At 38.4% G+C, this 144179-nt stretch overlaps 2 protein-coding genes and 4 long non-coding RNA genes across 7 annotated transcripts; 1 reads left to right on the top strand and 5 right to left on the bottom strand.

Annotated features, from left to right (window-relative positions):
• Positions 1 to 12995: 12995 nt before the first annotated feature.
• LOC121399806 lies at positions 12996 to 31736 on the bottom strand. 2 transcript variants are annotated; one of them, XR_005965277.1, is made up of 6 exons: positions 31707 to 31736; positions 24187 to 24201; positions 22523 to 22657; positions 18180 to 18326; positions 14446 to 14478; positions 12996 to 13119 (listed from the first exon to the last, which is right to left on the bottom strand). It is a non-coding gene; the product is annotated as an uncharacterized LOC121399806 (long non-coding RNA). The 2 variants fall into 2 exon arrangements; XR_005965276.1 differs by lacking the exons at positions 24187 to 24201; positions 31707 to 31736 and having other exon boundaries at positions 22523 to 22810.
• On the bottom strand, positions 31733 to 34377 carry LOC121399807. Its single transcript, XR_005965278.1, has 3 exons — positions 34284 to 34377; positions 32397 to 32414; positions 31733 to 31754 (listed from the first exon to the last, which is right to left on the bottom strand). It is a non-coding gene; the product is annotated as an uncharacterized LOC121399807 (long non-coding RNA).
• A 19556-nt stretch (positions 34378 to 53933) lies between these two features.
• Positions 53934 to 57966, top strand: LOC121399618 (myb-related transcription factor, partner of profilin-like). The gene is made up of 4 exons (XM_041581159.1): positions 53934 to 54411; positions 55234 to 55350; positions 55436 to 55495; positions 57361 to 57966. The coding sequence occupies exons 1-4, from the start codon at positions 53934 to 53936 to the stop codon at positions 57795 to 57797; spliced, it is 1092 nt and encodes a 363-aa protein (XP_041437093.1). The 3' UTR covers positions 57798 to 57966.
• Positions 57967 to 59532: 1566 nt separating this feature from the next.
• On the bottom strand, positions 59533 to 61634 carry LOC108705893. Its single transcript, XR_005965275.1, has 5 exons — positions 60807 to 61634; positions 60119 to 60182; positions 59897 to 60030; positions 59699 to 59822; positions 59533 to 59601 (listed from the first exon to the last, which is right to left on the bottom strand). It is a non-coding gene; the product is annotated as an uncharacterized LOC108705893 (long non-coding RNA).
• An 11281-nt stretch (positions 61635 to 72915) lies between these two features.
• On the bottom strand, positions 72916 to 141127 carry tff3.5.L (trefoil factor 3, gene 5 L homeolog). Its single transcript, XM_041581158.1, has 20 exons — positions 141022 to 141127; positions 139235 to 139369; positions 138574 to 138720; positions 136553 to 136567; positions 133676 to 133693; positions 131930 to 131944; positions 129629 to 129640; positions 129214 to 129228; positions 126790 to 126801; positions 124335 to 124349; positions 122155 to 122166; positions 120458 to 120507; positions 98448 to 98523; positions 96472 to 96489; positions 95219 to 95230; positions 85979 to 85993; positions 84734 to 84859; positions 78388 to 78534; positions 74180 to 74218; positions 72916 to 73039 (listed from the first exon to the last, which is right to left on the bottom strand). Exons 1-19 carry the CDS (start codon positions 141083 to 141085, stop codon positions 74202 to 74204), a joined length of 921 nt encoding a protein of 306 aa, XP_041437092.1. The 5' UTR covers positions 141086 to 141127; the 3' UTR covers positions 72916 to 73039; positions 74180 to 74201.
• On the bottom strand, positions 101221 to 110708 carry LOC121399805. Its single transcript, XR_005965274.1, has 6 exons — positions 110620 to 110708; positions 108161 to 108175; positions 105766 to 105777; positions 105373 to 105387; positions 102963 to 102974; positions 101221 to 101243 (listed from the first exon to the last, which is right to left on the bottom strand). It is a non-coding gene; the product is annotated as an uncharacterized LOC121399805 (long non-coding RNA).
• Positions 141128 to 144179: the final 3052 nt, after the last annotated feature.

The raw sequence follows: 144179 nt of genomic DNA, 5'->3' as shown, positions 1-144179 counted from the left end.
TCTATCAATCACTAGCAACAAATCAGCATGTAGGATTTTCTAGTCACCTGTTTAAAAGCAAAGATGCTATTGGTCACTATGGGTTACTGTGCCTGGGCAAACATAGTACCTTCTATTACATACTTGGGTCAGATTTTTTTCAGAAAAGGTTAACTCTGTAATATACTGCAAATTTCAATACCTAGAAGCTTCCATAGGTATCCATCAATTTAAAAGAATGTATAAATGTAGGGGGTCAGACAGCCCTTCCCCCTGTTCTGCCTTTGACAACACTGAGCCCAGTTACAGACAGGGAATTTACAGATTGGCTGAAAAATCCAGAAGATGTATGGGAAAAAGAGGAGGATCCAGGAAGATACTGGGTTTGGAGCCAAATCTAAGGGGCTGGTAGGGTGAGATTATAAAAGAGCCCCTGCTGTAGCATCCTGTCAAAAGCAATGTGCATGAGACTGTTCAAGAGTGCAGACAGGCTATTGTTTTGTGTTGTGTTTCACTTGATCTCGAGGAGAAAGGTCTACACCCTTAGAAGTACAGAGAGAGCAAACCCTGTTCCTTGCCAAGCTGCTAGAGACTCAGGAAGTGAAAGTTGCCACTGTTGAAATTGACCCTGCTTCCTGTAATCTCCTGTGTGATATCCTGTGAGTGAGCCACCCAAGGGAAGATATTGGCAAGGCTACAAGTGTGGGGCACCTGTGTGAGAATAGGTCTTGTCTTGTTAGGACAGTTCTTTCATTTGATGTTAATCTATAGGACAAAATGTTAATAACAAAGTCATTATCATCTTGTCCATACTTTGAAATATTCACTTCATTTTTGGTTGCCATCTTAGATTTTTCTTCTCCCACCATACTTTCAATTCTTTCAATGACATTTCTGGAGTTTTTAAACAGATTTAGCATTTCACCCCCAGCAGTTTCAGGATCAACATTCACTTTATGTGTAGTGTATACTTTTTGTTATCAGTTTTGAACAAAAGCTTAGCCTTCTCATTCTGTTTCTGATAGATTGGTGAGACATCACACATTTCATCATTACTAATGCTCTGCCCTGTAGCCATCTTTAACCTCTGTTATAGGATGTAAAAATCTTCTTAGATATTGTTATATTGAGATCCAAGCACTTTCTCTCTTTGATAAATCCTTCATAGATCTTTCAAACACACGTCAAAATTTCCATCTTGAATATCTCAAAGTCACAAAATTCAAGTAGCTAAATGCACAATATTTTCGACATCCATTCCATCACATCTACATCTCTTGATGGCATATATTGCTACTTCTATTTCAAATATAGTTCATGTACACGATAAATGCGGATTAATCACCACATTTTAAATACAGTCCCATATCACATTGCACTTGCATTGCACTGGCTGTTCTAATCATATATAGTCCGCCATTGTGGTCTTTTTAGAGATACTCCATTTTAAAAGCGATCTACATATAGACACTATCATTCACATCTAATGGCATGCAGCAAGTTCTAAATGCTTTAGTCAGTTTCTTTACCAAGCTGTAGCAATATGCTTCATATACACCCACTCGATGTTTTACTCACATGGCTGTATATGTTAGCCATATATGTAATGGTCTTAAAACAGATGAAAATAAAGATGGAATGCTTTTAATCACCATCGTGGTTGATCTATGGCTACAAATATTATGTATGTACATAAAAAGTTGCCTATAGCCTACGTTGAACATTTTTTGCTGATTAGTTTGCTTTTGTAAATAATTGTTAATTAAAGTTCCCAAAACCTGACTGATTTGCTAACCTGACTGTTCCTTTTCAACCTGTCAGTAAGAGTTTTTAATGATAATGGACTACTGCAGACTCCTCACAGAAACTTCTGGGAATCTCAAAGATAATGTTTAAGCATCAGTATGTACTTTCATGGCAAAATTATAATGCTTATGCAAAGACAATGCTATGATATATTTAAACACAGTTTAATTTTAGGTGTCCGTATCTCTTTAAGAGGTAGGAGCCAGCTAACCTAACACTAAAACAGGAACCTTAGAAAACATACAGTATGATTAACAAACATTTTCTTAAAACAAAATTCTATCATGATTTGTATGGTGTACTTTTTATTTTGTTAACACTGCAAACAATTCACTCTACCATATAAAATGTCATTCCAGAACAAACAAGTATATATTTTTAGTTGTAATATTGGTGTGTAGGTGCATCTCAGGTCATTTTGTCTTGTCATGTGATTTCAGAAAGAGTCAGTGCTGCACTACATAACTGCTTTCTGACAGGCTTTTTATCACCGTCGTGGTTGATCTATGGCTACAATTATTATGCATGTACATAAAAAGTTGCCTATAGCCCACGTTGAACATTTTTTGCTCATTAGTTTGCTTTTGTAAATAATTGTTAATTAAAGTTCCCAAAACCTGGCTGATTTGCTAACCTAACTGTCCCTTTCCAACCTGTCAGTAAGAGTTTTTAATGATAATGGACTACTGCAGACTCCTCACAGAAACTTCTGGGAATCTCAAAGACAATGTTTAAGCATCAGTATATACATTCATGGCAAAATTATAATGCTTATGCAAAGAAAATGCTAATATATATTTAAAAACAGTTTAATTTCAGGTGTCTGTATCTCTTTAAGGGGTAGTAGCCAGCTAACCTAACACTAAAACAGGAACCTTAGAAAACATACAGTATGATTAACAAACATTTTCTTAAAACAAAATTCTATCATGATTTGTATGGTGTACTTTTTATTTTGTTTACACTGCAAACAATTCGGGGGAGAGAGTTGGGTTGATATCACTCCAGCTTGCAGTGTACTCCAACTGACGTTTACGAGAGCACAAGTCACAGCTGAGAAACTGACAATATGTCTAGCATATCAGATTTCAAAATTAAATATAAAAAAATCAGTTTTCACAGATTTCCCTTTTAACAAGGGGGAATTGGAGGTCTGCTTATTTATAGCCTAAATCAGCCCCAAATTGTTGAAATTTAAGGTAATTTTATTTGTTCATCTGTAACTTTTACAGCTAGAGAACATTAGAAAAATCTCTTTTGTAAAAACCTTCTAGCCAACTATGTACTGGTCAAGGTTTCACACCAACAGCTTTTGATAAACACATATAAATTCTATCTGCCTGCAGGGGCAACAGCCTTTGTAAGTAAAGAATTCACTTAGCGATTGTTGCTTGGTTATCCTAGCTTTCACTCTGTTTGAATTGCTGCAGGTTTCGGCACTCTGTTTTGGAGTGCAAAGACCTCTAGCTGCCCCTGTGGATACAGCTCCTAATGTATTATATAGGTGTCATGAGATGCAGAGTGCAGTCAAACCATGGACAATGTGTTCTCTGCATGATCCTTTACCCTTGCACTTTTTCCATGGCTTATGACTGCTGTTAAAATAAAAGTGGATTGCCTAATAGAAGTTACAAAGTTTCTATCAATCACTAGCAACAAATCAGCATGTAGGGTTTTTCAGTCACCTGTTTAAAAGCAAAAGATGCTATTGGGAAAAAAAAGATGCTATTGGTTACTATGGGTTACTGTGCCTGGGAAAACATAGTGCCTTCTATTACATACTAGGGTCAGATTTTTTTCAGAAAAGGTGAACTCTGTAGCTATACTGCAAATTTCAATACCTAGGAGCTTTCATAGGTATCCATCAAATTAAAATCAGATCAGAGAGCCCTTCCCACTGTTCAGCCTTTGACAACACTGAGTCCGGTTACAGACAGGGAAGTTACAGATTGGCTGAAAAATCCAGAGGATGTTTGGGAAAAAGAGGAGGATCCAGGAAGATTCTGGGTTTGGAGCCAAATCTATGGGGCTGGTAGGGTGAGATTATAAAAGAGCCCCTGCTATAGCATCCAGTCAAAAACAATGTGCATGAGACTGTTCAAGAGTGTAGACAGGCTACTGTTTCATGCTATGTTTCACTTGATCTCAAGGAGAAAGGTCTACACCCTTAGAAGTACAGAGAGAGCCCACCCTGTTCCTCGCCAAGCTGCTAGAGACTCAGGAAGGGAAAGGTGCCACTGTTGAGATTGACCCTGCTTCCTGTAATCTCCTGTGTGATATCCTGTGAGTGAGCCACCCAAGGGAAGATATTGGCAAGTGTGGGGCCCCTGTGTGAGAACAGGTCTTGTCTGTGCACCTGCCACATGGAAGCAACTGCTAAGTATCAAAAGGGAAATGTACTTTCATGAAAAGTTAGTGCTACCTGGAAAATAAGAGTTCTTTAGGACGGGACAACTCAACTGCGTCATGTTTAATTCCTTCCAGCGTTGATGTGGACTGTGTTATAAATAGACTGTGTTAGTTAGACAGTCAGTGTGATATCTACTAGTCAGTTAAAAATGTCTCCATGTGTTCTTGTTGCAGGAGTGTGCTATGTATTATTCTTTTATTTACCATCTTCTATATAAAGTTATATTGTTACTGCAAACTGTGATTTATTTTTTCTAGTGAAATCCTATTGAGGAGTGCTCCTTAGTGCCCACTAGGTGGAGGAGCTGCTCTTTAAATCCCAGTTCTCCCATTATCTTTCATATGTAAAGAGAATTCAGGGCCCTGGATAGCAAAGGATTAATCGCTATTTATATAACTGTTTTAGTGTAACTGGTTATAAATGTTTGTGGTTTTTATGTGTGTAGTAATGAATGTAGTAACTGTAAATATAAATCACACAATTAATTGCCCTGGGGATCTTGCATAGACAGTACAACCCCTGGCACAGCCCTTCAATGCCCCAATCACATTCTCCAATCCATGTGGATGAATGCAGACTAGCAAAGTTCAGTTAAATGTTCCTTCCCCAGGAGCTCTTATGTCCACAGGTACCTGCCTCCAGGCACTTTTCCTTTTGTATTTGATAGCTGCTCCCACCTGGAAGGTACACAACCAAAACCTTTCCTCACAGTGGAGACACACTATGGTTTCAACAGGCATCCAAGAGCTGAACTGGATGCAGGGTAATTTCTACATCTAGACTGGAAACTCAAACCTGTTAGTCTGAGTACCACACACGGTCACTCTCTATTACTGCAGCTCTTTTACTCACAAGCTGCACTGTCACATTCCACAGATCTGGCTCTGGCTGGCTGTTGTAGCAGGGACTCCTTTATCAGCAATCTCTCTAATCCTGTGCATTTGGCTCCAAACTAAGGCATTCCGCTGGGTCCTCCTTCTCTCCCAATGATACACTAGGGCACCCAGCCCATCAGATGGCTCTCCAGCTTGTAACCAGGCTGAATGATGTCACAGACAGAAAAACAGGGGGAAAGACTTGTCTTATCCACTACATATCATCTTATGATTAACTATTATACTGCAGAGGGTGTGGCTTGCGCGTGCATGTAGCTGCACGCATTTCCCTGTGGCTCCGGTCCGGTTTGGCACAAAGCGGTTCAATACAGCAGTCCCAGGGGGGGGTAACCGGCAGCAAACACTCAGGAACACCAGCAGACATGACCAGGAGAAGACCTAAGCAGCAGCCGCTGCAACTCACTGATTTCTACGGGTCCCAGCCGAAAATCTCTCTGCGCAGTAAGGCCCAAGATGGCGCTTCATCCTCGCCAGCGCAAAATGAAGCTGTTACAGAGCAACAGACAGATAAGTATGATGATGACCCGCAATGCTTGACGCTGGCAAACTTAAAAGTTATGCTCATACAGCTCAGGGAAGACATTCGCTCAGATACTAGACGTGCTGTGCAGGATTTGAAAGCAGAAATGCAAGCTATTGGTGAACGCACTGACCACCTTGAAAACAAGATGGCTGAATTGGTACAAGTGCATAACACCATGGCTGACACAGGATACAAAGATAGAGAGGCTGCAAAACAAGATTGCTGACTTAGAGGACAGGTCTAGAAGGAATAATGTGCGGTTAAGGGGGATTCCAGAGGACGTCCCACAACCTCAGCTTTGTCAGTATGCCCAAGATCTCATACTGGCTGTGCTCCCAGAAACCCCCACAGACCACCTCACAATAGATAGGATCCATAGGATCCCCAAACCCAAGACCGCACCGAGTAGTGCGCCAAGGGACACAATCCTCAGGATCCATTTCTTTCAAGTTAAAGAGAACCTGATGCGGTTTACCAGACAGCACAAAACTATACCATCACCATATGATAAAATACAGATTTTTGCGGATTTGTCAGCAGCTACCATGGCAAAGAGGCGCAAGTTAGCAGGAGTGACCCAGACCCTGCGCCAGAATGACATACCATATAAGTGGGGGTACCCAATCAAATTGATTGTTCACTGGCAAAATACAACCAAAATCATTGCTAATGTGGCCGAGGGTAAAGCTGCCCTCAAACACTGGTATCTCCAAAACGATGTGCAACAGCCGCCACAAGCTTCGCTGGGGCATATGCATATCGACCAGGAATGGAGTAAAGTTAATACTTAACTAGTTAATTGATTGATTAATTAACTACTGCATCATCTTCCCCACCCTGGGTCACCTGCCCAGATTACAGTTCCACTCACCGGAATGTGCCACTTAAGATCGTAACATCTGATCTATCTACCCCTTGTCTACTCTTTTATTGCTGAACTTTCTGCCCACATAGGGCATGCAGGCAACAAGAGCACAGCCAATTAGATTGGCACCACTGTACATACGTTATTATTGATCTGTTTCTTTCATGCTTTCCTTTTCTTCACCCTCCTATCCTACTCTGGAGACTGGCAAAAATTATTTCTATGATGCATGTGTTATTAGCACCATGGTTTCAGCCAAATGCGCTCACTTTAGCAATTCTACGATGTATCAATGGTCCTAAAATGTGTTAGTGTTAATGCAAGGGGGTTGAATACCCCCCGAAAGAGATTGCTAGCACTTGCTGAATGTAGACGGCAGAACGCAAGTCCAGAATGTCAAACAAGGCATAGTCATAATCGGAGGGGATTTCAATAATATATTGGATCCAGCGATGGATAGGACCCCCCCCAGCCTCAGCCCTGCCCAAACAATATAGCAAAACAGTAACCAAAGAATCCCTTAGGTTTACAAAATTGCTGGAGCAGCATAACTTATATGACATGTGGAGAGTACATAGCCCCACTCTAAAGGATTTCACTTACTATTCAGTCTATCACAAGTCACACACTAGAATAGACCTTTTCCTAATCTTCCCGCATACAATTCACCTAACATCTCACTGTACAATACAAAGCACAACTTGGACGGACCATTCCCTTGTAGCATTTACACTTCAAGAGGAGCAATTTTCTACTAGACCCCCATGGAGACTCAATAATGCACTTGTATTGGATAAGGGAATTCAGAATCAGCTGACAACTAGTATATCTGATTTCTTTTCCCTGAATGATAGCCCTGACATAGCTGATCTTAACCTTTGGTGCGCTCATAAGGCGGTGATTAGAGGGCAACTGATCAGTATAGCCTGACATAGAGTAAAAATAGCAAGGGCAAAACAAGAACAGTTACTACTTAAAATTAGCCAGTTAGAACGACTAAAATGCACGGCTCCCTCACCCACTGTATTGGAAGAATTAAATAGGCTCAGGGAGGAGGTCAACCTGCTGATTTTAGGTACATGCCAAGTTCAGCTTACAAAACTTAAATGTACATCATACGCTATGGGAAACAGAGCAACAGCCACTCTTAAGAAACAATTACAGTATAGGATTGGGAAAATACAAACTGCATCTCAACAAACTAAGGTCAATCCTAAAGATATAGCAGATACGTTTGCAAATTTTTACAGTGGCCTCTATAATCTTAAGGACGACCCGTCCACGACCATACCCTCAGAGGAAAATATCCATACATTCCTTGGCCAGCTAAACCTTCCTGCTCTACCTAACTCTACCTTCACTACCTTAGCTAGCCCAATCGAGAATGCAGAGGTCCTTCACGCAATAAGCACTATGCCGAAACATAAAGCCCCAGGCCCTGATGGGTATACGAATATGTACTACAAAACCTTCGGCAACTTACTCTCTCCCTACCTTACTAGAGCCTTAAATGCAGCAGCCATACAAGGGAAGTTCCCAAAGGAAATGCTGAAATCATATATTTCAACCATTCCCAAACCAGGCAAAGACGACACCCAATGCCCAAACTATCGCCCCATCTCTCTCCTCAATGGCGACTTAAAAATTTACGCCTCCATACTAGCAAAAAGGTTGCAATCTGTACTAGCCCACCTAATCAACAATGATCAAACAGGCTTTGTACAAGGTCGTCAACTCCATGATAACACGAGACGACTGATCACCTTAATGCAACAATTGCACAAAAGTAACACATCATCCTTAGTATTAGCACTAGATGCCGAGAAGGCATTCGATCGTGTGAACTGGACTTATCTTACACTGGTCCTCGAGGCATTCCAAATTCCTAGCCCATTTATCAAAGCCATTATGGCTTTATATTCAGATCCGACTGCTCAAGTAAACATTAATGGCTTTTTATCAGATCCATTTTCGCTAACGAATGGGACCCGGCAGGGATGCCCCCTCTCGCCTATAATTTATATTCTAAGCCACTAGCGCAGGCCATAAGGCAGGGACAGGGAATCCGTGGTATTACGATAGGCCCCCAAGAACATAAGATATTACTGTTCACAGATGATATTGCATTAACAATAACTAACCCTGCAATTGCTTTACAGGAACTGTTTGATTTAATTGGGCAATTTGGTCAACTCTCGCATTATAAATTGAACATCACTAAGACACAAGCGCTACCAATACATATGCCAGATACGGACATTCTCAGGCTAAAGCGGGACTATGACCTAGACTGGCAAGTGAATGCGATTGGCTACTTGGGCACCAAAATGACAGCGAACCCAACATACCTTTACCAATACAACTATGGTCAAATTCTGAAGGATACTAATACCACCCTACAGAAGTGGAACACCTTATATGTATCCTGGCTAGGACGAATCAACGCCGTGAAAATGCTTATTGTACCAAAAATTTTGTACAAATTTCGGGCTCTACCCATTCCGTTACACAACTCCTTTTTTCAACAGCTCCAGAGACTCTTATCAACCTTCATTTGGAACAAAAAGAAACCAAGAATATCGCAGGACATTATGTACGCAACTAAACAAAACGCAGGGCTTGCATGCCCTAACTTACAACGTTATTACAAAGCCACCATCCTAGACCAATTATCTGATTGGCATCTACCCTTAGGTTCCAAGAAATGGGTAGACATGGAAAATTGGATTTACAAACCGTAGCACATATATGGTCTATGGACAAACATCACCGCACCATTGTGGACAGTTTGCCTCTACCCATACAAGCAACTTTATGGTCATGGTACACTACGAAACATAACCACAATCTCACCAATCCCCCGACCCCGCTCCTGCCACTTGACATCTTGGAAGAGATTATTCCAGACTTGTGTCTGAACCAATGGCAGACACGGGACATAACTAAGATAAGTGAATTCTATGATCAAGATGGACTGAAGACCTTCTCCAACCTAGGACTTGAATACAGTCTCCCGAGTGGACAGCTATATACATATATAAGGATAAGACATTTCCTACTCCAAAGCATTGGAATGGACTACACCAACCAACTCGATTTGAAGTTAAAATGCTGGACCCCTATAGGGAAAAAGAAAGGAACCAAAACTATCTACAACCAACTACTACAGCATGGTGTGGTGAAAACTCCACCGGCATTAGTGCACTGGGAAAAAGACTTGCAATTACCTCTACCGGCAGATCTATGGAACCGGTTGTTTCAAAACACGGCCAAATACTCACGAGCACTAAACCATCATGAGCTGACCGTAAAAATAATGTACAGGTGGTACATGACCCCAGATAAAATTAATAAAGCTTTTCCAAGCACACCCGATCTTTGCTGGCGGTGCCTGGAAGAGTCGGGCTCTATGTTACATATATGGTGGTCCTGCTCAATTGCGACACAGTACTGGGAAGCAGTGACACTACTAATAAATGACTTTGCTGACCCTCACATTAAACTTAACCCAGCACTAGCACTGTTAGGATATGATCCTGAACAAAGAGATAAACAAACCAGGAGAACTCTTACTCGGCTGTTACTAGCCAGCAGAACCTTAATAGCAAGGAACTGGAAACAGCCCTCTTACCCACATATGCGGAGATAAAAGCTGAATTTGAGCGGATTCAACTATATGAACGTACATATTTCTACCTCTCTCTTGGGCAATGACAGTCATAGAGCTTGGTTTGGGTTACGGATATCCTAATACGTATTCTATTGGCAAATCTTTTATATCTTTTGATTCCTTCTACAAATCACTGTATGTGCACATGAGTGTAAATCTATACATATGTGTAATTGCATATGACCACGTGCTTGCTCATGCATACACTTACACGTTTCCTGTTGGTATTATGGGTTATCAAAATGCTTATTGTGTATTGCTACTACAGCGGAACATGCCAGTTCTCCACATTCTCATTTCCCCTCCCTTTTCCTTCCTTCCTTTCCTTTCCTCTCCTCTTTCTTACTTAATAATCTGATGGGAGTTGTTGCAAAAATCTTAAAAATTGTTAATAATAAAAAAAAAATATTATACTGCAGCACATGTAAGTTACTTCAGGGAAATATGTTGTGCAATAAGCTAGCAATTAAAATCAAAGAAAACTGAAGAGCCTTCCAAAGTAAATAAATGTTGTCTTTTTATTGAAGCACTACATGTTTTTGATCTCAAGGATCCTTCCTCTGGTGCAAGTTTACAAACAATTAACACAGTGACCTTTTAAACCATTCTCTTACCCATAAGACCCAAATGTATGTCCTTAGCTCCATCTTGTGGCCAAAGAACAATATACATCAACAAATAAGGCTATTATCTTTAAAGCACTTTTTTGTAGTAGTAGTGTTACAATTCAGTATTATATAGAATAGTCAGGTATCTCACCAAATCAAGTTTGAAACAGTATCCAAATGTTTCATAGTGTTCACAGTTATTTTCAACTATAAAGAGATATAACAGGTTAGTAACTCATGTTTATTACACCCTTATTTTTCATAGAAAACATTTCAAACTCCATGCTTCATTTATCCCCATTCGTTCAATACAGTTCAGTGCTTCGCACTGTAATAGATATTTCTTCCTATCACCCGCCCGGTGGGGTCTTTCAATGTGTTTCAAAACCATCCAGTCTTCCCACTGGAGTGTGTGTCTTCTTTTCCACCTGGTTGTAGGAGCCTATGGAACACTTATGTTCACCTATCTGCGTTTTAACATTGCAAGATGTTTGGCCTACGTAGACCATGCCACAAGGGCATTTCAGGGCGTAGACGACCCAGTCAGTATTACATGTGAAGTATTGTTTTACTGGGATCTTGTTACCACTATGTGGGTATGTAAAAATAATATGCAGAGACACTCGTGAAACAGGCTTAAGGCTGCTGAGAGTTCAAATCCGGCTGTGCCCTTAAGAAAGTCCGGAACTGTGTATCTTGTGAGATTATTACAACTTCCTTTTGGGGGGCCTGGGAAGCTGGCAATTTTTTTAGCTTTAACTTCTGGGAAATAACTTTTCTGTCTTGTTGAACTACAACTCACAACCATCTTCTTTTTTAAATTATAAGCATATACCAACACCAAGGAACAATCATTTGAATTTTCTCCACAGGAAAGTGATTGCTCACCTGCATTGTATTTATTACTGATTTTAGCATTATTTATTCATAATTTATTCACTGTGTTTTCTGGCCGGCCAGTGTTTTTGTGATTATATAATAAATTGTACTTTTAATATATTGGTTTTGCAGTCCACCTTCTACTTATTTTCCGTAATATGTATAACAAGGTTTGCAAAAGGTTGATCCAATGACGGAGGGTGGTATATCAGTAATAAAAAGTAGCAATAACAATATATTTGTAAGAGATACCATGTAATAATAAAAATCACGTTTCTTTACTAAAGGGAGTGCTGGTTTGGAAACTATTGGTGTATGCAAGAATTACCGTGCACCCCTCCCTATCTGATATTGCCTTGGAGTGCGGATACTCATTGGAGAATTCTATATATATACATATATATACCACTTCACGACGCACTGCACACATCAAAACTCCAACATGCTTTGAGCCCTATTTGTTGGGTCCAAAAAGGTGCAAACTTTGGAGCAACATGGTGATTGGCTGGGAGCAAGTTGTACCATTCCATAAATTGGTGTTAATTGTGTGTTTCTTATACGTTACACCTTCCCCAACAATAAGAATTCAGTCCTATGAACTAAAGAAGACACAAAAACAGATTTCTGTTTATAAGGTCACTGGACACGTCTATGCAGTTGGTCTTGACATATATATGATATAAAATAAAAATAGCAAAGGAAAATTTGGAAGCACCTATAAAAAAGGGGAACAGACTAAAGTAAATTCAATAAAGTTTGCCTTCAGTGCCTTCAACTATTGTAGCACCAAGCAGCAGTGCTGGCTTTGTCTAATTCTTAGCAGCTTCATATTCCCTAAGCTCCTCTCTAGCCTTTAAACATACGAGAGAACAGATACAAAAACTACAAAAACTAATAGTAGACTATGAAGATTTTCATTCATTCAGGTCATGGTAATTATTGAAGACATTTTATTACTCATCCGAGCAGCTTCTTCAGATGTCACCTCACCTCTCTGAAAAGTTACAATGTGCCATCTTGATTGGATTAGTGGAAGAGTCTAAATGCTGAGAACTTCCCCCACCAGTCAGTTGAACTGAAGAAGCTGCTGGGATGAGTAGTGAAATGTCTTCAATAATTACTTAGCTGGTCCAGTTGTTTTTTGAATTACTTATATTAGATAACTAATAGTAGAGGTAAAAATGGCTCTGCCCAAAAGAGCTTGCAATCTGAAAGTCAGCAAGGTGACAGATGTATATATTATATACAGTAAATTTAACTCATTAATGGCAGGTACACTTTAAGCCTTAAAGAGGAATTCATCGCTTACAACAACATTGTCCTTATAAGTTTGCGCATATAAAAGACAAAAAAAACAAATATGCAGAACTATTTTATTGGGAGTTAATCAACACACATCCTTGATTACATATTCCATTTGAAATCAAAACTTGTAAATTTCTGTGATCTGATGATATCTCTGTGTATTCCATCAATTAAGGTGCTGCAGGGACACAGAAATGTAAATATTAGAAATAATTACATTTTATAGAAATTACATTACTTTAACAGACACTAAACTCAACAATAAAGCTGCATCACTACAACCCTAGGTCTCTATAGAAGTTGAGAAAAACATAGTTACACAAGGAAACCAATTCACCTATGAGAATACTACTGACCAAAAACGTAATTACAATTCAAAGAGAATCGACCAATGAGAATGCTGATTCCCAGCACTGTCAGCCATCTTGTTCTTATCTTACATACAGAGATTATTGTGTCATTTTAGGGTGATTATATGACACTGAATCAAACATGAGGATAAAGGACAGACTTGTTCAGTGCTGGGAAACTGCAAATCCAGTTGCAGGAACAAATAGCACACAGCCAGATTTACAGAGATCAGCTTCTCATTAGAGGATTATTTTAATGCTGCTGTGGGCCCTGGAGAGCTGGGAGAAAGTTTTATTGTGCAATATTGCTTTAAAAATACAACCCTGATTTTGCTGGAATACAGCTCCCAGAATTTTCGAACCTTGATAATTAGTATGCTGAGATTTGTAGTCCAGCAACAACAGAGTAAAGTGTGGTTGAGCAGTGCAGTTCAGCAGGGTTTAGTGTCCCTTTAATTTAGAACTGGGCAATCTAATTTCAAATATCTAAGACTAAGAGCATGAACATAGGGCAGTTTTAGTCTGCGTTTATTTTACAGAACATTTCAGTGAGCTTAAATGTACAAATACAAATTTAGAGGTGAACTGAATCCACTATTTTAGGATTTGGCCAAATCCAAGTGAAAGATTCAGACAAATAAAAAACCGTATTCAAACCCTAGTTTGTAGATGAAATTTATGTAAATGATGGGGATAGAACCGCACAGAGTTCGGTTGAACTGAATCCTGGATTTGGTGAATCCCTACAAATTAGTGAATTTGAAGAAATGGAGGAAGCAGAGGGGGAGAACTATGCTGCAATCTTCATTTATTTGAAGTATATCAAACTACATGTTTCAGGCACACATTCTCTTTGCAAAGTGTACAAAAACACCACACAAACCATGTTAAATCACATTAGTAATTAACAGATGCCCCACCTCTCAAGTGTCCATTGGTTCATTCAAAATAACTCCAATTAATTCAAAATTCCAAGGGATATTCAAAGCTCAATGTTTATTCCTGGGTAATTGCTCATTGGCCACATAAAAAATAAGAGCCTGACCCAAAAAGATTTTATGGCCACCTAAGGGAACTACCTCATAAACCACTCAACATAAGGGTAAAAGGTTTACATTCTGCCTTATTTATGATAGAAAAAGGATTGGTCTTACCCTGTGTTGCTTTCATATTTAACTAACTCGGAACTGTGGATAGAGAAAGACAAATTAAATGCAAATTGAACCATATTTGTGACCCCCACCCTCTTGTTTTGTTCTGCAGGTCGTAACTCATCTCTTAGGGCCATATTTATCAAGGGTCAAATTTCCCATAACTTTGAAATTCGAATAAAAAAAGACCAACCAAAATTCATTTTTTTTTAGGTTTGAATTTGAATCATACGAATCAAAGTAACATCGATTAGAAGTTTTTTTTAAAAAAGTTTTTTTAAAAAAAACCTTACATTTTTCAAAGTCCACCAAGTCACTCTAAATAGGTTCTAGGAGGTCCCCATTAGGCTGAAACAGCAATTCGGCATGTTTTAGATGGCGAATGGTTGAAGTTGAAAAAAGACTTTTTTTCAAATTCAAATTGAATTTGGACTATTGTCTAGTTGAGGTACGCAAAAAAAGCTTGAAATTAGAAGTTTTTTAATTAGAATTTTCACTTCGACCCTTGATAAATCTGCCCCTTAGTGTTCTCCCTGTTTTGTAACTAAGCATCGGGGGGACTGAGAAGCATTTACTGTGATATTTGTCGCTTTGTATAATCGGCCAATACTGTTTAACCACATTTTCCACTTTCTTACTCAAATTCCCATACTGGCTCTCAAATACTGGATGCCTAATTTGATTTTTGTTTTTTTCCAGTGTTTTGATCAACCAACAACTGTTCTCTGGGGATTTTTGACGCTTCCTCATTTACCTTAGTAAGATAGTGTCCATTGTATCCTTTTTCTAGAAATCTTTTTTCCAGTGAGTGACTTTGCTGTTGTATGTTTCTTTACTAGAGACAATCCTACGAGCCCATAGGAATTGCCCTTTAGGGATAACTTTAACTACACCAGGGTTATGAAAGCTTTGTACATCCAAAATATTGTTTCTATCAGTGGGTTTTCTGTATAGTCCAATGGCTATTTTATCCCCAATAATATCTAGTTTTATGTCTAGAAAGTTTATGCTTTTACCTCCAATTTCATGTATAAATGTAACTATGGGATGCTGTTTATTGGCATCATTAACCATTTCTATAAATTCGACCATATGATTAATATATCACCACATATTGCATATATATGATGATATGCCTCTTATGTTTATGAATCCCTACACATTATACAGATTATATTGGGCTAATATATCCCTATTGTAATTAATAGCGCCATAGGAAGCCGAGAAAGTCCCTTGACCATATACATACAAGACTGCATTTGGCTAAAAGGTTTATTATTAGGGTTGCCACCTTTTCTGCCATTGGAGGCGAGGGCAGGGCACACGGCCATGATGCAGCGTGGGGTGGGCTGTGACATCAGGGCATGTGGCTATGACACAAGATCAGCAATTGCCTGATAGACGTGCCGATCATGGGAAATCCTGCCCGGTCTTCGTAATTTGGAAAACCGGGCAGGAAGTTTTGACCCAGGCAGCCCTTCAAATTACCGGGCTGTGCGGGTCAAAACCGGCAGGTGGCAATCCTATTTATTATCCTTATTATGTTAGAGGTGCTAAGTGATAAATAAAATCTACTTATAAAATTGATGTCCAGCAGTACCACTATATAAATATTTATTATCAACAGATTACTTCAGAAGGAAAACCATCAATGGCATTTAACCACTGGTTACATTTCTGCATTAAAAGAGAACTATAGTGCACTGGCACTTGCCCCCTATAACAACAATGGCACTTGCCCCTTATAAAAACACTGCCGCTTGCCCCCGTATAATAATATAGGCACGTGTCCCATACAATAACACTGGGAAATATTGCCTATAATAACACTGGCACCTGCCCCCTTATTTTATTACAGGCACTTCTCAAATACAATAACACTGGCACCTGTTCCCCATAATAACACTGGCACTTGTCCCTTATAAGAACACTGGCACCTATCCCCTATAATAACACTGCTACCTGCCCCTTATATTAACACTGACACTTGCCCCCTATAAAAAACACGGGCACCTGCCCCTTATAATAACAAGAGCACTTGACCCCTATAATATCACTGGCACCTGCTCCTTATAATATTATTGGCACCTGCCCCCTATAAAAACATAGGCACTTGTCTCTTTTAACTACACTACAATAGGAAAATAAGAACTTTTATAGCTAATTGACTCCAACATTATATTTTGAAATATCAAATAGCCAAGACCAAAATATCTTCCATCAAAATTCAAACTCTCCAGCAATTGGGGAAGGAATGGAACACTTGGGGGCTGATTCACTAAGCTCGAGTGAAGGATTCGAAGTAAAAATACTTCGAATTTCGAAGTATTTTTTGGGTACTTCGACCATCGAATTGGTTAAATTCGTTCGAAGTCGAACGAAATCGAACGAATCGAACGAAAAATCGTTCGACTATTCGACCATTCGATAGTCGAAGTACTTCCCCTTTAAAAAAAACTTCGACCCCCTACTTCGGCAGCTAAAAGCTACCGAAGTCAATGTTAGCCTATGGGGAAGGTCCCCATAGGCTTGCCTGTGATTTTTTGATCGAAGGATTTTCCTTCGATCGTTGGATTAAAATCCTTCGAATCGTTCGATTCGAAGGATTTAATCGTTCGATCGAACGAAAAATCATTCGATCGATTGATCGCAGGATCAGCGCTAAATCCTTCGACTTCGATATTCGAAGTCGAAGGATTTCAATCCGAGGGTCGAATTTCGAAGTATTTTTAACTTCGAAATTCGACCCTTAGTGAATCGGCCCCTTGGACTAGTAGCAAGAGAAGGTAATATAAATAAAGACAAAAACAAAAGCAGCCAGAAGAATCAACAAACCTACTGTCTGGACAGATCCTCCTCCTCTTATTTCCCTTTATCCCTTCTATATAATTCCCCCCCCTATGAACTTAGTTTTTTTTGCCCCCCCCCTATTTTCTTTTAATCATTGTGTATAGTGATCTTTGTTCTTTTCTATTTGTTAAAAATACCATATTTTATATAGTGAACTTATTGCACAAGGCTAAAGTTTCAGCTTGTCAATAGCAGCAATGATCCAGGACTTCAAACTTGTCACAGGGGGTCACCATCTTGGAAAGTGTCTGTGACACTCACATGCTCAGTGGGCTCTGATTGGCTGTTGAGAAGCTGTTGACAGTGTAGGTCAATTGTCTTCCTTGTAGTCAGCAGCGGTTTCCATCACTCATGTACTGATTGTTTGCTACATAACTGTGCATTCTACCAGGTACCATTGAACAATTCTAACAGTTTTACTTTGAGCCCTTAGGGTTAGAAATCTAGTCACTGGTACTGAGCAACAAACCAGTTCTCCCTCTGCATTTATAATAATCTTAGGATCAGTTTACTGTGGGTTATTAGACTGGAAGCAACTGTTTCTTTTCATTCTTTATAAATACCCACTTTACACCAGGTTCTAAAGGGTGGAGCTTTAAAAGTGGGTGTGGTATGAGGATAGTAGATGTGGCTTAATGTTTTCACACATCCCTTTCCTCTGCTGCCTATGCAGCCATTTATTGTACAGTGCTGTAAAATGTGTCTGCACTTTATAAATGTGTGTTAATAATAAAACAGCGTTGGTCACATTGTATCACTGGCTTTCTGCAATTCTGAAATATATATATTTTATATTCTAAACCCATAACTGATCAGTATACTGTCACTTTAAGAAAACAGCCCACTACTTTCTTCTTTACAGCAGTCGATTCAAGAATGGAAAGTACCTGCTTTTTGGAAGCACCATATAACTTCAGGAATACTTTCATCATAACAGCAACCCTTCACCCTGCAGTCTTTGTCTGTAATCCCTGGGTTTCCACAGTCAATTCTCAAGCTGGGGTCCACTGTACATTCTGCTTTCCTAGCTGGAGCTGTAATAAATAAGCAAAAAAAGCAGAGAAAAATCAGAGATGGACACACATACATATATATTCTCTCTCTCTCTCTCTCTCTCTCTCTCTCTCTCTCTCTCTCTCTCTCTCTCTCTCTCTCTCTCTCTCTCTCTCTCTCTCTTTATATACAATCAAATTAGTATGAACAGCAAAAGCAAAACTACTATCAGATTAAATGTAATATAACAATAGACTTCACATGAAGTAATTTTCAATAAAAAATTAAAACAACATTGTTCATTTAGACATCTAGGAGACCCAATTGGCTTTAAATATAAAAAGTTTGTCACTGTAATAGCAAACAAGATCTATCACGTCCCCTCCTGGATGTTGGAATGTGATCTTGTATTGGTTCAGTGGTTGGGTTTGTCAGAGCTGTTATTGCAAATGTACCAGTTCTTGCCACCTGCCCACCCATTACCCACCCCCATTGCATCATTGTCCCACCCCCAATTGACATCACCACCAAGGCCATTATTATGCAGCAAAAAATGTGACAACCCTGTCAGTCAGTGGTCCTGGATGTTGGGATATAACATCATTTTGGGGTGATGGCGGATTGGTGATGGGGAGAAAACACACACACACACACATATATATACTGTATGTCTGTTGTTTTAAAAGGAAAATATAAAGGGAACAAACATTTTGTGATATCATCTGTGGGCCGGTGCAGGCCTATTAATAAAGAGTAGGCGGATGCAAGCTGGGTCAAGTACCCGACCCCACATCATTAATATCAAAAATAAAATGTAATATCAGCTGTATCGCAAGTAAACAAAGAATGTTTTATATATATATATATATATATATATATATATATATATATATATATATATATATATATATATATATATATATTTATTAATATTCAAGAAACCGACACTCCCATGTAAAAACTTCAATTATTATTTATGTTGTACCAATATCCACCATTTCGGTTGCTTGTTAGGACCTTTGTCATGGTTCCTAACAAGGACCGAAACATTGGACATTGGGACAACATAATAAGTAGGGATGTAGCGAACTGTTGGCCCGCGAACTTCGACCGTTCGCGTCCGCCGAATGTTCGCGAACGTTTGGGAACGTTCACATTTTGAGTTTGCGTTCGATTCGAATACAAGTCGTTCGACCATTCGACCATTCGAATTCCTTCGACCGTTAAAAATCGAACGATTTCCATTCGTTCGAACGATTGTAAGCATTCGATCGAATGAAAATCCTTCGATCGAATGGCTTTGATCGTTCGATTCGAATGAAAATCCTTCGATCGAACGATTAAAATCCTTCGATCGTTCGATTCGAACGATTTTAGCGGGTGTTCGAAGTTCGCGAACTGTCCGCGAACGTTCACATTTTTTGCCGGCGTTCGCGAACACCAAATCGGCAGTTCGCTACATCCCTAATAATAAGTAATTGAAGTTTTTACATGGGAGTGCCCCTTTCTAGAATACAAGGTTATATAAATACTTTAACCGTGCACCCCGGCTATATATGCCGAGACAGTGTTTGGAGTGTGCATACTCACTGTACTGTGATATATATATATATATATATATATAGACAAATACAAGATTCCTCTGCACTCAACCCATTATCAATATATTTAAGACAGTGGTGAGCACAACTTTCCCCTGTTTGTTATATATATATATATATATATATATATATATATATATATATATATAAATATATATATAGTGATGGGCGAATTTATTCAGCAGGCGCAAATTTGCGGCAAATTCCTGTAATTCTCCGCCAGCGAATAAATTAGAAAATTCGTCGACGTCAAAAAAAACATGGACACCGGCTTCCGTTTTTCTGGATGTCGCTGCATTTTTGCCAGCAAAAAACTCAAAAACTGACGCCAGCACCGATTCGTGAATTTTTCGCCGTTTTGCGAATTTCACTGGAAATTCGCAAATTTTTCGGTAAAACTCCCTAAATTCACCCATATATATATATAATCAAAAAAGAAACCGCACTCTTACGTAAAAAAGTTCTTTTATTTATTGCAACATTTTGGCTCCTAAACTTGAGCCGTCATCAGGAAGCCTTTTCACGAAAGTCCTAAGAGTGCGGTTTCTTTTTTGATTATTATATATTTTAATATAAACAGCACCTATCCATGTTTTGGAATTGATGATGCACTGGCTTTGGATAATATATATATATATATATATATATATATATATATATATATATATATATATATTAAAAAAAAAGCCGAACGCACAGGTCTTGCGAAGTGAAAAAACAAAAATAATGTATTTACTCAAAGTTTCTGCCCCTCACTCGGGCCATCTTCAGTAGACAGCCCGAGTGAGGGGCAGTATCGTTAAGTAAATAAATTAATTTTGTTTTTTCACTTCGTAAGACCTGTGCGTGTGGCTCTTTTTTGAATCCTTATCCAGATTTTTTTCTGCCAGCACCCAGGCAGTTGCATCTTTATTGTGTGTGCACCAAACAGCAGGCCTTATATATATATATATATATATATATATATATATATATATATATATATATATATATATCATTTTAAAAAAGATGTACTGTTTCTCAAATATTTAACTTACTCTTTAGCATCCCATCAGCGTTTACTGGAATGGAAGAAGCCCTTATAATGAAGCCAATGGCATAGTCCATAGGCAAACTTTCAGCAGTTACTTTGTGGCATTCTATATCTCCTTCAGAGATTATTACCTCTCACTACCAATTACAGGTATGAGACCTGTTATCCAGAATACTTGGACCTGGGGGTTTCCGGATAATGGATCTTTATGTAATTTGGATCATCTTCAGTCTTCTTAAGTCTACTAGAAAATCATGTAACTATTAAATAAACCCAATAGGCTGGTTTTGCTTCCAATAAGGATTAATTATATATTACTTTAGATCAAGTATAAGGTTCTGTATTATTACATGGAAAAATTAAATTATTTTTAAAAAGTTGAACTATTTTGATAGAATGGCGTATATAACAGATGGCCCTTCCATAATTCGGAGCTTTCTGGATAATGGGTTTCCAGATAATGGATCCCATATCTGTATATTATTTTGATTGTTAAATATATTTATTTTAGTGTAAAAGTAAAAGTGGCTTAATAGGCTGTGAAAAAAAAATTAAATGAATCAGCCAAAAAATTCTATAAACAACGTCAGCTTGGAGTGTCTGGGCCCACTGGGCTGCCTAATTAGGCCCCCCCAGCTCCCAAAACTCTTCCCCAGCCCCCACTGCCACCCTCCCCAGCTCTGACCCCCTTGTCCCCACAGCACATACCTTCTCTTTTCTGTTATTAAACAGGAGGAAGGTTCAGGAGCGCAGCAGCTGTGAGGATTAGGTCTGGACCAATGGAGCCCATAATGGCCAACCCTGTCTATAAAGGCTAAAGTGTCTAATATAATAGACAAAAAACAACTTCGTCATTTACCACTTTCTAACCTGTTAGTCACTCAGTGACTTGAATGGGGGGTCATATGGGACATAATAACTGACCTGTGTACTCAGGATCAAAAGCAAACTAACTGAACAGTTTTGTCCCATGTGCTCCCCCTTCTAGAATGTGAAGTGTTTAGTAATGGTTAATATATAATTAGTTTAACCACTAGGTGGCAGTAATTCCTAAGTAAACTGTGAAGTATGAAATGGATGGTAGTGAACAGTGATTAAAAAAAAACAGGAACAGGAAAGGTGGTGGCCATTTTGGCAGTGATGGAGCAAGGGACAGCAGTCTGTGTCAGGGAAAGGTGAGGAGCAATGATTGGGCTGCAATTTACCTGTAAGAAGAAGTCACCCCAATAAAGTTGAACTGTTTAAGAGAAAGTCTTCCATACTTCGTGTTCCAATGTTACATGTTGACTGGTTGGTTACTTAGAAGGAGGTTTTATTGTATTCTGGCAATTACGTAAGACAACTTGTAACTCCAGCCTTTATTATTTTTTATTTTGCACCCATTTTAGCCTATTTGTTATTTTTATTTATTTACACTGAACTGTTCATTTAAAATAGACTCTTTAAGAAGGACCCCACCTCCTGTTTGGAACATTATGTTTGCTAAATGCTCTCATGGTCTGGGGTCTGTATCGATCTTTAATCAGTTTCCTAAACAAAATATCCTGCTGCCTCTTGTGCTCAGTGGAACATTAGTTGAAACATATATAGTCTGTTGAAATACCTTCTGCCGGTTTATAGAAGCACCATTTAGTTTGAGGGATAGTAGAATCGAAGCAGCAGTATTTTCCTTCACAATCTGCCTGGGTAATCCCTCTGTATCCACAGTCCACTCTGTCAGCTGGATTTACTGCACATTCTGTTAACCATAAAATGTATAAAGTGAGTCTTTAATAAATGGCACATCTTGCAAATGTATATGTTCTGCAGAGATTCACTAACACATATTATACCATAATTTATAGTGGATGTTATCCAAACAATTAATTGATGTAAATGTAGAGAGTACTCTTTTGCAGTTTATATTAATTCTATTTTATAGAGGTTTCTAATACATAATATTAGCAGCTTTAGACTGCTGATACTAGGGGCTCAAGAGAGCATATTGCACAATAGTCAAAGTTGCGGTCTGTATCTCACACTGGATTCAAAATGTAGTGTGAGGAGCAGAGCGCAGTTTCAGGAATTGAGTATATTTCAGAAAATAATTAGAGGTGCAATGAGGTGAAGCTATTCTGATTCATTAAAAAAATCCTAGCACTTGAAAAAAAGCAATTACATGAATGCTATCTGTTATCCAGAATGCTCAGGACCGGGTGTTTTCTGGATAAAGGATCTTTTCATAACCTTGATCTACATACCTAAAGTCTGATAAATAATCATTAACATAATAAATAAACTCAAAAGGTTTGTTTTGCTTCTGATAAGTATTATTTATATCTTAGTTTGGATCAGGTAAAAATTACTGTTTTATTAATACAGCGAAAAAGGAAATTTGTTTAAAAAATCTGAATTATTGAACTAAAATGGAGTCTATGGGAGATGGCCATCTCATGATTCAGAGCTTCTGGATAATGAGTTTCCAGATAATGGATCCCATGCCTGTACATAGTTATATAGTTAAATCGGGTTGAAAATACACCAATTCCATAAAGTTCAACCCCACCACCATAAATTTACTGACCCCTCCATACACTCACATAAACTATATATACTCATACACTAACTATAGAGCTTAGTATCACAATAGCCTTTGTATTATGTCTGTCCAAGAAATCATCCAAGTCCCTCTTATAGTCATTAACTGAATCAGCATCACAACATCACCCGGCAGTGCATTCCCCAACCTCACTGTCCTGACTGTGAAGAACCCCCTACTTTGAAATACTTTGACTTTTCGATATAAGGATTTTTCACCAAATTTGGCCATCGAACGATCAAAGTAAAATCGTTGGAGCATTCGATGAAATCGTTCGAATCAAATGAAGTTTTACTTCGATGTGTAAAGACTTCAAAAAATGGTCTAGACGGTCTCCATAGGCTTACATAGCACTTCGGCAGGTTTAATTTGGCGAACTATTGAAGTCGAGGTTTTTTTAAAGAGACAGTACTTCGATTATTGAATATTCGAATATTCAAACTATTTTACTTCAAATCGAATTCGAAGTAAATTTGAAGTCGTAGTATCCTATTTGATGGTCGAAGTATCCAAAATATTACTTCGAATTTCGAATTTTTTTACTTCAAAAATCCCCTCTAATTCACTTCGACCCTTGATAAATCTGCCCCTAAGTCTCTGTTCTCCAGCTCTCCAGCTCATTTATCATCATGTAGTAATAGAAAAACATCACACAGGGAATATAGAAAAGAATAATGTATATAACCTACCTGTTGTTGGTGGAACTAAAATTGAGTTAAATGAGAAATATTCAAATAAATTATTGCAACATTTAAAAGATTTCTTGAAAATACTAACCATAAACAATTCCATTAAAAGACAATGCTAACATTCAAAATCCGCATATATTTACTTTTAAATATTCATCTCAATGAGCTTTACTTTGCTTTATTTACCACCTAGGAAAGATTATTCTTTCTACTTTACAGCTGATGCTCACAAAAAGTAAAGAAAATTGCACAATGAAAGAAAATGTGATTATAAACAACAATGCAATATATAGTGATTACATATTTTCAATGATTTTAGTTATTTGTACATTGAATTTAGTTATTTGTACATTGAATTTTAGTTATTTGTACAATGACTTGCAGACTTCTTAGGTCTATTAATCACAGAAAATCTTGTGGTTGTATGGGAAGTGATGTTTTGTCTGGAGTTAAGCTGACTCCAATATCATTTTTTAGTAGTATGAGTAGTTGAAAGAGAGAGACAGAATCAAGGGCAAATACATTTTCAAATAACTTTCAGGTATTTAAAAATTGTTAATGTTTATTGGAAAGTTACTTAGAATAATGACTTCTCTGACTCTTTGTGTGGACATTTCCCTGAAATATAAGGATATCTGATGGCACCTTTGACTTTTTTGAACAAAATGAAATCACTGAACTTTGGGCCCCGTGCCTTCATGTGGTCATTGTACTTCTTAGCAGTTTATAATATTCTTATAAGATGCTTATAATTCACAGAAGGACTTCATTATAAGGAATCATTGTTGATCTATAGTAAAATTGTACTACACTGTGCTGTGGAACAACAGTTTTATTTTGCACTTAAGCAGGTAATTCACCTTTAAATTATCTTATAGAATCATAGAAATTATAGAATGGCTAATTCTCAGATTCAGATTCAAATATTATAAGTTTTATTGTCTTATATACAGAGTACAGTGTTCACAGTACAATGAAATTCTCACTAGAATGCCTGTTATTGCGAAAACGCTTGTCTGCAAAAGTTCTTCCTTCCTTTTTAATTACTTCGATTTTAACCAAGTAACGAGGAAAAATATTGATTTGTTTTTACCTACAGTTTTAAACATATAAGTGGGAATGTGGGGTGGTATCTAAGTGGTCACTTGCTCAATTCATACTAATCTCCTCTCTTTCTGCTGTTACTCCAAGGGGCCGAGCATTTGTGGTTTTTGAGGCTTAGCTAGTTTTCTCCATAAGTTTAGGGCAGGTAAAATTTGAGACCACAGTCCTGGTTACCATGTCTTCTCCAGTTTTGTGATGTCCCATGGATAGAAACTATTTAGGCAGTAGATGTCGGGACAATGCCATCTCATCATATTTTATTTTTATTTTTGTTATATCATGAATTATGAGCAGATTGTTAAATTAAATGGTCCTATTTTTTTGCTGGTCAAAAATTATGTTTTCTATTTATGAATTCATTGGTAACAAAATTGATTTACTATTTATTGGACTACACTTTAGATTAATTAAAGTTAATTAATTCATCAGATTAATTTACAAGTAACTCTTGGCTGCACTTTATCTAGATATTAACTAATTGTTTTTTAATAATCACTGGGAACATTTTTTTTAACTAAAATCTTAATTGATTTGAATTCATAAAATTTATAGAATTCTAATAATTGCACTGCACTTTAGTAACATATTCTAAGTTATAAGTCTAATTGACTCAAAAAATGTGGTGTCTTGTTGTATTGTTATATAACCTATTTTGAAACTGCACAGTTAAAATAATCAAATAGAAACACAATAGCTTAAAAGTGACCAGTTTGAAGCTAAAACTAGATATATGTGGGGTACTTTTTCTTTAAATTCTTAAAATACTTGAATGCCTTCTTAACAGACTAGACAATTAACACTCAGTGCAACATTACAATATAAAATAACCTACAAAAAAAGTTCTGTCACTTTAGATATAAACAGTACAGTAACAAAAAAAGTCTTTCTTCTTCTAAATACTGTTAACATGTAGGGGCAGATTTATTAAGGTTCAAATGGTAAATTCGAATTTTCTAGTTGGGTTTTTAGTCAAAACTCACAAATTCGAGTTGGGAAACTCCTAACTCAAATTTGACTTCTCATACCTCGACCCTGGAAGTAATTAGAATTCAATAACTCGCCACCTAAAACCTGCCAAGTTCATGTAGAAGTCAATGGCAGAGGTCAGTTGACACATTTAAAGATGTTAATAGCCTTCCTGACATTCAGAGTAAAAACTCAAATCAAGTTCTGTTCAAAAGTGATTCGTATTTGATTCGGGTTTTCGGGTCAGTTACATTTTTTTGAGTTTTTTATTAAATAAGATACCAATCGAGTTTTGAGGTCATTTGAGGTATATATATATATATACATATATATATATATATATATATATATATATATATATATATATATATATATATATAATTAGACTTTTGATAAATAACCTCCGTAAAATTATCAAAATATCCATAACCATAAAGTACAGTACAAGTGTAAGATGTGTTATTTAACAGTATTTAGCATTTGTATTGTATATTACAATATTGCAAATAAGTTTGTTAAAACCACTGCTAAGCATATGTTGCACATTATTTTGCATTGTATGAACATTTATTAATGCACATTGTACAGTCTCTACATATCATTTGTTACATTGGGGTGTGTTATAAAGTCTGACAGCACTGGGGTAAAAACTGTGACTGGATCAGTGTGTGGATTGACAGGCTCGGGCCTAGGGTGGCAGATTATTAGGGGTGGCATGCCACCAAGCTGCTCTATGGGAAGGACTGGTGACGTGCAGCACTCCAGTGCGCCGGCACTTTTGTGCGCCCATTTTTCATTAAATCCATGACCAGTTCTTTAGTTTTGCTGACATTAAGAGAGATGTCAAGTTAGCTGGGACAGCTAAATCATTTATAAGGTACAAGGAGGCCAATAAATAATGCAAAAAAGCTATCAGGCAAGCTAAAATCGATATGGAAAAGAATATTTCAGCAAGCAGTAAAAAGAATCCAAAATTATTTTTTCTACACAAATGAGGAACCAGTTGATGAAGGTTTCCTTATTAATAGTCCTAATACTAGTAATACAACTAATGATGCATGGATCACAGATAAGGAAATTTGAAAGAGACTAGAATATGTTAAGATAAACAAAGGTCCAGGGTCAGATGGTATTCATCCTAGGGTACTTAGTGAGCTTAGCTCTGTGATTGGCAAACCTTTTTACTTATTTTTTAAGGATTCATTGAGGTCTGGCATGGTGCCGAAAGACTGGCGAATTGCTAATTTGGTGCCACTATTTAAAAAGGGATCCCGTTCTTAGCCTCAAAACTATAGGCCAGTTAGTCTGACATCAGTGGTAGGAAAGCTTTTCCAATGGTTAATAAAGGATAAGATACTCAGCAAATCATAATACTATGAGTTTGTGCCAGCATGGTTTTATGCATAAAAGATCTTGCCAGACTAACTTAATTTATTTTTATGATTCTGGGATGGCAGTGGACATAGACTTTGCTAAAGCATTTGATACAGTGCCACAAAGAAGGTTACTAGTTAAATTAAGGAATGTTGGCCTGGAACATAGTATTTGTACCTGGATAGAGAACTGGCTAAAATATAGACTACAAAGAGTGGTGGTAAATGGAACATTGTCTAATTGGACCAGTGTTGTTAGTGGAGTACTGCAGGGCTCTGTACTAGGTCCCTTGCTTTTCAACTTGTTTATTAATGACCTGGAGGTGGGCATTGAAAGAACTGTTTCTATTTTTGCTGATGATACTAAATTGAGCAGAACTATAGGTTTCATGCAGGATGCTGCCACTTTGCAGTATGATTTGTCTAAGTTTGGAAATTGGGCAGCAAACTGGAAAATGAGGTTCAATGTTGATAAATGCAGGTTATGCAAATTGGCAAAAATAATGTAAATGCAAGTTATACACGAAATGGCAGTTGGTTGGGAGTTTCCTTAAATGAGAAGGATCTAGGGGTCTTTGTAGATAACAAGTTGTCTAATTCTGGGCAGTGTCATTCTGTGGCTACTAAAGCAAATAAAGTTCTGTCTTGCATAAAAAGGACATTAACTCAAGGGATGAAAATAAAATTATGTCTCTTTATAGGTCCCTGGTGAGGCCTCACCTGGAGTAAGGAGGCAGTTTTGGAATCCAGTCCTTAAGAGGGATATAAATGAGCTGGGGAGAGATGTGCAGAGATGTACAACTAAACTGGTTAGAGGGACGGAAGACTTAAAATATGAAGGTAAACTGTCAAGGTTGGGGTTGTTTTCTCTGGAAAAAGGCTATGCGAGGGGACATGATTACACTTTACAAGTACATTAGAGGACATTATAGACAAATATCAGGGGACCTTTTTACCCATAATTTGAAGCAACATAGGGGGTTCTTCACAGTCAGGACAGTGAGGTTGGGGAATGCACTGCCGGCTGATGTTGTGATGCTGATTTTGTCAAAGACTATAAGAGGGACTTGGATTATTTATTGGACAGACATAATACCAAAGGCTATTGTGATACTAAACTCTATAGTTAGTATAGATATCGGTATATATATAATTTATGTGAAGGTATAAAGGGGTGTGTGTGTGGATGCAGGGTTTTCATTTGGAGGGGTTGAACTTGAGGGACTTTGTCTTTTTTCAACCCGATTTAATTATGTAACTATGTAACCTCCTCCCTGTAGGAAGTCTAATCATTGTTGGTGACTCACAATTGTGGTGTCCTCAGCAAATGTAATGATGGCATTAGAGCTGTATGTGGACATAATCATGTATTAACAAGGAGTACAGCAGCGGGCTCAGGACACTTTCCTGCATGCCGGTGTGCAGGGTTTTCAGGGATCCAGTTGCAAAGATTAACACTGAATCCCAGTCCTAAAAGATTCTGGATCAGCTTTGTGGGAATGACTGTGTTAAATATAGAGCAGTAATCAACAAATAACAGTCTGGTATATCAGTCTATATTGTCTAGGTGAGCCAGGGTGGTGTGAATTGTGTGTAAAATAGCAACCTCTGTGGATCTATTTTGGCTATATGCAAACTGCAGGAGGTCCAAACTTTCTAGAATAGAGTTCTTAATGTGTCTTAGTACCAACCTCTCAAAGCATTTTTATTGCGATAGGGGTTAGTGCTACAGGACAACAGTCAGTTAGGCACTTCACTGTTTTTCATGGGGACAGAAACAATGGTGGTATTTTTGAAGCAGACGGGAACAGTTGAGCTCTTCAAAGAGGTGTTTAAAATGTCAGTGAAGACAGCAGACAATTGTTCACTGCATGTTTTTAAAAAACAACATGAGATTCTGTCTGGATAAGCAGCTTTGCGGGGGTTAAAGTCCTTTTCACATTTCCACCACATACGACAAGCACCACACATGCAGTTGATATGGGACTCAATGGTACTGCTGTACTCACATTTCACTTTTCTGATGGTTTTCTGGAGACTGTACCGGCACTGGGGCACATCTCTGGACTGAGACACGTGCGAGTGTGGAAATGAATGCAATGTTTTTGTTGGAATACATTACTCGTGGACATTTTGATGAAGTCTGTAACCACTGGGGCATACTCGTCCAAATTAGAGGATGAATCTCTGAACATGTCCCAGTCCATAATCAAAACAGTCTGTTTGTGAAGATTCTCATGGTTTGTAGAAATAAGTCAAATCAACTGGACTTGCTTTGTTTTTCTTGAAGACGTTTCACCAGTTATCACTTCGATGACTGGTGAAACATCTTCAAGAAAAACACAGCAAGTCTAGTTGATTTGACTTATAAATATAAGTCAAAACAGTCCTGCAGTTTGTCCTCTGCCTCTCGCATCCAACACTGCACTGAGAACATCACTTGCTCCTCGCACTTCAGTTTCTATTTATACATTGGGAGCAGCAGCATGGGGACGTGTTCTGACAGACAGAGGTGCACGTGGGAATGAGTGGTACATACCTTTGTGTTCGATTTAAACAGTGGTCAAGAGTGTTAGAGCTGCAAGTTGGGCAGGAGACGTTTTGGTGATATTTAGGTAAACCGTCCTCAAATTTGCTTTATTAAAATCCCCATTAACAATAAACTGTCTGGTGGGATGTGCTTTCTCACAGCTTGTGATGACCTGGTAGAGTTTGCTCAGAGCGCTCTGTATGTTGCCTTGTGGTGGAATATAAACCACCATCATAAACACAGCGCTGAACTCTCTTGACAGGCAGAATAGCCGTCAATGGATAAGTAAATACTCGAGATTCAGAGTGCTGTTGTGTAAAATGACTTCCACATCATTGCACCATGAGTTATTAATAAGAAAGCAGAACCTAAATGCTGCACCTTTTCAAACTGTTTCACCAATTTTTAGAAGTGTTTGTCTATCATAAGTAATTAAACTTTAAACTGGCTGTAAAATTGGTGACAAAAACAAGACAAACTACGCATAAATAATACGTCTGTGAGGAGCTACCTTCAACTTTTCAATGGGTCTTCATTATTTATTTTTTATATTTTCTTAAATATTTGCCTTCTTCCTCTGACTGTTTCCAGCTTTTAAATGGGGGTTATTAACTAGAGCTTCTTCTATATACATTCCAATCTCTTATTTAAATCAACACATAGTTGCTAGGGTAATTTGGACCCTAGCAAACAGATGCAAACTGTTTTTTTTTTTTTTTTAAATACCAAGCATAAACCATTCCATTGAAAGAAAATGATAACATTGCAAAATCTGCATACATTTACTTTGAAACATTCACCTGAATGAGCTTTACTTTGCTTTACTAACCACCTAGGAAAGATTATTCTTTCTACTTTAAAGCTGATGCTCACCCAAATAAAATAAAATTGCATAATGGAAGATAAGGTTTTGATTTTATTTTTATTGTTTGTATAAACATAAGGGTTTTGCCCACTGTAACATTTAGCAGTCCCCTTATGAGGGAGTTAGAAGAGGCACATGTCTTAGGTACAATGGTGCGAGGTACTAAGCACACACCTCTTCTATCTGTCTAGCCCTATTTTTGTCCCTGGGTGAGGGAAATCTGAAGCTGACTGGGAGGATGCTGAGTGATGAGGGATGATGGAAGCAGTCCACTGTTGATGGATTTTTGTCTGTACTAAGGTACATATAATATAGTATAAAATGTTAACTGATCCCCCAATCCAAATAAAGTCAGTCTCCTTATAAGGGAGATTGAATAGACACGTGTCTTAGTTACAATGGTGGGAGGCACTAGATACATAGCTCTTCTATCTGCCTAGCCCTATTTTTGTCCTTGGGTGAGGGAAATCTGAAGCTGACTGGAAGGATCTTCAGATGCTGAGTGAGAACTGGAATTTTTCATGCAAAAGTTAATGGTAAGTTTTACTAGTCGCTCCCTATACCCCTTGGTCAACAAAGAGGGGTAATCATCAAATTTTAATTCCATCTGTCTAAAAGCAATTAGTGATAGAAAAATGTCACACATCACTCAATATAGAATGGAATAATGCACATAACCTACCTGTAGTTGTTGTTGTTGTTGTTGTTGTTGTTGTTGTTGTTGTTGGAGCTAAAATGTAATTAAGTATTCATCCAAAAAAATTATTGCTAAATTAAACAGATCTCATAAAAATACCAAGCATAAACCCTTCCATTCAAAGACAATGATACCATTGCAAAATCTGCATACATTTACTATATACTATTTACTATATACATTTACCCTAAGAACTTTATCTTGCTTTACTAACCACCTATTAAAGATTTTTCTTTCTATTTTAAAGGTGATGCACATCCAAATAAAATAAATTGCATAATGGAAGATGAGGCTTCAATTTTATTGTTATTGTTTGTATGAGCACAAAGGTTTTGCCCACTGTTACATTTAGCAGTCCCGTTATGAAGGAGGTAGAAGAGACACGTGCATTGGCCAAAATGCTAGGAGGTTCTAAGCACATATCTCTATCTGCCTACCCCTAGTTTGGTCCCTTGTGAGGGAAATCTGAAGCTGACTGGGAGGATCTTTGGAAAATGATTGAGCACCGGCATTTTTTATACAAAAGTTGATGGTGGGTTTTTCTAGTTACTCCATTTACCCCTTGGTCAACAAAGAAGGGCATTCATCAAATTTTAATTCCATTTGACTAAAAGCAATTAGTGATAGAAAAATATCGCACAGAGAATATTGAATGGAATAGTGAACATAACCTACCTGCTGTTGTTGTTGGATCTAAAATGTAATTAAAGAAATAAATTATTGCTAAATTACACATTCCTCTTAAATGGCCATGTGGAGGAGAGAAACGCTATCATTTGAGTGCATTCAATAATCTGGAAATCAGATACGTGGAACGAGGAGTGACTGGGATCTTTGGCTCTTCAGATCAGCTCTGGAAGTTCTGGAAGTGCAAGCCAGGATAGCTCTGCGAGCAACGTAACCGCCACAGAGACTACACCAATAAGTTGGTAATGTATGATTGGCGTGTAGCCGACTGACAGTCAACCCTATACTGCCTGAAATTTAAGTGAGCCGGTCATACTACTTATCGGTCCGGTTTTTAAGCGCAGTATATCAAAAGGCACAGCTCCTCGTATCTACGGCTGCAAGTGTCTTGAATACATTTCCACACTCTTCTACATTGTTTCTTATTATCAGCAACAAAGTGAATATGTCCTGCATACAATGTTTAAAACCACTAACAAGCCCTTCATTGTGACTTTAACTTAAGCAGGTTAATAACATGGACATAATTCAATTTGGCAAACAAGGAATGCCGAGCCAGATGATGCGTTTTTAATTGTCTCCTCAAAGCCTTATTATCAGGGGCGGAACTACCGGGGGAGCAGGGGGTGCACCCCCTCAGGGCCCCCCGGCAGTCCGCGCGCCGCGCATATCCCGGCCAGTTCCGGGTTTGCAGAGGTGGTGGGGGGCCTGGCTGCGCGTCCTGCGCCAGGGCACGCCCCCTCTAGTTCCATTTCTGCTCATTATCTGCATAATCAATGATTAGCAGCTAAATTAATTCTTTTAAAAATATGGTGCAAACAATATATGGTGTTATATATACATGACTTGTGGTATAATTAATTGTATTTATTAAATTGATATTTGTATAGCATTTTTCACTGTTTTTGTATTTGGAATTAAAAAACCTCAAAAAATAAATCATTCATTTTTGGGCTCTCTGAGGATTTATTAATTTTGATTAATATATTACATGAAGTAATCTACAGTGTGCGGAAAATAAGATCTTTAAAAACTTTTTATTGTTGCAACTTATTTATATCTATCTCACGCACCGCCGTAAATGGCTTTGTAAGCTTCTATAATTTTAAAAGCGTTTTGAGAAAAAAAAAAATACTAACAGGCTGATATACTAAAATTCGAGGTGGAGTAGAAAAAATGCACATGCATTTTTTTTTTTTATCTTCAGCACTATCCTATTTAGGAAAAAACACGGCATAATATTCAATATCACATTTTTTCGCAGAAAAACTCCCACACAAGCAAGTCTGTTAATTTTCAACGAGGCTGAACATCTCGAATGCTTGGAAAATAAATAAAGCTGCTTGAGTTTTCATTGACTTCCATTGACTTCTATAGAAACTTTTTTTCTAGTGACTTTTCCCATGCATAATCACACTAAACTAGAAAATACGCTAACTTGATTTTTTTTTCATAAATAGGCCCTTTAATATAAAAATTCATGTTTATACAGAATTGAAAATTGATTCAAATTTACTAATCACGAACACCTATGTTTATACTTTTTATTTTTTATTTTCTTTCATCGTATTACTTGTTTTTCATGTAATTCATTCGGGGTAAAGTTTGTGAGATATATATGTTCTCTAATGTTCCTCACAATACATGGGGGCATATTTACTTAGACACATAGTTGCACTAAAGGAATAGGGCTGACAATACTCTCACTCCCATGCTAAACACCGGACTTTGTGCTCTATTTGCAACAAAGTGCACGCCAAATTGCATTAATTTTTGAAAATCGGCTCACTTACACCGGCTGCAGCACAATTAAACCAGGTTAAACTATTTTGAAATTTTGCACAATGGCAGAAGAATCCATAGCCATTTTCTTACCTTGGGCTTGGACCAAGCCTACGAATACCAGGAGGACAGGAACATAGAACATTGTGTGCTTCATTGTAGCTATATTAGCAAAATGATCACTGAAAACATTAGTATCACATTCCCACTATACAGTTTATATATATTATTGGTATGTGTACCTAGGGATAAGGTAAACATTGCCCTAAAGATATTTACAATGATTTATGCACCAAGAAATGAAAATCAAACAAGTAATGATTATTTTGGAAAGGAACAGAATTCCAACGTCAATCCCAAATGTTAATTTTGATTTTTTATTAGCAAAGAGAATGTTCGCCAAACTGAAATGAATATTGTTGCCTTGGAGCACTGGGGTTCTTGATCCAATTTTAGGTAAGGCATTGTCTGCAAGGAGTTTTCATGTTCATCCCCATGTCTTCATGATTTTCATCTCACACGCTACACTCCAGGTTAACTGGCTTCTGATAAATCAAATATATCAGTTAGGATTAAGCTTGGGTGAATTTGACCCTTTTCTTTTTTCCAAAAATTTGCCATTGGCGAAATGTCACCGACGCCCATTAAAGTCTATGTGGATTTTTTTTTACGCAGAAAGCCATACAAGTCTATGGGCATCATTTCTGCGGCAAAACATTGCGAAAAAAAACGCCCATGTATGAAGAACATGTATGGTGGTGTGTAACTACAACAATAAGAAACATACTACACTATATTGTTTTTATTTTTTTCTCTTTCTTTTTCCATATCTCTCTTCCTCTACACATTGCTGGAATTACTGCATGCTTGTTCTCCTGAGACTTTTTTTGTGCAGACTTGCTTAATTATTTGGAGGATTTAAATGAAATACTCAAGGGGAAACAGGTCGGATCAAGAGAGATTTGCAAGGACTTTGGAGACTCTATTTTTAAACAATTACATTACAGATGCAAGAGAATCAGCCAGTGAGAATACTGATTCACAACACTAGTCCAGCAACAACTGAGAAAAGTGTGGTTGAGCAGTGCAGTGCAGCAGGCTTTAGTGAATATAGTGAATATATTATGTGACAGAATTGTTCTAGACCTAGAGTAAGGGTAAGTGATGTAGATCATTCACATATGATCACGTTTTGGTGCCTGTACAATTAAGTTTTGATTTATTGCCTAAAAAAGAGTTTATGGATGAGTTAAGTGATTTTGTCTGAACTGGTCCAATTATATCTGGCTTAAAAGGCAATAGATATGTTTTATGTAGGTTCTCTGGTCTGAACATAAATGGCAAGTCTGGCAAAGCTATTGGGGATTATGATGTCTCCTCCATTAGGCAAATTGTATTTTAACCTAATTGGATGACTATTAGTTTAGGTGGTGGCCGTAAGATTCGAATAAACTGTCTAAATCAGTGGTCTGAAGTTTGTGACTGTAGAGTACAGAAAGGTGATTACTCAGAAAGAATATACCACACATGTAGGAGGTCATCAGTCAGCTGTAAATGACAGTGGTTGAACTTCCCATAGTTATAAAAAAAATGTCCATCTACTGGGGAACAGCAGTCTGCTCTTTTTAAATTTATATACTTTTCAAAAAAATCCCATGCCTCATCTGGTATGTCAGATCTGCAAAAAAGGGTAAGTATTTTTACAATCGGAGACACCATGGGGCAAATTCACTAACATTCGTAGTTTCGACAGGCGCAACTTCGCCGCACTTCGCCAGGCGCAGTTTCGCCAGCACTCCGCAAATTCACTAAGATCCGAAGTTGCGCTCAGGGGTAGCGTAAGGTTGTGAAGTTGCGCTAGCGTTGATTTGCTATGTAAAGCGAAGTTACGGTAGCGAAGGCTAATTTGCATACGGCGCCAAATTCAAATTTCAATGGAGGAATACGTATCAGCACTACAAATGCCAAGAAAACCTTCAAATCATTAAATAAAAATTTTATTTTGCCCTACACATGTGCCCACTGTCTAGGTAAGTTGCCATGAGTCAGGAAATGTAGGGGGGAAGGAGGGGAGCCCCAAAAAAATTTTCGATCTTTTTCAGCCTATCACCCATCATGTAGAAAACACGCCAGCGTTTTTTGGGACTTAGAAAAAATTTTGCCTTTTCTTGAAACAATCCCTATCTACTCTATTGCGCTTCACCAGGTCTGAGGTGGCGAAGGAAGTCTAGCGTAAAATGTAGCGTTCAGTACACTGCGAAAGTTAGTGAATTTGCGTAGTTACATCGCTAGCGAAAATTCGCCTGGCGTAAGGGTGCGAAGTAACACTAGCGAAACTACGCCAGCATTCGTTAGTGAATTTGCGCAGTAACGAAAATGCCAAATGCTAGCGAATTAACGCTAGCGTTTGGCGCTTCGGCGCTTAGTGAATTTGCCCCCATAGCTCTGGGAATTTTTGGAAATGTGTGCAAAGACAGATTTATTAGTATTAAGATCATATAATGCTGTCTCCCAACAACATTAAAAATTGAGTGGACAGCCTACCTTCATTAATATTAGGGATGTAGCGAACTGCCGTTTATGTGTTCGCGAACGCCGTTCGCGAACACCGGCAAAAAATGCGAACAGTTCGCGAACTGTTCGCGAACTTCGAAACATCCGAAAATCGTTCGATTCGAACGATCGAAGGATTTTAATCGTTCGATCGAAGGATTTTCGTTCGAATCGAACGATCGAAACCATTCCATCGAATGATTTCATTCAATCCAATGGCTTCGATCGTTCGATTCGAACGAAAATCGTTCGATTTTAGCGATCGAAGGAATCGAATGGTCGAATGGTCGAACGATTTTTGACGCGAACGCCTATTGGCGAACGTCGCGCGACGTTCGCGAACATTCGGCGGACGCGAACAGTCGAAGTTCGCGCGAACTAGTTCGCCGGCGAACAGTTCGCTACATCCCTAATTAATATAACCTATACCATAATTCATAAAATTATATAACTGCAATTAATATAATAAAACCACAAATATAATAAAAGGAGAAGAAATGAATATGCTTAAATAATTAATTGTCACATCAAGTTTCGGCACTCACCAAATCTCCCACCAAGTCCTGGATGAATCTCCCTGATATTTTCAAATAATTGTATATACTGGAGGCACTCACGGACATAATCACTGGTGTATTTATTTCAATTTTTACATGTTCCCCCACATCATAATTAATTGGATATAAAAGGTCTTCTAAAGTGCCTTAAAAAAATCTCTCTTGCTTATGTTTACAGTTCACGGAAGGAGGCTAATTTTCCTAGTGAACATGTGCAGATTTCAGATGTGTCTAATTTTCGGTGGAGAGCAAGATATTGTTCAAACTACTTGTTTGGATGAATCCAAAATACTGTAACGCCATTTATTAAAAAGTAATCATGTGAGTGCAAACTTGTTTTTATGATTATTTTTTACTAAATGGTGTTACACTATTTTGAATTTATATCTCTCTATGGGGACATGAGAAGCTGACTAGTGATGGGTGAATTTCTCCCATTTCACCGAAAAATTTATGAATTTCCAGCAAAATTTGCGAAATGCCGAAAAATTAGCAAAAAGACTATTCTGACACTGGCGACAATTCCGAAGCCCCCATTAAAGTCAATCAGCGCCTAGAATTGTCGCAGGCATCGGAATTGTCGCCTGTGTCATATTTGTCCCAAGCTGGAAATATATTTGAATTTTGTGAATTCATTTGCAGACGGCGGAAATTCGCCGCGAATTTGCGCCTGGTGAATAAATTCACCCATCACTAAAGCTGACCTAAAGAGGAGGGAGAGAATTGCTAGACACTATGGGCAATATACCGTACCTCCAGTTTGTAAGTACGCAATTTGGCCAAACAGTGGTGGTAACGGAGTGGAAAAATCATGCATGTCACCAATAGAAGTATAAAGATTAAAGGGGAAATACACCTCAAGAAAATAATTTTGACACTGAGTGTATGGTGTAATATTGAAACATATTGCACTATATTTTTGTTTTTGTTTCTTTCTCTGTTGCCTTAGGCATATTGAGTGTGAGCAAATGCAAGTATTAGATAAGCATTTTATATAATTTTAATATAGTTTTTTATCATGTGGTACAAGATTACTACTGCCTCTTTATTTAAGGTTTCCTATTACATGATAAAGCACTGCCTTTGGCAATTGTAATAAACCCTCCCTTCCCTTGCCAACCGACTCTCACCCAGCTTCCACAGCTATTCCTTACTCTCTCCTAATGCAACAGGGTAAGTCCATCCACCTACTACCACTAAAATGCAAAGTTTTGTCATGGGCGCTGAACACTGGTGACTTTTCACTAGCGTTACTTCGGCAATGTGAACATTTGATAGTGAAGACGCACTAACGTTCATTTCTGCCAAGAAAAACTTTGCTTCGCTCAGGTCAATTTGCATAGGGCGGGAAATTTAAAGTTGTATGGGTGTCTTTATGTTAAATGACACTTTTTAAAAGACATGTCCAGGGACAGAAACCAGTTCAACTAGAATCAGAATTTAATAATCAGCCCTGTAGCATCAGCTTATATTACAGGCAACCTCATTTCCTGCTTGATAATTAGTGACGAGCCCTAAGCTTAGCTTCTCAACAGCCAATCAGAGCCCACTGAGCATGTGAGTGTCACAGACACTTTCCAAGATGGTGACCCCCTGTGACAAGTTTGAAGTCCTGGATCATTGCTGCTATTGACAAGCTGAAACTTTTGGCTGGTGCAATACGTTCAGTATTAGCCATATTCATTTTTAGGGTTTAGTTCTCCTTTAAAATTAAACCTTCATTAGCTGATTCCTCAGTTATGTAGAAAGGCAAAAAATTAACAATTTAGAATCTCTGCTTTTCCCCTGCTCTCATCCACCAACTGTCCTCCTCCTGATAATAAGGACCCACCCCTACTTGCTTCATTCTTTTAGTATTTACATACAACTTTATATATATTTGTATTTTTTCAATCAAAATTAACTATGTCACTATCAATATCAGACTCACCTCTATTACATCCCCAGCATCCATCTTATTTTCCAGCATTTGTCTATGCCAGGCCATGACTTTTCAAGTGTCCTGCTAAACCATGACCTTTAAGGTCTAAATCTTTCCCCAAATAGCAATGATGCCTTTAACTGATTTTGCAGACCTAAACTAATAAGGTCACAGTCCATTAATTGAACTCTCATTATGGAAATTTTTGAAATTCTTCATCTTGAAATGTCGGTAGGTTGTTACATTGAAAGCCATAGCAAACTTGGAGATTAAGAAGCTGACCTTTATCCTTGTCTTTTCCAGATGTTTAAAACCTGGGGTTTGCAGTGAATAATATTTGTATGATCTTAGTTCAAAATAGCACTATTATATAAATACAGTTGTGTGAATAGTGATCCTGGGATTAGCAGGCGTTTTCAAGTAACTCTAACAATCTAACATCTGTAGGTTGATAACCTTACCTAGTCATTTTGTTGCACCTCTGCCAGCAGTATCTGTTTTGTATTTCTGATTTAATAATGTTAATTTGCTTTTAATTATGGCATCTGCCTTTCAGTACCAGCCACCTGCGTGATAGTTAAGCATTTAATTATCAGTCATAGACCTACTTCCTTTGTTATGTCCTTGTCAGGAAGCCAATGTGAATGAGTTTACTGACAGTTTCATTTTAATCCAGGCCAAGATTTGTTATGAAGATTTCCCACAAACAATTAACACCACAAATGTCACCTAGCTCAGGATGGAAGGCAGTAAAATTAAAGCACATAACAGTTCCAAGTTCTGACTTAAATTAAGTTTTTAATCAAATTCTCTAGAAACGCCAAACTAGATTCAAAACATAGTTTGGGCACCGTTTTCTTTTGTATTCCACTTCTCCTGCCAGCTCCAGGAATGCATTTAAAGTGATACTGACACAAAAAAAACGTATTAAAATATGAATGTACATAAAAAGTTTCTCCTTTTTGCGACAGTGGAGTCAAAGCTCACCAAAATCCCATTCTGCTCGCGGGTTCCTGGCCACTCCCACTCAGCAACAGCTTCTCAGTACATACATAATACTTGTAGCCAAAGATAAACCATGATGGTGATTAAAAGCATTCCATCTTTATTTTCATCTGTTTTAAAACCATTACATATATGGCTAAAGTGCAGAGCTTCAGATTGGCACACTGCTGCTGACGTGTTTTATGACCTCAAAGGGTCACTTCCTTAGAGCACAGTTTCATGTTACAACAAGGATCAACTTTATAGACAGCAATGCAAACCATCTCATGTGCACTTAAAGCTATACACACACTTTTTCATTGTTGCACACACTTTTCCTTTAAAAACATCAATACTCTTTTTTCCCTTATTTCTTGTTTCAGACAGCATTTTTTATTTTATTTTATTTCTTTATTGTTGTTGTTTGTTTGCTATTATGTAATATGTATCACAATTTTCACTTCTCTCATAGCACTTCACATTGCTTGTCAATGTGTTTTGCTACAAAGGAAAGAATTTTTTTCCGGATTTCATGTTATACTCAGGAATACTTGTTTATTTATCAACACTTTTATTTAAAACATTCTGAAATATAGAATAGTGAAATGTGTTCCCTTTTCTCTTATTTCTCTATTTCTCTAATTTGTCTATATCCTCTATATAAGCCCTCTATATGGGGGGCGGAGCTAACTGCCGAGCGAGATGGAAGCAATGTGAAGGAGCTCCCGTGTCGCAGACTCCTTCGAAGCATCCAGTCTAGTCGTCTATCATGGGGAAACACGGTAAACCGAAAGACCAAAGTGGGGAGACACAGAAAACGCAGAAACATACCGAAACTCAACGGCTTCTGAAGCAATTCTTTACGCCATCGGATTGTGAGAAAGCTGCGGGTGTTTCCAAGATGGCGTCTCATCCCGCCAGAGGCTCTGCAACTGATTCCGATAGTGAGTCGGTGAGTTCTGATATAACTACTCTGACTTATTTGAAATCACTGCCGACAAAAGCAGACTTGCAAGATATGATGACGCAGATAAAGCGTACTGTTAAGGAGGAGGTTGCGGGTATTAAAACTGAGATGACTGCGCTTAACTCTAGGGTCGCAGAAATAGAAGATAGGAGTGATTCTGCAGACACTGTTATTGAAGCGCTTGCTATGGCGAATACTCATTATGCCAAAAAGATTTATTCTCTACAACGCAGATTAGAGGATATTGACAATAGAGGGAGACGGAATAACCTCCATATCAGGGGCCTTCCAGAATTGCCTGATGGGAGTAACCTGCATGCAACGGTTGTGACCCTCTTTCAACAAATACTGAATGTTTCTGATACCCATGTTATTGACATGGAAAGAGCACATAGAGCCCTGCGACCAAAAGGCCTCCCCACTGACAAACCCAGGGACATTATTTGTTGCCTGACGCGGTTTCAAGTTAAAGAGGAGATCTTGACAAAGGCCAGGAAACAACAGCCTGTTAAGTTTTTAGGATCGGAGATTATTATTCTACAGGATCTTTCTTGGCACACCCTTCAACAACGGCGTATGGTTCGGCCAGTGCTGCAACAGTTGAAGGAACACAACCTCATGTTTCGCTGGATGTATCCGTTTGGATTACAAGTTACAAAAGAGGGTAAGACGAATACGCTGACAGGCCCGGAAGATCTGCACACCTTTTGCCAAGCGTGTGGTATTGATGAACCTGATGTTGAAGAATGGAAGCAGTTCTGCCACTCTCCTTCAGTTCCAGAGCTCGTGAGGAAGGATTCCTGGTCCTTGGTCTCCTCGCCTAAAAATAAGAAGAAGAAAGTTAAACAAACACCGGAAAAGAAGAAAGTTACAACGGACACTGGACTCTTTCTTTGGAATTTCCCCGTGAATTGTTCAATGGTTAAAGTTCTCAACTTCGGGACTGGTATATTTTCTATCTTTACATTTCTCTTGTTATATGCTTCGAAGGTCTGAGTTGCGGGACTTCACTTGTCTGTCAGACAGCCGGTACTTTTTCCCCCCCCAGGGGTACCGACAGGGCGTACCTGCCGATTTTTGACCCTATTTAGGGAGTCAAGTAGTTTGCCCCATACGTTTTACCACTGTTTTTTCCTTTTATAATTTTCCCTTTCACTGCTTATTTTTTTGTTGATGTTATTAGTGATGTGTTTTTATGTTGCTTTTATTCCTGGAACACCTGTTGTTCGGCTTGTGTGGGCTGGATGTCGATTCTATATACAGCATAATGGTCATGACTGGTTCCCCCATTTGGTCACTTCTGTATCTATGCGATGGCGAAGGTGATAAATGTATGCTCCCTTAATGTTAATGGGTTGAATTGCCCTGGGAAACGAAGTAAAATCATGAGGGAAATGGTGCATAAAAAAGCTAATGTTGTTATGTTGCAAGAAACCCATTTTGCAGGCACTGATTTTTTCTTAAAGAAGTATAGTGAATTTCCCAATTGGTTTTATAGAAATGACCCGCAGGGTAAGGTTAAGGGAGTAGCTCTAGGCTTACATAAATCATTGGCTTTTCAATTGCAGGATGAACTGAAAGACGTCGAGGGGAGATATGTTCTTGTTAAAGGGACAATACACCAACAGAAATGTACTTTGGGCTGTCTTTATCTGCCAAACACCAACCAAGTTAATTACCTAATCAAACTCCTAAATAAAATTGAAGCCTTTGCGGAGGGATTGCTTATCTTGGGTGGGGATTTAAATCTTACTTTAAATCCGACTATCGATAACTCCAGGGGTGCCTCATATTTACCTTACTCGGCCCTAAATAAGGCTAAAAAGAAATTGCATCAATGCCATCTAATAGATACCTGGAGATATACCCATAACTCTGATAAAGATTACACTTTTTACTCTGCAGCTAGAAATGTTTATTCAAGGATAGATTATCTTTTTATTTCCCAGTTCCACTTAGCTATGGTGAAAATGGCTAAGATCCACGATATCATTTGGTCGGATCATGCGATGACGCAACTGCAGATTTTACTTCCTACCCAACCATCTGGTACATGGAAATGGCGGCTAAATGATACTTTATTAGACGACCCACAATGTATTTCTGACTTAAAACAAGCCATACAAGAATACAATGCAAATGTTACACTAGGTGGGACCTCTTCCTTATCTAATTGGTTGGCACTGAAATGTCTTGTGCGGGGACTATTGATTAAACATGGGGCAAGGTTGAAAAGGGAGCGATATGCACGTACGGCAGCTTTGATAGACCGTATACATGTCCTTGAATTGGAACATAAACGCCATCAGACAGAACATCTCCTAACCCAACTTACCAAAGCTCGGTTGGAGCTGCATACTTATTCGAACAATCAAACCAAGTTCTTCCTCTCTAGGATTCGGCAACAGTATTTTGAATTTGGTAATAAACCGGGGAAATTTTTAGCTAAAGCTTTGAAAAGGAAACAAGCCAATGCCTTTGTTTGCCAAATTAGGGACTCCCGCGGTAAAACTCAGATGACCCCTCAAAATATAGCTGACACATTTAAATGCTACTACGAAAAACTCTATAACTTGCAGGATTCTGAGAATTTATGTATGCGAACGAAATCCAGAACAACTCAAGATTATCTGTCACGGAATAGCCCTCCGGTCATTTCCGCTGCTAGCTTTCACACGCTCACTAGACCGATTGATGTTGACGAGATTGGGGAAGCCATTAAATCTCTCAAATTAGGTAAAGCCCCGGGCCCTGACAGGTATACTCCCAAACTTTATAAACTTACTAAGGCGGACCTACTCCCCCTACTTCATTCATTGTTTAACGATCTTTTACTTTCCCACCCTCCCAATAGAGAATTTTTATTGGCCCATGTATCAGTCATTCCTAAGGCTGGGAAGGACCTATCGCTTTGTAGTAGTTACAGACCCATCTCCCTACTTAATGTGGATCTTAAGCTTTACGCTAAAATTCTGGCCCAACGCTTGAAACCATTATTGCCCCAAATTGTTCATAGAGACCAAGTTGGTTTCGTTCAGGGTAGGGAAGCTAAGGAAAATATTAATAAGGTGATTAATTGGTTATTGTGGGGCAAGAGGTTGAAGATACCCTCCATACTGTTATCGACTGATGCAGAAAAGGCTTTCGATCGTATTGATTGGGCCTTTTTAGCTAAAGCACTGAAGGCTATAAATTTACCTGAAGAGTTCATATCTAAAATTATGGCACTGTATACGGTCCCGACGGCACAAGTCAGGGTGAATGGTTTAACTTCTGAGCCGTGGGATATTAGAAATGGTACTAGACAAGGTTGTCCCCTATCGCCACTTTTGTATGTCATTTGCATGGAATTCCTTCTTGTAGGTATTAGGAATAACCCCAAAATTGAAGGCTTGAAGGTTGATGGTAGGTAATTTAAGGCGGCAGCCTTCGCAGATGACCTACTGTTGATGGTTACTAATCCACTTAAGTCCTTCCCCTCTATTTTAACAGAACTAGAGACATATGGTGTCTGTTCGAATTATAAAATTAATATGGAAAAGTCGGAGGCTTTACCTATCTTACTTTCACGCAAGCTATTCACATCTTTGAGGTCTAGATATAAATTTAAATGGCAGGAAGACTTTATTACATATTTAGGTATTAAAATTACACCAGACCCACTCCAGCTATTTGAGAGGAACTATCCACCCTTACTGACTGAGGTTTCTGGCATGTTGAAATCATGGGAGATGAAACGTATAACTTGGAATGGAAGAATTAATACGGTTAAAATGTCGATCCTACCCAAGTTTGTATATTTATTTAATGCGCTTTCTATACCTATCCCCCGGTCTTACTTTAAAGCAGTTAACGCTGCGATTTCGCTGTATGTGTGGAATGGAGGGAGAAGTAGGATTAGATGCTCTACTCTTTATAGGCCGAAACTGCAGGGGGGTCTGAATGTCCCTGACTTTGAAACTTACTATCAAGCCGGTGTTTTAGCTAAAGTCTTAGAATACACTAGGACTAACTCTATGGTTCAATGGAGATACCTGGAGGATAGATGGATAGGCGGCTTATTGAGAGGTGTTGTCTGGAATAAGGGCACCGACTTTCCTAAAGAGGCTAAATCTCACTTATTAATTCGCAATTGTTTGGATATCTGGCAACATCTTAATGAGCGATACACCTTTGCTCCCTATCCATCACCGATGCTATGAGAAATAATGTTGAATTCTTGCCTGGAACGCTTGATGCTGGTTACAGGACGGCGTTTGGCTGTTCGAATCTAACTGTCCGGAGCTTCCTTCCTTCTGCTCGAGATCTTATCCCGGTAGTAAGAAGTAATCGGGCCTTGTGGCAACAGGGGGATGTTTGGAGGTTGCAACAGGTGGAACACTTTCTGAAATCCTTGAAGATTGATGTTTCCGCTGTTTGTCGAAAGCTAACTGCTTTTGAGATGTTGTGTAATTTGGATGTGGATCTTAGACATTCTCTATCACTGTTATATAGGATGATTCGAGATAGTAAATATGCTCAATTACCAACATACACATCGTCATGGGAAAAGGACTTGGGCATACAGTTTACTCCTGCGGAGTGGGGCAAAATCTTTACTATCGTCTCTAAATGCTCGATCAGCAATAGATTCCAGGAATATTCATTTAAGCTATTGGCGAGATGGTATAGGACACCAGTAGTGCTGTATAAAGCTAACCTGATACCGTCTGCTGAATGTTGGAGATGTAGTGCAGGTACCGGTACTCTGGAGCATTTGTGGTATTCCTGTCCAAAACTTGGGAACTTTTGGGCACAAATAGCAGATACATGTTCATTGATTATTAAATGTCCAGTAGTTTTAGATGCCTCTTCTGTACTCCTTTATTATAGATATGAACCCCAAGATACGACAAAAAAAATCCTCCTTCTCCAGCTCTTGATGGCAGCCAAAGCCCTTATTCCAATGCATTGGAGAAAGGAAGCTCCGCCGACGCTTGCTAACTGGTACACGCTTGTTAATGAAATATGCTTAATGGAGGAGATAACTGCCTTTTCGCATAATAGTTATCTTAAATATGCCTCAATTTGGTTGCCGTGGAAACAATTTCTTGCTGCCTCAGACGACACCTCTTAATAGTGCCTATTGGGGATATGATATGATAAGACTTGACCATATTTCCCCTATGTGGGATGTTAGTTAATGGGAGACCTAGTCACACGCACAGACCGACATGGAATAGGATTGGAGTACTAATTCATGCCAGGATTGCACTGTTGTTATAATTTTTTTTTTTATATGTTATTATTTGCAGTAGTTTTGCTTTCTATACCTTGTATACACCCTCCTTTGACTATATGCTTGAATATATCCCTACCTATTTGGAGGATTGTAATTTTTGCGATGATATGTATAATGTGAATGTTCACAGCTTTATTGTTTTCGTGTATTATCTACATGTCAAATAAACGTTTGATAAATAAAAAAAAATAAGCCCTCTATATATTTGTAATATCTTTAAGAGGGTAATAATATATAACAAATACATTTTTAAATACATTTCTCATTCCCATTATGTACGCTCAAAACATGGTCGGCTATTGATGAGGACACATCTTTTCTCCCAATACATGCCATATGTTCTAGAACTCTATCCTTCATTCTCCCTGATGTTATTCCATACATATTGGCAACCACATTTACATGAAGCCAAATATATAACATTAACTGTTTTACAATTCACATATGTTTTGCATACATATTCTTTCTCTGTGGTCATACTCCTAAAGGTCTTAGACACATGCATAAAGTTACAGGCTTTACAGATTTTAGCTCCACACATATATGTTCCATAATATCTAAGACACTGGGATGATATTCCTTTATCTGGAAGCATACTTGGGGATATATTGTTAGCTATGGTTCTACTGCACCTGCAGGAGAACCACCATTTCCCCATATTTAAAAGAGGATCCAAATCTATTAGCTTCCAATGTTTGAGTATAATCTTTCTAATCTCATTATCTTCCCTACTGTAGTCAGTCGCAAAGTATATATCCGATTTTTGTCTTTCTTTCCGACTATCCTCACTCTCTCCATCCTTTTTATCTCTATATTTTTGATACCTCTTTTTCCTCTTTGCATCCTGTCTAAGAAAATCTTTACGTTCACTACTAACTGCTCGTTCATATACTTTCTTGATACAGTTTGTATTATACCCTCTAGCAGCTAGTCCACAGATCCATCGCCGCTCTCTGGAAGGCATCCCAAGAGGAACAAATCCTCCTCAATCTGAGGAATTGGTCTATCGGGATACCCTCTAGAAGTGGTTCAAGATGACAACTATCTCTCTTTAAGTGAATTCCTACTAATCGGGTTTCTATACACATCGGTTTCAACCTTGCCTTTATCATGGGAACATTTTATATCTAAGAATTCTACACTTAAATTTCCAAAGTTATGTTTGAACTTTATGCCAAAAGGATTCTCATTACAGTATTTCACAAATTCTCCTATCTATTCCTCATCACACCTCCAAACCAAAATTAAATCATCGATAAATCGATGATATCTCACTAAATTCACTTTCCAAGGTGATCCATCTCCAAAGATGTGGGACATCTCTACCCACCCCATGAAGAGGTTGGCATATGAGGGCACAAATCATGCCCCCATAGCTGTGCAACACCTCTGGAGATAGAACTGACATCACATATAAAATAATTGTGGTTCAATATATATTCCACTGATTCTAGAATAAATACATTTTGCTCATCATATAAAAATACAACCAAACTTTCAATGCCCTCAATCCTAAATGATGTTCAATCGACGAATATAGAGCTGTGACATCCAAAGTGACCCATAAACAGTCTTTCTCCAAAATCACATCTTGAAGCTTATTAATGGCATCACCACTATCTTTAGTGTAAGAAGTAAGCTTCTGTACACATGGTTGTAAAAATTTGTCTACATATTCTCCCAATTTCTCATTTACAGATCCATTACCCGCTATTATTGGTCACCCTTTAGGGTTTATTATGCTCTTATGCACCTTCTGTAATGTATGGAAAATTGGGATTCTCGGTTTCTCACACGAAATATAATCTAATTCCTTCACATCTAGAACTATTAATTGACCATATTCCAAAAATTTTTGCAATTTGTTTTAAAACACTCTTGTTGGATCACATGTCAACACTCTATATTGTTTTTCATCATTCAGTTGACTCATAATGTCATTTTCATAGCATTCCTCTAGGACCACTATTGATCCACCCTTATCTGATTTACGTATCACTATGTTACTATCTTTAAGTGATTGTAGGGCCTGATATTCTGTTTGAGTTAGATTTTTTCTCCCCTTTCCTTTATTTTCAGTTAAAATCTTCAAATCCTCACACACTAGTGTGTAGAATCTATCCAGAAAAGGACCACCGTGGCCTATATCACTATGATGTTATTACCTTTAAGTGATTGTAGGGCCTGATATTCTGTTTTAGTTAGATTTTTTCTCCCCTTTCCTTTATTTTCAGTTAAAATCGTCAAATCCTCACATACTAGTGTGTAGAATCTATCCAGAAAAGTACCACCTTGGCCTATTGGGTAGAATGTTGATTTCTGTTCTAAGTTTGTATGTACCATCTCTCTTTCACATGATGTTAATTCTATGACATCATCATTATTCTCAATTGTTCAATAGCTTGTACCACATCTTGTGTGCCATAGTTCTCATTCATTTCACTGCCATCTTTATCTATTACACTTACACTAATTACATCTTCTCCATTACTTTCCTTTATTCTTTTGCTATTGAAAAAACAATTAAGGGTTAACGAGCGCATAAATCTATTCACATCTACAATCATATTAAATAATGAGATGTGATTCAGGACAGTTCTTTCATCTGATGTTAATCTATAGGATGAAATGTTAATAACCAAGTCATTATCATCTTGTCCATACTCTGAAATATTCACTTCATTTTTGGTTGCCCTCTCAGATTTTTCTTCTCCCACAATACTTTCAATTCTTTCAATGACTGTTTTTGGAGTTTTTTAAACAGATTTAGCATTTCACCCCCTGCAGTTTCAGGATCAACATTCACTTTATGTGTAGTGGTACTTTTTTTATCAGTTTGGAACAAAAGCTTAACCTTCTCATTCTGTTTCTGATTCTGTTCTGATAGATTGGTGAGACATCACACATTTCACACATTTCATCATTACTAATGCACTGCCCTGTAGCCATCTTTAACCTCTGTTATAGGATGTAAAAATCTTCTTAGAAATTGTTATATTGAGATTCAAGCGCTTTCTATCTTTAATAAATCCTTCATAGATCTTTCAAATGAACGTAGAAATTTCCATCTTGAATATCTCAAAGTCACTAAATTCAAATAGCTAAATGCACAATATATTCCGCATCCATTCTATAACACCTACATCTCTTGGTGGCATATATTGCTACTTCTATTTCAAATATAGTTCATGTACACGATAAATGCGGATTAATCACCACATTTTAAATACAGTCCCATATCAGATTGCACTTTGGCTCTTCTAATCATATATAGTACACCATTGTGGTCTTTTTAGAGATACACCATTTTAAAAGCGATCTACATATAGACACTATCATTCACATCTAATGGCACGCAGCGAGTTCTAAATGTTTTATTCAGTTTTACTCACATGGCTGTATATGTTAGCCATATATGTAATGGTCTTAAAACAGATGAAAATAAAGATGGAATGCTTTTAATCACCGTCGTGGTTGATCTATAGCTACAAGTATTATGTATGTACATAAAAAAATGCCTATAGCCCACATTAAAAATATTTTCGTTGGGGTACAACCTATACGGTCGTGATGGTTTGCACCTCAATGGAAGGGGGTCTCCGGTGCTAGGGGAAAGAATGGCTAAGAGGTTGGAGGAGTGTTTAAACTAGGTAAGGGGGGGGTGAGATAAAGAATTATGGGGAAGCTAGTGTAGACGGGGCAATGGGGGAGGAGTGAGGGGGGCATACAGTTTACCAGCTAAGGAGGTCCCTCTGTTGCAAGGAAAACAGAATAATACTAACTTAACGTATAATTCTTCACTAAGTAATGCAAATTTCAAAAGTAAAAGTAGTAACCTCCGCTGTATGCTGGCAAATGCACGGAGTTTGTCAGGTAAAATGGGAGACCTAGAATTCATTGCATGCTCTAAAAATGATGATATAATTGGTATCACTGAGACTTGGTGGGATGATGCATGTGACTGGATTGTGAATTTAAATGGTTACACCCTTTTTAGGAGGGACAGAGGGATTAAAAAGGGTGGAGGAGTGTGTTGTATGTAAAGCCTGAATTAAAGCCATGCGCTAAAGAAATAACAATAGCTGTCACTGGTGAGAGTGTAGAATCACTCTGGGTAGAGATTTTGACCGGGCAAAAGGTAACAAAAAGAATTATCATTGGTGTTTGCTATAAACCACCTCGTATAAGTGTCGAGTATGAAGCCCAGCTACTCTTGCAGATACAAGCGGCTTCACAGCTGGGTCAAGTTGTTGCTATGGGTGACTTCAATTATCCAGACATTGACTGGGGTAATGGGATTGCTAAAACAGAAAAAGCTAGTAGGTTTGTAAATATGCTGAATGACAACTTTTTATTCCAGCTCGTTCAAGAACCTACTAGGAATAACTCTCTTTTGGACCTTGTAATAACTAACAATACTGAACTCATCTCTAACATTTGTGTGGGTGAGCATTTAGGGAATAGTGATCATAACATGGTCTCCTTTAAGATTCTGTTGCAGAAGCAATTCTATAAGGGAGTAACTAAAACACTAAATTTCAGACGTGCAAACTTTGACAGTATAAGGGCATCTCTGCAACATATTAAGTGGGAAATGCTTTTCACAGGGTTAAACACAGAACAAAAATGGGAAGTCTTTAAAATGCTGCTTAATAAATATACTTGTCAGTATATTCCACTTGTAAGCGAGGAACGTCGTTGCAAAGCAAAACCTTTTTGGTTCAATAGAAGCGTTGGTGTTGAGGTGGGTATGAAAAGACGTGCTTTTAAGGCTTTCAAGTTAGCTGGTACAGCCGAAACATTTATAAGGTACAAGGAGGCCAATAAATCATGCAAAGAAGCTACAAGGCAAGCTAAAATTGCTATAGAAAAGGATATTGCAGCAAGCAGTAAAAAAAATCCAAAATTATTTTTTAAATATGTTAATAGTAAAAAAATGAAGCAGGAAGGGGTGGGACCCTTACTATCAGAGGGGGGTCAGCTGGTTGATGAAAACAAAATAGCGCAGATTCTGAACTCATATTTTTCATCTGTCTACACAAATGAGGAACCAGTAAGTGAAGGTTTCCTTCTTAACAGTCCTAATTCTAGTAATACAAATAATGATGCATGGTTCACACATGAAGAAATTCAAAAGAGACTAGAACATGTTAAGATTAACAAAGGTCCAGGGCCAGATGGTATTCATCCCAGGGTAATTAGCGAGCTTAGCTCTGTTATTGCCGAACCTCTTTACTTAATTTTTCAGGATTCATTGAGATCTGGCATAGTGCCGAGAGACTGGCGAATTGCTAATGTGGTGCCTCTATTCAAAAAAGGATCCCGTTCTCAGCCTCAAAACTATAGGCCAGTTAGTCTGACGTCAGTGGTAGGAAAGCTTTTCGAAGGGTTAATAAAGGATAAGATACTGGACTTCATAGCAAATCATAATACTATGAGTGTGTACCAGCATGGTTTTATGCGTAATAGATCTTGCCAGACTAACTTAATTTCTTTTTATGAGTATGTAAGTAGAGACCTCGATTCTGGGATGGCAGTGTATGTGATTTACTTAGACTTTGCTAAAGCATTTGATACAGTGCCACACACAAGGTTACTGGTTAAATTAAGGAATGTTGGCCTGGAACATAGTATTTGTACCTGGATAGAGAACTGGCTAAAAGATAGACTACAAAGAGTGGTGGTAAATGGAACATTTTCTAATTGGACCAGTGTTGTTAGTGGAGTACCGCAGGGCTGTGTACTAGGTCCCTTGCTTTTCAACTTGTTTATTAATGACCTGGAGGTGGGCATTGAAAGTACTGTTTCTATTTTTGCAGCTGATACTAAATTGTACAGAACTATAGGTTCCATGCAGGATGCTGCCACTTTGCAGAGTGATTTGTCTAAACTGGAAAACTGGGCAGCAAACTGGAAAATGAGGTTCAATGTTGATAAATGCAAGGTTATGCACTTTGGCAAAAATAATATAAATGCAAGTTATACACTAAGGGGCTGATTCATCAAGGGTCGAATATCGAATAGTAAAAACTTCGATATTCGACCATCGAATTAGCATGCTACGATAATCGAAGGCTGTCTTCGATCGAAGGAAACCATCGTTCGATCGATCGATTCCATGCTACGATGTGAAGGTTTGTGCGTATCGAATAGTCGAAGCTGATCGAAGGTAACCTTTGCCACACTTCTATTCTAATCGATCGATTCGAAGTTTTTATGCCCCACTTCCTTTTTGCCATTTTTTTCAAACAGGAAGTCCTCTGGAGGCCATTTTAGGTGCATTGGCGCCCTTAATGCGCACTTGCTATTTGGATGAGCTAGGTGGAGGAGGTTGCCAAACAGCTGCTTGAAAAATGAGAAGAAGGAGTGAGGAGGAGGAAGGCGAATGTGGTTCCAGCCCTGAAGAGGTGCCCAGGGTGGCTGCATCCCACACTACGTGGGATGTAAGTCACCAGAGGAGGGGGAGAGAGGGGACAGGGGCTGGAGTGTTAGAGGGAGGGGTTCCTGGGCTGAGGTGGAGGAGGAGAGCCTGTCAGGGTCCCATAGAGGGGGAGGGGAGAGGTCTGGGAGTGCCAGGACAATGAGCTCCCCCAGCTCACGCCACGTGTCTCCCCCAACATCGGAGACACGTGGTCGGTCCCGCACCCCAGCCAGGGGAAGTAGGGCTTCCCCCAGGGCACGCTACGTGTCCCCCCCAACATCGGGGACACGTGGTCGGTCCCGCACCCCAGCCAGGGGAAGTAGGGCTTCCCCCAGGGCACGCCACGTGTCTCCCCCAACATCGGGGACACGTGGTCGGTCCCGCACCCCAGCCAGGGGAAGTAGGGCTTCCCCCAGGGCACGCCACGTGTCTCCCCCAACATCTGGGACACGTGGTCGGTCCCGCACCCCAGCCAGGGGAAGTAGGGCTTCCCCCAGGGCATGCCACGTGTCTCCCCCAACATCGGGGACACGTGGTCGGTCCCGCACCCCAGCCAGGGGAAGTAGGGCTTCCCCCAGGGCACGCCACGTGTCTCCCCCAACATCGGGGACACGTGGTCGGTCCCGCACCCCAGCCAGGGGAAGTAGGGCCTCCCCCAGGGCACGCCACGTGTCTCCCCCAACATCGGAGACACGTGGTCGGTCCCGCACCCCAGCCAGGGGAAGTAGGGCCTCCCCCAGGGCACGCCACGTGTCTCCCCCAACATCGGGGACACGTGGCAGTTCCTACACCCCAGGCAGGGGAAGTAGGGCTTCCCCCAGGGCACGCTACGTGTCCCCCCCAACATCGGGGACACGTGGTCGGTCCCGCACCCCAGCCAGGGGAAGTAGGGCTTCCCCCAGGGCACGCCACGTGTCCCCCCCAACATCGGGGACACGTGGTCGGTCCCGCACCCCAGCCAGGGGAAGTAGGGCCTCCCCCAGGGCACGCCACGTGTCTCCCCCAACATCGGAGACACGTGGCAGGTCCGGCACCTCAGCCAGGGCTGGAACTACAGAGATGACCGCCAGGAGGAGGCAAGAGGAGGAGGAAGAGACACCGGCCTCACAGAGGAGGCCAGAGGAGGAGGAGGAGGACGATGGCGATGAGGGCCCCAGTGGGCGAATGGGGCGAAGATTTTCCAGTGAAGAAAATGCAGCACTGGTTGATGAAGTGATCGTGCAATGGGATGTGTTATTTGGATGTCGATCCCATTGCATCAATGCTGCCAGACGCAAAAAAATCTGGCAGCTAGTAACGGACAAAGTCAACGCTGTAGGCGCTGTACACAGAGATCACAACACTGTGTACAAGCGCTTCAGTGACCTGAAGCGTTGGATGTGGGCGAAGTTTGCTGCCAGGAGAGCAAAGGCCCAGAAGACCGGCGGTGGCCCTTTACCATCTTTGAGGCTGCAGCCTTATGAACGCCGGCTTCTGGCCATTATGGGCAGAGAGGTGTGTGAAGGTTTAGAAGGCTCACATGACACAGACTGGAGAAGTAAGTACATTTTAATACACAACATTCTTACTGCTTTTATCCACATTCTTATCATTTGCCTAAATAACTCATTTCCCCTTTGTCATTTAGCTTCTTTCCTTAAATATTGCTCCTGTTTGCCATTAGAGGATTTTATGTTTCCAGGATTCTTGTTTGTTTTTGTAGTAGTTAATTACGTGCAGCTGTAACATTGCCAAAAAGGCAAACGTTTATTAACCATTTCCCTACTAGAACAGAAATGTTTATAAAGTGGATTAAAAGGGTTGTTGAGCTTGAAGTTAACTTTTGAACTATGTTATGTTATCATTTTAGACAGTCATATCATTCTATTCCAGTCTGTGATTTCTAGGAATATATGGTTGCTATGGTAATTTACATCCTAGCAACCACTTTTTCAAAATCGTCTACTGTAGAGCTTATATAAAAAAACCCAGAATATTGGGTACCAGAGGAAAACATTACTTTAAGGTTAACAAACCCTTTAACTTCAGTGTGTAAAAGTGTGAAGCAACATATGTAGAGCCTACAGCAGCTGTATTGTCACTTATTACATTCTGTGCTTCTCACATCATTGCAAACAGGGCCTTTGTGTCATGTATTTAACTTTTCAACCTTAGCATCTCCCTTGCAGTGCCCTGATAGACTCCACTTGGACTTTAAACATATCGTTTCCTCCCCCATTACATTTCAGTTATTATTTTAAAGGCTAACTTAAATATTTTAGAAACATGTTGTAGGTTTGTCCATCAGCCTAATAAACAAGTACAATTGTAGTAGCTTATGAATGACAAATTTTTTTGGCACTTTTCTTAACAATTGCAGCACCACCGCGGACAGTGCCACAACCCACGGACAGTGACCGGGACCAGGACCTTGATCCTCAGCAGCCCCAGGAAGAGGGTGAGGCTGCAGAGAGCCCTAGAGCCCCACAAGCTCAAGGTACAGACATGTTTGTGTTTGTGGCCAATGTAGTTGCTTCCTCAAATTGTTTGCAACATTACTAATGTCCAATTTCACATTACAGAACATCGAGCTCCCCGGCGTGCCCAGTCGCCAGCCGTGCTACCTGTGGTGCCCCCCAGACGTAAGAACCCTTCCTTTATTTGTCTGTGTCCCAAAGATGCAAAGAACATTTACTGAGTCCCTTATGCAGCCTACTTATGTGCCTCTTCAGTGTTAATGAAAAGCAGTAGGTTGTTAAAAACAGATTTTGGATAGAATATACATTTTGCCCATTTCCTTATGCGACCAAAGTGTCAATTATATCAGATTGTTCTGCTGCTCTGGCTCTGCATCTCTCCCTTCCTCTTCCTGTGCCCCCCCCATTCTGACTGTCAGCCTGAAATCACCATACAGTGCTACTACTATTTCACTCTCTCTCAGCCCCACTTTAAAATCCTACTGATGTCTTTGTGACTGCTGAAATATTTAAGTGGCTGTGCACACAGATGCCCTGAGGAAGCCAAATAATGGCGAAACATATGTAGGCTGCTTAACACGTTTGGAGAGTGGAGAGTGGAGAGTATCGTCTGTCACATGGGATTTGGCAGAAAAGAAAGGAAGAGGAAAAAAGGCTTTTATATTTTTGAGATACGACAAAGAGGAACGCGCTTCTAATACGCTCTTTGAAAACCACATCTATCTTGATGTCAGAAATCCGGGGGACTGACCAAAGCACTAGAGGCAGATGAGTATAAATCTATGTTATACCAGTACTTACAAATGGTCGTGGATAACTAAAAAGAAAAGCGCATGCAGCGCATTTAAACCTTTGATGTTGCCTCTAACACTGCCTACAGCAAAATTGTTACCTTACTTTGTAACATGTGTGAATAAGTGCTTCTGATCTTCCTGAGACTGGAAACTGTTTTGTTTCATTGCCTTACGTTAGAAACAATGTAACCAGTTACACCGCATCTGTGAAATCAGTGCGGCTCACAGGGATTAACACAGAGCAGCAGGCTGTATAAAAGGCCAATGCTATAACTCTTTGACTTGACGTGTCCTATCTCACAAAGCCTGGATAACTTGTTACAATAAGCTCCTCTCTCCTCTTCCGTGTTTGTGTTTTTAACAGATGAATTAAGGATCATTGCTTTTCTATCTATTTATAAACTGGTGAAATGAATTCTGGAACAAACGCTCATGGAAGAAATGGATCTAAACTATGAACTTCTGAATTTAATGAACTAAAATATCTGACTTAATTATGAACTTTAGTGATGAATTTATAAATTTAAACAGTGCATTTTAAGTAATCAATTTGCATTATTGAACTATGGAGTGGTGAAGGGGAACTTAAACCAAACGGCTAAATAAAAATTTGTTGCATGAATTTATAAATTACAGAGTGCAATTTGGGATTCTTTTGTTTTTGTTCTAATGATTTGACTGCCCTTGACTATTGGCTCTGCTCAGCCTACATTCTCACCTGTTGACTCGACACTTTTCTTTTTCCTTCTACATGGTCCATCTTGCTCCCCCTCACTCCAAGCCATCCACCGTCTCAAGATTTACTCTGGCTCCTCATGCCTCATAGTAGTTTTCTCACTCCATGCTGTCTCTCGGGTCTCCCTTTCCACTTGCAGGTTCCCTCTCTGTTCTTGCTCCCACCTCCTATACCACCCCTCTGTCAAGTTTCACTCCCCTCTCCCAGGTTCAATCACCACTCTCATTGTGTGTCTCATACTATCTCCTTAACTTGCAGCTGATGACAAACAAGGCAAACAAAAAACACATATATTTTGACTAGATACACATTAATGTTCCATTTCAAATCCAGTATTGGAATGATTTAGCCCCCCCCACACCCAAACATGGAAACACCCAACACCAATTTATCTTCTAAGATTATCTTTGTGAGCTTCCTTTCCCACCTTTGTTTTTTTGTTATGGGTTATGCACATGTCCAATAAATTTAGCGATGTTTATATTTGTTTTTTGTTGTAGGTGATGCTGCTGAAGCAGGTGCTGCAGCTCCTGCTGCTGCTGCACCAATTGGGGGACCACCACAGGAGCAACCACAGCGACTGGCTGAGAGACGTGGGCAGTATGTGGGGCTTATGCAACTTCTCATCCAACAGCAACGCCGCAACAGTCTCTGGATGCGAAGATGGTTTGCTCGCATCCATGCCGGCTTCCATGATGGGATGCAGAGCATGGAGCAAACCTTCCAGAGCATGGAGCAAACCATCCAAAGAAGCATCCAGGACCTGGTGGCGGCTATTCGGGAAGTGGCTCAACAACCACGGGGTTCTGCTGAGGGTCCAGTCCCTGGTCCTGCTGCTGCTCCCCCTCCACCCCCTGCATCTCCTCAGCAGCGCAGAGGAAGGGGGCGTGGAAGGGGACAAGGTCCTGTCCGAGGGGATAAGCGCAAACGTCCCTAGCTCCAGTCTGTGTCACTTCTCAAACTGACACTGGCCTCTTTGCCCATTTTATCCTGGCAAAGAACTTCGCCCAATTCACGCTTCAGGTGTGACTTTGTCCGTTACCCAGCAATGGGACTGACATCCAAACAACACATCCCATTGTTTTAGACCATGCTGCATTTTCTTCACTGAGGGGTGCCATTTTAAGATCTATTGGCACCCTTTCCAATAACATCTGGAAAAGCACTTACAAACATCAAAGTGCATTTGCTCTAACATATTTGTCTATTTATGGTGTTATCAGCACCAAGGTGTGCCATATCTACCATCCATTGGTACCCTTTCCAATAACATCTGGAAAAGCACTTACAAACATCAAAGTGCATTTGCTCTAACATATTTCTATAGTAATGCTGCAGTGTTTCCCAAAACATTCACTTGGGCCAAAAATGTTACATGTAAGGCTCAAAGAATTGAAATACTACTCTTTTGCTTGTGTATTTTTCACTAATTACTTCAAACATAACATATGTTAACATATGCTACCTCTGGCCTACTTTGGCTACCCAGCACTCCTAATAGGTGCCAACGCCTACTACCTCCTCCTCCTCCTCCTCCACCTGTGCTCATCCAATAGCAAGTCCTAGGTGTATGATATGCCTTATAGGCACAAATGGTTGTTACTTTGCACAAGAAGTTATGTGGCCTACCTCTGGCCTACTTTGGCTACCCAGCACTCCTAATAGGTGCCAACGCCTACTACCTCCTCCTCCTCCTCCTCCACCTGTGCTCATCCAATAGCAAGTCCTAGGTGTATGATATGCCTTATAGGCACAAATGGTTGTTACTTTGCACAAGAAGTTATGTGGCCTACCTCTGGCCTACTTTGGCTACCCAGCACTCCTAATAGGTGCCAACGCCTACTACCTCCTCCTCCTCCTCCTCCTCCTCCACCTGTGCTCATCCAATAGCAAGTCCTAGGTGTATGATATGCCTTATAGGCACAAATGGTTGTTACTTTGCACAAGAAGTTATGTGGCCTACCTCTGGCCTACTTTGGCTACCCAGCACTCCTAATAGGTGCCAACGCCTACTACCTCCTCCTCCTCCTCCTCCACCTGTGCTCATTCAATAGCAAGTCCTAGGTGTATGATATGCCTTATCGGCACAAATGGTTGTTACTTTGCACAAGAAGTTATGTGGCCTACCTCTGGCCTACTTTGGCTACCCAGCACTCCTAATAGGTGCCAAGCATTGTTGGGTGTCCAACACTCTACCTGGCCAGCACTAATCTCATATTGTGGATTTTCAACTGGCCAAATTGTCATATTGACAAGTGTTAGTTGTACATCATATTGATTGTTATATTATTGTTTTTGATACAAGCTTATCAGGGCCAAATTTTTGGATACTGTTTAATGTAAAGTTGGCCATGATGAATCCTGGGGTGCATTAGCAATGTTATGCAACAAATGCTTTGTAAAACCTTTGTAAAGCTTTTGCCCTTTAGTGGTCTATAGGGGCTGCTATATTTTGAAATATATGTTGAGAACAAATTCCTCCTGTGCCTTCCAGCTAAGGTACATATTTTAAGGTTTTCAAATAACTATTGTATGTTCCAAAAACAAAGAAACAAACTTTCTACTGATATATATTGTCTTTTTATTGTTGTTCAACTGTTTTGGATTTTGACCAAGATTGTGTCAGTAAAGCCACTAAAACATTACTGGGTGTGTTTGTTTTTTATTTTTTGACAAGGTGCTAGTCCAAAATAGTAACATGGGTAATGTCATTTCAAGCAAGAAAACAGAAGAAGCCATACCTGTGGATCAAACAAGAAAAATGCATTAACACAAATCCAAACTAATTTAAGTAGCCACACAAAAGCCTGTCATTGCTAAACAAACACTGCCACTTACTGATATTTTATTGAAAGGTCACTCCACCCAGGTTCAAATGAGCCAAACAGCTTTCAGTTCATCACATCTGTCGGTTGTGTTGAGTCCAATTTAGTGGGTCAGGAAAAGTTTGCACATGGAGAGGCTGCAAAGTCACATCAATAATATGGTAAGTTGTTAGCAATATATTTTTAAATTCCCTGAGTAATTCCTAAATACCTGAATAACGGAGTTTGAGGTGTGGCCAATCAGTCAGTGTCCATGTCTGTATCCTCTGTGGGCAAGTACCAAGATAATAAAGTAGAGTACGACACACATGAACCACAACCATAACACAGTAGGAGGCCAGAAAGCTGAAATGACAAGTACAGATAATGCTTTCTCTTGAATATGTGTATACACATGGAAATTTGTTTATCATCTCATCATTTTTCTGCTTACAGCATAAGATGTTACAGGAAAGCATTCACTGCTAGGGGCACGTCAGCACATCACCATCAGCAGGCTGTTCATTTGGAAGAAAAGTATAAAAAATTGTTTACTTTCCAGATATCCATTCCAAACAATTTCATTTCCCAACAATCATATAAGGCCTAATAATTGAGATTGGTTATAAAGACCTGACATATAACACTCATGACAAGGCAAACATATTAAGGCCAAACAACTGACCTAGGAATTAATGGGTTTCAGACATTATTGAGTTGATCTAGATCATGACATTACTAAACCTCATTACAGGGGAGCGCAGGAGTAGACGCATGCAGTTGTTTTCAATGGGGCTGTACAGATTGAGACGCAACATGCCAAATTTCTCTTGTGTTTGTGGAGTACAGTCCCATTTCAAACAACTGAATGCGTCTACTCCTGTGCTCCGCTGGGGCTAAACACAAAAACAGAACGCAGGGGAGCGCAGCTTCAAATGCTCGTGTGAAAGAGGGCTAAAGGTTAAGCAAATGACCAGATTTACATTGTAAAAACATGGTTTGAAAGGTAACTCACAAGATTGCAAACAATCACAAAAAAAGCACTTAGGAATAGGGCCCAAAAAAATATGTACCACTATTTGGCCCTTGAGAAGTCTTAAGTAGTACAAATTAACTATTTTTGTGTGGTTTGTTCAACTTACAACTAAAAGTGGGCACGGATGAGCCTTTCACGCACTCTTCTTCCCTCTGGTTGGTTGTCCCTCTGTCTGGCAACATACCCCTCAATCTCAGGTTCCAGGTCATCATCAATGTCTGCAGGTAATCCATGCTGCCTTGCCACATTATGCAGCATGGCACAGACAGTGATGATTTGTGAAACCTTCTGGGGGGAATAAAGCAGAGCTCCCCCAGTGACTGAGAGGCATCGGAAGCGAGATTTGAGCACCCCAAAGAGGCGCTCAATGATATTACGTGTCTTCCGATGGGCACGATTGTACCTACGTTGGGCAGGTGTTTGGGCAAACCTCACAGGGGTCATCAACCAAGGCAGAAGTCCATATCCTGCGTCTCCTAAAAATGTAAACCAAAATATATTATAGTAATTGATTCCAGTTGTCTGTTGTGTTGACTATTCCAATGGTGTAGTTATGTCCATTGTGTAGTAGTACAATCTTTACAAACAGATCTACACACAAATTCTTTGCTGTTGGGGTACTTACTTTACCCCTTTTGTTAGCCAAACAACATTGCTGGCACAAAAATTGTGTGTGTGCAGATCCATTAAGAAATCATCCACTTAACACATCTCACCTGTAAACTGAATCAGGTGGCAAGAATTAAAAGCCCTAACAAAGTTAGCTGATTGAACTAAACTACAGGTCCCAAGATGCATAGTGCATCTATTGTAGCCAGACTGAAAATAGGGCAACATTTCTGGAAAATACATACATATCACCTTTAAAATAATATTTGAAGTGTCTTTGTATGAAATTGCAAATATAACTTACCCACAAGCCAGCCGTCCGGCATTTCTCCTCGGGTAAAGAGGCCATGGAGAGCTGACTGACGCAGGATAGTGGCATCATGGACACTTCCAGGAAAGCCAGATCTCACACTCATGATGCGCACGTTGGAATCACACACCACCTGCACATTGATGGAATGGGAGCGCTTACGATTTCGGTAGCGCTCCTGCTGATGGCGAGGTGGTGTGAGCGCAACATGAGTGCAATCAATGGCTCCTAGGCAATTTGGAAATTGGCCAATTAGGAAAAAATCCTGTTTTAATCTTATCCACTCTGCCTGAGTTGAGGGGAAGGAAATGAGCCTTCGCGAGTGCTGCAGTAGTGCCCTGAGCACTTGTGTTAGTATCCTGCTAAAGGTGGGCTGGCTCATGCCAATGAGGCGTGAAGAAACCTGCTGGAAACTGCCAGTGCCCAGGAAATGCAAAACTGCAAGCAGCTTGCACATCCCAGGCACTGCCTGAGACCGTGCCGTCACAGGTTCAATGGCCTCACTGATGAGACCATAAACCTGCACTATGGCGGCACGACTCAGGCGGAACATCCTCACAACCTCACCATCAGACAACTCGTCCAAACAAAGTACAGGTCTCCTGAAGTGACGAGGCTGCCTGATCCTAGCAGGGACAAGCTGTTCCTGCTCCTCATCCTGCTCTTCTGCCTCCAAAATGGCGGCTACCAAAAATTCCATTTTTTTAAACTTTCTTACTCAAATGGCATCTGGTGGGGGGGTTTTTATAAGTAAGCCAGTGTTTCCCAGCATTCCATGCAGCTTGGAAACATTTAACCATTTAGTGAAGCGTAAGGATAGATAGGGCCAATTAATATTTGAATTGATGTTGTAAAAAAATATAAATCAAAAATTATGTTTTAAGCCATTGATACTTGAAAATCTTAGCTTAGATTCTGATAGATGCCAAAACAAACATGTTTCTGGTGTCAGTATTTATTTTAATGTAATTCCCCCAAACCTCTAGTGCAGCCACAACTAAAAAACAGTTTCTAACAGTTTATAAAGTGATCCCTAGGTGTCACTATACACCCACAACAGTGGAGAGCACCAGCAAAAAAAAATCGAAGTAAATCGAATAGGCGAAGATGGGTTACTTCGATCGTTCGATTCGAACCATATCATCTTCGAATGTCGAAGTCCAAAATCAACTTCGGTAGGTCAAAGATGGGGTACAAATAAAACTTCGGGTGAAGATTTCATAAATAAGGTATCCTTCGAGTCGAGTCGAATAGTCGAATAGGCGAACTAATACATCCTTCGATAATCGTACTTGTCCACTTCGATTATCGAATTTGACTATTCACCTGATCGGAGGATTGCTCGACCGTTCGAATCGAAGGTCGAATTCGAAGTAAAAAAACAGTCGAGGCTTAGTGAATTTGCCCCTAAATGTCAGTGTGATGGGAGTTTCCTTAAATGAGAAGGATGAGATAAGGGTCTTTGTAGATAAAAATTTGTCTAATTCTGGGCAGTGTCATTCTGTGGCTACTAAAGCAAATAAAGTTCTGTCTTGCATAAGAAAGGGCATTAACTCAAGGGATGAAAACATAATTATGTCTCTTTATAGGTCCCTGGTAAGGCCTCATCTGGAGTATGCAGTGCAGTTTTGGACTCCAGTCCTTAAGAGGGATATAAATTAGTTGGAGAGAGTGCAGAGACGTGCAACTAAATTGGTTAGAGGGACGGAAGAGTTAAATTATGAGGGTAGACTGTCAAGGTTGGGGTTGTTTTCTCTGGAAAAAAAGGCGCTTGCGAGGGGACATGCTTACACTTTACAAGTACATTAGAGGACATTATAGACAAATGGCAGGGGACCTTTTTATCCATAAAGTGGATCACCGTACTAGAGGCCACCCCTTTAGACTAGAAGAAAAGAACTTTAATTTGAAGCAACATAGGGGGTTCTTTACAGTCAGGACAGTGAGGTTGTTGAATGCACTGCCGGGTGATGTTGTGATGGCTGATTCAGTTAATGCCTTTAAGAATGGCTTGGATGATTTTTTGGACAGACATACATCAAAGGCTATTGTGATACTAAGCTCTATAGTTAGTATAGGTATGGGTATGTAGAATTTAATTAAAAGTAGGGAGGGGTGTGTGTATGGGGCTGGGTTTTCATTTGGAGGGGTAGAACTTGATGGACTTTGTCTTTTTTCAACCCAATTTAACTATGTAACTATGTGTCTTGTTTAATTCCTTCCAGCGTTGATTTGGACTGTGTTATAAATAGACTGTGTTAGTTAGACAGTCAGTGTGATATCTACTAGTCAGTTTAAAATGTATCCATGTGTTCTTGTTGCAGGAATGTGCTATGTATTATTCTTTTATTTACCATCTTCTATATAAAGTTATATTGTTACTGCAAACTGTGATTTATTTTTCCTAGTGGAATCCTATTGAGGTGTGCTCCTCAGTGCCCACTAGGTGGAAGAGCTGCACTTTAAATCCCAGTTCTCCCATTATCTTTCATATGTAAAGAGAATTCAGGGCCCTGGATAGCAAAGGATTAATCTCTATTTAAGAGAGTGTAACCAAAATATGGTTATAAATGTTTGTGGTTTTTATGTGTGTAGTAATGAATGTAGTAACTGTAAATGCAAATCACACAATTAATTGCCCTGGGGATCTTGCATAGACAGTACAACCCCTGGCACAGCCCTTCAATGCCCCAGTCACATTCTCCAATCCGTGTGGATAAATGCAGACTAGCAAAGTTCAGTTACATGTTCCTTCCCCAGGAGCTCTTATGTCCACAGGTACCTGCCTCCAGGCACTTTCCCTTTTGTATTTGATAGCTGCTCCCATCTGGAAGGTACACAGCCAAAACCTTTCCTCACAGTGGGGACACACTATGGTTTCAATTTGGCATCCAAAAGCTGAACCGGATGCAGGGTAATTTATACGTCTAGACTGGAAACTCAAAGCTGTCAGTCTGAGTACCACACACAGTCACTCTCTATTACTGCAGCTCTTTTACTCACAAGCTGCACTGTCACACTCCATAGATCTGGCTGTGGCTGGCTGTTGTAGCAGGGGCTCCTTTATCAGCAATCTCTCTAACCCTGTGCATTTGGCTCCAAACTAAGGCATTCCCCTGGGTCCTCCTCCTCTCCCAATGATACACTAGGGCACCCAGCCAATCAGATGGCTCTCCAGCTTGTAACCAGGCTGAATGATGTCACGGACAGAAAAACAGGGGAAAGACTTGTCTTATCCACTACATATCATCTTATGATTAACTATTATACTGCAGCACATGTAAGTTACTTAAGGGAAATATGTTGTGCAATAAGCTAGCAATTAAAATGAAAGAAAACTGGAGAGCCTTCCAAAGTAAATTAATGTAGTTTTTTTATTGAAACACAATGTGGGACAATCACTAAGATTCGTAGTTGTGCCAGGTGTAACTTCGCCGCACTTCGCTGCACTTCGCCAGTCGTAGTTTCGCCAGCACTCCAATATTTCACTAAAATCCAAAGTTGCGCTCAGGGGTAGTGTAAGGTTGCGAAATTGCGCTAGCGTTGATTCACTAAGTGAAGCGAAGTTAAGCTAGCGATGGTTAATTTGCATACGGCGCCAAATTCAAATTTCAATGGAGGAATATGTAGCAGCACTACAAATGCCTGGGAAACCTTCAAAACATCAAATAAAATTTTTATTTTGCCCTACACATGTGCCCACTGTATAGTTAAGTTGCCATGAGTTAGGAAATGTAGGGGGGAAGGAGGGGAGCCCCAAAAAATTTTTCGATCTTTTTTAGCCTATCACCCATAATATAGAAAAAACGCCAGTGTTTTTTGGGACTTAGAACATTTTTTAACTTTTTTTGAAGAAATCCCTATCTACTCTATTGTGCTTCGCCTGGTCTGAAGTGGTGAAGGAAGTCTAGCGTAAAAGGTAGTGTTCAGAACAATGCGCGCATTAGTGAATTTGCGTAGTTACGTCCGTTGCGCAAATTCGCCAGGCGTAAGGGTGCAAAGTTACACTAGCGAAGTTACGCCAGCGTCCGTTAGTGAATTTGCAAAGTAACGAAAATGCCCAACGCTAGCGAATTGACGCTAGCGTTAGGCGCTTCGGCGCATAGTGAATTTGCCCCTACATGTTTCGGATCTCAAGGATCCTTCCTCTGGTGCAAGTTTACAAACAATTAACACAGTGACCTTTTAAACCATTCTCTTACCCATAAGACCCAAATGTATGTCCTTAGCTCCATCTTGTGGCCAAAGAACAATATACATCAACAAATAAGGATACTATGGGGCAAATTCACTAAACGCCGAAGCGCTGAATACACCAGCGTAGCGTATTTTCGTTAATTCACTGATTCACTAACAGAAATTCGCTAGTGTTACTTCGCACCCTTACGCCTGGCGAATTTGTGCAACGGACGTAACTACACAAATTCACTAGCACGCGAATGATTCTGAACGCTACCTTTCAGACCAGGCGAAGTGCAATAGAGATTGCTTCAAAAAAAGTTTTTTTATTTTTTATGGGTGATAGGCTGAAAAAGATCTAAATTTTTTTGGGGGCTACCCTCCTTCCCCCCTACATTTCCTAACTCATGGCAACTTAACTATACAGTGGTGTAGGGCAAAATAATTTTTTTTTTTATTTGATGTTTTGAAGGTTTCCCAGGCTTGTGTAGTGCTGCTACATATACCTCCATTGTAACTTGAATTTGGTGCCGTATGCAAATTAACCATCGCTAGCGTAACTTCCCTTTGCTTGGCGAATTAACTCCAGTGCAACTTCGCAACCTTACGCTTCCCCTGAGCACAACTTTGGATTTTAGTGAAATTTGCGTAGTGCTTGCGAAAATACGCCTGGCGCAATAACGAATCTTAGTGAATGTCCCACTATGTTTCCATCTATCCATTAGTACACCAATAAAGCACCTTTTTTGTAGTAGGATTATATAGAATAGTCAGGTATCTCATCAAATCAAGTTTGAAACAGTATCCAAATGTTTCATTGTGTTCACAGGTATTCTCAACTATAAAGAGATATAACAGGTTAGTTACTCATGTTTATTACACCCTTATTTTTCATAGAAAACATTTCAAACTCCATGCTTCGTTTATCCCCATTGGTTCAATACAGTTCAGTCTGTAATAGATATTTCTTCCTATCACCACCCCGTTGGGGTCTTTCAATGTGTTCCATCCACCTTAGCTGCATTGTGTTTTGCTATATTAAAGTGTCTTCCCACTGGAGTGTGTGTCTTCTTTTCCACCTGGTTGTAGGAGCCTATGGAACGCTTATGTTCTATGTTTTAACATTGCAAGATGTTTGGCCTACATAGACCATGCTGCAAGGTATAACATATGAGGTGTTGTTTTACTGGGATCTTGTTACCACTATGTGGGTATGTAAAAATAATATGCAGAGACACTCGTGAAACAGGCTTAATGCTGCTGAGAGTTCAAATCCGGCTGTGCCCTTAAGAAAGTCCAGAACTGTGTATCTGGTGAGATTATTCCAACTTCCTTTTGGGGGGCCTGGGAAGCTGGCAATTTCAGCTTTAACTTCTGGGAAATAACTTTTCTGTCTTGTTGAACTACAACTCACAACCATCTTCTTTTTTAAATTATAAGCATATACCAACACCGAGGAACAATCATTTGAATTTTCTCCACAGGAAAAGTGATTGCCCACCTGCATTGTATTTATAACTGATTTTAGAATTATTTATTCATAATTTATTCACTGTGTTTTCTGGCCGGCCAGTGTTTTTGTGATTATATAATAAATTGTACTTTTAATATATTGGTTTTGCAGTCCACCTTCTACTTATTTTTCATCAGTAATAAAAAGTAGCAATAACAATATATTTGTAGCCTTTCAGAACATTTGTTTTTTTAGAGAGCTGGGAAGAGTCAGAAGAAGGCAAATAATTCGAACACTATTAAAAAATTAAGGTAAATTGAAAAGTTGCATTGAATTAACCATTCTATAAATTACTTAGGGGCCTATTTATGAAGCCTGGATTTTTTTCTGGTCAAGTTTTTTAGGGAAAATTTTTAGAGCAAAAAAAAATAAGTTTTCTAGATTTATTATGCCCCAAAGCTGCTAACAAACTTAATCTGAAACTACTTCATCTTAAACCTGTCAAGGTCATGTAGAATTCAATTGAAGTCAAATGAGTTAAATGTATGAATGTGAGCCAGGTTGAGTGTATTAAAAATAAAAAATAGATAAATTTGAATTTTAGTATATAACCCCTAAAAATTCCCTTAAAGGTTAACCACCCGTTTAATGCTTTCAACTCCAGTTTCAGGAACAAAGAACATTGAGCCAAATTTACACAGATTAGCTGGGACTTTCATTGGAGGATTTTTGACATTGTAATGCAGTCACTGACTGTGGAGATTTGGGAAAAGATTTGGAAAAGTTTTATTGTGTAATATTGCTTTAAGAATACAATTCTGCTGTTGCTGGACTACAGCTCCCAGCATGCCTCAACCTTCATTATATGTTACATTATTTTGGAATTTGTAGTCCAACAACAACTGAGTAAAGTCTGTGCTAGAGTGTTATAGTTTTGCCAAACTTTAGGTCCTTTGGTCCCCTAAGCATAACTTAGTCAGCTAGATTGGGTCCTCTGCTGTTTCCTTTTCCTATGTGAAAGTATTTGCTGGTGGTTTAGTGACTGTACAGAATATGTCACTATTATATTTTAAGGTTTTTCTATACCCCAGGGTGTTATTTAGCCATCTAGGCTGGGTCCCTTTTCCCAGAGGGGAGGGGGAGTAGTTCCCCAGAGGATATAAAAAAGGATGCTCCCTTATGTTCCACCTTTTTCTGGTGCCCCACTCGCTGGAGGAGGTAGGGTGCTGCTGCTAGAGCCTGAGGTAGCGGTGGACCTCAGTATAGGAGCAAGCAAGTGTCAGGTCACAAAGTGTTATAGGTCACTGTAGGAGTGACAGTTAGGATTAGAAACATTAGTGAGCAGTTAAGGCTCCAAAGAGAAGTTTAATGAAGTGTTAGTACCCTGTGGCACCTCTGCTGCCATATAGGGACCTGAGTGGTTAGGATTAGGATTAGGGAGATCCTGGAGTAATTCACCTCTATAGGCTTCATCTAGGGATGGGGAGTTGGTGGCCACAAGGTAATCAATGCAACCCAGTGAGAAAGCTGACTAACAAGGATCTGTGAGTACTGTATCAATATAAATGACCTACTGCCACTACTTGTTCATGGAATGTATTAACTGAGCACACACCCTGCATATTGTAAGCAATTGGCATTCCATTGGTGTATAGGTATGGAACCAGTTATCCAGAATGCTATTCTGGTTAATGAATCTTTCTGTAATTTGGATCTTCATACCTTAAGTCTACTAGAAAATCATATAAACATTAAATAAACCCAATAGGCTGATTTTGGCTCCAATAAGGAATAAGTATATATTAGTTGGAATCAAGTACAAGTTATTGTTTTATTATTACAAAGAAAAAGGAAATCATTTTAAAAAATTTGGATTATTTGATTTTAACGGAGTCATAAAGTTCCTTTTACATAATTTGGAACTTTATGGATACCAGGTTTCTGGATATCAGATCCCATACCTGTACAGACTGTTCAATAAAGTGTTCAACAGTTTTTAAAGAACCACTAGTGCCTAAAGTTATTTGATAAAGATTGATGGCTGTGTGTCCATAACAGACTTGTATCCCTTCCTCCATTCAATAAGCAGGAGTCCATCTGTAGATTTAGGGGCCGATTCAATAACTTCGAGTGAAGGATTCGAAGGTAAAAAAATTGAATTTCGAAGGTTTTTTTGGGCTACTTCGACCATCGAATGGGCTACTTCGACCTTCGACTACGACTTCGAATCGAATGATTCAAAGTAAAAATCGTTCGACTATTCGACCATTCGATAGTCGAAGTACTGTCTCTTTAAAAAAAACTTTGACCCCCTAGTTCGTCATCTAAAAGCTACCGAAGTCAATGTTAGCCTATGGGGAAGGTCCCCATAGGCTTGGCTAACTGTTTTTGACTGAAGGATATTCCTTCGATCGTTGGATTAAAATCCTTCGAATCGTTCGTTTCGAAGGATTTTATCGTTCGATCGAAGGAATTATCCTTCGATCGTTCGATCGAACTATCTACGCTAAATCCTTCGACTTCGATATTCGAAGTCGAGGATTTTAATTCCTAGTCGAATATCGAGGTTTAATATATCTAGTATAGGTCAATGAAGACTTTTCACTACTCATCCGAGCAGCTTCTTCAGTTCAACTGACTGGTGTGGGAAGTTCTCGGCATATAAACTCTTCCACTAATCCATTTACAATGGCACATTGTAAGTCTCCAAAGAGGTGACATCTGAAGAAACTCACAGAGGTGTTGATTCTGTGTAGTTACTGTGATAGGATTATCCAATGTGTCATGTGACTCCTAGATAAAGGTGTTACTTGTGAGAGTTGCATAAATGGACGTGTGATATGTTCTGAATCCGCCGGGGTACAGATGTTAGAACAGCATTGTATGTAGCAGACAGGTGGTGTCTCCATCCATTCATGCAACTCTCACAAGTAACACCTGTATCTAGGAGTTGCATGACACATTGGATAATCCTATCACAGTAACTACACAGAATCAACAGCTCTGTGAGTTTCTTCAGATGTCACCTCTTTGAAGAGTTACAATGTGCCATTGTGATTGGATTAGTGGAAGAGTTTATATGCCGAGAACTTCCCACACCAGTCAGTTGAACTGAAGAAGCTGCTCGGATGAGAAGTGAAATATCAAACTAAATTACTGCCTAGATCACAAATGCATGACCTTATACATTTGGTTACCAAGTGGCTGCAACCCGAGGATCTGAATGGACCCCAAATTGTGGAGCGGGTTGTGACAAATCATTATCTTCTGTCCCTCCCTGTTGACCTGCAGCGTTGGGTGAATCGCTGCAGGTCAACAGGGAGTGGAACATGGATGCTGAAAAGGCATTCCTCAAACTCAAGTCCGCTCTTTGTCACCACCCCATCTTGGTGGCACCAGATTTCTCAAAGGAATTTATTGTTCAGACAGATGCTTCAGATGTAGGTCTTCGAGCTGTCCTATCACAGGTCATTAATGGGGAAGAGCATCCCGTAGTGTTTCTCAGTAGAAAGCTGACTGCAGCGGAGAAAAACGATGCAATAGTTGAGCGAGAATGCCTAGCCATTAAGTGGGCCTTGGACTCCCTCCGTTATTACCTTTGAGGTAGGAGATTCTGTCAGGAGATTCTGTCTGTTCTCTGATCATGCCCCACTCACCTGGATGAAAAAAGGGGCCAGGGTAACCCGATGGTTCCTGGCACTCCAGGAGTTCAAATATACTGTAGAGCGCAGACCCGGGAAACAGCATATGAATGTGGACGCTCTGTCCCAAGTCCATTGTCTAGGCTCTACTAGTGCCTCCACCTCCCCTGGGTTGAGGCAGAGGGGGGGGGATATGTACAAGCCGGACAGGATTTATAGTGGATGGCAGATATGTATCCCCGGTTTTTAGGTTCTGAGCCATCCATTTAAGAATGTTCCCTTTAAGAAACACCAGAGGGTTAAGCAGCCAGAAGGTGGGCTGGACAGCCAAGGGGTGTTTAAGGGAGTGAGCAGCAGGTGTGCAGTGTGTGAGAGAAGGAGCTGCACAGGAGGGCTGGGCTGTTGGGTTGGAATGGCTGTATTTTCAGAGGCCTGTTAGCCAGGGGGATATTTTCCTGGTGTTTTCCCCACAGACCAAGCCTGGATAGTACCTTGGGGTACTAAAAACGTAAAAACGCTGAATTAAGCTATTTTTTTTATTGCTGGACTTTATGTTGCTGAATGAAGCTGTTTTCCTTCTGTTACATTTTGACTGCTGCTGGAAGCTCTTTGTGTTCAAAATAAACAGACTGTTTTTCTTTTCACCTTGGAGTGGCCTGCATTTCTGCTAACAATCCCGCTGTGATCCCCCCAAACTTCACAATATATAAACAACTTCACGAAGCGCTGCACACATCAAAGCTCCAACATGCTTTGAGCCCTATTTGTTAGGTCCAAAAAGGTGCAAATGAGGAGCAACATGGTGATTGGCTGGGAGCAAGGTGACCATTCCATAAATTGGTGTTAATTGTGTGTTTCTTATACTTTACACCTTCCCCAACAATAAGAATTCAGTCCTATGAGCTAAAGAAGACACAAAAACAGATTTCTGTTTATAAGGTCACTGGACACGTCTATGCAGTTGGTCTTGACATATATATGATATAAAATAAAAATAGCAAAGAAAAATTTGGAAGCACCTATAAAAAAGGGGAATAGACTAAAGTAAATTCAATAAAGTTTGCCTTCAGTGCCTACAACTATTGTAGCACCAAGCAGCAGCAGTGCTGGCTTTGTCTAATTCTTAGCAGCTTCATATTCCCTAAGCTCCTCTCTAGCCTTTAAACATACGAGAGAACAGATACAAAAACTACAAATAACTAATAGTAGACTATGAAGATTTTCATTCATTCAGGTCATGGTAATTATTGAAGACGTTTTACTAGTCATCCGAGCAGCTTCTTCAGATGTCACCTCTGTGAAGACTTACAATGTGCCGTTGTGATTGGATTAGTGGAAGAGTTTATATGCCGAGAACTTCCCCCACCAGTCAGTTGTACTGAAGAAGCTGCTCGGATGAGTAGTGAAACGTCTTCATTGATTACTCAGCAAGTCCAGTTGTTTTTTGAATTACTTATATTAGATAACTAATAGTAGAGGTAAAAATGGCTCTGCCCAAAAGAGCTTGCAATCTGAAAGGAAAATGGGTTGCCTTGGGAATGGGCAAGATCGGAAGTCAGCAAGGTGAGAGATGTATATATTATATATAGTAATTTAACTAGGGATGCACCGAATCCAGGATTCGGTTCGGGATTCGGCCAGGATTCGGCCTTTTTCAGCAGGATTCGGATTCGGCCGAATCCTTCTGCCCGGCCGAACCGAATCCGAATCCTAATTTGCATATGCAAATTAGGGGCGGGGAGGGAAATCTCGTGACTTTTTGTCACAAAACAAGGAAGTAAAAGAAAATTTCCTTTCCAACCCTTAATTTGCATATGCAAATTAGGGTTCGGATTCGGTTCGGTATTCGGCCGAATCTTTAGTGAAGGATTCGGGGGTTCGGCCGAATCCAAAATAGTGGATTCGGTGCATCCCTAAATTTAACTCATTGGCAGGTACACTTTAAGCCTTAAAGAGGAATTCATTGTTTACAACAACATTGTCCTTATAAGTTTGCGCATATAAAAGACAGAAATAAAACAAATATGCAGAACTGTTTTATTGGGAGTTAATCAACACACATCCTTGATTATATATTCCATTTGAAATCAAAACTTGTAAATTTCTGTGATCTGATGATATCTCTGTGTATCCCATCAATTAAGGTGCTGCAAGGACACAGAAATGTAAATATTAGAAATAATTACATTTTATAGAAATTACATTACTTTAACAGACACTAAACTCAACAATAAAGCTGCATCACTACAACCCTAGGTCTCTATAGAAGTTGAGAAAAACATAGTTACACAAGGAAACCAATTCACCTATGAGAATTCTACTGACCAAATACGTAATTACAATTCAAAGAGAATCAACCAATGAGAATGCTGATTCCCAGCACTGTCAGCCATCTTGTTCTTATATGACACTGAATCAAACATGGGGATAGGACAGACTTGTTCAGTGCTGGGAAACTGCAAATCCAATTACAGGAACAAATAACATACAGCCAGATTTACAGAGATCAGCTTCTCATTAGAGGATTATTTTAATGCTGCTGTGGGCCCTGGAGAGGTGGGAGAAAGTTTTATTTTGCAATATTGCTTTAAGAATACAACCCTGAGGTTGCTGGACTTCAGCTTCCAGAATGCTTTAACCTTGATAATAAGTATGCTGGGAATTGTAATCCAGCAACAACAGAGTAAAGTGTAGTTGAGCAGTGCAGTTCGGCAGGGTTTAGTGTCCCTTTAATTTAGAACTGGGCGATCTAACTGCACTTCAGATTTCAAATATCTAAGACTAAGAGCATGAACATAGGGCAGTTTTAGTCAGCGTTTATTTTACAGAACATGTCAGTGAGCTTAAATGTACAAATACAAATTATTAGAGGTGAACTGAATCCACTATTTTAGGATTTGGCCAAATCCGAGTGAAAGATTCAGACAAATACCAAACCGTATTCGAACCCTAGTTTGTAGATGTAAATTATGTAAATCAGGGGGAGAGAACCGCACAGAGTAATAAAAAATTTGACTTCCTTGTTTGTGTGATGAAAAGTCATGTGATTTTTCAGATTCGGTTCACCAGGTACTTGGATTCGGCTGAACTGAATCCTGGATTTGGTGAATCCCTACAAATTAGTGAATTTAAAGAAATGGAGGAAGCAGAGGGGGAGAACTATGCTGCAATCTTCATTCATTTGAAATATATCAAACTACATGTTTCGGGCACACATGCACCACTCAACATAAGGGTAAAAGGTTAACATTCTGCCTTATTTATGATAGAAAAAGGATTGATCTTACCCTGTGTTGCTTTCATATTTAACTAAGTCGAAACAGGAACTGTGAATAGAGAAAGACAAATTAGATGCAGATTGAACCAGATACAATATGTCCTGCTAAAGGAAACAATTTATGCCAATTAAACCAGATACAAGATTTCCTACTAAAGGAAACAGTTTATACTCCACATTCATCCCAAATGGTGCAAAACTGTTGAATTTTTTTTATCCAGACAGCCTCACGCTGCAATAACAGTTTTTGTAAATCCTCTTCTTGTAGTGGCCGTTTGACTACTTCCAATACTTGCCAACATAGTTGGGCCTGATTATGTCTTGCTTCATGGAGGTGACGGGATACTAGAGTACCAGTACTTGTTTTATCTTTAAAATTACGAATGTCTCCCTTGTGTTCCTTGATCCTAGTTTTCACATATCCCATAGTTTGGCCTATATAAACCAGACCAAAGGGGCATTTAAAGGAAAACTATACCCCCAAAATGAATACTTAAGCAACAGATAGTTTATATCAAATTGAATGACATATTAAAGAATCTTACCAAACTGGAATATATATTTACATAAATATTGCCCTTTTACATCTCTTGCCTTGAACCACCATTTTGTGACTCTATCTGTGCTGCCTCAGAGATCACCTGACCAGAAATACTACAACACTAACTGTAACAGGAAGAAGTGAGGAAGCAAAAGGTAGAACTCTGTCTGTTAATTGGCTCATGTGACCTTACATGTGGTTTGTATGTGAGTACAGTGAATCTTACGATCTCAGGGGGCGGCCCTTATTTTTTAAAATGGCAATTTTCTATTTATGATTACCCAATGGCACTTACTACTAAAAAAGTATATTATTATGATAATGGTTCATTTACATGAAGCAGGGTTTTACACATGAGCTGTTTTACTCAGTATCTTTTAATAGAGACCTACATTGTTTGGGGGGTATAGTTTTCCTTTAAGCAGATAGATAACCTGTTTCATATCACATGTTGCAAAGCATTTAAGAGATATTTTATACCCTTTAGTCGGGTGATTAATATTATCTCCTTTAATCACTGGTGCTGTACCAAACTTGGGCTTACCAAAAAATATGTGTGACCCCCACCCTCTTGTTTTGTTTTGCAGGTCGTAACTCATCTCTTAGGGCCATATTTATCAAGGGTCAAATTTTGAAGTAATGGGAGTTCTTTTGAACTCCCATAACTTTAAAATTCGAATAAAAACAGAACAACCAAAATTCATCAAAAAATCAAAGTTTTTTTTTGGTTTGAATTCGAATCATACGAATCAAAGTAACATCGTATTTGATCGAATTCAATTAGAAGTTTTTTTTTTTTTTAAAAAAAACTTACATTTTTCAAAGTCCACCAATTGATAGGTTCTAGGAGGTCCCCCATAGGCTGAAACAGCAATTCGGCAGGTTTTAGATGGCGAATGGTCGAAGTTGAAAAAAGACAGTACATGATAAATTTTGATATTCGAATTTTCAAATTTTTTCAAATTCAAATTGAATTTGGACTATTGTCTAGTCGAGGTACACAAAAATAGCTTGAAATTAGAATTTTTTTAATTAGAATTTTCACTTCGACCCTTGATAAATCTGCCCCTTAGTGTTCTCCCTGTTTTGTAACTAAGCATCGGGGGGACTGAGAAGCATTTACTGTGATATTTGTCGCTTTGTATAATCGGCCAATACTGTTTAACCACATTTTCCACTTTCTTACTAAAATTCCCATACTGGCTCTCAAATACCGGATGCCTAATTTGATTTTTGTTTTTTCCAATGTTTTGATCAACCAACAACTGTTCTCTGGGGATTATTGACACTTCCTCATTACCTTAGTAAGATGGTGTCCATTGTATCCTTTTTCTAGAAATCTTTTTTCCAGTGAGTGACTTTGCTGCTATGTTGTATGTTTCTTTACTAGAGACAATCCTACGAGCCCATAGGAATTGCCCTTTAGGGATAACTTTAACTACACCAGGGTTATGAAAGCTTTGTACATCCAAAATATTGTTTCTATCAGTGGGTTTTCTGTATAGTCCAATGGCTATTTTATCCCCTACAATATCTAGTTTTATGTCTAGAAAGTTTATGCTTTTTACCTCCAATTTCATGTGTAAATTTAACTGTGGGATGCTGTTTATTGGTATCATTAATCATTTCTATAAATTTGACTGGTGTACTATCCCATATGATTAATATATCACCACATATTGCATATATTTGATGAAATGCCTCTTATGTTTATGAATCCCTACACATTATACAGATTATATGGGGCAAATATATCCCTATTGTAATTAATAGCACCATAGGAAGCCGAGAAAGTCCCTTGACCATGTAAACGTACAAAGTACCTATTCTGCCATTGGAGGCGGGGGCAGGGCACATGGCTATGATGCAGCGCGGGGTGGGCTGTGACATCAGGGCATGTGGCTATGACACAAGATCAGCAATTGCTTGATAGACGTGCCGATCATGGGAAATCCTGCCCGGTCTTCGTAATTTGGAAAACTGGGCAGGAAGTTTTGACCCAGGCAGCCCTTCAAATTACCAGGCTGTGCGGGTCAAAACCGGACAGGTGGCAATCCTATTTATTATCCTTATTATGTTAGAGGTGATAAAGTGATAAATAAAATCTACAAATTACTTGAGAAGGAAAACCATTAATGGCATTTAACCACTGGTTACATTTCTGCATTAAAGGAGAACTATAGCGCACTGGCACTTGCCCCTATAACAACAATGGCACTTGCCCCTTAACACTATATATATATATATATATATATATATATATATATATATATATATATATATATATATATATATATATATATATATAAATAACACTGCCGCTTGCCCACGTATAATAATATAGGCACTTGTCCCATACAATAACACTGGCACCTGTTGCCTATAGTAACACTGGCACCTGCCCCCTTATTATATTACAGGTACTTCACAAATACAATAACACTGGCACTTGTCCCATACAATAGCACTGGCACCTGTTCCCCATAATAACACTGGCACTTGTCCCTTATAAGAACACTGGCACCTGTCCCCTATAATAACACTGGTACCTGCCCCTTATAATAACACTGACACTTGCCCCCCTATAACAACACGGGCACGTGCCCCTTATAATAACACTGGTACCTGTCCCCTATAATAACACTGACACATTTCCCCCCTATAACAACATGGGCACCTGCCCCTTATAATAACACAGGCACTTGTCCCATACAATAGCACTGGCACCTGTTCCCCATAATAACACTGGCACTTGTCCCTTATAATAACACTGGCACCTGTCCCCTATAATAACACTGGTACCTGCCCCTTATAATAACACTGACACTTGCCCCCTATAATAACACGGGCACCTGCCCCTTATAATAACACTGGTACCTGCCCCTTATAATAACACTGACACTTGCCCCCTATAATAACACGGGCACCTGCCCCTTATAATAACAAAGGCACTTGACCCCTATAATATCACTGGCACCTGATCCTTATAATATTATTGGCACCTGCCCCCTATAAAAACATAGGCACTTTTCTCTTTTAACTACACTACACAAGGAAAATAAGAACTTGTATAGCTAATTGACTCCAACCTTATATTTTGAAATATCAAATAGCCAAGACCAAAATATCTTCCATCAAAATTCAAACTCTCCAGCAATTGGGGAAGGAATGGAACATTTGGACTAGTAGCAAGAGAAGGTAATATAAATAAAGACAAAAACAAAAGCAGCCAGAAGAATCAACCAACCTACTGTCTGGACAGATCCTCCTCCTCTTATTTCCCCATCCCCTTTATCCCTTCTATATAATCCCCCCCTATGAACTTTGTTTTTTTGTGTTTCCCCCCCTATTTTCTTTTAATCACTGTGTATAGTGATCTTTGTTCTTTTCTATTTGTCATCTGAAAAATAATAAAAATTCAAGTGAAAAAAAATAAAAATAAAGGAGAACTAAACCATAAAAATACATTTCCGAAAAATACCATATTTTATATAGTGAACTTACTGCACCAGCCTAAAGTTTCAGCTTGTCAATAACATTGTATCACTGGCTTTCTGCAATTCTGAAATATAATATTTTTAATATTCTAAACCCATAACTGATCAGTATACTGTCACTTTAAGAAAACAGCCCAATACTTTCTCCTTTACAGCAGTCGATTCTAGAATGGAAAGTACCTGCTTTTTCGAAGCACCATGTAACGTCAGGAATACATTCATCATAACAGCAACCCTTCTCCCTGCAGTCTTTGTCTGTAATCCCTGGGTATCCACAGTCAATTCTTACACTGGGGTCCACTGTACATTCTGCTTTCCTAGCTGGAGCTGTAATAAATGTACAAAAAAGCAGAGTAAAATCAGAGATGGACACACATACATATATATTCTCTCTCTCTCTCTCTCTCTCTCTCTCTCTCTCTCTCTCTCTCTCTCTCTCTCTCTCTCTCTCTCTCTCTCTCTCTATATATATAATCAAATTAGTATGAACAGTAAAAGCAAAACTACTATCAGATTAAATGCAATATAACAATGGACTTCACATGAAGTAATTTCCAATACAATATAAAAACAACATTGTTCATTTAGACATCTAGGAGACCCAATTTGTTTTAAATCCAAAAAGTTTGTCACTGTAATAGCAAACAAGATCTATCACCTCCCCTCCTGGATGTTGGAATGTGATCTTGTATTGGTTCAGTGGATGGGGTTGCCAGAGCTGTTGACTGTTATTACAATAACAGTCAACAATCAGTTCTTGCCAGTAAATTTGTAACACCCTATAAATTCCTTCCATGCCTGACCCTCTCTGCTGCCTGATACCCTTTATTATACAGGTCTGTTTGCCATTGCCCCACCTGCCCACCCATTACCCGCCCCCATTGCATCATTGTCCCACCCCCAATTGACATCACCACCAAGGCCATTATAATGCAGCAAAAAATGTGACAACCCTGTCAGTCAGTGGTCCTGGATGTTGGGATATAACATCATTTTGGGGTTATGGAGGATTGGTGATGAGGGAAAACACACACACATATATATATATATATATATTGTATGTCTGTTGTTTTAAAAGGAAAATATAAAGGGTCCAAAAATGTCTTGACAATATCTCTAGACAAGAAGTTTTGAATTTGGAGCTTTTTGGATAATGGGTTTCCATATAAGTGATCCTATACCACTATACCATACCATGACATCTGGCAACAAAACTATCGAGTCACATAGTATCAACATTTTGCATCTCAATCACTTCCCCAGCTTCCCGCAACAAAAGTATCGAGTCTCATTATATCCCCGTGTTGTAACTTAGTCACATCCCCCAGTTTCCATATAATCATCTTTATCCCTGTATAGTAACCCATCAGTAATAAGTGTCTATATCCCAGCCACCCATAGGTTATGTAGCTATTAACCCATTAATGTCCATTGTCCATATATGTCCTCCTTCTCAAACCTTGTTTGGGCAACGTTCTTGTTGAACGATCACTCTCATATTATTTCTCACCCGGTTTGCCCAATTATGTACACTCTCCCTAAAATACACAAACAGAGTACTTCACCACCTGGCCGCCCAATTGTAAGTGCGAGAGGGTCCTTACTTCAACCTTTGGTGATGTTTGTGGATTACTTCCTGCAACCGAAAGTGGGTCAAATGCCATCCTACATGATACGGGTGACTTTCTGAAAATACTGAGGGCAGCAACCCCAGTTCCACTTGGCTCGATGCTTGCCACAATGGATGTGTCGTCACTCTATACGGTGATTCCCACTGAGGAGGGTATTGAAGTAGTCCAAGGATATTTGTGTGAATTCGCAGATAATACACACCCACATACTGTATGGATTTTTTGATTGAGTTGCTGAGATTATGCCTGACCAGTAACTATTTTAAATTTGAGCTTGCATACTTTTTGCAGGTTAGTGGCACGAGCATGGGATCTAATGTTGCTCCAGCATTTGCGAATCTATATACAGTATGTCCATGTATGAAAAGAAGATCATTGGACCTCAATATGGGAAATACATATATAGATTATATCGCTTTATCGATGACCTGTTTTTGGTGTGGACTGGGTCCAGGCAACAGTTTGAACATATGCTTGATGAACTGAATTTATTGCCATCGACCATCAGATTTACAGCTACCATTGATGAACAACAGGTTGTGTTTTTAGATCTAACAGTGAAACTAGATGATCGGGACTTTAAAGGAGAAGGAAAGCTACAGAGGCATTTTATTGCCAATAGATTAGCTGCAATAGTGCAAGCTGGAATGCTATATTTATTCTGTAGAATGTTTTACCATACCTGAGTAAAAAGCTCTAGAAACTCTCTGGTTGTTTAGGATAGGAGCTGCTGTATTAATGTGGTGTGACATCACTTCCTGCCTGAGTCTCTCCCTGCTCTGGGCTCAGATTACAGTAGAGAAGGGAGGGGGAGGGGGAAGAGGAGCAAACTGAGCATGCTCTTGCCCAGGGCAATGAGGTTTAAACTGTAGGCAGGAAGTCTGATACAGAAGCCCATGTGTACGCAATAGAAGGAAAGAAATGTGGTGTTTCTTTTGACAGGGGACTCAGAGCAGCACCACTTTGGGGGTTTACTGGTACATTTAGATGGACCTTTCTGATAAGGCTTACTTAGTTTTAACCTTTCCTTCTCCTTTAAGACTAGCACCTACAGGAAACCTACCGACCGCAACACAACCTTGTTACATTCTTCTTGTCATCCACCACACACACTGAGGAGTGTACCATACTCTCAGATGATCCGCATGGTGAGAAACAACACAGAAGAGGCAACTCTGATGGAACAGTTAGATGAATTGATCAGACGTTTTGTTCATAGGGGTTATAACCTACAGGATTTGCTGGTGAGTAGAGCAAAAGCATTGGAGCACACACAGGAATCTCTGTTGGAAGGAACCAACAATAGAACAGATGAGGACCCCGAGAAGAGATTGACATTTGTGACCACATTTACCGCTGATAACAAACCTTTGATCAATGCTGTACACAAACACTGGTTGGTCTTAGAGAGGGATAGATCATTACCTCCGATCTTCAGATCTAAACCCCGTATTGCGTATAAAAGAGGACGCAATTTGCGAGATTTACTTGTCAAGACTGATCCAGTTTATTGCTATCAGAATGTGACAGCTAACACCTGGTTGCCTACTTCAAAGAAAGGTTGTTATAGATGTCCTTCATGTACTACCTGTAGTCACCTGATGGTGGGATCGTCGTTTAATCATCCGCATATGGGAAAGAAGATTGAAATTAAATACAGGCTTACATGTACATCTAAATTTCTCATCTATTTTATTAAATGCCCGTGCCGTCTGTTCTATGTGGGGAAGACAATTACGAATCTGAGAGACCGGATGGCTAACCACAGGAGCTCGATTCGTCAAGCTCTTGAGACTGGTAAAGCGGATACCCCGGTGGCATCACATTTTCTGATGAAGAAACATTCCCTCGCAAGCCTTCGATGCATGATCATTGATCATTTACCAATACCAACGAGAGGGGGTGACCGCGAGAAACTCCTCTTGCAAGCTGAACTGAGATGGATCTACAGACTCAATACCATTAGTCCCTGTGGACTGAATGAAGTTGTGTCTTATACACCTTTCTATTAGATGTGAAAGTACCTGATAATTAATTTTACGTAGTTGACATAATGAGACATTAATACGTGCACATCAGGATTGAGAGAGTTGTCATAGGTGGTAGGAGAACAGTGAATAGTTAATTTGGGATGCCTAATGTAATTGTCAAATGTACATTTTGATTATTAGTTTAATTTTTATGTAGTTTTAATCACAGGATGGGGAGGTTGTAGGTTGGGAAGGATATGCCGTGTTCCCTAGAATGTGACATTTGTTATAGTACCCAGCCTCTAGGAGGTGCAGATATATATAACATGGATCTGGGGTAGGAGATGTGATTACCCCCAAATGATAAAGTATACAATAACCCAATTCTACGTATGTGATCTTATTGATTTAGTTACAGATAATATCACCCCTGGGACTTAGGTGTGTGGTTCACTAAAGGTTTACACTGTGATTAACACGATTATTTGTCTTCCAGCTGATTTTAGGTGACGTGGGGAAGGAGGCACAGTAAAGGTGGATTCGAGTGAAGGGTGTATTAGATGAGTTAGCACAATGGAGTCACTGAAGGGTTCAGAAGTGGAGTGTAAATGATCCTGCCTCTGAACATGCCTCACTGACACGGAGCATGATTCATGTACACGGAAGAACACCGCAGCGGTTCAGATGACAGCTGGTCTTGATCGCTACAGAGTGGCAGTGATCGTTCAACAAGAACGTTGCCCAAACAAGGTTTGAGAAGGAGGACATATATGGACAATGGACATTAATGGGTTAATATCTACATAACGTATGGGTGGCTGGGATATACACATTTATTACCGATGGGTTAGTATACAGGGATAAAGATGATTATATGGAAACTGGGGAATGTGACTAAGTTACAACACGGGGATATAATGAGACTCAATACTTTTGTTGCGGGAAGCTGGGGAAGTGATTGAGATGCAAAATGTTGATACTATGTGACTCGATAGTTTTGTTGCCAGATGTCATGATAAATAATTGGAAGTATTATGTGAAAGGAAGGGGAGCATGTCAGGTAATAGGGGGGAGGGGCCAGATTTTTCACGCCATTCAGAGGGTTTTTAGTGGTGGTTTGCATAACATTTTTGTAACTTTGACAAAGGCTGGGTCACAGCCGAAACGTTAGTTTCTAAATAAAAAACATTTATACATTGGATAAGTCCTGTGAGTGCGGATGCTTTTTGGGAGGACTACATGTTGAAATATCGTGGCATGCACCCAGGCAAGGTTAATCCACGTATCGTGAGTGCTGTGAGTTTGGGGAATTATATATATATATATATATATATATATATATATATATATATATATATATATATATATATATATATATATATATAGAAAGTCCAAAGAGGTGCACACCTTCCTTGTAAGTAACTGCCCAGGTGCTGGTAAACAAATAGTATAATATAGTAACAAAAAAACCGCACTCACAGGACTTCAAAAGAAAGCCGCAAAGGCTGTGATTTATTGATCCGACGTTTCGGCTACAACTCTAGCCGTCCTCAGGTTTCTTCCTGAGGACGGCTAGAGTTGTAGCCGAAACGTCGGATCAATAAATCACAGCCTTTGTGGCTTTCTTTTGAAGTCCTGTGAGTGCGGTTTTTTTGTTACTATATATATATATATATATACATATACGGCAGGCGCAAATTTACAGCAAATTCCTGTGATTCGCCGCCGGTGAATAAATTAGAAAATTTGCCGGTGTCAAAAAAATGGACACCGGCTTCCATTTTTTTGGACGTTGACGCATTTTCGCCAGAATCAAAAAACGGACACCAGCGTCAAAAACTGATGTCGGCACCTTTTGGTGAATGTTTCGCCGTTTTGCGAATTTCACTGGAAACTCGCTAATTTTCGGCAAAACGCCCCAAATCCGCCCATCACTATATATATATATATATATATATATATTATCAAAAAAGAAACCGCACTCTTAGGACTTTTGTGAAAAAGTTCTTCGATTTATTGCAACGTTTCATCTCCTAAACTTGAGCCGTCATCAGGAAGCCTTCTTGATGATGGCTCTAAGAACTTTTTCACGAAAGTCCTATGAGTGCGGTTTCTTTTTTGATATATTATATATATAAGGATTCAAACAAGAGCCGCACGCACAGGTCTTGCGAAGTGAAAAAACAAAATTAATTTATTTACTCAAAGTTTCTGCCCCTTACTCGGGCCCATCTTCAGGAGACAGCCCGAGTGAGGGGCAGAAACATTAAGTAAATAAATGAATTTTGTTTTTTCACTTCGCAAGACCTGTGCGTGCGGCTCTTGTTTGAATCCTTATCCAGATTTTTTTCTGCCAGCACCCAGGCAGTTGCATCTTTATTGTGTGTGCACCAAACAGCAGATCTTATATATATATATATATATATATATATATAAGTCTCATGGGTGTCCGCACTCTTTTCTCGTAGTTTGCTGAGGTGCACGATCAAATATTGTATTATATGTGATGAAGGGATCAGCACACTCATTTGTAGATGAATCAAAACGTGCTTTTATTTAACACAGCATTGTGTCCAACGTTTTGGTCCCACCTGGGGACTTTATCAAGGATTGATAAAGGTCCCCAGATGGGACCGAAACGTTGGACACAATGCTGTGTTAAATAAAAGCACGTTTTGATTCATCTACAAATGAGTGTGCTGATCCCTTCATCATATATATATATATATATATATATATATATATATATATATATATATAATATATATATATATATATATATATATGTTTGGAACATTATGTTTGCTAAATGCTCTCATGGTCTGGGGTCTGTATCGATCTTTAATCAGTTTCCTAAACAAAATATCCTGCTGCCTCTTGTGCTCAGTGGAACATTAGTTGAACATATATAGTCTATTGAAATACCTTCTGCCACTGTATAGAAGCACCATTTTGTTTCAGGGATAGTGGAATCGAAGATGCAGCCTTTTCCTTCGCACTCTTCCTGGGTAATCCCACCGTATCCACAGTCCACTCTGTCAGCTGCACATTCTGTTAACCATAAAAATGTATAAAGTGAGTCTTTAATAAATCGCACATCTTGCAAATGATGTTCTGCAGAGATTCACTAACACATATTATACCATAATTTATAGTGGATGTTATCGAAACAATTAATTGATGTAAATTTAGAGAGTACTCTTTTGCAGTTTATATTAATTCTATTTTATAGAGGTTTCTAATACATAATATTAGCAGCTTTAGACTGCTGATACTAGGGGCTCAAGAGAGCATATTGCACCATAGTCAAAGTTGCCGTCTGCATCTCACACTGGATTCAAAATCTAGTGTGAGGAGCAGAGCGCAGTTTTAGGAAGTGCAATGAGAATGCTGATTCCCATGACTATGTCAGCAGTTTGCTGTTATCTTACATACAGAGATTATTCTGTTATTTTGGCATCAGCAAGTTGTTTCTAAGATTTAACATTCTAATTTGTCAGTTCTTTTGCATTTATAATTACATTTTAGATCAATAGAATTCTCATTGGTGAGTTTTCGTGCACCTATTATTATGTTTTTGGGAACTTCTATAGCAAACTAGGGGTGTTGTGGGATGGCATTATGGCTGGGTTAACATCCCTGTTAAGAATACAAACTTGATGTTGCTGGATTACAGCTCCCAGAATACCTCAACCTTCATTAAATCTGCTTGGTTCAACTTGCACTTCAGTGTAGTTCCGTCCTGCCTCCCTTTACCAAATCAAGCTCTGCTGCAGTCACAACATCACCCGGCAGTGCATTCCCCAATCTCACTGTCCTCACTGTGAAGAACCCCCTACTCTGTTCCTTTGAATAAAAATTATTTTCTTCTAGTCTGAAGGGGAGGCCTCTGGTACGTGATTCTCTTTATGGGTAAAAAGGTCCCCTGCTATTTGTCTATAATGTCCTCTAATGTACTTGTAAAGTCTAATCATGTCCCCTCACAAGTGCCTTTTTTCCAGAGAAAACAACCCCAACCTTGACAGTCTCCCCTCATAATTTAAGTCTTCCCTCCCTCTAAACAGTTTGGTTGCACTTAGTCCCTGCACTCTCTCCAGCTCATTTATCATCATGTAGTAATAGAAAAACATGACACAGGGAATATAGAAAAGAATAATGTATATAACCTACCTGTTGGTGGTGGAGCTAAAATTGGGTTAAATGAAAAATAATCAAATAAATGATTGCAACATTTAAAAGATCTCTTGAAAATACTAACCATAAACAATTCCATTAAAAGACAATGCTAACATTCAAAATCTGCAAACATTTACTTTTAAACATTCATCTCAATGAGCTTTACTTTGCTTTATTTACCACCTTGGAAAGATTATTCTTTCTACTTTACAGCTGATGCTCACAAAAAGTAAAGAAAATTGCACAATGGAATAAAATGTGATTATAAACAACAATGCAATATATAGTGAAGTGATATGTGACAATATAATGATTACATATTTTCAATGATTTTAGTTATTTGTACATTGAATTGCAAATAAATGCTGTTCCTGTCTGTTCTTTCCTTTTTTCTCAATTTGCACAAAAAATGGTTTTAATGTTTTTAACCAAGTAACACGGAAAAAGATTGATTTGTTTTTACCTACAATTTTAAACATATTAGTCAGGCATTTGGAATGTGGGGTGGTATCTAAGTGGTCACTTGCTCAATTCATACTAATCTCCTCTCTTTCTTCTGTTACTCCAAGGGAACGAGCATTTGTGGTTTTTGAGGCTTAGCTCGTTTTCTCTATGAGTTTAGGGCAGGTAAAATGTGAGACCACAATCCTGGTTACCCTGTCTTCTCCAGTTTTGTGGTGTTCCAGGGATAGAAACAATTTAGGCAGTAGATATCGGGGCAACTCCACCTCTTTTTATTTTATTTTCTTTCTATTATATCATGAATTATGGGCAGATTGTTAAATTAATTTATCCTAAGTTTTTTTACTGGCCACAAATTTATGAATTCATTGGTAACAAAATTGATTTACTATTTATTGCACTGCACTTTAGATTAGTTAAAGATAATTAATTCAAGTAGTTCTTGGCTGCACTTTATCTAGATCTTAACTAGTCTTAACTTAAAGGGATACTGTCATGGGAAAAAAACATTTTTTCCAAAATGAATCAGTTAATAGTGCTGCTCCAGCAGAATTCTGCACTGAAATCCATTTCTCAAAAGAGCAAACAGGTTTTTTTTAATTTCAATTTTGAAATCTGACATGGGGCTAGACATATTGTCAATTTCCCAGCTGCCCCAAGTCATGTGACTTTTGCTCTGATAAACTTCAATCACTCTTTACTGCTGTACTGCAAGTTGGAGTGATATCACGCCCCTCCCTTTTCCCCCCAGCAGCCAAACAAAAGAACAATGGGAAGGTAACCAGATAGCAGCTCCCTAACACAAGATAACAGCTGCCTGGTAGATCTAAGAACAACACTCAATAGTAAAAACCCATGTCTCACTGAGACACATTCAGTTACATTGAGAAGGAAAAACAGCAGCCTGCCAGAAAGCATTTCTCTCCTGAAGTGCAGGCACAAGTCACATGACCAGGGGCAGCTGGGAAATTGACAAAATGTCTAGCCCCATGTCAGATTTCAAAATTGAATATAAAAAAATCTGTTTGCTCTTTTGAGAAATGGATTTCAGTGCAGAATTCAGCAGGAGCAGCACTATTAATTGATTCATTTAGGAAAAAATGTTTTTTCCCATGACAGTATCCCTTTAATGTTTTTTTATAATCACTGGGGAAATTGATTTTTAACTAGAATTTTAATTGATTTGAATCCATAAAATTCTAAGTATTGCACTGCACTTTAGTAACACATTCTAAGTTATAAGTCTAATTGATTTATTCAACTAATTTCGTGTCCTGTTGTATTGTTATATAACCTATTTTGAAACTGCACAGTTAATATAATCAAATAGAAACACAATAGCTTAAAAGTGACCAGTTTGAAACTTCAAACTAGATATATGCGGGGTACTTTTTCTTTAATTTCTTAAAATACTTGAATGCCTTCTTCACAGTCTACACAAATAACACTCAGTGCAACATTGCAAAATAAAATAAGATGCAATAAAGTTCTGTTACTTTAGCTATAAACAGTAAAGTGACAAAAAAGTCTTCCTTCTTCTTAATACAGTTAACATGTAGAGGCAGATTTATTAACGTTCGAATGGTAAATTCTAATTTTCTAGTTGGGTTTTTTGTCAAAACTCACAAATTCGAGTTGGGAACAATCCAAACTCGAATTTGAGATTTATCATCCCTTGACCCCGGAAGTAATTTGAATTCGATAGATTGGCACCTAAAATCTGCCGAGTTAAGTAGAAGTCAATGGCAGAGGTCCGTTGACACATTTGAAGATGTTAATATTAGCTGAGGGCTCCTCCCGAGGCCAAAGGCGACTGCTACAGGCAGAAGCACGAGCCGAGACCAGGGGGCTTGGCATTGGTTCTGAATTTAGGTTGCCAACCGGGACACGCTAGTTGACGAAAGTTCTTCCTTCCTTTTTAATTATTTGTTTTTTAACAAAGTAACGAGGAAAAATATTGATTTAAACATATTAGCCAGGCATTGGGAATGTGGGGTGGTGTCTAAGTGGTCAATTGCTCAATTTATACTTATCTCCTCTCTTTCTGCTGTTATTCCAAGGGACCAAGGATTTGTGGTTTTTGAGGCTTAGCTAGTGTAGGGACCTGTAGTGTTAATTCCCTAAAGAGCCACATGTTGGACTGAGCTATGGGGTTTCCCAAGGGCTGGACAATGGGGCCAGAGCCCTTGTGCTGGTGCAGCATGGCAGATACCAGAGGATACCACAAGGTGTCGCTGCTGCACCACTTTACTATAAAAGGGAGAGCCAAATGCTCAGATTATTCATTATTCATAAGGATTTGGTCTTGCTCTGCTTGGTCTGCTGCTGTTATTTCACTGAGGAAAAAGTGAATCTAAACCAGCAAAATGTAGGTTAAAGTCAGGTTCAATAGGCCTGCCAAGGCTGAGGCAGGATCCTCCAATGCCTGGAAGCTCCACCATGCGGGTTTCAAGCTTGGAAATGCTGGTTTGTGTGCTCACACTACGGAGAGTGTAGTTCAGCAGTGGAAATCTTAATTGCTCACACTATAGACAGTGCAACATTGTAATATAAAATAAGCTAAATAAAGTTCTGTTACTTTAGCTATAAACAGTAAATTTACAAAAAAAAGTCTGTCGTCTAAATACAATGAAGTTACAATAAGTTCTATCTACTGTAGTTAACAGGTAGTTGCAGATTTATTAAGGTTCAAATGGTTAATTCTAATTTTATAGCTGGGTTTTTGTGTCCAAACTCACAAATTCGAGTGTAACCCTTTCGACACCCTTTTGTCTGTGTTACACTCCACGTGTGGCGCTTACCTGATGACACGGGACAAACCTGAGCCACTCCACAGTGGTATTGGGAGAGACTGGGTACCTGGTACTTACAAGCGCAGTGCCTCCACCTAGTGGGAATGCACCTATGGTTGGCCCCACTAGGAATACAGTAATAACACACACACACTATTGGTTAAACTAAATAACAGTTTATATAAAATAAATGGGCACCTAATACATGCAGCACTCCTAACCAGTGGCAATAGGGCCTCACTAACTAACTTGCTAGCGCAATCTGTTTAGCTAACTAAGAAAAAAGAGAAAGTCCTTTAATGTCCTTTAATAAACAGCCTGTTTATCTTCAGAGCTCTTTAGGGTACTGTACCTTTAAACAGGATACTCACAAATCCTCTATGGATACTTCAGAGCTCTCTTTAGGTGAATCCAGCACAGTCAGTCATACAGTGCGATTACCAACCCCTTGGATGCTCAGATAGGAATCTCCTGCTGTTTGTTCCTCCAGTCTGTATTCCTCTCATACTCTCTGTCTCTCCAGGCACAGTATGTGGCTTCCCTGTGCCAGCCTGATCCAAATGAATGCTTGTGGTGCAGCCTCTCAGCTTTCTGGTCCCACCAGCAGCTCTCTTGCTTCCTTCTCTGTCCACCATGTGGCTCTCTATGCCAGGCTCTCTTCTTTTGCCAGTCTCTGTGACTTCCTTTTCCTGCCTGCCACTCCTTAGCTGCTGTGTCACTTCCTGTTGCACTGAATAGCTGGTTGCTAGGTAACAGCTTACAGCACACAGACACAGGCTCTCTACCCTTACAGGGATAAGTGCAATGATTTTGTACAGATTCCCTACACGAGTTTTGAAAATCCTAACTCACATTTGAGACTTATCATACCTCGACCCTGTAAGTAATTATAATTCAATAGATCGCCACCTAAAACCTGCCAAGTTCATGTAGAAGTCAATGGCAGAGGTCAGTTGATACATTTGAAGATGTTAATAGTCTTCCTGACATTCAGAGAAAAAACTCAAATCGAGTTCCGTTCAAAAGTGATTTGTATTTGATTCTAGTTTTCTGGTCAGTTATATTTGTTTGAGCTTTTAATTAAATAAGATACCAATCAAGTTTCGAGGTCATTCGAGTTCATTTGAGGTAATATATATATATATATATTTTTTTTTTTCCTACTTTTGATAAATAACCTCCGTAATATTATCAAAATATCCATAGCCATAAAGTACAGTACAAGTTTAAGATGTGGTATTTAACAGTATTTAGCATTTGTATTGTATGTTACCAATATTGCACAAGAGTGTGTTGAAACCACTGCTAAGCATATGCTGCACATTATTTTGCATTATATGAACATTTATTAATGCACATTGTACAGTCTCTACATATCATTTGTTACATTGGGGTGTGTTATAAAGTCTGACCGCACTGGGGTTAAAACTGTGCCTAAATCAGTGTGCGGATTGACAGGCTCGGGCCTAGGGCGGCAGATTATTAGGGGTGGCATGCCGCCCAGCTGCTCTATGGGGAGGACTGTGGACGCGCAGCTCTCCAGTTCGCAGGCACTTTTGTGCGCCCACGAGAGGTTGTGCGGGCGCACCGCTCAGCCTAGGGGCACCCGTCCGCTAAGTCTGTTGCTGCGGACCTGAGTCTCCTGCCAGAGGACAGAAAAAAAAGTGTCAGTGTAGGATGACTAGAGTCCTTCATGCTGTGATCTGTCTTTTGGAGACATTTCTTGGTGTAAATGTCCTGAAAGTTGTGTTGCGATGATATTCTGAGATATTTTCACCACTCTTAGCAGGGCTATCTTTCCTTGTGTGGAGCAGATGCCGTACCATGATGTAATACAGCCTGTGAGAATGGACTGCACAGTGCACCTGTAGAAACTGATGAGGACTGTTTTGGACATCTCAGATGTCGGAGAAAGTGAAGGAGTTGGTGAGCCTTGTTGATGACAGCTGCTGTGTGCTGTGTGCACTGTCCACTTGAGGTTCACACTGAGGGTGACCCCAAGGAAACTGAGGTTGCTGACCTTCTTTGTAGCATCTCCTCCAATGTAGATGGTAGCATTTTTCATTAAATTCATGACCAGCTCTTTAGTTTTGCTGACATTAAGAGAGATGTCAAGTTATTGCACGATTTTAACTATTAATAAGGAAACCTTCATTAACTGGTTCCTCATTTGTGTAGACAGACAGAAAATATGAGTTCAGAATCTGCACTTTTTCTGTTCCCATCAACCAACTGAACCAACATATTGAAAAAATAATTTTGGATTCTTTTTACTGATTGCTGCAATATCATTTTTTCCTATCGATTTTAGCTTGCATGATTTATTGGCCTCCTTGTACTTTATATTTTAAAATCATTTATAAAGTACAAGGAGGCCAATAAATCATGCAAGCTAAAATCGATAGGAAAAAATGATATTGCAGCAATCAGTAAAAAGAATCCAAAATTATTTTTTCAATATGTTGGTTCAGTGGGTTGATGGGAACAGAAAAAGTGCAGATTCTGAACTCATATTTTCTGTCTGTCTACACAAATGAGGAACCAGTTAATGAAGGTTTCCTTATTAATAGTCCCAATGCTAGTAATACAACTAATGATGCATGGATCACACATAAGTAGTGATGGGCGAATTTGCGCCGTTTCGCTTCGCCGAAAAATCCGCGAATTTCGTGCGAAATCCGCGAAACGTCGAAAAATTCGTTTTCGACGCCGGCGCCCGTTTTTTGATGCCGGCGCCCGTTTTTGATGCCGGCGCCCGATTTTTTTCCGCGAATTTTCGCGGGCGTTTCGCGAATTTATTCGCTGGCGGCGAATCGCGCAAATTCGCTGCGAATTCGCACCTGGCGAATAAATTCGCCCATCACTACACATAAGGAAATTCAAAAGAGACTAGAACATGTTAAGATAAACAAAGGTCCAGGGCCAGATGGTATTCATCTAGGGTACTTAGTGAGCTTATCTCTGTGATTGGCAAACCTCTTTACTTAATTTTTCATTATTTATTGAGGTCTGGCATAGTGCCGAGAGACTGGCGAATTGCTAATGTGGTGCCTCTATTCAAAAAGTGATCCCATTCTCAGCCTCAAAACTATAGGCCAGTTAGTCTGACGTCAGTAGTAGGAAAGCTTTTTGAACGGTTAATAAAGGATAAAATACTGTGCTTCATAGCAAATCATAATACTATGCGTTTGTGGCAGCATTGTTTTATGCGTAATAGATCTTGCCAGACTAACTTCATTTCTTTTCATTATTCTGGGATGGCAGTGGACTTTGCTAAAGCATTTGTTACAGTACCACAAAGAAGGTAACTGGTTAAATTAAGGAAAATTGGCCTGGAACATAGTATTTGTACCTGGATAGAGAACTGGCTAAAAGATAGACTACAAAGAGTGGTGGTAAATGGAACATTTTCTAATTGGACCAGTGTTGTTAGTGGAGTACCACAGGGCTCTGTACTAGGTCAACTTGTTTATTAATGACCTGGAGGTGGGCATTGAAAGTACTGTTTCTATTTTTGCAGATGATACTAAATTGAGCAGAACTATAGGTTTCATGCAGGATGCTGCCACTTTGCAGTATGATTTGTCTAAATTGGGAAACTGAGCAGCAAACTGGAAAATGAGGTTCATTCTTGATAAATGAACAGCAGCGGGCTCAGGACACTTTCCTGCATGCCGGTATTCAGGGTTTCAAGGTGGAGTAAGTGACTGCCAATCTGTACATGCTGTGGTCTGTTTATAAGAAAGTGCAGGATTTAGTTGCAAAACACTGAGTCCCAGTCCTAGAAGATTCTGGATCAGCTTTGTGGGAATGACTGTGTTAAATGTAGAGCATTAATCAACGAATAACAGTCTGGCATAGCAGTCTATATTGTCTAGGTGAGCCATGGTGGTATGAATTGTGTGTGAAATAGCAAACTGCAGGAGGTCCAAACTGTCTATAATACAGTAATCTTCAAAACAGAATTACTGTATTCCTCAAGGAATGACAGAAGGTTTATATAGTGTAGTATGTCAGCACTATTAAAAGCCACATGTCAGATTTCAAATTTAAATATAACAAAATCTGTTTGCTCTTTTGAGAAACGGATTTCAGTACAGAATGGAGTGGCACTATTAACTTATGTGTTTTGAGGGAAAAAAATTCCCATTTAAAAGTCAATGGAAGATGCCCAAGCTAATTTCAAACTTTTTTTTTCTTTTAAATTCCAGTTTTTAAATTTTTTTCAAAAGTTGGTAGACATTGAAAATGATCAGTAGAATGTAAGTTTTAAATGTTTTAATCAATTGAGTTTTTGGCATTCAAGTTTTTATAAATAAGCACACATTTGAGTTTGTGTTTTGTTTTCTCAAGTTTAGAAAATTTTGAATTTTGATAAATAGGCCTCCACATGTAGAACAAAATAATAATTTAACCCATGTGCCAAAATATAAAAGCAGTTGGGTCTCAAGGTCTTTATGAGGTCTTACCAGATAGGTTTGCTTAAAGGTCAGTACTATTAGCTGACCTTTTCTGATTGGCCATTCTGTAAAGCAATAAACCATGGGCCAGATATGGTCCTATAAGATAATTTATGATCCCCTGCATGGCCAAGATGTCCATAAAACTCATTTTATTACATAATTTTGAATACTCTGTCCCCCAAGCATTTGAAAGGACAGATATGGCATATATAAATATTACTCACCACTGCCCAACCCTTTGTAGTTATTCTTCTTTATTGTAGCCTTACTTTAACTTTTAACACTTTGGTTGATCTTGGAGATCTTTGGTATTAATAAGCACTGGTTGACCCATGTCATAGTATAGTAAAATATAATAATAGTACATTAAACTAAAGGTTATTGTAGATTAGCATATGTGGGGTCTCATACATCATATCCTTTACAATTGGTTTCTTTCATGTTGCTCTTTTATCATTATCATTTTATCATAACCAGTGTCCTGCTTGGTGGTGTAGTCTCAACATTGTAATTTCCTGCCCATTTTTTCCCCTTCTGAGGCAAACTAGAGTGGCTTCAACTAGCTGTTGGGCAGGTTAGATATAGATTTAAAGGGGCAGATTTACTAAAGAGCAAAGAACATTTTATTAACCAAATTAACCAAAATGACAATTGGTAGAGACATGACAAATTTACTAAAAGTCAAGTTACACAATTCTCTATCAAAAAAACTCACTGCAGAAGTTTTCCACCATTTTGCCAGAAGTTTTTATGATTAGGCAAACAATCGTTAATTTATTAAAGTATTAATGTTTCTATAAAATTCTATATTTTTCATATTTACTTTGAAGGAAACCATTTTAAAAACATGTCCTTTTTTATGGCACTTTGCCCATGCTCTTACACTTTTAAATGCAACTTTAAGGGGGGCCTAGTCAAAGAATTTTTTTTTACAAATGAACCTTTTTGCAGAAGCATGGAGCAGAAGGAGCAGCATTGAATTTAACGGCATATTCAAAATTGACACCAGGGTAAATTTTTGAGTTTCACAAATGTTTCGCCGTTTTGCGAGAAATTTGCCCATTACTAATCTTTATAAAAGAATTAAAATATCAGCCAGGCAATACAGAAATCAAGAGGTTACATACATACCTGTAGTTGTTTCTGGTGATACAATGAAGGGTAAAGTATTAGTCAAAATATTTTATAGAGATATTTTTCATAATTTACTTTGAAGGAAACCATTTTAAAAACATGTCCTTTTTTATGGCACTTTGCCCATGCTCTTACACTTTTATATGCAACTTTAAGGGGGGCCTAGTCAAAGAATTTTTTTTTACAAATGAACCTTTTTGCAGAAACATGGAGCAGAAGGAGCAGCATTGAATTTAACGGCATATTCAAAATTGACACCGGGGTCAATTTTTGAGTTTCACAAATGTTTCGCCGTTTCGAGAGAAATTCGCCCATTACTAATCTTTATAAAAGAATTAAAATATCAGCCAGGCAATACAGAAATCAAGAGGTTACATACATACCTGTAGTTGTTTCTGGTGATACAATGAAGGGTAAAGTATTAGTCAAAATATTTTATAGAGATATTTTTCATAATTTACTTTGAAGGAAACCAATTTAAAAACATGTCCTTTTTTATGGAACTTTGCCCATGCTCTTACACTTTTATATGCAACTTTAGTGGGGGCCTAATCAAAGATTTTTATTTACAAATGAACCTTTTTGCAGAAGCATGGAGCAGAAGGAGCAGCATCATTTTTTTCTTTGAATAGCATCTTAGTTCCAGCTGTGCTCCTCAGTGATGTATATAATGACATAATGCTGATCTCAAACAGCAACTATGGAAGTGAAACTCAAGTGTTCAGTGAAGAATGGTGATCTCTTATGGAATTCTGACCTTAAATTATTCCCTTGAGATAAACTGGCAAGGTCCTATTTAGTTGATAAAATGAATGTGAATAAATGCTGTGGCAATTTTACTCCATTTCTGTCTCCTGGTGTTTCATTAGTATATGAACAATGGGGTTCAGTGGGATGGCTCAAGGCGAAAGGCCAAATGAGGAGTGCCCTTATCATGGATGTGTTTTTTGGCTTGCATAAGGGAAATCCTGTGTATTATAAAATATAAAATGTTCTTTTAATGTAATGGTATATGGAGCTGCCTCACTGTTCCTTGATTAAATTAAAAATAATCATTCCACTGTCTAGTTAATTAATATTGGGATATTTGTTATTTGGAGATGTATACTATCCATAAAGTAAATATGTAACCTATTTTCAACAATATACATATAAAATACATTTCTAATAAATAAATTAAATATTAATATAATGTTTTTTCTTATTTTTGCTCATGTGTGATAAAATAGCATTAGAATTTGCAGTGAAACAGTGCAATCAAAAAACCCAAATGCATTAGAAATTGCATTAAAGTTAAAGTAACTGTGCAAAGAAGATTTTTTTTGTCCATGTGAAATCTTGGAATTGATCGAAAAAAAATCATTATTATTGCAGTCCTCAAGTTGTAATTTATCTCCATTAGTAATGGGCGAATAAATGAAAAAATCCCAAAGGTCGCTCGTATCAAAATGCCTCGCTTGAACAGTATTCGGATGCCCATTGAATTTAACGGCATATTCAAAATTGACACCGGTGTCAATTTTTCGAGTTTCACAAATGTTTTGCTGTTTCGCGAGAAATTCGCCCATCACTAGTCTTCATAAAAGAATTAGAATATCAGCCAGGCAATACAGAAATCAAGAGGGTACATACATACCTGTAGTTGTTTCTGGTGCTACAATGAAGGGTAAAGTATTGGTCAAAATTTTATTTATAGAGATATTTTTCATAGTTACTTTGAAGAAAACCATTTTATAAACATGTCCTTTTTTATGGCACTTTGCCCATGCTCTTACACCTTTATATGCAACTTTAGGGGGGGGCCTAATCAAAGATTTTTTTTTTATAAATGAACCTTTTTGCAGAAGCATGGAGCAGAAGGAGCAGCATCATGTTTTTTCTTTGAATAGCATCCTAGTTCCAGCTGTGCTCCTTGCAGATATATAATATTCTTACATATTGCAACATGAAGTTTATTATTTTTATTATATTGTTGATATCTAATATAACAGTGCTACTTTGTAAATGTGGTAGACTGCATTGGAGGAGCAGTTTGCATTTGCAAATGATTCTTGTAAGAGTAAATGTCCTGTTGCTTGTTTGCAGACAACTGCCTTCATACCAATAACAGTCTCAAAAGGGAATGCTTAAACTTTGAACTGGCAGGCTCTTCAGTCACATTCTAAGTCCTGCTGTTCACAAGAAAAACAAGAATGTCCATTGACTCCAACGCATTTGACAAATTTGATATTTCAGAATTTGCAAAGTCTAGTAGTTGAGTAGTTTCACTTATTACTAAATAGAATTCAAGCTCTTTGTGAAACTTTTAAAAAAAGTGCCATCACCAATGTATATTGCATTTGCTCATATTATCATGCCTTTACAAGGTCAGTATTGCTTAGTTAGCAAAAATCTTGTCATTTTTTCAACAGAGGTTTAAAAAGTATTTATATTATTATGCTGTGCTATGGAACAATGTATGATTTGGATCTTGTCTTAGCAGATTGTGCAAGCAGGAGTGTATAAACTCCCTTCTACAGTAGAGTTTAACTAAAGAATATTATGCATGTGTTTGTAAATATGCTGGATGGTTTCCCTCAGACCATCCATTTATTGTACAGAGCTGCAGAATATGTTGCCACTTTATAAATAGTGCTAATATGCTATTCTCAGGCATTGAACCGGCATCTTCGTCGTCTTTTTATTTCGAATTTAGCGCCAAAACGCGACGTCACATGTTTTCGTGCAACTTTTATATGCAACTTTGATTTTTGCAGGAGTGCAGAGACGCAGCTGATTAAAGAAAGAACGTAGCTCCTACGTTCTTGGCACTTGCAGCCTTTTTTTAAAATAACGTAGGAGCTACGTTCTTGGCAGGTAAAAAAGGTTAAAGGAGGACATTTTAAAAACACATCCTTTAGAAAAGCACTTTTATGTGCAACTTTGTGGGGGCCCTATTCAAAGAAAAAAAATTGCAAATGATCCTTTTTGCAGAAGCATGTGGAAGAAACAGCATAATTGTTTTCCTTTGAATAGCAACCCCATAAAGTTGCACCCTTGGCAGTTGCATGCCCTGCCTGGCCCAGTTTCAAACATGCTCCTTGATATATAATATCCTTACATTTTACAACAGAAGGTTCATTTTTTTTATAATACACCCTTCCCAGCTATAGTCTGGCGATCCCACTGGTGTCTAATAAAAGGGCAGCCAAGTATGGGAGTTTTACTTTTGAAAGTAGCTAGTAAGTTACATTATACACGTATATACATTGTATACGTTATAGTCCCTTTGTAAAATGTAAAATGAAGCAATCAAATTCTTAATAAATGAGATGCAATTTGAGTGCAGGACTGGCCAGATATGGGATGACTTTGACGTAGTTGGCCAGCTTAAATATATTGCAATATATGGACAAACAATCCCTGTTTTGTTTAAAGGATAAGGCATTTTTAGTAGCAGTATGCACAAAATGTCTCAATGTCTTAAATATATTGATAATGGGTTGAGTGCAGAGGACACATATTATATTTTATATTATGAATGTAACAAAAGGGACATTGTTCCTGTATATGGTCATGGCACCCCATGGCGATTAATAAATATACAAATATAAGGAATATGGTTATACTTACTTGGTGGTGGTGTTGGTGGTGTAGTATCTAGACCCATGATTAAATCAAAATGGTTATCGATACAAATACATGTTGACTAAAGTGAGGAAATCTCAAGAAAAGTACAGTTAATCATTAAATTGGTAACATTTACAACATTCTCATATTATCTATAGAGATGTCGCGAACTGTTCGCCGGCGAACTTGTTCGCGCGAACATCGGGTGTTCGCGCTCGCCGGAAGTTCGCGAACGTCGCGCGACGTTCGCCATTTTGGGTTCGCCATTGTTGGTGCTTTTTTTTGCCCTCTCACCCCAGACCAGCAGGTACATGGCAGCCAATCAGGAAGCTCTCCCCTGGACCACTCCCCTTCCCTATAAAAACCGAAGCCCTGCAGCGTTTTTTCACTCTGCCTGTGTGTGCTGAAGAGATAGTGTAGGGAGAGAGCTGCTGCCTGTTAGTGATTTCAGGGACAGTTGAAAGTTTGCTGGCTAGTAATCGTTTTGATACTGCTCTGTTATTGGAGGGACAGAAGTCTGCAGGGGTTTGAGGGACATTTAAGCTTAGGTAGCTTTGCTGGCTAGTAATCTACCTTCTACTGCAGTGCTCTGTATGTAGCTGCAGTGGGCAGCTGTCCTGCTTCTGATCTCATCTGCTGACTGCTGCAATAACAGTAGTCCTTGTAAGGACTGCTTTTTTTATTTTTTTGTTGTTTTACTACTACTACTACTACTACTATAAGAGCCCAGTGCTATTAGTCTAGCAGTGTTGGGGAGTGGGACTGGTGTGCTAATCTGCTGCTCCTAGTAGTTCAGCAGCACCAACTTTAATTTTTTTTTTTTAATATTCATTTTTTTTTATTTTTACTTTTTTTTATTTTACTACCGCTGTAGTAGTGTATAAGTTGACCTTTTAGGCATTATTTGCCCTGTAGGCATTTTTTGCCCAGTGTGTTATTCAACCAACTGCCATCTAGCTGTGTGACCTTGTTCACATTCTGTCTAAATATCCATAATATTACCGTCTCCAGAAAAAACACCGGAGTGACTTTTTTCAAGCAGCCATAATAAATTTTACGAGATCCGTATCCACCGCTGTAGTAGTGTATACGTTGATCTTGTGGGCAGTATTTGCACAGTGTTTTCTTCAAACCGCCATCTAGCTGTCTGAGCTTGTTCACATTTTGTCTAAATATTGATAATATTATCGTCTCTAGAAAAACCACTTGAGTTACTTTTTTTCAAGCAGCATTCATATATTTTACGTAATCCGTATCCACCGCTGTAGTAGTGTATACGTTGATCTTGTAGGCATTGTTTGCCCAGTTTTTTTGGCCGCAGCCACTGAAGCACAGAGGCCAGAAAAAATATGCCATATAAATGCTGAAAATAGTCATTTTTTGCCATACGTTGACTCAACGTATATGGCAAAAAATTACTATTTTCAGCATTTATATGGCATATTTTTTCTGGCAACTGTGCTTCAGTGGCTGCGACCAAAAAAACTGGGCAAACAATGCCTACAAGGTCAACGTATGGCAAAAAATGACTATTTTCAGCATTTATATGGCATATTTTTTCTGGCAACTGTGCTTCAGTGGCTGCAACCAAAAAAACTGGGCAAACAATGTCTACAAGGTCAACGTATGGCGAAAAATTACTATTTTCAGCATTTATATGGCATATTTTTTCTGGCAACTGTGCTTCAGTGGCTGCGTCCAAAAAAACTGGGCAAACAATGCCTACAAGGTCAACGTATGGCAGTTGTTTAAAGAGAACAGTAGATTACTAGCCAGCAAAGCTACCTAAGCTAAAATGTCCCTCAAATCCCTGCAGACTTCTGTCCCTCCAATACAGAGCAGTATCAAGCAGATTACTAGCCAGCAAACTTACTATCATCTGTCCCTGAAATCACTAACAGCTCTCCCCCTACACTATCTCTTCCAAGCACACACAGGCAGATTTTTCAGATACATTTTTGCCCTTGATCCCCCTCTGGCATGCCACTGTCCAGGTCGTTGCACCCTTTAAACAACTTTAAAATCATTTTTCTGGCCAGAAATTTTTTTTTTAGATGTTAAAGTTCGCCTTCCCATTGAAGTCTATGGGGTTCACGAACCGTTCGCGAACCGCTCGCATTTTTGCGCAAGTTCGCGAATATGTTCGCGAACTTTTTTTCCGACGTTCGCTACATCCCTAATTATCTATTAAAAGAACAGTAACACCATAAAATGAAAGTTTTTTTTATAGGAATGTCAACATCATGTATTGTAGCCCTGAACTGCTAAAACTGATGTGTTTGTATCATAAACACAACTATACTTTATATAAACAAGCTGATGTGTAGCCAAGGGGACAGACATGCAAAGTTGAAAAGAGAGAAAATGCAAAGCATACACAGCATACGTGGCAGATTTATCTATGGTTGAATTTAAAATTCAAATTTTCGAGTCAAAACTGTCAAATTCGACTAGGGAGTTATTCAAATTGAATTGAGTATTTTAAAAAAAAAAAAAAAAAAAGACTTTTCTAACCAGAGCTATGTGTATGGGGAGAGGTAAAGAGGAAACCTGATAAGGTATCCTGACTTTTATTGCACTCACAGTGTTAAATACAACATATTGAGTTAGAGAAAAACACAATATACTCCACAGAAGTCCTTTTATTATATTCCATGCTGTGAATGTAACAAAAGGGACATTGTTCCTGTATATGGTCATGCTACCCCATGGCGATTAATAAATATACAAATATAAGGAATATAGAAAAGGAATATGGTTTGTAATTACCTGTTGTTGGTGTTGGTGTTGTAGTCGGTTCTAGATCCATGATTAAATCAAAACGGTTATTGATACTAATAAATGTTGACTAAACTGAGTAGATCTCAAAAAAAATTAAAATAAACCATTAAATTGTTATAATTTCTGAACGTTCAAGAAAAAATTCACTGAAAGCATTGGTAGTGGGTTGCAAAAGGCACATTGCTAGGCCACATATTTGCTGTACCCAACCTTGAACCAGGAAATGTAAGTGATACATAATTCGTCACATCCAATAATCAAGGTGTATGGCACTTGATAGCGTTAGTTTTTTTCCTGGTATGTCCAAGAGGACATCAGTTCTGATTATCTTGTTGTACATTTTATGTTTTATATACAGGAAATGTGGGTCATGCCTGCATTCACATATTTCTGCAGTGATGCTGGCCTTTAAGTTTATGTTATGGCCAATAACATTCACTTTTAGCAGGCTCTTGATTTCATTTTTGGATTAGGGTATTATGTGTGAATACTTGCTATTTTTGTACAGTTATGCTGTAAGTACAAACCAATGTCTACGTCTGGGCTAAGATCAAGGAAAGCCCTGGAGATATAAGCGCAGGGGCTTCATGACAAGGGATCTAGTAGCCTGATTATACTGGTTTATGTTTAGAGACTGTCAGAATCTGATGTACTGTAGCTGTGATTAGGTGAGAAGGAATGAGTTGAGGCAGGAGAAAGCTGGGCTGGGGTAGAGAAAGAGCAATTCACTTCCTTATCTTCTGAGCAGGTAAAAACAGCCTAATACTCAGTGATGTATATAATGACATAATGCTGATCTCAAACAGCAACTATGGAAGTGAAACTCAAGTGTTCAGTGAAGAATGGTGATCTCTTATGGAATTCTGCCTTTAAAATATTCCCTTGAGATAAACTGGCAAGGTCCTATTAATTTGATAAAGTGTGAATAAATGCTGTGGCCATTTTACTCAATTTCAGTCTCCTGTTTCATTAGGATATGAACAATGGGGTTCAGTGGGATGGCTCAAGGCAAAAGGTCAAATGAGGAGTGCCCTTATCATGGATGTGTTTTTTGGCTTGCATAAGGGAAATCCTGTGTATTATAAAATATAAAATGTTCTTTTAATGTAATGGTATATGGAGCTGCCTCACTGTTGCTTGATTAAATTAAAAATAATCATTCCACTGTCTAGTTAATAAATATTGGGATATTTGTTATTTGGAGATGTATACTATCCATAAAGTAAATATGTAACCTATTTTCAACATTATACATATAAAATACATTTCTAATAAATAAATTAAATATTAATATAATGTTTTTTCTTATTTTTGCTCATGTGTGATAAAATAGCATTAGAATTTGCAGTGAAACAGTGCAATCAAAAAACCCAAATGCATTAGAAATTGCATTAAAGTTAAAGTAACTGTGCAAAGAAGATTTTTTTTGTCCATGTGAAACCTTAGAATTGATCGAAAAAATCATTATTATTACAGTCCTCAAGTTGTAATTTATCTCCATTATTGATGGGCGAATAAATAAAAAAATCCCAAAGGTCGCTCGTATCAAAATGCCTCGCGTAAACAGTATTCGGATGCCCATCGAATTTAACGGCATATTAAAAATTGACAACGGAGTCAATTTTCGAGTTTCACAAATGTTTTGCCGTTTCGCAAGAAATTCACTCATCACTAATCTTCATAAAAGAATTAGAATATCAGCCACACAATACAGAAATCAAGAGGGTACATACATACCTGTAGTTGTTTCTGGTGATACAATGAAGGGTAAAGTATTGGTCAAAATATTTTATAGAGATATTTTTCATAGTTACTTTGAAAGAAACCATTTTAAAAACATGTCCTTTTTTATGACACTTTGCCCATGCTCTTACACTTTTATATGCAACTTTAGGGGGGGCCTAATCAAAGAATTTTGTTTTTTTACAAATGAAACTTTTTGCAGAAGCATGGAGCAGAAGGAGCAGCATCATGTTTTTTCTTTGAATAGCATCCTAGTTCCAGCTGTGCTCCTTGCAGATATATAATATTCTTACATATTGCAACATGAAGTTTATTATTTTTATTATATTGTTGATATCTAGTATAACAGTGCTACTTTGTAAATGTGGCAGACTGCACTGGAGGAGCAGTTTGCATTTGCAAATGATTCTTGTAAGAGTAAATGTCCTGTTGCTTGTTTGCACTATGCCTTCATACCAATAACAGTCTCAAAGGGGAATTCTTAAACTTTGAACTGGCAGGCCCTTCAGCCACATTCTAAGTCCTGCTGTTGTACAGATTTGCAGTAAAATGTACTTTTTCCTAGGTGGCAAAGATGTTCACAAGAAAAACAGACAAAGAATGTCCATTGACTCCAACGCATTTGAAAAATTTGATATTTCAGAGTTTGCAAAGTCTAGTAGTAGAGTAGTTTCACTTATTACTAAATAGAATTCAAGCTCTTTTTGAAACGTTTAAAAAAGTGCCATCACCAATGTATATTGCATTTGCTCATATTATCATGCCTTTACAAGGTCAATATTGCTTAGTTAGCAAAAATCTTGTCCTTTTTTCAACAGAGGTTTAAAAATGATTTATATTATTGTGCTGTGCTATGGAACAATGTATGATTTGCATCTTGTCTTTGCAAATCGTGCAAGAAGAAGTGTATATACTCCCTTCTACAGTAGAGTTTAACTAAAGAATATTATGCATGTGTTTGTAAATATGCTGGCTGGTTTCCCTCAAACCATCCATTTATTGTACAGAGCTGTAGAATATGTTGCCACTTTATAAATAGTGCTAATATGCTATTCTCAGGCATTGAACCGGCATCTTTGGCGTCTTTTTATTTTGAATTTAGCGCCAAAACGTGACGTCACATGTTTTCGCACCAAAGTCAACGCACTTGCACTCAAACCCAGGCGGCTAACATGGGCGCTGCCATCTTGGATTCACCATCGCCGGGAAGGTAAGCACGCCACAATGCTCCTGACACTATTGTACACCCCAGTGTGGATTTCTTAGCCATTCTTATTGAAAAACTACCAAGGAGAGAGCCCTAATAGTAGTTCCTTCCTCAATAGGTAACTTGCTCATTGCTCCCCAAAGAGATTTCTGGGAGGAAGTCATAGGTACAATTATGAATGACTAGTGGCAGAAAGCACTGGGTAGTCCTTCCTTCATATATCTTAACTAGAGACACATACTATCGCAATTGTGCATTGTGCATAGGGCATAAAAAATTGCAAACGCATTGACGTCATTGGGGCAAATTTACTTACCTTCAAAGTTGCACCAGTGTTGGCTTCGCCGCACTTCACTAAAATCTGAGGTTGCGCTCAGGGAGGTGAAAGGTAGCGAAGTTGCGCTAGCGTTACTTCGTCAAGCAAAGCGAAGTTACGTTAGCGATGCCTAATTTGCATACGGCGCCAAGTTAAAGTACAATGGACGTATATGTAGCAGCAAATACATTACACTACACAATCCTGGGAAACCTTCATAAAATAAAATAGAGTTGTTATAATGCCCTACACATGAGCCCACTGTATAGCTTAGGTGTCATATGTTAGGAAATGTTGGGGGGAAGGAGGGTACCCCCAAAAAAATTTGCTATCTTTTTTAGCCTATCAACCCTTAAAAAAATGTCAACTTTTTTTGAAGCAAGCCCTATCTACACTATTGCACTTCGCCTGGTCTGAGGTGGTGAAGGCAAGTCTGGCGCAAGAGATAACGTTTAGTAAAATGCGCAAGTTAGTGAATTAGCGTAGTTATGTCCCTTCGCCAAAGCGCAACTTCGCCTGGCATAAGGGTGCGAAGTGAAACTAGAGTAGGTCCACTTCGCTAGCGAATTTACGCCAGTACCCGTTAGTGAATCGGCGAAGTAACGAAATGACGTCACGCTGGCAAATTTGTGCTAGCATTAGCACCTTTGCGCTTTAGTGAATTTGCCCCAATGAGCATTTTTGTTCACAACATTTTTTTGTAGAAGTGGAATTGAAGAATGGTTTGAGTACAGTTTTAGAGAAAATGAATTATGCATGGGCTAAAAGATGACAGAATTGTCTCTATTCTTACTTATAATTAAAACAAATGTATTTCAAACATTGTCTCATTTAATCTGATTAAAAGCAATTAGTAAAAATAAATAAGGTAAACAGTATACCTGGAGTTGTTGGAACTAAAGTAAATTGATATAAAAATATGGTTATTTGAGCAAATCTTATGCAAACAATAAAAGTAAAACATATATTAATTCATAAAGAAATCATTAGGCAGCTCAGAGTCCCAATACATATAAATTCACCTGACATACATCATTATGATGATCATTATGGATTTACATGATCACAGAGCTCTGAATTCTAAAATTCTTAATGCCTAATTCAAAATGCCTCGCGTAAACAGTATTCGGATGCCCATTGAATTTAACGGCATATTCAAAATTGACACCGGTGTCATTTTTTGAGTTTCGCGAGAAATTCGCCCATCACTAATCTTCATTAAAGAATTAGAATATTAGCCAGGCAATACAGAAATCAAAAGGGTACATACATACCTGTAGTTGTTTCTGGTGATACAATGAAGGGTAAAGTATTGGTCAAAATATTTTAGAGAGATATTTTTCATATTTACTTTGAAGGAAACCATTTTATAAACATGTCCTTTTTTATGGCACTTTGCCCATGCTCTTACACTTTTATATGCAACTTTAGGGGGGGCCTTGTCAAAGAATTTATTTTTTTACAAATGAACCTTTTTGCAGAAGCATGGAGCAGAAGGAGCAGCATATATTTTTTTCTTTGAATAGCATCCTAGTTCCAGCTGTGCTCCTTGCAGATATATAATATTCTTACATATTGCAACATTGTTGGAACTAAAATAAATTTATATAAAAATATGGTTATTCGAGCAAATCTTCAGAGTCCCAAGACATATGAATTCACCTGACATACATCATTATGATAATTATTATGGATTTACATGATCACAGAGCTCTTTGGTGAACTTGATTGTGGCAAAAGTTTTCTAACTCCTGCTGGTAAAATTTCTAGCATCAAAATGTAAGATTCTTTATGCATTTTATTCTGGTATAAATATTATTTTAATGTATCTTGTAATATGGCATAATCAAAGGGATATTATTGATTATACAAAAACTCCAGCTTTGTGCTTGATTCCTATTTGTATCAGTATAAATTCATGGGCACATAGGCAGTCCTTGGACTAGATATATAATGTCCTCACATTTGGTACAGTAAAAGGGAAAGTAAATCCAATCATAAAGTTGTCCCCACTGCATCCCCTAGTTGTTCATAGATATTGACAAAAAATATACATGGAAAACAAATCAATAATGAGAATTTTACTAAATTACTTATACAAGAAGATTCACCAATAAGAAATCTGATTACCAGCACTATGTCAGCCATCATGCTGTTTATTACATACAGAGTTTATTGTGGCATATTGGGTTCATTATATGACACTGGAATCAAACATGTGAATACAGGACAGACTTGTTCAGTGCTGAGAAACTGGACTTACAACTTCCAACAGGAACAAAAAACATGGAGCTAGATATATACAGATCAACTGGGATTCTGTCACGGTCAGCACCCAACACCAGAACAAACACCAGGCACCCTGGTCTCGGCTCGTGCTTCACCAGTAGTGTGACCGCCTTTAGGCCTTGGGAGGAGCCCTCGGCTTACTTGGATGCCACCTGGACTTAAACGAGAGGTGCAAGATGAGGGTCCTGGATAGGCAGAGGGGCACAGCAGCAGATAGAGTCTTTTAAGGCCAAAGGTCACCTTACAAGCAGGAATAGGCGAAATTGTGGTCAGACAGGCAGGGTTGAGGCAGGTAGATAGAAGGATCGTCAAGCAGGCAAGGGTCAAAACCGGGTAATCAATTAGATGGGTGAGGCAGAATCAAACAACAGGCAGGAGTCAAACCAGGAAGTCAATCAGGAGGGACAGACGGAATCAGAGTAGATTTCAGGCAAGGGTCAGGTTACGGAGGTCAGAGAAGTCAAAAGCCAGGCCGGGTCAAAACACAGAAGTTCAAAACAGAATTCAGGCAAAACAGGTACTATCACAAGGGAACCCAAAGGAAATAAATCCTATCACGGGCAATGAGAAATAGTAAAAATGTCCCTTTATACCTTTAAATTTCGCGCCATTGCGCACTGACGTCAACACACCAGCGTGGCGTGCACTAGGACGGACCCGGCACCAGGGAAGAGGAGCAGCGCGGCGAGCGTCCCTGCCGCACCACTAGCCCACCAGGGTGAGTCTCCGTTACAGATTCTCAATGGAGGACTTGATATGAATTTGATTATGCCTAATGGGATTATTTGCTAAACTGGTTGCAAAGAGATTGTAGCCATAAATAACCCTTAAAAGGGGCAGATTTATCAAAGGTCAAAGTGAATTTTTGAAGTAAAAAACTTAGAAGTAATTTTTGGGTACTCCGACTAGGGAATAGATCATTAGAAATTTGAAAAAACTTCAAAATTCGAAGATCGAATTTTTTTAAGTGCTGTCTCTTTAAAACTTTGACTTTGACCATTCGCCACCTAAAAGCTGCCGAAGTGCTGTTTTAGCCTATGGGGGACCTCCTAGAACCTGTACGGAGGTAATTGGGGGAGTTTGGGAGAATCGAAGTAGATCGAAGTAGCGCTACTTTGAATCGTACGATTCGAAGTAGGCCTAATTCAGCCCACTTCAAACTTTTTAAAGTATGGAGAAATTAGAGTTTATTAAGTCCTAGTGCTAAACATGCCCAAGTAGAAATAAGTTTTTACCTTAAATCTGATTTCATACATTAAATTAAAAGGCCTTCAAGTGTATTATATTTCAGATCCCAAGTTTCAAAACTGCAACAGAAAGCAATGAGCCTTACCAAATGATCACTTTGGCAAAATGGAAAATTATACGTAATCCGCTCACCTGCAGTTGTTGAAGCTGAAATTATAAGTAAAATATAGATACCAATGATTTGTTTTTAATTGGAACAGACCTTATGAAAACAAAACCACTTAAGAACAAACATTTAGGGGCAGATTTACTAAGGTGTGAGTAGTAGATTCAAATTTTTTGGGGGGGGCCAAATGAAAAAATTAAAAAGCACAAAATCGAATTTGAATGTGAGATTTATCACACCCTGAGCTTGGAAACAAGTGATACATAATTTGTCACAAACCAATAATCAAGGTGTATGGCACTTGTTAGCGTTTGTTTTTTTCCTGGTATGTCCAAGAGGACATCAGTTCTGATTATCTTGTTGTACATTTTATGTTTTATATACAGGATATGTGGGTCATGCCTGCATTCTTGTATTTCTACAGTGATGCTGGCCTTTTAGTTGATGTTATGGCCTATAACATTCACTTATAGCAGGCTCTTGATTTTATTTTTGGATTAGGGTATTATGTGTGAATACGTGGTATTTTTTTACAGTTATGCTGTAAGTACAAACCAATGTCTAGGTCTGGGCTAAGATCAAGGAAAACCCTGGAGATATAAGCGCAGGGGCTTCAGGACAAGGGATCTAGTAGCCTGATTACACTGGTTGTTTAGAGTCAGAATCAGATGTACTGTAGCTGTGATTAGGTGAGAAGGAATGAGTTGAGGCAGTAGAAAGCTGGGCTGGGGAGGAGAAAGAGCAATTCACTTCCTTATCTTCTGAGCAGGTAAAAACAGCCTAATACTCAGTGATGTATATAATGACATAATGCTGATCTCAAACAGCAACTATGGAAGTGAAACTCAAGTGTTCAGTGAAGAATGGTGATCTGTTATGGAATTCTGACTTAAAAATATTCCATTGAGATAAACTGGCAAGGACCTATTTATTTGATAAAATGTGAATAAATGCTGTGGCCATTTTACTCTATTTCTGTCTCCTGGGGGCAAATTCACTAAGATGCGAAGTTGCGCCAGGCGCAACTTCGCCGCACTTCGCCAGGTGTAGTTTTGCCAGCGCTCCGCAAATTCACTAAAATCCGAAGTTGCGCACAGGGGTAGCGTAAGGTTGCGATGTTGCGCTAGCGTTGATTCGCTGTATAAAGCAAAGTTACGCTAGCGAAGGCTAATTTGCATACGGCGCGAAATTCAAATTTCAATGGAGGAACACGTATCTGCACTACAAATGCCTAGAAAACCTTCAAATCAGCAAATATAAATTTTATTTTCCCCTACACATGTGCCCACTGTCTAGGTAAGTTGCCATGAGTCAGGAAATGTAGGGGGGAGGAAGGGGAGCCCCAAAAAATTTTTGATCTTTTTCAGCCTATCACCCATCATGTAGAAAACACGCCAGCGTTTTTTGGGACTTAGAAAAAAAATTGACTTTTTCGAAACAATCCCTATCTACTCTATTGCGCTTCGCCAGGTCTGAGGTGGCGAAGGAAGTCTAGCGTAAAAGGTAGCGTTCAGTACACTGCGCAAGTTAGTGAATTTGCGTAGTTTCGTCGCTAGCAAAAATTCGCCTGGCGTAAGGTTGCGAAGTAACACTAGCGAAACTACGCCAGCGTTCGTTAGTGAATTTGCGCAGTGGCGAAAATGCCAAACGCTAGCGAATTAACGCTAGCGTTCGGCGCTTCGCGGCTTAGTGAATTTGCACCCTGGTGTTTCATTAGGATATGAACAATGGGGTTCAGTGGGATGGCTCAAGGCGAAAGGTCAAATGAGGAGTGCCCTTGTCATGGATGTGTTTTTTGGCTTGCATAAGGGAAATCCTGTGTATTATAAAATATAAAATGTTCTTTTAATGTAATGGTATATGGAGCTGCCTCACTGTTCCTTGATTGAATTAAAAATAATCATTCCACTGTCTAGTCTAGTTAATTAATATAGTGATATTGTTATTTGGAAATGGATACTTTCCATAAAGTAAATACGTAACCTATTTTCAACATTATACATATAAAATAATTTCTAAAAAATAAATTAAATATTAATATAATGTTTTTTCTTATTTTTGCTCATGTGTGATAAAATAGCATTAGAATTTGCAGTGAAACAGTGCAATCAAAAAACCCAAATGCATTAGAAATTGCATTAAAGTTAAAGTAACTGTGCAAAGAAGATTTTTTTTATCCATGTGAAACCTTAGAATTGATCGAAAAAAATCATTATTATTGCAGTCCTCAAGTTGTAATTTATCTCCATTAGTGATGGGCGAATAAATGAAAAAATCCCAAAGGTCGCTCGTATCAAAATGCCTTGCGTAAACAGTATTCGGATGCCCATTGAATTTAATGGCATATTCAAAATTGACACCAGTGTCAATTTTTGAGTTTCACAAATGTTTTGGCGTTTCGCGAGAAATTCGCCCATCATTAATCTTCATAAAAGAATTAAAATATCAGCCAGGCAATACAGAAATCAAGAGGGTACATACATACCTGTAGTTGTTTCTGGTGATACAATGAAGGGTAAAGTATTAGTCAAAATATTTTATAGAGATATTTTTCATATTTACTTTGAAGGAAAACATTTTAAAAACAATTTCTTTTTTATGGCACTTTGCCCATGCTCTTACACTTTTATATGCAACTTTAGGGGGGGCCTAATCAAAGAATTTTTTTTAATAAGTGAACCTTTTTGCAGAAGCATGGAGCAGAAGGATCAGCATCATGTTTTTTCTTTGAATAGCATCCTAGTTCCAGCTGTGCTCCTTGCAGATATATAATATTCTTACATATTGCAACATGAAGTTTATTATTTTTATTATATTGTTTATATCTAGTATAACAGTGCTACTTTGTAAATGTGGTAGACTGCACCGGAGGAGCAGTTTGCATTTGCAAATGATTCTTGTAAGAGTAAATGTCCTGTTGCTTGTTTGCAGACAACTGCCTTCATACCAATAACAGTCTCAAAAGGGGAATGCTTAAACTTTGAACTGGCAGGCCCTTCAGCCACATTCTAAGTCCTGCTGTTGTACAGATTTGTAGTAAAATGTACTTTTTCCTAGGTGGTAAAGATGTTCACAAGAAAAACAGACAAAGAAGTATTCTTTGACATTGATATGGTGCAATCTGTAGTAAACGTTTCGCTTGCTAAATAGAATTCAGCATTTTGACGTAAAAATTGCCAAACCAATGTAAGATTTGCAAACTGCCTTTCGGCGTTCTGCTTTTACGCAAATCGCCCTTTTTCACAGGCGCAAGATCTTTTTTGGCGCACGGCTCCGTTGATTTGATCTGCGTGCAATTTTTGCAGGCATAACTTTCTCAGGTTTCGCGAATTTATTCGCTGCGGCGAAACGCGCAAATTCGCCGCGAATTCTCGCCTGCCGAATAAATTCGCTAGGGATGTAGCGAACTGTTCGCCGGCGAACTGTTCGCCGGCGAACTAGTTTGCGCGAACTTCGACTGTTCGCGCGACGTTCGCCAATAGGCGTTCGCGTCAAAATCGTTCGACCATTCGACCATTCGGTCGCTAAAATCGAACGATTTTCGTTCGATTCGAACGAAAATCGTTCGATCGAACGATTAAAATCCTTCGATCGTTCGAATCGAAGATTTCGATGTTCGAAGTTCGCGAACAGTTCGCGAACTGTTCGCATTTTTTGCCGGTGTTCGCGAACGGCGTTCGCGAACACATACTCGGCGGTTCGCTACATCCCTAAAATTCGCCCATCACTACCTTTGACCAACGCATTTGATATTTCAGAGTTTGAAAAGTCTAGTAGTAGAGTAGTTTCACTTATTACTAAATAGAATTCAAGCTCTTTTTGAAACGTTTAAAAAAGTGTCATCACCAATGTATATTGCATTTGCTCATATTATCATGCCTTTACAAGGTCAGTATTGCTTAGTTAGCAAAAATCTTGTCATTTTTTCAACAGAGGTTTAAAAAGTATTTATATTATTATGCTGTGCTATGGAACAATGTATGATTTGGATCTTGTCTTAGCAGATTGTGCAAGCAGGAGTGTATAAACTCCCTTCTACAGTAGAGTTTAACTAAAGAATATTATGCATGTGTTTGTAAATATGCTGGATGGTTTCCCTCAAACCATCCATTTATTGTACAGAGCTGCAGAATATGTTGCCACTTTATAAATAGTGCTAATATGCTATTCTCAGGCATTGAACCGGCATCTTTGGCGTCTTTTTATTTTGAATTTAGCGCCAAAACGTGACGTCACATGTTTTCGCACCAAAGTCAACGCACTTGCACTCAAACCCATGCGGCTAACATGGGCGCTGCCATCTTGGATTCACCATCGCCGGGAAGGTAGGCACGCCACAATGCTCCTGACACTATTGTACACCCCAGTGTGGATTTCTTAGCCATTCTTATTGAAAAACTACCAAGGAGAGAGCCCTAATAGTAGTTCCTTCCTCAATAGGTAACTTGCTCATTGCTCCCCAAAGAGATTTCTGGGAGGAAGTCATAGGTACAATTATGAATGACTAGTGGCAGAAAGCACTGGGTAGTCCTTCCTTCATATATCTTAACTAGAGACACATACTATCGCAATTGTGCATTGTGCATAGGGCATAAAAAATTGCAAACGCATTGAAGTCATTGGGGCAAATTTACTTACCTTCAAAGTTGCACCAGCGTTGGCTTCGCCGCACTTTGTCGCACTTCGCCAGGCGATGTTTCGCCAGGGTGCCGTTAATTCACTAAAATCTGAAGTTGCGCTCAGGGAGGTGAAAGGTAGCGAAGTTGCGCTAGCGTTACTTCGTCAAGCAAAGCGAAGTTACGTTAGCGATGCCTAATTTGCATACGGCGCCAAGTTAAAGTACAATGGACATATATGTAGCAGCAAATACATTACACTACACAATCCTGGGAAACCTTCATAAAATAAAATAGAGTTGTTATAATGCCCTACACATGAGCCCACTGTATAGCTTAGGTGTCATATGTTAGGAAATGTTGGGGGGAAGGAGGGTACCCCCAAAAAAAAATTGCTATCTTTTTTCAGCCTATCAACCCTTAAAAAAGTAAAAGACGTCAGCGTTTTTTGGAACTTAGAAAAAATGTCAACTTTTTTTGAAGCAAGCCCTATCTACACTATTGCACTTCGCCTGGTCTGAGGTGGTGAAGGCAAGTCTGGCGCAAGAGATAACGTTTAGTAAAATGCGCAAGTTAGTGAATTAGCGTAGTTACGTCCCTTCGCCATAGCGCAACTTCGCCTGGCATAAGGGTGCAAAGTGAAACTAGAGTAGGTCCACTTCGCTAGCGAATTTACGCCAGTACCTGTTAGTGAATCGGCGAAGTAACGAAATGACGTCACGCTGGCAAATTTGTGCTAGCATTAGCACCTTTGAGCTTTAGTGAATTTGCCCCAATGAGCATTTTTGTTCACAACATTTTTTTGTAGAAGTGGAATTGAAGAATGGTTTGAGTACAGTTTTAGAGAAAATGAATTATGCATGGGCTAAAAGATGACAGCATTGTCTCTATTCTTACTTATAATTAAAACAAATGTATTTCAAACATTGTCTCATTTAATCTGATTAAAAGCAATTAGTAAAAATAAATAAGGTAAACAGTATACCTGGAGTTGTTGGAACTAAAGTAAATTGATATAAAAATATGGTTATTTGAGCAAATCTTATGAAAACAATAAAAGTTAAACATATAATATTAATTCATAAAGAAATCAGTAGGCAGCTCAGAGTCCCAATACATATAAATTCACCTGACATGCATCATTATGATGATCATTATGGATTTACATGATCACAGAGCTCTGAATTCTAAAATTCAAAATGCCTAATTCAAAATGCCTCGCGTAAACAGTATTCGGATGCCCACTGAATTTAACGGCATATTCAAAATTGACACCGGTGTCAATTTTTGAGTTTCACAAATGTTTCGCCGTTCGCGAGAAATTTGCCCATCACTAATCTTCATAAAAGAATTAGAATATCAGCCAGGAAATACAGAAAACAAAAGGGTACATGCATACCTATAGGTATTTCTGGATGGTAATGAAGGGTTAAGTATTGGTCAAAATATTTTATAGAGATATTTTTCACATTTACTTTGAAGGAAAACATTTTAAAAACATGTCCTTTTTTATGGCACTTTGCACATGCTCTTACACATTTATATTCAACTTTAGGGGGGGCCTAGTCAAAGAATTTTTTTTTTACAAATTAACCTTTTTGCAGAAGCATGGAGCAGAAGGAGCAGCATCAATTTTTTCTTTGAATAGCATCCTAGTTCCAGCTGTGCTCCTCAGTGATGTATATAATGACATAATGCTGATCTCAAACAGCAACTTTGGAAGTGAAACGCAAGTGTTCAGTGAAGAATGGTGATCTGTTATGGAATTCTGACTTTAAAATATGCCCTTGAGATAAACTGGCAAGGTACTATTTAGTTGATAAAATGTGAATAAATGCTGTGGCCATTTTACTCCATTTTGGTCTCCTGGTGTTTCATTAGGATATGAACAATGGGGTTCAGTGGATGGCTCAAGGCAAAAGGTCAAATGAGGAGTGCCCTTATCATGGATGTGTTTTTCTTTTACATAAGGGAAATCCTGTGTATTATAAAATATAAAATGTTCTTTTAATGTAATGGTATATGGAGCTGCCTCACTGTTCCTTGATTAAATTAAAAATTATCATTCCACTAGTCTAGTCTAGTTAATTAATATGGTGATATTGTTATTTGGAGATGTATACTATCCATAAAGTAAATATGTAACCTATTTTCAACATTATACATATAAAATACATTTCTAAAAATAAATTAAATATTAATATAATGTTTTTTCTTATTTTTGCTCATGTGTGATAAAATAGCATTAGAATTTTCAGTGAAATAGTGCAATCAAAAAACCCAAATGCATTAGAAATTGCATTAAAGTTAAAGTAACTGTGCAAAGAAGATTTTTTTTGTCCATGTGAAACCTTAGAATTGATCGAAAAAATCATTATTATTGCAGTCCTCAAGTTGTAATTTATCTCCATTATTCATGGGCGAATAAATGAAAAAATCCCAAAGGTCGCTCGTATCAAAATGCCTCGCGTAAACAGTATTCGGATGCCCATCGAATTTAACGGCATATTCAAAATTGACAACGGAGTCAATTTTCGAGTTTCACAAATGTTTTGCCGTTTCGCAAGAAATTCACTCATCACTGATTTTCATAAAAGAATTAGAATATCAGCCAGACAATACAGAAATCAAGAGGGTACATACATACCTGTAGTTGTTTCTGGTGATACAATGAAGGGTAAAGTATTGGTCAAAATATTTTATAGAGATATTTTTCATAGTTACTTTGAAAGAAACCATTTTAAAAACATGTCCTTTTTTATGACACTTTGCCCATAGCATCCTAGTTCCAGCTGTGCTCCTTGCAGATATATAATATTCTTACATATTGCAACATGAAGTTTATTATTTTTATTATATTGTTGATATCTAGTATAACAGTGCAACTTTGTAAATGTGGTAGACTGCACTGGAGGAGCAGTTTGCATTTGCCAATGATTCTTGTAAGAGTAAATGTCCTGTTGCTTGTTTGCAGACAACTGCCTTCATACCAATAACAGTCTCAAAAGGGAATGCTTAAACTTTGAACTGGCAGGCCCTTCAGCCACATTCTAAGTCCTGCTGTTGTACAGATTTGTAGTAAAATGTACTTTTTCCTAGGTGGCAAAGATGTTCACAAGAAAAACAGACAAAGAATGTCCATTGACTCCAACGCATTTGAAAAATTTGATATTTCAGAGTTTGCAAAGTCTAATAGTAGAGTAGTTTCCCTCATTGCTAAATAGAATTCAAGCTCTTTTTGAAACGTTTAAAAAAGTGCCATCACCAATGTATATTGCATTTGCTCATATTATCATGCCTTTACAAGGTCAGTATTGCTTAGTTAGCAAAAATCTTGTCATTTTTTCAACAGAGGTTTAAAAAGTATTTATATTATTATGCTGTGCTATGGAACAATGTATGATTTGGATCTTGTCTTAGCAGATTGTGCAAGCAGGAGTGTATAAACTCCCTTCTACAGTAGAGTTTAACTAAAGAATATTATGCATGTGTTTGTAAATATGCTGGATGGTTTCCCTCAAACCATCCATTTATTGTACAGAGCTGCAGAATATGTTGCCACTTTATAAATAGTGCTAATATGCTATTCTCAGGCATTGAACCGGCATCTTTGGCGTCTTTTTATTTTGAATTTAGCGCCAAAACGTGACGTCACATGTTTTCGCACCAAAGTCAACGCACTTGCACTCAAACCCATGCGGCTAACATGGGCGCTGCCATCTTGGATTCACCATCGCCGGGAAGGTAGGCACGCCACAATGCTCCTGACACTATTGTACACCCCAGTGTGGATTTCTTAGCCATTCTTATTGAAAAACTACCAAGGAGAGAGCCCTAATAGTAGTTCCTTCCTCAATAGGTAACTTGCTCATTGCTCCCCAAAGAGATTTCTGGGAGGAAGTCATAGTACAATTATGAATGACTAGTGGCAGAAAGCACTGGTAGTCCTTCCTTCATATATCTTAACTAGAGACACATACTATCGCAATTGTGCATTGTGCATAGGGCATAAAAAATTGCAAACGCATTGAAGTCATTGGGCAAATTTACTTACTCAAAGTTGCACCAGCGTTGCTTTGCCGCACTTTGTCGCACTTCGCCAGGCGATGTTTCGCCAGGGTGCCGTTAATTCACTAAAATCTGAAGTTGCGCTCAGGAGGTGAAAGGTAGCGAAGTTGCGCTAGCGTTACTTCGTCAAGCAAAGCGAAGTTACGTTAGCGATGCTAATTTGCATACGGCGCCAAGTTAAAGTACAATGGACATATATGTAGGCAGCAAATACATTACACTACACAATCCTGGGAAACCTTCATAAAATAAAATAGAGTTGTTATAATGCCCTACACATGAGCCCACTGTATAGCTTAGGTGTCATATGTTAGGAAATGTTGGGGGGAAGGAGGGTACCCCCAAAAAAATTTGCTATCTTTTTCAGCCTATCAACCCTTAAAAAAGTAAAAGACGTCAGCGTTTTTTGGAACTTAGAAAAAATGTCAACTTTTTTTGAAGCAAGCCCTATCTACACTATTGCACTTCGCCTGGTCTGAGGTGGTGAAGCAAGTCTGGCGCAAGAGATAACGTTTAGTAAAATGCGCAAGTTAGTGAATTAGCGTAGTTACGTCCCTTCGCCATAGCGCAACTTCGCCTGGCATAAGGGTGCAAAGTGAAACTAGAGTAGGTCCACTTCGCTAGCGAATTTACGCCAGTACCTGTTAGTGAATCGGCAGAAGTAACGAAATGACGTCACGCTGGCAAATTTGTGCTAGCATTAGCACCTTTGAGCTTTAGTGAATTTGCCCCAATGAGCATTTTTGTTCACAACATTTTTTTGTAGAAGTGGAATTGAAGAATGGTTTGAGTACAGTTTTAGAGAAATGAATTATGCATGGGCTAAAAGATGACAGCATTGTCTCTATTCTTACTTATAATTAAAAACAAATGTATTTCAAACATTGTCTCATTTAATCTGATTAAAAGCAATTAGTAAAAATAAATAAGGTAAACAGTATACCTGGAGTTGTTGAACTAAAGTAAATTGATATAAAAATATGGTTATTTGAGCAAATCTTATGAAAACAATAAAAGTTAAACATATAATATTAATTCATAAAGAAATCAGTAGGCAGCTCAGAGTCCCAATACATATAAATTCACCTGACATGCATCATTATGATGATCATTATGGATTTACATGATCACAGAGCTCTGAATTCTAAAATTCAAAATGCCTAATTCAAAATGCCTCGCGTAACAGTATTCGGATGCCCACTGAATTTAACGGCATATTCAAAATTGACACCGGTGTCAATTTTTGAGTTTCACAAATGTTTCGCCGTTCGCTGAGAAATTTGCCCATCACTAATCTTCATAAAAGAATTAGAATATCAGCCAGAAATACAGAAACAAGGGTACATACATACCTGTAGTGTTTCTGGGAAATGAAGGGTAAAGTATTGGTCAAATATTTTATAGAGATATTTTTCATAGTTACTTTGAAGAACCATTTTAAAATGTCCTTTTATGACACTTCCATAGCATCCTAGTTCAGCTGTGTCTTGAGATATATAATATTTAATTGCAACATGAGTTTATTATTTATTATATTGTTGATATTAGTATAACAGTGCACTTTGTAAATGTGGTAGGCTGCACTGGAGGAGCAGTTGCATTTGCCAATGATTCTTGTAGAGTAAATGTCTGTTGCTTGTTTGCAGACAATGCCTTCACCAATAACAGTTAAGGATGCTTAAACTTTAACTGGCGGCCCTTCAGCCAATCTAAGTCTGCTGTTGTACAGATTGTAGTAAAATGTACTTTTTCCTAGGTGGCAAAGATGTTCACAAGAAAAACAGACAAAGAATGTCCATTGACTCCAACGCATTTGAAAAATTTGATATTTCAGAGTTTGCAAAGTCTAGTAGTAGAGTAGTTTCCCTCATTGCTAAATAGAATTCAAGCTCTTTTTGAAACGTTTAAAAAAGTGCCATCACCAATGTATATTGCATTTGCTCATATTATCATGCCTTTACAAGGTCAGTATTGCTTAGTTAGCAAAATCTTGTCATTTTTTCAACAGAGGTTTAAAAAGTATTTATATTATTATGCTGTGCTATGGAACAATGTATGATTTGGATCTTGTCTTAGCAGATTGTGCAAGCAGGAGTGTATAAACTCCCTTCTACAGTAGAGTTTAACTAAAGAATATTATGCATGTGTTTGTAAATATGCTGGATGGTTTCCCTCAAACCATCCATTTATTGTACAGAGCTGCAGAATATGTTGCCACTTTATAAATAGTGCTAATATGCTATTCTCAGGCATTGAACCGGCATCTTTGGCGTCTTTTTATTTTGAATTTAGCGCCAAAACGTGACGTCACATGTTTTCGCACCAAAGTCAACGCACTTGCACTCAAACCCATGCGGCTAACATGGGCGCTGCCATCTTGGATTCACCATCGCCGGGAAGGTAGGCACGCCACAATGCTCCTGACACTATTGTACACCCCAGTGTGGATTTCTTAGCCATTCTTATTGAAAAACTACCAAGGAGAGAGCCCTAATAGTAGTTCCTTCCTCAATAGGTAACTTGCTCATTGCTCCCCAAAGAGATTTCTGGGAGGAAGTCATAGGTACAATTATGAATGACTAGTGGCAGAAAGCACTGGGTAGTCCTTCCTTCATATATCTTAACTAGAGACACATACTATCGCAATTGTGCATTGTGCATAGGGCATAAAAAATTGCAAACGCATTGAAGTCATTGGGGCAAATTTACTTACCTTCAAAGTTGCACCAGCGTTGGCTTCGCCGCACTTTGTCGCACTTCGCCAGGCGATGTTTCGCCAGGGTGCCGTTAATTCACTAAAATCTGAAGTTGCGCTCAGGGAGGTGAAAGGTAGCGAAGTTGCACTAGCGTTACTTCGTCAAGCAAAGCGAAGTTATGTTAGCGATGCCTAATTTGCATACGGCGCCAAGTTAAAGTACAATGGACATATATGTAGCAGCAAATACATTACACTACACAATCCTGGGAAACCTTCATAAAATAAAATAGAGTTGTTATAATGCCCTACACATGAGCCCACTGTATAGCTTAGGTGTCATATGTTAGGAAATGTTGGGGGGAAGGAGGGTACCCCCAAAAAAATTTGCTATCTTTTTCAGCCTATCAACCCTTAAAAAAGTAAAAGACGTCAGCGTTTTTTGGAACTTAGAAAAAATGTCAACTTTTTTTGAAGCAAGCCGTATCTACACTATTGCACTTCGCCTGGTCTGAGGTGGTGAAGGCAAGTCTGGTGCAAGAGATAACGTTTAGTAAAATGCGCAAGTTAGTGAATTAGCGTAGTTACGTCCCTTCGCCATAGCGCAACTTCGCCTGGCATAAGGGTGCAAAGTGAAACTAGAGTAGGTCCACTTCGCTAGCGAATTTACGCCAGTACCTGTTAGTGAATCGGCGAAGTAACGAAATGACGTCACGCTGGCAAATTTGTGCTAGCATTAGCACCTTTGAGCTTTAGTGAATTTGCCCCAATGAGCATTTTTGTTCACAACATTTTTTTGTAGAAGTGGAATTGAAGAATGGTTTGAGTACAGTTTTAGAGAAAATGAATTATGCATGGGCTAAAAGATGACAGCATTGTCTCTATTCTTACTTATAATTAAAATAAATGTATTTCAAACATTGTCTCATTTAATCTGATTAAAAGCAATTAGTAAAAATAAATAAGGTAAACAGTATACCTGGAGTTGTTGGAACTAAAGTAAATTGATATAAAAATATGGTTATTTGAGCAAATCTTATGAAAACAATAAAAGTTAAACATATAATATTAATTCATAAAGAAATCAGTAGGCAGCTCAGAGTCCCAATACATATAAATTCACCTGACATGCATCATTATGATGATCATTATGGATTTACATGATCACAGAGCTCTGAATTCTAAAATTCAAAATGCCTAATTCACAATGCCTCGCGTAAACAGTATTCGGATGCCCACTGAATTTAACGGCATATTCAAAATTGACACCGGTGTCAATTTTTGAGTTTCACAAATGTTTCGCCGTTCGCGAGAAATTTGCCCATCACTAATCTTCATAAAAGAATTAGAATATCAGCCAGGAAATACAGAAAACAAAAGGGTACATGCATACCTATAGGTATTTCTGGATGGTAATGAAGGGTTAAGTATTGGTCAAAATATTTTATAGAGATATTTTTCACATTTACTTTGAAGGAAAACATTTTAAAAACATGTCCTTTTTTATGGCACTTTGCACATGCTCTTACACATTTATATTCAACTTTAGGGGGGGCCTAATCAAAGAATTTTTTTTTTACAAATGAACCTTTTTGCAGAAGCATGGAGCAGAAGGAGCAGCATCATTTTTTTCTTTGAATAGCATCCTAGTTCCAGCTGTGCTCCTCAGTGATGTATATAATGACATAATGCTGATCTCAAACAGCAACTTTGGAAGTGAAACGCAAGTGTTCAGTGAAGAATGGTGATCTGTTATGGAATTCTGACTTTAAAATATGCCCTTGAGATAAACTGGCAAGGTACTATTTAGTTGATAAAATGTGAATAAATGCTGTGGCCATTTTACTCCATTTTGGTCTCCTGGTGTTTCATTAGGATATGAACAATGGGGTTCAGTGGATGGCTCAAGGCAAAAGGTCAAATGAGGAGTGCCCTTATCATGGATGTGTTTTTCTTTTACATAAGGGAAATCCTGTGTATTATAAAATATAAAATGTTCTTTTAATGTAATGGTATATGGAGCTGCCTCACTGTTGCTTGATTAAATTAAAAATTATCATTCCACTAGTCTAGTCTAGTTAATTAATATGGTGATATTGTTATTTGGAGATGTATACTATCCATAAAGTAAATATGTAACCTATTTTCAACATTATACATATAAAATACATTTCTAAAAATAAATTAAATATTAATATAATGTTTTTTCTTATTTTTGCTCATGTGTGATAAAATAGCATTAGAATTTTCAGTGAAATAGTGCAATCAAAAAACCCAAATGCATTAGAAATTGCATTAAAGTTAAAGTAACTGTGCAAAGAAGATTTTTTTTGTCCATGTGAAACCTTAGAATTGATCGAAAAAATCATTATTATTGCAGTCCTCAAGTTGTAATTTATCTCCATTATTCATGGGCGAATAAATGAAAAAATCCCAAAGGTCGCTCGTATCAAAATGCCTCGCGTAAACAGTATTCGGATGCCCATCGAATTTAACGGCATATTCAAAATTGACAACGGAGTCAATTTTCGAGTTTCACAAATGTTTTGCCGTTTCGCAAGAAATTCACTCATCACTGATTTTCATAAAAGAATTAGAATATCAGCCAGACAATACAGAAATCAAGAGGGTACATACATACCTGTAGTTGTTTCTGGTGATACAATGAAGGGTAAAGTATTGGTCAAAATATTTTATAGAGATATTTTTCATAGTTACTTTGAAAGAAACCATTTTAAAAACATGTCCTTTTTTATGACACTTTGCCCATAGCATCCTAGTTCCAGCTGTGCTCCTTGCAGATATATAATATTCTTACATATTGCAACATGAAGTTTATTATTTTTATTATATTGTTGATATCTAGTATAACAGTGCAACTTTGTAAATGTGGTAGGCTGCACTGGAGGAGCAGTTTGCATTTGCCAATGATTCTTGTAAGAGTAAATGTCCTGTTGCTTGTATGCAGACAACTGCCTTCATACCAATAACAGTCTCAAAAGGGAATGCTTAAACTTTGAACTGGCAGGCCCTTCAGCCACATTCTAAGTCCTGCTGTTGTACAGATTTGTAGTAAAATGTACTTTTTCCTAGGTGGCAAAGATGTTCACAAGAAAAACAGACAAAGAATGTCCATTGACTCCAACGCATTTGAAAAATTTGATATTTCAGAGTTTGCAAAGTCTAGTAGTAGAGTAGTTTCCCTCATTGCTAAATAGAATTCAAGCTCTTTTTGAAACGTTTAAAAAAGTGCCATCACCAATGTATATTGCATTTGCTCATATTATCATGCCTTTACAAGGTCAGTATTGCTTAGTTAGCAAAAATCTTGTCATTTTTTCAACAGAGGTTTAAAAAGTATTTATATTAATGTGCTGTGCTATGGAACAATGTATGATTTGCATCTTGTCTTTGCAGATCGTGCAAGAAGAAGTGTATAAACTCCCTTCTACAGTAGAGTTTAACTAAAGAATATTATGCATGTGTTTGTAAATATGCTGGATGGTTTCCCTCAAACCATCCATTTATTGTACAGAGCTGCAGAATATGTTGCCACTTTATAAATATGCTAGGGGCGCTCCGCCAATGAAGAGAGTAGAGAAACTCGCCTCAGGTGGCAGCTCCTCCCTGCCTGCCAGGGGTGGCAAAAATGCTATTCCTGGTAACTTAAAGAGCCACATTTCCATTTTCCAACCAGGAAATTCGTCTCCACTTGCACTCTCTGCACTAGCAACATGGACCCCCCGAGGGGGGGGGTGACTCTGGAATCAAACATGTGAATACAGGGCAGACTTGTTCAGTGCTGGGAAACTGGACTTACAACTTACAACTCCAGTTGCAGGAACAAAGAACATGGAGATAAATTTATACAGATCAACTGGGATTCTCAATGGAGGATTTTTTGCATTTTTTAAGCAGCCGTGGAAAGCTGGAGAAATTTTTATTGTGCAATATTGCTTTAAGAGTACAAACCTGATGTTGATGGTCTAGACACCAACAACATGCCTTGACCTTAATTATATATTAAATTATTCTGGGACATATAGTCCAGCGACAACTGAGTAAAGTGTGGTTCAATGTCCTGTGGGCACAATGACAATCCCATGCATAATGCTGGCACTTAGTAGAACAAATATAACTTCTATTACATATACAGTATAATGTCCCAGAAGTATAATGTCCCACTTGATATGAATTTGATTATGCCTAATGGGATTATTTGCTCAACAGGTTGCAAAGAGATTGTAGCCATAAATAACCCTTAAAAGGGGCAGATTTATCAAAGGTCAAAGTGAATTTTCGAAGTAAAAAATTTAGAAGTCATTTTTGGGTACCCCGACTAGGGAATAGTCCAACTTCGATTAGAAATTTGAAAAAACTTCAAAATTCGAAGATAGAATTTTTTTAAGTGCTGTCTCTTTAAAACTTTGACTTCGACCATTCGCCACCTAAAAGCTGCCGAAGTGCTGTTTTAGCCTATGGGGGACCTCCTAGAACCTGTACGGAGGCAATTGGGGGAGTTTGGGAGAATCGAAGTAGATCGAAGTAGCGCTAGTTTGAATCGTACGTTTCGAAGTAGGCCGAATTCAGCCCACTTCAAACTTTTTAAAGTATGGAGAAATTAGAATTTATTAAATCCTAGTGCTAAACATGCCCAAGTAGAAATAAGTGTTTACCTTAAATCTGATTTCATACATTAAATTAAAAGGCCTTCAAGTGTATTATATTTCAGATGCCAAGTTTCAAAACTGCAACAGAAAGCAATGAGCCCTACCAAATGATCACTTTGGCAAAATGGAAAATTATACGTAATCCGCTTACCTGCAGTTGTTGAAGCTGAAATTATAAGTAAAATATAGATACCAATGATTTGTTTTTAATTGGAACAGACCTTATGAAAACAAAACCACTTAAGAACAAACATTTAGGGGCAGATTTACTAAGGTGTGAGTAGTTAATTCAAATTTTAAATTTTTTGGGGGGGCAAATTCAAAAATTTCAATTTAAAAGCACAAAATCGAATTTGAATGTGAGATTTATCACACCCTGAGCTTGGAAACAAGTGATACATAATTTGTCACAAACCAATAATCAAGGTGTATGGCACTTGTTAGCGTTTGTTTTTTTCCTGGTATGTCCAAGAGGACATCAGTTCTGATTATCTTGTTGTACATTTTATGTTTTATATACAGGATATGTGGGTCATGCCTGCATTCTTGTATTTATGCAGTGATGCTGGCCTTTTAGTTGACGTTATGGCCTATAACATTCACTTATAGCAGGCTCTCGATTTTATTTTTGGATTGGTATTATGTGTGAATACGTGTTGTTTTTTTTACAGTTATGCTGTAAGTACAAACCAATGTCTAGGTCTGGGCTAAGATCAAGGAAAACCCTGGAGATATAAGCGCAGGGGCTTCATGACAAGGGATCTAGTAGCCTGATTACACTGGTTGTTTAGAGACTGTCAGAATCAGATGTACTGTAGCTGTGATTAGGTGAGAAGGAATGAGTTGAGGCAGTAGAAAGCTGGGCTGGGGTAGAGAAAGAGCAATTCACTTCCTTATCTTCTGAGCAGGTAAAAACAGCCTAATACTCAGTGATGTATATAATGACATACTGCTGATCTCAAACAGCAACTATGGAAGTGAAACTCAAGTGTTCAGTGAAGAATGGTGATCTCTTATGGAATTCTGACTTAAAAATATTCCATTGAGATAAACTGGCAAGGACCTATTTATTTGATAAAATGTGAATAAATGCTGTGGCCATTTTACTCTATTTCCAGGCGCAACTTCGCCGCACTTCGCCGCACTTCGCCGCACTTCGCCAGGCGTAGTTTCGCCAGGGCTCCGCAAATTCACTAAAATCCGAAATTGCGCACAGGGGTAGCGTAAGGTTGCGATGTTGCGCTAGCGTTGATTCACTGTATAAAGCGAAGTTACGCTAGCGAAGGCTAATTTGCATACGGCGCGAAATTCAAATTTCAATGGAGGAACATGTATCTGCACTACAAATGTCTAGAAAACCTTCAAATCAGCAAATATAAATTTTATTTTCCCCTACACATGTGCCCACTGTCTAGGTAGGTTGCCATGAGTCAGGAAATGTAGGGGGGAGGAAGGGGAGCCCCAAAAATTTTTCGATCTTTTTCAGCCTATCACCCATCATGTAGAAAACACGCCAGCGTTTTTTGGGACTTAGAAAAAAAATTGACTTTTTTTTTTAAACAATCCCTATCTACTCTATTGCGCTTCGCCAGGTCTGAGGTGGCGAAGGAAGTCTAGCGTAAAAGGTAGCGTTCAGTACACTGCGCAAGTTAGTGAATTTGCGTAGTTTCGTCGCTAGCGAAAATTCGCCTGGCGTAAGGTTGCGAAGTAACACTAGCGAAACTACGCCAGCATTCGTTAGTGAATTTGCGCAGTAGCGAAAATGCCAAACGCTAGCGAATTAACGCTAGCGTTCGGCGCTTCGCGGCTTAGTGAATTTGCACCCTGGTGTTTCATTAGGATATGAACAATGGGGTTCAGTGGGATGGCTCAAGGCGAAAGGTCAAATGAGGAGTGCCCTTATCATGGATGTGTTTTTTGGCTTGCATAAGGGAAATCCTGTGTATTATAAAATATAAAATGTTCTTTTAATGTAATGGTATATGGAGCTGCCTCACTGTTCCTTGATTGAATTAAAAATAATCATTCCACTAGTCTAGTCTAGTTAATTAATATAGTGATATTGTTATTTGGAAATGGATACTTTCCATTAAGTAAATACGTAACCTATTTTCAACATTATACATATAAAATACATTTCTAAAAAATAAATTAAATATTAATATGTTTTTTCTTATTTTTGCTCATGTGTGATAAAATAGCATTAGAATTTGCAGTGAAACAGTGCAATCAAAAAACCCAAATGCATTAGAAATTGCATTAAAGTTAAAGTAAGTGTGCAAAGAAGATTTTTTTTGTCCATGTGAAACCTTAGAATTGATCGAAAAACATCATTATTATTGCAGTCCTCAAGTTGTAATTTATCTCCATTAGTGATGGGCGAATAAATGAAAAAATCCCAAAGGTCGCTTGTATCAAAATGCCTTGCGTAAACAGTATTCGGATGCCCATTGAATTTAACGGCATATTCAAAATTGACACCAGTGTCAATTTTTGAGTTTCACAAATGTTTTGGCGTTTCGCGAGAAATTCGCCCATCACTAATCTTCATAAAAGAATTAAAATATCAGCCAGGCAATACAGAAATCAAGAGGGTACATACATACCTGTAGTTGTTTCTGGTGATACAATAAAGGGTAAAGTATTAGTCAAAATATTTTATAGAGATATTTTTCATATTTACTTTGAAGGAGACCATTTTAAAAACAATTTCTTTTTTATGGCACTTTGCCCATGCTCTTACACTTTTATATGCAACTTTAGGGGGGGCCTAATCAAAGAATTTTTTTTAATAAGAACCTTTTTGCAGAAGCATGGAGCAGAAGGATCAGCATCATGTTTTTTCTTTGAATAGCATCCTAGTTCCAGCTGTGCTCCTTGCAGATATATAATATTCTTACATATTGCAACATGAAGTTTATTATTTTTATTATATTGTTGATATCTAGTATAACAGTGCAACTTTGTAAATGTGGTAGACTGCACTGGAGGAGCAGTTTGCATTTGCAAATGATTCTTGTAAGAGTAAATGTCCTGTTGCTTGTTTGCAGACAACTGCCTTCATACCAATAACAGTCTCAAAAGGGAATGCTTAAACTTTGAACTGGCAGGCCCTTCAGCCACATTCTAAGTCCTGCTGTTCACAAGAAAAACAGACAAAGAATGTCCATTGACTCCAACACATTTGATATTTCAGAGTTTGCAAAGTCTAGTAGTTGAGTAGTTTCACTTATTACTAAATAGAATTCAAGCTCTTTGTGAAACGTTTAAAAAAGTGCCATCACCAATGTATTTGCATTTGCTCATATTATCATGCCTTTACAAGGTCAGTATTGCTTAGTTAGCAAAAATCTTGTCATTTTTTCAACAGAGGTTTAAAAAGTATTTATATTATTATGCTGTGCTATGGAACAATGTATGATTTGCATCTTGTCTTAGCAGATTGTGCAAGCAGGAGTGTATAAACTCCCTTCTACAGTAGAGTTTAACTAAAGAATATTATGCATGTGTTTGTAAATATGCTGGATGGTTTCCCTCAAACCATCCATTTATTGTACAGAGCTGCAGAATATGTTGCCACTTTATAAATAGTGCTAATATGCTATTCTCAGGCATTGAACCGGCATTTTTGGCGTCTTTTTATTTTGAATTTAGCGCCAAAACGTGACGTCACATGTTTTCGCACCAAAGTCAACGCACTTGCACTCAAACCCATGCGGTTAACATGGGCGCTGCCATCTTGGATTCACCATCGCCGGGAAGGTAGGCACGCCACAATGCTCCTGACACTATTGTACACCCCAGTGTGGATGTCTTAGCCATTCTTATTGAAAAACTACCAAGGAGAGAGCCCTAATAGTAGTTCCTTCCTCAATAGGTAACTTGCTCATTGCTCCCCAAAGAGATTTCTGGGAGGAAGTCATAGGTACAATTATGAATGACTAGTGGCAGAAAGCACTGGGTAGTCCTTCCTTCATATATCTTAACTAGAGACACATACTATCGCAATTGTGCATTGTGCATAGGGCATAAAAAATTGCAAACGCATTGAAGTCATTGGGGCAAATTTACTTACCTTCAAAGTTGCACCAGCGTTGGCTTCGCCGCACTTTGTCGCACTTCGCCAGGCGATGTTTCGCCAGGGTGCCGTTAATTCACTAAAATCTGAAGTTGCGCTCAGGGAGGTGAAAGGTAGCGAAGTTGCGCTAGCGTTACTTCGTCAAGCAAAGCGAAGTTACGTTAGCGATGCCTAATTTGCATACGGCGCCAAGTTAAAGTACAATGGACATATATGTAGCAGCAAATACATTACACTACACAATCCTGGGAAACCTTCATAAAATAAAATAGAGTTGTTATAATGCCCTACACATGAGCCCACTGTATAGCTTAGGTGTCATATGTTAGGAAATGTTGGGGGGAAGGAGGGTACCCCAATTTGCTATCTTTTTCAGCCTATCAACCCTTAAAAAAGTAAAAGACGTCAGCGTTTTTTGGAACTTAGAAAAAATGTCAACTTTTTTTGAAGCAAGCCCTATCTACACTATTGCACTTCGCCTGGTCTGAGGTGGTGAAGGCAAGTCTGGCGCAAGAGATAACGTTTAGTAAAATGCGCAAGTTAGTGAATTAGCGTAGTTACGTCCCTTCGCCATAGCGCAACTTCGCCTGGCATAAGGGTGCAAAGTGAAACTAGAGTAGGTCCACTTCGCTAGCGAATTTACGCCAGTACCTGTTAGTGAATCGGCGAAGTAACGAAATGACGTCACGCTGGCAAATTTGTGCTAGCATTAGCACCTTTGAGCTTTAGTGAATTTGCCCCAATGAGCATTTTTGTTCACAACATTTTTTTGTAGAAGTGGAATTGAAGAATGGTTTGAGTACAGTTTTAGAGAAAATGAATTATGCATGGGCTAAAAGATGACAGCATTGTCTCTATTCTTACTTATAATTAAAACAAATGTATTTCAAACATTGTCTCATTTAATCTGATTAAAAGCAATTAGTAAAAATAAATAAGGTAAACAGTATACCTGGAGTTGTTGGAACTAAAGTAAATTGATATAAAAATATGGTTATTTGAGCAAATCTTATGAAAACAATAAAAGTTAAACATATAATATTAATTCATAAAGAAATCAGTAGGCAGCTCAGAGTCCCAATACATATAAATTCACCTGACATGCATCATTATGATGATCATTATGGATTTACATGATCACAGAGCTCTGAATTCTAAAATTCTTAATGCCTAATTCAAAATGCCTCGCGTAAACAGTATTCGGATGCCCACTGAATTTAACGGCATATTCAAAATTGACAACGGAGTCAATTTTCGAGTTTCACAAATGTTTTGCCGTTTCGCAAGAAATTCACTCATCACTGATTTTCATAAAAGAATTAGAATACTAGCCAGACAATACAGAATTCAAGAGGGTACATACATACCTGTAGTTGTTTCTGGTGATACAATGAAGGGTAAAGTATTGGTCAAAATATTTTATAGAGATATTTTTCATAGTTACTTTGAAAGATACCATTTTAAAAACATGTCCTTTTTTATGACACTTTGCCCATGCTCTTACACTTTTATATGCAACTTTAGGGGGGGGCCTAATCAAAGAATTTTTTTTTACAAATGAAACTTTTTGCAGAAGCATGGAGCAGAAGGAGCAGCATCATGTTTTTACTTTGAATAGCATCCTAGTTCCAGCTGTGCTCCTTGCAGATATATAATATTCTTACATATTGCAACATGAAGTTTATTATTTTTATTATATTGTTGATATCTAGTATAACAGTGCAACTTTGTAAATGTGGTAGACTGCACTGGAGGAGCAGTTTGCATTTGCCAATGATTCTTGTAAGAGTAAATGTCCTGTTGCTTATTTGCAGACAACTGCCTTCATACCAATAACAGTCTCAAAAGGGAATGCTTAAATTTTGAACTGGCAGGCCCTTCAGCCACATTCTAAGTCCTGCTGTTGTACAGATTTGTAGTAAAATGTACTTTTTCCTAGGTGGCAAAGATGTTCACAAGAAAAACAGACAAAGAATGTCCATTGACTCCAACGCATTTGAAAAAATTGATAATTCGGAGTTTGCAAAGTCTAATAGTAGAGTAGTTTCACTTATTACTAAATAGAATTCAAGCTCTTTTTGAAACGTTTAAAAAAGTGCCATCACCAATGTATATTGCATTTGCTCATATTATCATGCCTTTACAAGTTCAATATTGCTTAGTTAGCAAAAATCTTGTCATTTTTTCAACAGAGGTTTAAAAATGATTTATATTATTGTGCTGTGCTATGGAACAATGTATGATTTGCATCTTGTCTTTGCAGATCGTGCAAGAAGAAGTGTATAAACTCCCTTCTACAGTAGAGTTTAACTAAAGAATATTATGCATGTGTTTGTAAATATGCTGGATGGTTTCCCTCAAATCATCCATTTATTGTACAGAGCTGCAGAATATGTTGCCACTTTATAAATATGCCAGGGGCGCTTCGCCAATGAAGAGAGTAGAGAAACTCGCCTCAGGTGGCAGCACCTCCCTGGCTGCCAGGGGTGGCAAAAATGCTATTCCTGGTAACTTAAAGAGCCACATTTGCATTTTCCAACCAGGAAATTCGTCTCCACTTGCACTCTCTGCACTAGCAACATGGACCCCCCGAGGGGGGGGGGTGACTCTGGAATCAAACATGTGAATACAGGGCAGACTTGTTCAGTGCTGGGAAACTGGACTTACAACTTACAACTCCAGTTGCAGGAACAAAGAACATGGAGATAAATTTATACAGATCAACTGGGATTCTCAATGGAGGATTTTTTGCATTTTTTAAGCAGCCGTGGAAAGCTGGAGAAATTTTTATTGTGCAATATTGCTTTAAGAGTACAAACCTGATGTTGATGGTCTAGACACCAACAACATGCCTTGACCTTAATTATATATTAAATTATTCTGGGACATATAGTCCAGCGACAACTGAGTAAAGTGTGGTTCAATGTCCTGTGGGCACAGTGACAATCCCATGCATAATGCTGGCACTTAGTAGAACAAATATAACTTCTATTACATATACAGTATAATGTTCCAGAAGTATAATGTCCCACTTGATATGAATTTGATTATGCCTAATGGGATTATTTGCTCAACAGGTTGCAAAGAGATTGTAGCCATAAATAACCCTTAAAAGGGGCAGATTTATCAAAGGTCAAAGTGAATTTTCGAAGTAAAAAACTTAGAAGTCATTTTTGGGTACTCCGACTAGGGAATAGTCCAACTTCGATTAGAAATTTGAAAAAACTTCAAAATTCGAAGATAGAATTTTTTTAAGTGCTGTCTCTTTAAAACTTTGACTTCGACCATTCGCCACCTAAAAGCTGCCGAAGTGCTGTTTTAGCCTATGGGGGACCTCCTAGAACCTGTACGGAGGCAATTGGGGGAGTTTGGGAGAATCGAAGTAGATCGAAGTAGCGCTAGTTTGAATCGTACGTTTCGAAGTAGGCCGAATTCAGCCCACTTCAAACTTTTTAAAGTATGGAGAAATTAGAATTTATTAAATCCTAGTGCTAAACATGCCCAAGTAAAAATAAGTGTTTACCTTAAATCTGATTTCATACATTAAATTAAAAGGCCTTCAAGTGTATTATATTTCAGATCCCAGGTTTCAAAACTGCAACAAAAAGCAATGAGCCCTACGAAATGATCACTTTGGCAAAATGGAAAATTATACGTAATCCGCTTACCTGCAGTTGTTGAAGCTGAAATTATAAGTAAAATATAGATACCAATGATTTGTTTTTAATTGGAACAGACCTTATGAAAACAAAACCACTTAAGAACAAACATTTAGGGGCAGATTTACTAAGGTGTGAGTAGTAAATTCAAATTTTAAATTTTTGGGGGGGGCCAAATTCAAAAATTTCAATTTAAAAGCACAAAATCGAATTTGAATGTGAGATTTATCACACCCTGAGCTTGGAAACAAGTGATACATAATTTGTCACAAACCAATAATCAAGGTGTATGGCACTTGTTAGCGTTTGTTTTTTTCCTGGTATGTCCAAGAGGACATCAGTTCTGATTATCTTGTTGTACATTTTATGTTTTATATACAGGATATGTGGGTCATGCCTGCATTCTTGTATTTATGCAGTGATGCTGGCCTTTTAGTTGATGTTATAGCCTATAACATTCACTTTTAGCAGGCTCTTGATTTTATTTTTGGATTAGGGTATTATGTGTGAATACGTGGTATTTTTTTACAGTTATGCTGTAAGTACAAACCAATGTCTAGGTCTGGGCTAAGATCAAGGAAAGCCCTGGAGATATAAACACAGGGGCTACATGACAAGGGATCTAGTAGCCTGATTATACTGGTTTATGTTTAGAGACTGTCAGAATCAGATGTACTGTAGCTGTGATTACTGTAGGTGAGAAGGAATGAGTTGAGGCAGTAGAAAGCTGGGCTGGGGTAGAGAAAGAGCAATTCACTTCCTTATCTTCTGAGCAGGTAAAAACAGCCTAATACTCAGTGATATATAAAATTACATAATGCTGATCTCAAACAGCAACTATGGAAGTGAAAGTCAAGTGTTCAGTGAAGAATGGTGATCTCTTATGGAATTCTGACTTTAAAATATTCCCTTGAGATAAACTGGCAAGGTCCTATTAATTTGATAAAGTGTGAATAAATGCTGTGGCCATTTTACTCCATTTCGGTCTCCTGTTTCATTAGGATATGAACAATGGGGTTCAGTGGGATGGCTCAAGGCAAAAGGTCAAATGAGGAGTGCCCTTATCATGGATGTGTTTTTTGGTTTGCATAAGGGAAATCCTGTGTATTATAAAATATAAAATGTTCTTTTAATGTAATGGTATATGGAACTGCCTCACTGTTGCTTGATTAAATTAAAAATAATCATTCCACTGTCTAGTTAATTAATATTGGGATATTTGTTATTTGGAGATGTATACTATCCATAAAGTAAATATGTAACCTATTTTCAACATTATACATATAAAATACATTTCTAATAAATAAATTAAATATTAATATAATGTTTTTTCTTATTTTTGCTCATGTGTGATAAAATAGCATTAGACTTTGCAGTGAAACAGTGCAATCAAAAAACCCAAATGCATTAGAAATTGCATTAAAGTTAAAGTAACTGTGCAAAGAAGATTTTTTTTGTCCATGTGAAATCTTGGAATTGATCGAAAAAAATCATTATTATTGCAGTCCTCAAGTTGTAATTTATCTCCATTAGTAATGGGCGAATAAATGAAAAAATCCCGTATCAAAATGCCTCTCGTGAAAAGTATTCGGATGCCCATTGAATTCAACGGCATATTCAAAATTGACAACGGAGTAAATTTTCGAGTTTCACAAATGTTTTGCCGTTTCGCGAGAAATTCGCCCATCACTAATCTTCATAAAAGAATTAGAATATCAGCCAGGCAATACAGAAATCAAGAGGGTACATACATACCTGTAGTTGTATCTGGTGCTACAATGAAGGGTAAAGTATTGGTCAAAATATTAAATAGAGATATTTTTTTAATAGTTACTTTGAAGAAAACCATTTTATAAACATGTCCTTTTTTATGGCACTTTGCCCATGCTCTTACACCTTTATATGCAACTTTAGGGGGGGGCCTAATCAAAGATTTTTTTTTTACAAATGAAACTTTTTGCAGAAGCATGGAGCAGAAGGAGCAGCATCATGTTTTTTCTTTGAATAGCATCCTAGTTCCAGCTGTGCTCCTTGCAGATATATAATATTCTTACATATTGCAACATGAAGTTTATTATTTTTATTATATTGTTTATATCTAGTATAACAGTGCAACTTTGTAAATGTGGTAGACTGCACTGGAGGAGCAGTTTGCATTTGCCAATGATTCTTGTAAGAGTAAATGTCCTGTTGCTTGTTTGCAGACAACTGCCTTCATACCAACAACAGTCTCAAAAGGGAATGCTTAAACTTTGAACTGGCAGGCCCTTCAGCCACATTCTAAGTCCTGCTGTTCACAAGAAAAACAGAATGTCCATTGACTCCAACGCATTTGAAAATTTTGATATTTCAGAGTTTGCAAAGTCTAGTAGTAGAGTAGTTTCACTTATTACTAAATAGAATTCAAGCTCTTTGTGAAACATTTAAAAAAAGTGCCATCACCAATGTATATTGCATTTGCTCATATTATCATGCCTTTACAAGGTCAGTATTGCTTAGTTAGCAAAAATCTTGTCATTTTTTCAACAAAGGTTTTAAAAGTATTTATATTATTATGCTGTGCTATGGAACAATGTACGATTTGCATCTTGTCTTAGCAGATTGTGCAAGCAGGAGTGTATAAACTCCCTTCTACAGTAGAGTTTAACTAAAGAATATTATGCATGTGTTTGTAAATATGCTGGATGTTTTCCCTCAAACCATCCATTTATTGTACAGAGCTGCAGAATATGTTGCCACTTTATAAATAGTGCTAATATGCTATTCTCAGGCATTGAACCGGCATCTTCGGCGTCTTTTTATTTTAAATTTAGCGCCAAAATGCGACGTCACATGTTTTCGCGCCAAAGTCAACGCACTTGCACCCGAACCTATGCGGCTAACATGGGCGCCGCCATCTTGGATTCACCATCGCAGGGAAGGTAGGAACGCCACAATGCTCCTGACACTAATGTACACCCCAGTGTGGATTTCTTAGCCATTCTTATTGAAAAACTACCAAGTAGAGAGCCCTAATAGTAGTTCCTTCCTCAATAGGTAACTTGCCTATTGCTCCCCAAAGAGATTTCCGGGAGGAAGACATAGGTACAATTATGAATGACTAGTGGCAGAAAGCACTGGGTAGTCCTTCCTTCATATATCTTAACTAGAGACACATAGGGGCCGATTCATCAAGGGTCGAATATCGAGGGTTAATTAACCCTCGATATTCGACTAGGAACTAAAATCCTTCGACTTCGAATATCGAAGTCGAAGGATTTAGCGCAAATGCTACGATCGAACGATCGAAGGATTATTCCTTCGATCGAACGATTAAATCCTTCGAATCGAGCGATTCGAAGGATTTAAATCCAACGATCGAAGGAATATCCTTCGATCAAAAAAACTTAGGCAAGCCTATGGGGACCTTCCCCATAGGCTAACATTGACTTCGGTAGCTTTTAGCTGCCGAACTAGGGGGTCGAAGTTTTTTTAAAGAGGCAGTACTTCGACTATCGAATGGTCGAATAGTCGAACGATTTTTAGTTCGAATCCTTCGATTCGAAGTCGTAGTCGTAGTCGAAGGTCGAAGTAGCCCATTCGATGGTCGAAGTAGCCCAAAAAACACTTCGAAATTCAAGTTTTTTTACTTCGAATCCTTCACTCGAGCTTGATGAATCGGCCCCCTACTATTGCAATTGTGCATTGTGCATAGGGCATAAAAAATTGGCAAACGGATTGAAGTCATTGAAGGTTACACAAGCCTGGGAAACCTTCATAAAATAAAATAGAGTTGTTATAATGCCCTACACATGAGCCCACTGTATAGCTTAGGTGTCATATGTTAGGAAATGTTGGGGGGAAGGAGGGTACCCCCAAAAAAATTTGCTATCTTTTTCTGCTTATCAACCCTTAAAAAAGTAAAAGACGTCAGCGTTTTTTGGAACTTAGAAAAAATGTCAACTCTTGTTTGAAGCAAGTCCTATCTACACTATTGCACTTCGTCTGGTCTGAGGTGGTGAAGGAAAGTCTGGCGCAAGAGGTAACGTTTAGTAAAATGCGCAAGTTAGTGAATTAGCGTAGTTACGTCCCTTCGCCATAGGGTGCGAAGTAGCACTAGAGTAGGTCCACTTCGCTAGCAAATTTACGCCAGTACCCGTTAGTGAATCGGCGAAGTAACGAAATGACGTCACGCTGGCGAATTTGTGCTAGCATTAGCACCTTTGCGCTTTAGTGAATTTGCCCCAATGAGTGTTTTTGTTCACAACATTTTTTTACTATCCATTAGAGTCTATGCTCACCCAGTGGACTATTTCTCTCATCCCTACTGCTGAATCATTTTGTTATGAATACAGTCTTGCCACTTAATAGTTGAGCCAAACAAAGATTTACTTATAAATGTGTTAACCTTGTGTTCAGGCATTGAAATAACCTTTACTTGTTCCCTATAGTACAATAACCCTATGTTGTAGAAGTGGAATTGAAGAATGGTTTGAGTACAGTTTTAGAGAAAATGAATTATACATGGGCTAAAAGATGACAGAATTGTCTCTATTCTTACTTATAATTAAAACAAATGTATTTCAAACCTCGTCTCATTTCATCTGATTAAAAGCAATTAGTAAAAATAAATAATGTAAACAGTATACTTACCTGGAGTTGTTATAACTAAAATAAATTGATATAAAAATATGGTTATTTGAGTAAATCTTATGAAAGCAATAAAAGTTAAACATATAATATTAATTTATAAAGAAATCAGTAGGCAGCTCAGAGTCCCAATACATATAAATTCACCTGACATGCATCATTATGATGATCATTATGGATTTACATGATCACAGAGCTCTTTGGTGAATTCTAAAATTCTCATAGTTTATGATAGAGGACACATATGACTTAAATCAGACATGATTGTGGCAAAAGTTTTCTAACTCCTGCTGGCAAAATTTCTAGCATCAAAATGTAAGATTCTTTATGCATTTTATTCTGGTATAAATATTCTTTCAATGTATCTTGTAATATGGCATAATCAACATAAAGGGATATTATTGATTATACAAAAACTCCAGCTTTGTGCTTGATTCCTATTGGTATCAGTATATATTTAAAGGCACATAGGCAGTCCTTGGACTAAATATATAATGTCCTCACACTTGGTACAGTAAAAGGGAAAGTAAACCCAATCATAAAGTTGTCCCACTGCATCTCCTAGTTGTTCATAGATGTTGACAAAAAATACACATGGAAAACAAATCAACAATGAGAATTTTACTAAATTACTTATACAAGAAGATTCACCAATAAGAAATCTGATTACCAGCACTATGTCAGCCATCTTGCTGTTTATTACATACAGAGGTTATTGTGGCATATTCCCCATCAAAACATGGGGATAAAGGACAGACTTGTTCAGTGCTGGGAAACTGGACTTACAACTTCCAACTCCAATTGCAGGAACAAAGAACATGGAGCCAGATTTACACAGATCAAAGCTGGAAAAGCTGGAGAAATTTTTATTGTGTAATATTGCTTTAAGAGTACAAACCTGATGTTGATGGTCTAGACACCAACAACATGCCTTGACCTAAATTATATATTACATTATTCTGGGACATGACAGCTGAGTAAAGTGTGGTTCAATGTCCTGTGGGCATAATGACAACCCCATGCATAATACTGTCACTTAGTAGAAAAAATATAACTTCTATTACATATACAGTATAATGTCCCAGAAGTATAATGTCCCGCTTGATATGAATTTGATTATGCCTAATGGGATTATTTGCTCAACAGGTTGCAAAGAGATTGTAGCCATAAATAACCCTTAAAAGCGGCAGATTTAAGGTCGAAGTTAATTTTCGAAGTAAAAAAGTAATTTTTGGGTACTTCAACTAGGGAATACTCCAACTGCCGAAGTGCTGTTTTAGTCTATGGTGGACCTCCTAGAACCTGTATGGAGGCAATTGGGGGAGTTTGGGAGAATCGAAGTAGATCGAAGTAGCGCTAGTTTGAATCGTACGATTCGAAGTAGGCCGAATTCAACCCACTTCGACCCCAAAATCCTTCGACCACCATTCGGTTGGTCTTTCTGAATTCAGTGTTCGAAGTTTTATTAACTTCGACCTTTGATAAATCTGCCCCATAGTGGCAGATTTCTCAAGGGTTGAAGTGAATTCGAGGGAATTTTCGAACTAAAAAAATAAATTTTTTGGATACTTCATCCATCGAATAGGATACTACGATTTCGACTTCGAATTCGATTTGAGGTAAAATCATTCGAATGTTTGACCATTCGATAATCAAAGTACTGTCTCTTTAAAAAAACTTCAACTTTAATACTTCACCAAATTAAACCTGCCGAAGTGCTTTGTTAGCCTATGGGGACCTTCTACAGCAGTTTTCTAAGTTTTTTCAAGTCGAAGAGAAATCGTTCGATCGATGGATGAAATCCTTCGAATCGTTCGATTTGAAGGATTTCATAGTTCGATCGAACGATTTTATTTTGACAGCAAAACGGTCAAATTTGGTGAATAAAATTTGACTTCGATATTTGAAGTCGAAGTGAAACCATTTAATGGTCAAATTTCAAAGTATTTATCACTTCGAAATTCGACCCTTGATAAATCTGCCCCTACTTGTTTCTACCATGTGCCTCTAACAATGAACTGTACCTGTACGTGCGTAGCACCATTTAACACCGGAAATACTGGAATCAAAACAGCATCCTCTTAGAATGCATTGTTTCTCTGTTATTCTTGGGAATCCGCAGTCTATTCTCTTAGTAGGATCCCCACTGCATTCGAGTTTCTTGATTGGACCTGCAGCAGAAATTCACAAAACCATATACAGAGTTAGATACCAGGTAATTTCTAAAAGTTTATATTACTATACTATTACTATACTAACATTTGTTCTCTTTTTACTAATATTTGATTTATTTTTAAAACTCCAAATACCCAGCAGATGTTATTTCCCCAAAATATTGTTTCCCAAAATACAATTAACATCCACTGTCTCATGGAAGGGAGACTTTCTGGCATAATGAACAGCACCCGCAACAAAGTCAATGAATCTCATTGTGATAAGTGAACTCATCACTCGCAATAGTAATAATCATTTGATTAAACAATTCTGTTATTTCCAAGAAAAAATGCCTTGTTTATTTATGCTTCCTATCTACCCTGTTTTTCTTCCTGTTTCCTGAACGGTCTCCCCCTTTTTATTGTGTTTGGTGGAACATTCGGCAAAACATATTTCTGACATGTTTTAAAGAAATGATCGCTATTCGTAATAAACAATCTAAAAATGTAATACATAATTAAAGGCAAATACCTGCTGTTGCATTATAGAAGCACCATTTAGTGTTAAGGATACTGGAATCAAAGCAGCATCCTATTGCTCTACAGTCAGCCTCGGTAACAGTTGGATACCCACAGTTCACTCTCATATCTGGAGCAACCGAACAGTCTTTTTTTTTTATTAAAACAAAAAAATTAAATAAAATATTTTAAATAACACAGAAAACTGTCATTTTATGTCACATTTATATTTAAGAAAATGTAGTAAGCTTGTACACTACAGGGCACATTTACTTATATCAGTTTTCTTTTCCTGAATTAAATTTTTTGCACAAAATATAAGATGTATTTGTAAAAACCACAAAACTTCACCATGTGCTGTCAATGTCCTATAGAAGTCTTTGTGAACTTTGCTTATCCTATTGGACCATTTTTAATCAATACAGACTTTTAGAGGTTTTTGGATTTATTTTGCCAGTAATTGCCCAAAAACTCGAAACAATTTAATGGTTTCAAGTTTTCATATTTTTATTTGCATCGTCCAGTGGAATTTTTTTGTTGTTTGTGCTTTTTATATTCAGATCTTTTAATGATCTACATGGTATTTGTGATTTTATAGAAATTAGGGTGAATGTAATTTAAATCACATGGTTTTAAAATGGCGTTTTGGCAAATGTTCTGGAATTTCGTATAATATTTTGTCTCAAAAACACTTTGTGATCCAAAATTTTATAAAAATGTAAAATTCCTTGCAAACAATGACAATCTTGGTCACTAATGTTTGCAATGGTCTTTGCGTATGTATTTTGAGCTATAAAACATATTACGCTCAAATTTAATTGTAGTTTTAAACAACTCTAAAACCACTAAAAGGAGACTTGATAAATGAGCCATGAAATGTCCATAATTCTTTAATCCAACCTTAGATTTCATGTGTTTTCAGATTTCATGGGGAACTAAAGCTTGAAAAAAATTATGTGACTAGAACTCCAATTGAAGGAACTTTTAAAAAACACAAGGGCATATTTACACACATATGCTTGGATTCACTGCAGGATTTTTGTGTATTTGAATGCAGCCACAGGCTGTTGATAGCTAGAAAAACATTAACGTGCAGTTTTGATTTAAGGCTAAAAATATATTTAGGGCTACAACTCCCAGCATGCCTCAACCATGATAGTATGTTACATTATTCTGGGATTTGTAGTAGAGTAAAACCTGAGACTGAATACAGTGAGGTTGAGCAGTGCAGTGCAGCAGGGTTTAGTGTCCCTTTTAAAGAATGGACAAAAGTAACCCCCTCTAAAATAGCTGTTTTATAAAATAAATATATATTCCTATGTTTTATAATATTAATTGAAGGACTGGTTATAGTCCATTTGCTTATTGCCATAGTGAAACCTAGTGAGCCTATGGCTGCCCAACACACTCAGCACAAGTCATTGCTGATGATTAGTGTTGGATGAATTTATTTGGCAGGTGCGAATTCACAAGGCAGTGCAGCACAAACTGAACAAAATGGCAATTTGCACCCGTTTTCTGAACTTCGTAAATTACTCTTCCAGGATCAGTTTACTAAACTGATACTTTTAGTAAAGTATCAGTTTAGTAAATCTGTGCAGAATTGCAGAGCTCTGCTAAGAAAAATGTTAGTGATTATGAAACACCAAGCAATAATATCTGTCATTTTCCTTCAACCCACTAAGCATTATATTTTATACAAATACAGCATGTCACAGGTGTTTCTTCCAAAATACCAAAGGTCAAAACCAAACATGTTATAAATACAAGAAGTAAAATAATTAATAGGCATCTCCTTACCTTGGGCCTGGCCTAAGCCTACAACCATCAGAAGGAAATGAATACAGAGAATTATGTGCTTCATTTTAGTTGCCTTACCAAAATGATTACTATAGACATTACCATTATATATATATTCTTGTTATGTGTACTTAGGGAAAAGGTCATTAGTTGCCCAAAGATATTCACTATGAATCATGCACAAACAAAGAAATTAAATTCAAACAATATAATTATAATTATTTTGGAAAGGCTTTCGGCACACATTCAAATAAATATTTTTATACATTATTCAAGCAGTAATTTTAAGGACAGTATGTACTCTCAAATATCTTGTGGAGGAAGAGTTTAAGTGTCCTTATAGTGTAAGAATTTTAGTCAGTAAAGTAATTATTTTAAGTGTGCAAATTTTGCCATGTGGGGGGACTGTAAACAAACTGCTCTTGGAGACTGCAGTTGGTGACTGAAGATTATAATACTCAGCACTTGATAAAACACTTTGGGGGAATGTAATTAAAATTGCAAGTGATGTTTAAAATCTTGTTTTTCCGAATGTAATATCATGCAAATGGTTAGGGGCCGATTCACTAAGGGTCGAATATCGAGGGTTAATTAACCCTCGATATTCGACTAGGAATTAAAATCCTTCGACTTCGAATAGTTCGATCGAGCTTCGATAGTTCGATCGAGCGATCGAAGGATAATTCCTTCGATCGAACGATTAAATCCTTTGAATCGAACGATTCGAAGGATTTAAATCCAACGATCGAAGGAATATCCTTCGATCAAAAAAAGTTAGCCAAGCCTATGGGGACCTTCCCCATAAGCTAACATTGACTTTGGTAGCTTTTAGATGGCGAACTAGGGGGTCGAAGTTTTTTTAAAGAGACAGTGCTTCGACTATCGTATGGTCGAATAGTCGAACGATTTTTACTTCTAATCCTTCGATTCGAAGTCGTAGTCGAAGGTCGAAGTAGCCCATTCGATGGTCGAAGTAGCCCAAAAAAACCTTCGAAATTCAACGTTTTTTACCTTCGAATCCTTCACTCGAAGTTAGTGAATCGGCCCCTTAGTGTTAAGGTTAACGTTAACACCTGCTCTGGAGTCTAATTAAATATTTTGGTGCACAAAATGCTTGGGAAATCTTATTACATATACTACGCCTGTCTGCAAAAAGTTTTGTTGCAAACTTTTTTTTTTGAGTCAGTAGTTGAGGTTTGAAATCAGTCAAAAAAGGAGGAAAACAATGACATTCTTGGTCGCTAATATTCGCAAAGGCCTTTTTGTGCTGACTATACATATTACATTATCCATATATATTTCCGAAATTACGGAGACAAAATATCCAGCACTATTCCTTTACTTTAGTAAATCAATTTTAAAGGTAATGTTTTTTTTTTAAATCAATCAACGTTTAGTTCTGATTAGAGTCTGTGCACCGGTCACCATTAAAATCTAATGGTCCGGGTGCAGACGCCCTGAACCAGACGCTTAAAGAAGAGAGTTGGTAATATCACCCCTAACTCCCCGCACAGAACATCAATCACGCTTCCAAAAGATCAGGAACACTGTAACTCTTACCCCGTTCCCATTGTGACCTGGGTGCCGCTGCCCCGAGTCCATCACTAGGGGGAATGTTGCCAGCCAATCTGTAATAAGAAGGAGCGCACTCCTGGGCTTTTGCCACTGATCGCTCGATTCCAGACCATAAGTAAAATCAATGTACTTTATTTAAACATACGATTAATTATAAACAGTGTCTAAGGTCTGATGCGTTTCGTTTTTGCACACTTCCTCAGAGACCTGTGCAAACACGAAACGCGTCAGACCTCAGACGCTGTTTATAATTAATCGTATGTTTAAATAAAGTACATTGATTTTACTTACGATCTGGAGTCAAGCCATCTGTGGAAAAAGCCCAGAAGTGCGCCGCTTCTTATTACAGATAGACATATAACATTCCCCCATTTGTTTATACTGTATGTGAGATTATCAGTCAACAGGAAATTACATTCTTAACATTTCCACAACAAAGATCTGTCCATGGGTTTAAGCAGAACATTTTCCAGGGGGGGGGGGGGGGGCAAGAAAGAAAACATATTACACAAATTATTTGAACCCATATTTTGGTTTCCACACAAACCTAACAACAGCTTTCCTATAAATATATAAAGTAGTGACTGTTGCACATGTATAGCATTGACTTGGGGGAAATTCACTAAAGGGCAAAGTGACTAATTTTAGCGAAAATCCACCTGTCTGACATAATTTTGGGACTTCGCCGACTTACTAACTGGCGCAGGCATGTAGAATCTACATGACAGACTAATACAGAGTCACTACAAGAATCGGACTAAAATGACCTGGCTCTCACACAATACCAAGGGGTGCTACAGGTGCGGGGTCTGTGTGGCCTGCCCGTTTGTAGCTAAGCGAAATACATTCCTCGGTCGATTAGACATGAACGAATATACCATTAAACATTTCATAAATTGCAAGACTACAGGTGTAATATACGTCATGGAATGTACATGTGGTAAGAGGAATGTAGGTAAAACGAAGAGAGAATTTAGGAGACGAATTATGGAACATGTAGGAGATGTGCGTAACAAAAGAAATACATTGGTTGCCATGTCAATGGACATCACAATGGTGACTGTGGAATCATGAAATTTACAGCCGTAGATCATATAAAATCCACTACAAGAATAGGAGTTATTGATAAAAAAGTGTTACAACGGGAAGCTGAATGGTTCTACTGGCTTAACAGTAAAGCACCAATAGGCCTAAATGAAGGATTTACGTTCAGCCCCTTCCTTTAATACACCTTTTTTAAAACATTTCACTTTACTTCATTGCCACTTAACCAAAATTTGTAATACTCATCATGTAAGCGACTTCCGATAGGGTTCTAATAAAGTATGTATATTTCTGATCAATAAACTATGAAGTACCCAAGCCTAGGATATCACCAGCAATTCCTGCTAAATTAATTGAGTACAATAGGGCAGGGGCTCTTTAAGACTTTATAATTTATATTTAATAACTTAGTGCGGTAGATTACCACACAGTATAGTTTGCCCACAGCACTTAATTAACTTCGGTCAAAATCCCAAATTTTTTGTATAATGCTTGGACCATTCATCCTTTGAATTACTTACTTACTATCTTCAGTGTTT

This window comes from Xenopus laevis, chromosome 2L, assembly GCF_017654675.1.
Source record: "Xenopus laevis strain J_2021 chromosome 2L, Xenopus_laevis_v10.1, whole genome shotgun sequence".
Classification (NCBI taxonomy): Eukaryota; Metazoa; Chordata; class Amphibia; order Anura; family Pipidae; genus Xenopus; species Xenopus laevis.
This window is presented reverse-complemented; position numbering and strand designations above follow the sequence as displayed.

What these genes read in the sequence shown, in the direction of transcription:
- LOC121399618 (XM_041581159.1), top strand. Translation starts at nt 53,934, where the DNA reads ATGACCGCCAGGAGGAGGCAAGAGGAGGAGGAAGAGACACCGGCCTCA. An exon ending in TAGAGCCCCACAAGCTCAAG is followed by an intron (nt 55,351 to 55,435) that starts GTACAGACATGT and finishes TTCACATTACAG; the next exon opens with AACATCGAGCTCCCCGGCGT. An exon ending in ACCTGTGGTGCCCCCCAGAC is followed by an intron (nt 55,496 to 57,360) that starts GTAAGAACCCTT and finishes TTTTTGTTGTAG; the next exon opens with GTGATGCTGCTGAAGCAGGT.
- tff3.5.L (XM_041581158.1), bottom strand. Translation starts at nt 141,085, where the DNA reads ATGAAGCACATAATTCTCTGTATTCATTTCCTTCTGATGGTTGTAGGC. An exon ending in AGGCTTAGGCCAGGCCCAAG is followed by an intron (nt 139,370 to 141,021) that starts GTAAGGAGATGC and finishes TAAAAAAAAAAG; the next exon opens with ACTGTTCGGTTGCTCCAGAT. An exon ending in CTTCTATACAGTGGCAGAAG is followed by an intron (nt 78,535 to 84,733) that starts GTATTTCAATAG and finishes CATTTATTACAG; the next exon opens with CTCCAGCTAGGAAAGCAGAA.